Raw genomic sequence first — 112,921 nt, forward strand, 5'->3', positions numbered from 1 at the left:
GGTAGTTGATATTACAAAAAAATTGTTATACCTCAGCCCCCTTCCGAAAGTTAAAAGCAGTGACGTGCATAGGGTTTTTGCCAGTGAGTGTATTTCTTAGATAGGATATTAAGGGGAAGCCAGGTCTTTCCAATATAAATGTGGTTGTCGCAATCTCTCAACCCCCCCCCCCAAACTCTGCGCCCCGCTTATGGTTAAAAACCTAAATTAAACTATTATAAATGGTAAAACAATTTTGTATTTGATGTATAGAGTTAGTTTAATACAAGCCCAAAAGAGCTTCTTATTAAACTTTATCTTTCAATTTATGGATATTGTTGTACTTGTAAGAAGATCAACTCTAACTGTCCTTATTAGTATACACTCAATATAAGTGGACCAATTATATTGGGTGCAAAGCATTTCAATAACTAAATCTAATACGTACAACTGTAGTGCATACTCATGTGTTTGCAAAGGGCGATGGATAATTCTTGAATAGCTAGCTTGCATGCCCATTTTTAATTTGAATTACAAATTTAGCGTCTAACTTTTTAGATTTTTAATCAAATAAAATCTTTAAAATTGGCTTTAATGAGATTTCTATGGTTTTATCTCAGATTCCATTCTTCTTTAGACTGTTGGCATGTAGCTTAAATTGCTGGAAAGGTTGGTGGAGCTTCCTCACATGCCTATCTATCACTGAAACCTCCTCCCACCTATTTGTTAAATAAATCAATTCTAAAGGTGGGCCTAACTTGTGGAGCCTACCCCTGCTGGGCTACCCTTAACCCAATATTACCTTGCCTAAAATTATAAAAAGTATTAAACAAACAAACATAAAACTACCCCATCCTCTTAATTATATTTTTTCAAAAAAAAAAGAAGGAAGGGGTGGTTCTGTGCTTATTAATGACTAAGTGAAAAGGACTACTCCTCTTGCGGAAACTTATTATTGATGAAACTAAATATTTCTAAACGTTTGCTATGGTTTTAGTCATCCTTGATTTTATTCCATTAAACATGTTTCTATTCTAACAGGACATTCCTTGTTTGCAATTTCAACAATAGATATAAAAAGTATAGATCCCCAATCCTTTAATAGAAAAACAACATCGGAACAATCTGACCATACTATTTGTTAGAAAGTGTACAGATTTCGGTATGACAGGGCAGTTATTAGATAAAGCTTTGCTTGGGGAAATTCCATTTTCTAAAAATTTCGACGCTCGTATTAATTGATTGATTCGTATATGACCAATTATAAACAAATATCTTGGCTCTGCTGGAAATTGGAGGGATTATTGTATCTTATTGACCATCTAGGATAATAAATTTATTATTTGAACAAAGGTTGAGTTAATAATGTCAGCTAGATTTATATAAACAACAATTATTACAATTACAATATCTGAAACTAGCCAACGATAATAATAATTTCATTTAGTAATTTAAAATTATACAGAGCTTTTTTTGTAAAATATTTGGGGTATAGTCCCTTTCGTAACATCGCACCTTAAGGGGCGATTCTTCGTATTTTTCACAGTAGCTTTTCTCCTATTTCTAGCCCCTGCGGGGTGCTCTAAACCTGCGGGGCCAATTACCTAACCCTGTGGGACAATCACCTAACCCAATATAACCTAACCTAACCTAAAATAACCTATAAAAAGCCATTTTAAAAATACGCCGAATCGCCCCTTATGGGGCGATGTTACGAAAGGGACTATTCCCAATATTTGTAATAGAGGAAAAATCTAACAATTTATTAAACTACGAAAGTGTCCTTATATAATTAGCAGGTCTAGCAAAGAAAGTTATTAATTGCAGCCGCCGCTTTAAACTGTGTAGCTGCTTTAGCTGCAAAAAATTTATTTTAATATGCATATCTCAATAGATTTATTACATTTACGGCGTGTTAATTTCAAAATCCTTGCATGGCGAATCATGTAACGACTAGGAATAATATTTGAAGCTTTGCAAGAGTATCATCATGACCCTAAATCATAAGGAAAAAGGATAAGAGGATGAATACTCACCCCTTTTTCATGGTAAAATACTACTTCCCCATCCCTAAATTTAGAAGCAGACGAAAATCAAAAACCGCCCAGGGCTTTTTGTAAGTCAATCATAAATAATAATGTGAATAAAAAGAAAAGCGATATTTAGCAAACAGCCGTGGGCGGTCAGAATCAGCTGAATGTTCATTATGAAAAAAATTTCCCCCTTTTTAGAAATAGAAGGATTCATCTTTCATGAACAATTTTTTTTAAAATAGAAATAAAATTCTATGTAATTTTTAATTAAAACATTAAAACGAAAATATCTAATCTAATATTCTTGCCCTAAATATGGAAATAGTAAAAAGTAAAAAAATATTTTTTTAATAATTTTTAATCCTCCCATTTGAAAAGTAGTGGAATAGCAATAAATTTTAGCGCGGCAACAGCGCTAAGTAGGCCTCTAGGCCCACTGCCTATTTTCGTCTTCTAGTTGCTTCGATTCCTCTCTTTTATTTTTTTCTCTATGCCCTAAATTCAGTACTTCAGTTATAAAATTGTTGTCACTTTATTTAATGTACTACTTTCTCATTTGTAAAGCCTCGCTTGCTTTGATTTTTGTCAAACTTGTTATTTCTAAATTTTGCTACACAGAAACTTAAATTTTTATCAATAGCGCTCCATTGAATTTTAAAGGCTGCCTTTGTTCATTAAATCGTTAAAAAATTATTTGCATTATAAATCTATGGCTTTTCTATAAAGCTAATTTGTATTAAATCTTATGGTCATCTCAAGGTTCATAGTTTTATTAAACTTAGTAATTTTGAGAACGGAGGCACCGTAAGTATAGTGATCAACAGTGTTAGCACCCTTCACCTTAGAAGCTTGGTTTGTAAGAAATTAAAACAATTTAGAGGGGTATGCATGCACTGGTATCAGCTATAAATAATATGTTTTGTTTAATCTGTACCTCAGTTAGAAAAGTTTGGATTACATTGAATTCTTAAAAGAAAGGAAAATATTACAAACAAGTGCTAAGTCGCGTAACTTTTTATTATTATTATTACGTAATTTATTGATTTTTAATTAATTAAGTAACATAAGATCACAAATACAAATTGTTGAAAATATAAAATTAGAAAATTATTTACAAATACTACATAAGCTTTGTTTTTTTTAGTATATTTCACTTGATTTGTCTTCTTTGACTAAAAAATATTTAAGCTTTTTTTTAAGTGAGTGGGGGCAATGGCATCTTTTTTTTATAAACTCGGGGATCTTATTCAAATTCTTTCTTCGACTGGACTGGCTGCTCTCGAATTTTTCTTAGGATGGAGTTACCTAGCAGAGACATTTTTCTACCAAAATACCTAGCATTATATGAAGAATTGTGATCAGGTCCAGCTGATGGAAGTTTTATTCGTCAAAAGGTAATTGTGACGTAATTTTACTTGTGGTTGGATATAATATATTCCACAAACTGTGCAGCACTGTGTTTGGGCGGTCCTAGTTGCCAGTTGCCTCTGAAACCTGTCACGACTTTTTGGATAGAAAGATTTTTTAATCATCCCTCTAATTGTAAAGAGATACAAGGAGAGGGAGAAAGGGGATTTTGGGCTGTAAATTAAACTAGTACCCAAAGTTTGACAACCACGCTATCTTATTCATTAGCTCAAAAAAAAACTTTGGGCACTTTTAATGAATTTTAATCAGTTGTTTCCAGACTATAAGTGTTAAAACTTTTTAACCTACTTTTGTAATCCACAGAAGTCATAATTTTGTTCATCGTTTTGTTCATCAATTTATCACCTGTTTTCTTATCCTCAAATCTCTAAATGAGAAGACAAAATTAATTGACAGTGACCTAAATATGACGCTTCTGCATCCTTCAATCATTTGCAACCAGGGAGGGATGGGACATAAGAATTAAATTAAGCACGTTGGCGGCATACCAAAGACGTTAAATATATACAAACCTGCTTTTTTTGCACAAAATAATAATGTACTATGAGTAGGGGAAATGCCTTACCTCCAAAAGACATGTGTAACTAATTGCTATAAACATTGAGGACAAAGATCATGCAATGAAACGGTTGGTTGTCTGTTACAGTGCCATGGGTATGAGGTGTGGAACCAAGAGTGTAGCCTCTGAGTTGACAAGTTCACTGTTTTATCCAAGAGCAACCCACCCATAAGCACATAAACACATTGCCTCATTTGTTTGCATAAAAACTTATTGTATCTTAATAGAACAATCATTGTTCTCACTTTTCCACCACTAATTTGTAGATTCTAATTGTGGGTGAATTTTATTTGATAGTCCATTGTCTTATCCCTTAAGATCCCAGTTTACAACCCTTTTTTACTTTCACAAGTTTTCTATCATGATTACAAAAATTAAATGACACGACACGATGATTTGCTTTGGCTTATTAGCAGGTTGCATAAACAATAAACTATGCATGGTTACATCACAACATAAAGATACCAGAGCCTAGATACTTTTGTATTTAATATGTAATTATCAACTTTAGGATTAGACTATTATTGTTAAATTGAATGGAACCCTTCCTCGTAAAATTTAATCTTCTCTAGACACGAGGGTCCCTGATATCTCAACAAAACTTATAACATTAGATGGTGCTTTCCCTCAAGCATAGAAAACCGAGCCCCATATAAAATGTAAAGGATAAGGGAGTAGCTTTTATGTTTTTGTGTTGTAGAAGCCTTCAGAGCCCAAGCTTTTCCATCAATAATTTTTTGGGGGGAGGGTGTACACTGTTCATAAATTAATCTTCGTTGCCTTTTACCTGAAGATCACAACCGAACAAAGTTGAACCAAAGTTCATATCAAGTAATTAAGATGCCTTTTTTAATAATAAATGTATAAATGTTTTGTAAAGGCCCTCTTGCAATTATATTTCATAATCCATTACTGTGAAGCGTCACACCATCACGTTCACAAATAATTTTCTTTTTTTACCATGTTTAATACAGGATCCTTGCCTTTAGGTAATAAACCACCCGTTATTTTAATAATTGTGTTCACTGTAACAACAATGCATATAAAATATACGTGGATATTATGACAAGAGGGATATTGTCGTTAATTTAGGTTGCTAACATGGAAATCGCTTATTGGTCTGTTCGTCCATCCAGTATGAGGATTTGGGATGAGGTAATTGGGTGGATGGGGTGGGGATCGTTATTTTAGCCAACTATGAGTTTCACAACATGATAATCTGGTGTAAGATCCAAGTAATAATAAATCCATTGTAAAAAACTAATTTACACTTTTGTCTCTACAGCTGCCTAAATTTTCTTGGTTTACATGTTGTGACTTTTGTCTAAAAAGATTGCTTGTTATTAAAGTAAAAAAATATAGAGGGCACAAACTTTATGTAACTTTACCCTCTTGGTGGGGACCCTTTACCGACTTTCAACTGGGTCTTTGAATATCAGCCAATACCGTCGGAAATATAAACACAGACAAGTATCTAAAGAAGAGCAGAAACCAATTTGCTAGGAGACGAAAAAGGTCGCAACCTCTTGGGCCAAATATTTGTCTGGTTTATACTTATACATTTATTGGCTTGCTGTAGCTGCAGGATGTGAACAAAAGGTGGATCGACTGCAAACAAATTTTACTACCGGCTTGAATTGTTTAATTGCTGAGTCTCTTACACCAGATATTCATGTACTCTAATAGAGTGAAACTTGTAGCTTTCCTAACATAACGATCACCACCATCCACCCACTTTACCCAATCCTCTCCCCTAATATTGGATGAACGAACTGGCCAATAACGGGATGTCTATGTTTCCCTTGTCACATTATCCACGTATATTCTATATCCATTATTATAAGTATTTTTTGAGATTCTTACTCTTGCGTGTTTTGATGCTTGAATTAAAGTTGCATCTTTCTAAGATTTATCCAAGAATATTTTTGTATTATAAGTTATAAAAGATTTTTTAAAAATTTACAAACAAAACGTTTTGCTTGAGGTTTACTAATGTTTTTTTTCTAGCAAATGAGGAAACAAAAACATATCCTTATAATCCTTCAGTTTTATGCTGTAATTTACAATTTTAGCATAATAAAAAAAAAGATTAAATAAATTCTTTTTAGATGCGAACCATTTAGGATATTTTAGCATTACTTCGATAGTCTATCTGTTAGGCTGTTTGTTATTTTAGTAAATTGTTTCTTATTTGTGAGATCAGCTACTTATTATAACTTTTTGAAACAGTGTTATCCTTGTTCAAAAATCAAAAGTATATATTAAATTATATAAAGAAGGTGTATCAACTTTTTTTTTATAGCTAGCCGGTTCTATTTTTTTAACCTCGGTATAATAAAAACTTTAGACCTAAATATTTTCTCAAACAGACATAAAAAACATAGGTTCATATATACCTTTAGAATCAGAAAAATATTACGAATCCATTGTAAGCAAAATTGAAAAAAAGTAAAAAAATAAAAAATTTAAAAAATGGCCAATTGTATTTTTTGTTCTGGCAACACTATTGTCTTCCCTTTTTTACCCCCTCTTTACCCCCTCTATACCCCCTTCCCATTTTTATACTCAATTGAAGAGTTAAGACGTTGCCTGTACAATATAATATGATATTTTCATATAATTCCTTTTATTGTAGTTTATGTACTATATTGTAAACTTTTTTTTTCAATTTTGCTTACAATGGATTCGTAATATTTTTCTGATTCTAAAGGTATATATGAACCCATATTTTTTTACTTGTGAAATGATAAAATTGAGTTCAAAGTTTTTATTCTCGTGGGTTTAAAATAATTGATTTTTTCAATAATTACCTGACAGAATTGAAAAAGTAAGGTGTCAAATTAAAGATCTTACTATTTTTGTTCATAATGGCCATTTTCTTTCTTTTTTTTGTTGCATTTTAGTACCTTAAAATCGACTTAATTTTTTTTTTAAAAACTTAAATTACTTAAAAAATAAGAGGTCTACAAAAAAAACCGATTGCATATCTGAATTCTATGAAAAATTTTACATCTACTACTTACTAAAAGGACCGGCTAGCTATAAAAAAAAAAGTTGATACAACTTCTTTAAGACTTATTCAATAGTTAAAGGAGCTTTTATATAATTGCCCGCAATTCTATTTTCAAATGTAACTAGAAGAAAAAACTATTTTTTAAATGTCTGTTCGAAATGTCAAAATAGCTTCCACCTGATCCAAGTCTGGAGGGAAAATTAAAATAACGGTTTAATTATTAACACTTTAACAACTAGAATTAACAATTTTATTCTTTTAATAAATTAAATAGAAATAATCTTAGCTTTTGTTTTGAAAATTAGGATTATGTTAATATAATTTGATACAAAGAAATTTTAAAATATTAAATGTAAGAAGCATAATAAATAAATTCATGCTTTGGTTGTAAAGGGGTATTTTCCTTTAATTTTCAACTTGGTATTTCTGCTTTGAAGGGGGGCAAGGGGTTGGTTGCAGGGGGAGGAACGGAGTGGCTCCAGCTTTTTCATGCGCAAAGGTTTCCCTCCGCTACAGGCAGGGGCTGCAAATGGAGCAAATAATAAGTTGCTTCAATGTGGAAGGATTTCCTCTTTTAATGGTTATATCCTGCAAAACGCAGGGAAGTAAATTAGTGGAGCAAGAAAGAAGGAGCAGATGGGAAGGATGTGATGGGGGATGGGGTGAATACTAGGCGCCGGCGCTAACATGAAATAGTTTAGTCTATATCTTGCAGTTTGGCCTAGAGGGTCATATCATACAGTGTAATAACTCAGACATGCTGAAAGTAACTCTACTGGGGGCTTCCCTCCTAGTTGCCCAGGCTTCAGGTTAATATTTTTTTTAATATTTTTCTTTAAAGAAATATAAGTGTGGTTTATATATAAAAGAAAAGAAAATCAGACAAATATAACAATTTGTATAGGATGCATTTTGTAAAGTTTTTACTTTCTCTTGCTGGCAATTACACAATGTGGTTTTCAATCACCAGCTTTTATTGCAGTTTATGGCTTTTTTACACAGACAAGAGTTGAGAAAATTTTTCCTTCTTTAAATAACAATGAATTGAAGGTTGATTAACTTGTTTCTTTTTTAAGAATTGTATATATTTTTTTAGAATTTTTATTATCTTCTGTAAATAGGTGTACCTCACAAAAATAAGTATTATTATCAAGCAAAAAAAAATTTAAATGTTTTGATAGATAGGTATACCTTACTACCTATTATTGTTAATCCACTTTATTTTGATCAAGGTCAACTGTATCTCAAAAGTTGAAAAGCTTCTAGAAAGATAAGTGGTGGATGCAAAAAAATTGTGAAAGGCTGAGATTTGATCTAGTTGTGACCTTTCTCAAGGAACCAATGTTGCATACACCCTGCTCATGTGTGTGTGTGTGTGTGTGTGTGTGTGTGTGTGTGTGAGTGTGTGACCTTGTGGAAGGTTTATATATATATAATGGGTCCTTAATCTTTCATGCTTTACATTGTTGTACTAAACTAAGACTGATTTTTTTGAAAGCACATCAAAACCTAGACTATCGTCTTTAACTATCTGAACTTTGATAATAATTTTGATTTATAGATTACTCTTAACTGTCCTTTTTTTATTGATGAATAAGTTAAAACAAAATCTGATTTAAAAATCAAAACTTTTCAGAAATCTATTATTCTAAATTTGAGAATTTTTTCTTTAAATTTAAAATACATAAATACTTTTAAATGTTTGATTTCAAATTATTCCATTTTGTTGCAAAAATTGTATGAGAAAAATTAAATTTTTGCAATGGTTGAAAAATTTTATTGGGAAATTTTTGCAAATGAATGAATCTACAAAGGGATATTAATTTTGCTCTGACAATGCTAAATTTTTGATAAATCGAATTGTCTTTGTTCTTTTCTCAAAAAAAAATTATCAGATTTTTATAGATTTTTATTTATCTTCAATAATTTAATATCATTTTTCAAAAATGTACACATTTAGACTATCTATTTAATTATGAACTGATTTTGACCAAAAAAAAGTTTTTTTTCCTATTTTTTAATATCTAAACAATTAAAGCAGGCTAGGTTAATTCTAGTTTGAGAAAAGTCCCAGAGGGTTGCAAATTTTAAAGAAAAGCCTTAAAAGATAGGATAAAAAAATGTAAAAATATTGTAACTATGATTTTAACGACACCCTAAAGATATTCCTAAACAAGGAAGTATAAAACCATTCCATTCACATTCCCAAAGAACTTGCCACCTTCCTCTTTAGCCCGGGGTAGAATATTCCTGTTTCTAATGTCAAAGTTTAACCTATAGAATACTGCCTGGGGTTAAATAGGATACCTATTATTATCATAATTATGATTACAGCTATTCAGTGCGTGTGTATGTTTAGTTGGTTATTTCCTGTTTTTTTGGGGCTGAGGGGGGGGGGGCAGTTGTGGGGAGCAACTCAAAATACAAACCGTTCATTGGTTAAAATTATGTCAATTAAAATTGGCATTTTTGCTTTAATACTTAGTAGAATAGTTTATTTTATTCTTTAGGTACACCCAGATTTTAAGCAATTCAACCTATTGCGAACTCTTAGCCTAGCCTTATCTATATACTCTACAATTTATGTACTTTTCAAGTCAATTTAATTGACTAAAATTAATTGACTTTTGGTGTTAATTCCCATGTAATTTACAATCCAATTAGAATTGAAACTGTTGTCTGTATAATATTTGTCAGGGAGGGACATTCCTAACGGGATTCACAAATATGTATTTAAGTGTTAAATAATTTGATACGCATCGTTATTATGACGCAATTTAAACCAATTTTGTTGCTAGCGGATACGCATTTATCGCGTCAATAACACTTTTATTTTAAATAGACATACTTTACTCTATACAAAAGCTTAATTGTTGGTATACTTATAAACAATATGATACAACTTTGTACTTGTAGATGGTATACCTAAATTCAATATGATTCTTATTATTTTCTTGCAAGAAATAGATTAAAATAATAGAGTATTTTCTGTTTAGGTCAATCCACATTCAGATGTCCCGAGAAGGACGGATACTTTGAGGACCAAGTTCAGTGTGATAAATACTATGATTGTTTCGATGGTATTGCTGAGGATAGGCTCTGCCCCGATGGTTTAGTTTTCGATCCTTTCTCCAGAAAGAGGGAGCCCTGTGATCATTATTTCAACGTTGACTGCGGTGACAGGCTTGAGCTCCGTAAGTTTTAATTTTTTTAAACCTTCATTTATTGATAGGAAAACAAAATAAATAATATTAGTTTTCAAATATTCTTAGACTAAGAAAATTGTGAAACAAAGCTGACTTTTGTCGTTTGAACAAATTAATTTGTATTCAGAGACCCCCAAGGGCCCCAGCGACCTTTGCCCCAGATTGAACGGTTTCTACGCCCACCCTGACCCCTCCGTGTGCCACATCTTCTACGCCTGTGTTGATGGTGTCGCTGAGGAGTACACCTGCTCCTCCGGACTCTGGTTCGACGAGTTCTCCGGCGTGTGCAACTGGCCCGAGGTCACCGACAGAAAGGAGTGCAAGGCTGATGCTTATGGTAAGAATATAAATAATAATAAGTATTTATTTTTTTAAATAAGAGTTCCAATTTATTTGGGCTTGTTTCATATGAAATTGTTAATTTTAAAGTATGAAGAAAGCAAGTAAGTAATTTAATTGTTTAACTTAGGAATGGATTTTATTTCACCTTAAATAAATAATCATTTCTTTAGCTTTAGAAACCAACAGCGGATTCCAGTGTCCCGAGAGAGGACCCGTCGACGAGTTCGGACAGTTCGACCCCCACCCCAAGTACGCTGACCCCAACGACTGCGCCAAGTTCTTCATCTGCCTGAACGGTATCTCCCCCAGAGAGCAGGGCTGCGAGCTGGGTCTGGTCTACAATGAGTTCACCAAGCAGTGCGACGCCCCCGAAAATGTTCCCGAGTGGTAAGATTTTATTTTGAGCGTTTTTGAAACCATATCCCCTGAAGGAAATAATATTTTTTTAGCCTACAGAGACAAGGGAAAGGTGGTTAAACTAAAACCGTTGACGACCTATAAAAAGTTTCCTTAAAAGCACATATAATCGGTACAACCGTTTTTGAGATATTTTGATTTTAATTAAAATGTTATGAAGAACAATCAAAAATTAACTTTTTATTTAATTTTCAGCAAAGATTATTATGCCTTCTTGGAAGATGACAAAAACACCAGCAGTAACAACAGAAAAAGAAAGTAAAAAAAAATAAATATATTTAAAACTTTGTGATGCTCTGGGTAATGTCCCACTCATGATGATGCATGCACACAGTCCCCCCACACATTATCTCATTGTAATATTGTGATTATAATATTTATAATTCAACTAAATGTTGTTATCCAATCAAAAAAAAAATTTGCTAAGGCGAAAACACAAGTAGGCGAACCCCATTATTATATTGTGATAAAATGGCGTTTATAATTTTAGATTCGTCCTTAATGTTATTAATCTAATTATTATTATATACATATCCAGAAATTTTGAGAAAAAAAACTCCCCAAGAAAAAAAGTTTGAAAAAAATATTTAGTTTTTTTTATTATTATTAAATCTTGAAAATTATATAAATTAACAAGGATACCGACGACCATTATATGCAAACATCCAGCAAAAAATAAATATAAAATACAAAAGAGGTCGAAATATAACTACGGTTCCATTGGAATTCAACCAAATACTGAATTACACCCGCTAACTGTTGCATCCAATTAATTAAACCCTAACTAACAAACCTTAACCTTACCTAACCTTTCTAATGGCTATTTTGAAAATAAGATTCTCAATAAAAATAACAAATCTGCAACAATTATTCGCAGTCATGAAAAGGTATAACCAACAAGCAAAAGAAATTTAAAATAATATTTGGGGGGCAAATGAAGAGGTCGTCAATTTTACGATGTGTTGCCCCTCAACGACAGATGAAAAACACGTATAGGTTTTGTAGTTTTTTTAAAATTAATTTCATTGTTGGTATAAGCTGATTCGCATTATTTTAAATAAACCAAAGATTCCTGAGAGCGAGGGGATATTGTCATTGGGCTTAAAAAATACCAGTACCCAAAGATTTCTAAATACGTTCTCGCATTCATTGGTTAAAAATTTTGGGTACTTTCATTAAATCGTAATTGGTTAGTAACAGGCATTAAGGTAGTCCAACGCTTCATTAATAAGTTATTGATTTGGACTGCCTTCCTATGTTAACCCTTCAAGGCTTACACCCATAGACGTCCAAGCTTTTTTTTCGGGGGGGTTAAAAAATGTAAGGGGGGGGTAATTCGTATTTGGGGGGGTAAAATGGCGCGCGAAGCTTGCCGAAATTTTTTTTTACCCCCCCCCCCAAAAAAAAAAAAAATTTTTACCCCGGGGATAAAATTTGATTGGGGGGTAATTATCCCCCCTGAAATCTGTTGGCAGGGGTAAATTTAGTTTACCCCCACAAAAAATTTACCCCCCGGGGTAAAATTTTTTGGGGGGGGTAATCTAAATTTTATTAAATATTTAGTATTAAAAATGCACGCGAAGAGCGCAAAAATTTTTATTATTAGAGATTTTTTATTTTGGGGGGTTTATTTACCCCCCAAAATTGTTTGGGGAGGTAAATACCCCCTCCTAAATAGTTGGGGTTGCCTACGGTAATCGCCCCATTATCCCCCCCCCCCTTGGACGTCTATGCTTACACCCCTCTCTAAAATTCATGTGTGTTAATTGTGATTATTCAATATGGTTTATGATTCTTTTTTTGATTAATTTTGCAACATTCTAAATATCTTTGCAATGGAGGGCGTGCAAGAGGGGGTTATTGAGAGTTATTTAGGGTGTACACACACCCATAGGCCCGCGCCAAAAGTCGTATTACATCTGCAATGTTCATTGTACACCTAACCTCCACGAAACCATGAGAAGGTTGTCTAATTATTAATAACCCTTCCCTCATTTGAAACACTTGAATATTTAACAGTATATCACACTCATCCCCCTCCTTCCCCCCCCCCCCATATTTTTTTACCTAAGGGGATGAAAAAATTGTGCACACCCTGTCAAAATCTTGGGCAAGCAGCAAAATATCAAAAAGTAATTGTTGGCAGAGGAAATACAAATCAACCACTCTAATCCACACCCACACACATAGGAAGATTCGTATAAAAAAAATCATTAAAAAAGTGTGGACGACGACTTTTCATTGCTCGAAAAAATACTTATATTTTCATAGATTTTTCCTAAAATTGAATAAATAATTGAACAGCCTCATGCATTCTTGGAAGATGTTGGAGAGTTAGGTCAATTTAAGAGAAAATTTACAATTAATGAAGCTTTACAGGTTTTCTCTATGTCTAAACCTGCTTAGTGCTTCTACACAGAAAAGACAAAGCTTACCTTTCTTTAACATAACTAAGGGGGCGAATTCAGCAATTTTAAATCGCAAAAATTTTGATATTTTCGTCTGTATGAATTTGGGGCAAACTGTATTTCTAAAGATGCAGAGCTGAGGAGAGTGGCTATGAAGATACTGGGAACTAGTATAATAAACAGCCCAATGTCCCCTTCCTCCCTGGAAATAAAAGCAGTGCAGCTGGTTTAAAGAAATGTCTAGCTTCCATTTTTATCAGAATCATCGTCTCTTGTCGCCTTCGTTTAAAATCTCTATTTATTACATGCACGTTAAAGATGCATAACGACTGAATTATAAACAATTATGACTTATTTCCCTTAAATTTTTAATAATCTTTTGAAGAATACGACATTTCACTACTTATCCATTAAATTTTGAAAATTGCTTGAAAGAAACTTGTGAAACAATATGTTTGGTCTAATCGGGTAATGCATTTTAGGGAAGCTTTATTTTTGTATTTGAGAGGTTTTACACTTGTTTTACCCTCTCTCTCTATCTCTCTCTAGTATATCTTCCCCTACTTGTTAGGGGTAAAGCAGCTAGTGTATTATATAGTGATATTCTTTATATATAACGAACGTGCAATTGAAATGGGCATTTGCCCCCACCTTGTGTCAAAAATCCTTCCTTTGTCACCAGGGGGTGACAACATACTCAATATGACACCATCTCACTCCACGCGTGTTTTAAATTTAGAGCAAAATGAATTTGAGTAATTCACAAAGATCAAACTAGTAAATGCTGTTAGACATAATGATACATTATACTCAGCCCAGGAATACTTTACACAGCACCTCAAGGCTATGAACTGCACCCGAAAGCGCTGTGTTACAAATTTGTTCAAAAATACCAAAATAAAACACATCTCTTGGGTGTGAGTTGGTTTAAGACAGAGCCTTTCTGATACCGAGACTGGCTGAGACATGCTAAGACAAAGAGTTGCTTAGACAAGGTGTGGATGATAGTGTCTGATTATAGAGTAGCTACGGTATAGAGGGGATGATTCTCCAAATGATTCTTCTTAAATCTGCGAGGTTTTTCGACACTGTGACCTCAGCTGGATAAATAAATGCGAAAGCGGTTCAAGCTTTTTAAAAGACACTTTACTAGGTATGGCTACGGCTTTGGGTGGCTTAATAATCTGTATGGCGGAAAGCTAAGCCTAATTGGTGGCCTTACGGTTGACGGCTGGCTGAATTAAAATTTGCTGAACTCAAGTAATTAAAACGAATCTTCGCTTGTTTTGAATTATTAGGATCAAGTTAATTTTGTACTATGAAGATATAATGCCAAGGATAAAAACATTCATAAAAGTGAAGCTTAACTACCCATACTGACGGACAAACAAATATCAAAAATGATGTAGAGATTTATTACGCTGTTGGAACAGAATATTATTTGGCTCAATGGAAATTCTATGCTATTATTGCTTAAATAGCGTTTGCTTTATATGGACATACTTACTTTTAAAGACTAGATTTTAAATGCCTGCCTCGTCATCCTAGGAATCAGCTTTCCAAACAATCAAGTTGATAGGATAGTTATATGTTTGATGGACGTACGGACTTTCTGTAAATCATTATAGAGTTGCTGCGGATCCGTAAATGAATCATGAAAAGTTTAATATCGATTAGAATACCTAAATTAACTATCGGAGCTATCTGTTACGTACGTATCAATGAACCGACTGGCCCAATCATAGAAAAGCTTTGCATTTTAAAAAGGATGAAATAAGTTTAAGTAAGGTGAAAGTTGGTTAGGAAATAATATAGAAATGATGTTGGGCGAGCACAAACGCACACACAGAATCACACACAAACATACACACAGAAATCCCACAGACACACAGAATGCCACCCATTGTTCCGGAACCATGCGTCTTACGCACACATATTCACACACATAGATCTAAACACACATACACACACACACACACTTATGTTATTTTCTTTCTTACACAATCACAAACACATAAAAACCACACACAAATACACACACCAAGATATGTGCAACAATCAAACCAGCAAATCATATTTTCATATGAAAAAATTTAATCTCAGAGTGTAATAAATTGTTATACCCTATTAAATGAGGTTAAACGTCGTAATATATCTTAGGATTTAAATTGCAATTAATAACAAGACTCTAATATACTAATACTATTGTAGAAGTGAAGTAGAGGGTGAAACCCCTACTCCCCTAATTTTTAAAAAGAATTTCTTATAACAAAATCTAAGGATAAAAATTTTTTTTCTTTTTTTTTGGGCGGGGGGGCTATTTTTCTATAATTCAATTTATTTACATTGTATGAGCTCTTGAAATAGGTAAAGTTTACCCTGCCCTATATATCCCTTCCCTTAACATATGAAGAGCCTATGTTATTTCATAGAAACCATCTAAGAAAGAGGTTTACATGCACTAAAAATAATAAAATGTAATGTCATAAGAGATAAGCGTTAAGAGATATTTTTGTATAATCTTGAGACAGAAAAAAAAAGTTTTCTTGTGGAAAGAAGTAAGACATTTTTTATGCGGCATTTTATGAACACTTAGGGTCATAAATGCCCCGACTATGATCCTAACATGATCCCCCTCCTCACCCCTGTGGTGATCCTACCACAGCCCCCTGACCTGCCCACCACAGTCTGTCCCCTGTCCACCACAACACTCACAACAGCCCCACTACCCACCACAACCACATTTTTACTCAGCACCTACTGCCTGGTCTGTGTGTCAGTCAAAGTTTGTACGTGAAGGCAGTGATGTCCCTGGTATCCTGCAGCCTCCTGGTCCTTCTGGTGGCCGCCAGCTCTCTGGCACAAGATTATGATTTAGGTAAACTTTTATTGCACCATTTTTTTAAAATAATTGCCAATGAATTTTTTAATTAATCAATAACAAATGTTTATCGTTGAAAACAAAAATTTCAATTTTGAAGAAAGAAATTTAGTGACCTAAGGTTAAAGAAAGGCGTATATTATGTACATGAAATCTATGCAAGAAGGGTGAAGGCAAAATATCATCAGAAATGGGGGGGGGGGGGAGGTGATAATTCTTCATCCATTTTCCTATCCATGAACCTATGTCTCCATGACTAAAGGTGAAAGGGAAGGTGTGTAGGTCGGATGGGGAATTCGGGGGAAAATCAGACTTTATGGGGGGCGGAAGTAAAAGTTAGCAAAATTTTACCCATTTCCCTGTACATCCTTACTTTCTTATTTTTTGCAATAAAGGTTTGTATTATAACTCAAGGAGGGAGGGGACATTGCACTAGTAACAAAAATTTTATAATAACGTTTTCTTATGCTTTTGGAACTAATATGGAATATTCATATTGATTAATTGGTTCATTAAGTAAATGTTTAAACATTTCAACCACCAATTGTATAGGTTAACTTTAAGTAGTTATCATCATTGGGGATGTACATGAATTTATCGGCCATTGTATTATACCTTTAGATCCATGATTTTAGCTTTTAGACGTAGTCATTATTTAACTTTACTATGCCCATTTGTCAGGTTGAGCTGATAAGCTAGAATGACTGCAATTTCAACTATTAAACATATAAAACTTAAATAGTTTGGTTATTTTTAACGACAATGTAGTTTAATACCTTTTATTTCGGCTTATTTTGTCAATGGTAAATCAAAATTAAAAACGTTTTTTTAATTCTTCTAAATATATATTTCTAGAGAACATATTTTATATAAATTCTATTAAACTTAAAAGATATTTCTTGATGAATTTGATAAATTAAATCTCGCCTGCTGAGATTTTGTATGAAATATGATATAGATGTTGATCTCTAGCTATGGAAAATTCAAGGTTACCCCCAAATAGGCGCCACATTATTATACAAAATTCATTTTTTGGGGTTTTAAAAAGGCGTAGCTTTTCTACATTTAGGGTCAGTGCGACGTAACGAATAGCTCTGAATTTACGCATGATACAACTAAGTTCTATCGTTTTTATACTTTGCATGATTGGTATGTTCAATTTAGAAAGTCTTTTTCAATCATGATGATATTTAAGCTTTTTTTATGATTAGGTTATCCTATTCACTTGATTTTTGGAACATAGATTCTTGCACGATTTGGTACAATGTAGTAAGCCAAGTGTCTCTATATTTAGGAATTAAAATGTAAGTATGTTTCGATTAAGCATTATGCAATATAAGTTTTTGGCAACAGATTTACCCTCTTGTTCAGATTTATAAAAAAAAATATTGAATTCAAAACGTGCCGTAACATAATAAATGATCATGTTCGTTTTTTGTCTGTTATATCTTCACTTGTATGGATGTTGTCATCCTTGATTTTATAGGGGTAAGTCACTATAAGCCAGAGTTTAAGAATGATAGTTTGAAGTTTCTATGGTTGCTTTATCAATAACTAATTGCTTTCCCCCTATCCTGTAGGGGAGGACGGGGGAGTGTAGGAAAATTGTCTAACGCCATCTTAAAATATAAATAAAGTTTCCTTCAAAGCTGCGACCAATTCTTTATATTGCAGACATTTTTTTACATTACAATAAGATGCATAGAATATTTTTCCCAAACTGTAGTTTTGACTGACAAATAAATTTTCTTATATATTTTTTTGTCCTGTAATGAGTTTTAATTTTTTAATCTATTAGCTCTAATAGAGCTTTAATTTTAATTGTTTTTTAGAAATTTTTAACTTTTTAATTAAACAAAATGATTATGAGGCATTGTACATAACAATGAAAAATCTGCAAATTCAGTGTGTTATTTTAAAGTAACAAAGGTATTACTTAATTTTAACCCACTCAACATTGACAGAAATCATTATTAAATATTTTGTTGCCCTCATTGGCTTGGGCAGTTTTGTATATTCAACATTTAATTCAAAATGTATCTTTTAGCATCTTACTATTGATAGATATTTCTTTAATGCCTGATAAAAGTAGCCAAAGTTATTCACTCTGACCCTTTATTCTATAAAAGTGTTGCCTGTCATTTTAGATAATAATTTGAACAAGTTTGTTTTAGCTTCCTGATTTTCCAGTTCGGAAAAATATTGTGTGGGTATGTGTGTGTGCGCATATGTGTATTTTGTGTGTGTATGTGTTTGTAAGAATTGGATTAACCTTTAGAGATATGCATTTTTTTATCCCAGATATATATTTTCGGTGGAAGGTTAATTCAGGGTCCAATTTTGTACAATAATTTTTTTTGTGTTTTTCTCGAGTTTTATTAATATTTTTTAAAAGGTTTACAAACTAAAACTAGCAAACAAAATTATTAAAGACCAGCTTTTTAGAAGCAACATTTTATTGGCAATTTCAATGTATTTTTAAAACTATTCATCATACTTTCTTGGTCTACTTGGTGTTTGTCTTCCTATTTTCATGTTAGATTAGACAGATAAACACAGACAAAGTACACATTGGATTTAACATGGATTAACATCTTATTAGAATTTAAACCATATTGACAGAAAGGTCATTCCTAAGAAAACTAGCCAAAGATTTTTTTTATAAATAATATCAGGAAAAGAATGTTTTTATTGTGCCTATAAAAAAATACAAATGACCAATGATAGGCCAATACACAGACTAAATTACCAATGGCAAGCCAATATATTGTAATTGACCATTGGAAGGCCAGTATGGCGTAAATTTTTATAGGCACTATAAAAAGCTTTACAGGAAAATTTAAGGACTTTTTGTTGTTATATTTTTCACCTTTTCTTAAACTATACAATGTATAAAAAGCAACCTAACTATTTATCTTTAGTTGGTTATGAGGATTATCTTTATTATACGGAAAATATTTAGTATTATCTTGATATGTCAATATTCAAAGATTTTTTTTTTAAATTTTATCATTAGCATAGTAAAGTTAAATCATTTTAGATATATTTATCCTTAAACCTTAATGCCTATATTATAAGTAAATAATAAACAAAGGCTTATTATATTTCAGCATATTATTGGCTGCGCCTCTAGCATTAGAGACTCTATATTTGAAGGAACAGGGAATGTTTAAAAAATGGCCTGAAACTATCCTTAGATTAAATCTTAAAAACAGTCTTTTTATACAAATAAATTTTCTTTTTTTCAGTTTAACTGATATAAAATTATTTTTGCTGTGCTACTTTGGAACATAATTTAATGTTGACATTCTTGTTTTTCTAAACAAATAATTGCACTTGACTAATTGTTGTACATAATTAAAATAACAGTAAATCAGGCCCTTTAAAAACAAGGCACCTGTCATCTGTAATCAATACTAGACAAAAAGGGAGAAACAAATGAGCAAAAAAAAACAATATTCTGTAAGTTTTTGCATGGATTAAGTTTTAAAAAGAAATTAATATATTAAGAAACTTCATAAAACTTATCTGTAAAAAAAATATTGTATTCCTAACTTTTCAACAATTTGAAAATACTCATTTGTTAGAAATAATACTTCACAGGTTAAAGATGAAAAAATATGCCGATTTACATATCCCTTTCTTGACATAAAATGTTATTTAAAATGTCAAGTTGTGCAAAAAAAATTAAAGGACAATGCAAATAAAATTGGCAATACCATAATAGCATAATGGTGGCCAAAGGATAAGAAACAAAGCACATCTCATTAATTAGGATTATTGTCACTAACAAGGACCTCAATGTCCACAGCATAGAAATAGTACATAAACCAAATTTTTTAGTATATTAAGAAAAAATCCCTGTTTTTAAAATATACTTTTATTAATATTATTACTCATTAATATTGGAATAAAATTTGGCGAGAAAAAGTTTTCTTCGGGTGACATAATCCCTTTCTTTAATCCCTATACTAATTATGTATTCATTTTGAAACATGAGACATTTCGATTCTTTAAAATTTCTAACATTTAATCTATTTCAGCTGAGTTCAGATGTCCTGAGGTAAACGGGTTCTTCCCCGACCCCGAGCAGTGCGACAAGTACTACGAGTGTGTCAACGACATTCCAGAGACCAAGTTCTGTCCCGACGGTCTTCTGTTCGAGGCCTCTGATCCCAACAGCGAGCTTTGTGATTATCCTTTCAATGTTAACTGTGGTGCCAGAGAATTTGTCCGTAAGTAACTTTTTTTCTCTCTCAAAAAGCAGAAATTAAGAAGTAGAATGGAATAGCAAATATTGCGCAGCTGGAGCGAGACTCTCATTATTTCATTGGCACAAGCAAACAAACATTGACGAAAAATCGTAGATTTTACAAAATTATCTCTTCTTTACAGTTAACTCTTTTTTAGCAGTGTAGCTTCTATGATTCTCTTTGTCAAACATTTCGCATGCCCGTCAGAATGTCACACTGTAGGAGAAATTGGATTATCTCGGCTTCTATTTATGATGGACGGCTATTTTTTTAAAATATTTTCTATACCAATGAACATTAAGTGTTTAATTTACTTGGTCCGTTGGACTCTCAGTCATGTTACAATCTATCATCTTTTGTGTTTCGATACTTGTTATCCTTTTTTTGAATTAACTGCAAAGACTTTTCCCATATTTCTTATAGTTATATTAGATTTTTGACGAACATTACTTTTCAGAGGAGCCTGAGCCCGGACTAGACCCCAAGTGCTACAGAGCCAATGGTTTCTTCAATCACGAGGAACCTAATGTTTGCAACAAGTAAGTTTGATTTTTAAATTCTTAACAAGTGTTCATATTTCGCTAGTCAAAAATTAATCCAGGAATCTCCTTACTTTATTACATCAAATAAGTATTATAGTACCTAATATAAAATAACTTAACCTGACTTAAAGTAATAAAAAATCAAACGAAATACTAACTAACTAACATGAAGATAAGGGGATCCTATGATCGACAAGGCACTTTGAGGGAAATTGCCAAACTAACTTAATGAAAGAAATTTTTAAATATTTGTGGAAAAAAGTTTAGAAAATAATAAAATTAAAATTTAACAATTTTCTTAAAAAGGTACTACAACTGTGTGCACGGCTACCCCCACGCCTACGAGTGCCCCCCACCCCTAGTCTTCGACGAGGCCCAGGGTACCTGTGTCAGAGAGGAGCAGGCCTCCTCATTCGCCAAGAAGTGCGACCCTGTCACCGAAAAGGAGGAGATCGAGGGCTTCAGCTGTCCCGAGGGCGACACCCTGGGACCCAACGGTCAGCCCCTGGCCCACCCCAGTTTCCCTCACCCCACCTCCTGCCGCAAGTACCTGATCTGCTACTTCTCCAAAGACCTGAACGAGCAGGGCTGCCCCGAGACCCAGGTCTTTGATCACAGAATCAACAAGTGTGTTGTGTCCGAGGAGGGTCCTGATGATTGGTAAGTTTTTTTTCCACAGCTTGGCTATTTCATAATAATTATACTTCTTCATATAACTTAATGGGATTGTTTAAAAAAAGATTTAATAAGAATACATCCGTTCATAAGGTCATAACTCACTAAAATGAAATAAATATCAAACTGTTAAGTTCAGCAGCATAATAAAAATCATCAACCATGCTATCTTATTCGTTGGCTCAAAAAGTTTTATAGAATAGTTTTAAACAACATAGAAGTGTCCAAACCTTTCAAATAACAATTTTGATATATAATAAAGGGTAATTTTGTTTATCATCATTGAAGGTGTATATGAATTTATCGTCAATTGTCTTATCCCTTTATATCTCACCCTTAAACTCTGTTTAACATGCAGCGCCTATTGTCGTTAAAATCATAAAAAAAAATTAACAATTAAATAATTTTACTTTAATAAGTAATGTACCCACTCTATAATTAATTTAATTTTAGTAAATGTTGGTACGACTGCGGCTCCAACTCTCAGTGCCCTGACAGCTGCAACACAGACTGTTCCTGCCCATCCAAGTAATCATCCAGACATCAAGAGACATCTAGATGTCCAGATACCCAGCCATACATTCTAATATTTATAGTGTCACTATGGATGGGCTAGTTTTTATTATTATTATTATTCGTACTAAACTATAAATAATGTGATATTATTAATTATTATATGAAGTAGGATTCATACTTTTTTAATCATTAAATTATTATAAACAAAATTGTAATATGAATTCTTATTTAATTATTCTTTGTTAGACCTATATGTGGCTAAAATCTTTACTGAAATATCGAGTTTAAAAATATATAATCATTTTTAAAATTTAAAAATAAAACAAAATTTGGAAGGTTGCCCTGGAGGCTGAAAATGTACGCAAGTTTAAAAAGTACAAGGGTAAATAAACACAAAGAATTAATTAATATTTTATTTTGAAAATATCTTAATCAGGTAGTACCTACATTTTTAGTGAAAATAATTGTTTATATATTTTTAACCCGTATGTAAAAAAAATATGAACAAAATCAGACCCTAAATTAGCCTATCATCGATTAGTCCTGGCAATTCGCCTAATCGCCAACTGAAATAAGAGGGAATTAATAAAAATGGAATTCCTGTTTTTAATCAGGTTAAAATCTCTGACATATCTTCCATGTCAAATCTTATGCCTTTGGCATATATATCAACCCAACATATAAATATTATATCAGCTATTACCACCTAGCTTTTACAGTCGACTAAACCCATTGAAGTCATAACATATTTGCTATCTAAGAATAACAGGTTTTTTTAACGGAAGAGAATGAATTTAGAGAAAAGACAATACAAGATAAATTGATCTTCTTATCTAAAAGCTAAAATAATGAAAGTTTGTTAATATTAATAATGAACTTGCAACAAAACAGACTATCTATTGTTATAAATGATCTTTCTATAAAAAGTAAAAACAAAGGTTATAATGGAATAAGTGTATTGCAGATAAGAGATGTAAAAAATATAGATAAATAATCATCACTTTTGGGTCATATAAGATATTAATGTCTCAGTTTTTCTCGACTATACAGATAACCAATATTTAGTGATAAGTTTATTTTGTTTGCCCTTTAAGATCTCTTTACACACTAACTGATTTAGTTCTCCGTTTAAGAGATATGCTACAAAAGCAATTGAATTAACATATTGTAAATCTATTATTGGTGTTATTTTATAGTAAAACAACGCTTTTTTCCTTCAATTTTATTTATCTTTAATTTAAAGTTTTATTGCAATCTTCAGAAAGATACTTATAACATAAGATTTTTACAAAAGAATGAGATGATTTTTTCAAAATATTATAGGAGATTTTTTTTTTAAAAAGGCAGAGGCTATTAATTCAATATTTAAAAGTATTAAACAAAGAAAAATTAAGTCTACTAAAATGGAACACAAAGATTTTCTATAAGTGATATAAGATTGGTTATCTATTATTCAGCCTCTATAAATTGATGTTAGAAAAGACAGAGGAGAATAATTTAATAAACTAAAGTGGGGTAAGTGATAAATGCGAATAATATCAGGAATAAGCATCTACAGGGTGTCCAAACATTTGGACATTGTTCCACATCAATGTTAAAACGAAGAATCGGTATTATTAGTAATTTTTATTTATATATCCGTAGAAAATATGATACAATACATATTTTTAAGTATGGCTTTGTACCAGTTCTAATCTAGCAGATATTAATAGCAATTCTGGAAATTATATTATAATTAAAGTTTCTATTCTTATAAAAAACAATAAGTCTAACTAAATCAATCATTATATTACCTAATGTTAAAATTGGTGGAAACGTAGGGATACCTAATTCTAATAATAGTACATCTGCTTTATATATTTCCCCTATGGTTACAATTTGGTTCAGCAAAAATTACAAAATAGCTAAAAAGATATGTCCCAGATTTTTTTTCCTGTATGGCTTTGAAACCGATTAACATCCGCTGGATTAGAAACGGTTTTCCGCTATAGTTAACAATTTTATATAGTATCGTTTTACAGATAATTTTAGAAAAAATATACAATAAAAATCATACGATTAATACAATTTTGATACCCGCGGAAAGCTGTCTATAATTCGATGCGATAAACAACTATTCTAAATTTCTAATTAATATTTAATAACAAAATGATAAACTTTATCTATTAAATTATATGTGACATATTTTCAACTAACAGACATTTTCTTTTTGAAATATAATTTTTAGCAGTTTTTAAAAAATACCTTTGTCCAGACTTCAGCTACTCGAAGTGCAGTTGCATTTATGTAGTTTGAAATTTATTTCAGACCATTCATATATTTCACAATTGCAAATTCTTCTATTTTATAAAGTTAGTTTTTTAGAAGCGAACCTACCTTAAAATTACGGTCTTTCATTTCGTCCATAGTAGTAAACTTAAAGTATTGACTGTCTATATAATCCTCGATCATTGAACTCTTTTTGGATTTAAAGGTATTTATAGCATTAGTTTCATTTTAAATATCACAAGAACAAATTGTTATTTAAAATTATTCTTTAATAAAAGAAGTTTTTGTATGTTTGTTCCCTTATCAAGATTTTGACACTGATTTGAATTAGAGAAGCTACACATGTGCCAAGGACAGGTTTTTATCTATTCTTATTTTTGCATAACTCCTCAAGAGAAATAGCTTATGTTTGTAAGTAAAACCATCTCTTACTTAATATAATAATATACCCTAGAAGCTAGTGCGGTGTAGACATTACTTTTTAAAAGGTTTGACAGCAAAAATGATTTATCTTCATATAAAATATATATTCATAGGTTTATTATATTTCTGTAATGGTTGAAAGCATTAAAAAGTTCCAGATGTTAAAATTATCATTTATATCTTCTCCTGTTGACTAACAGATTTATACATATTAGCATCCAGGGAAAAGGGAATAATATTCTGACAAACAACTCCAAAGGAAAATTTCCAACAACCCCCTTCCCCTTTTCCTACCCTTTTTTCCTACCTCTTTTCAGTTACATGACAAAAACAAAATATACCACCAGTTACTTTGATGGGTTCCGTGATTTTTTGTAGAATTGTTGGCTAGAATAGCTACCCCTGATTAACATCTTATAAAATACATGACTATCAAAAGAATTGTGTGAATTTCTTAAATTTAACCTAACCATTTTCTAATAAATTTAAATGTGTCATTTAAGACTTTAGCAAAGCATTTAATATTCATGTTTTATAATCAAATAAAATTGATATGAAAAAGATAAATGGCCACCCTGAATATAATCCTGATATATTTATGTTTATATGTAATAAATGTTTCAAAATATTTATAGATATAAGTAAAACACACCCTTCCCGAACAAAAACTGATCATTAATGAACATTATTGAGAATATTGAAGACATACAAAGCTCAACCATGCTTTAATATTTTTTTTTTGTAAACATGTATCTAGTTTTAATTAAATCAAGATGTATAGATTGTGTTACTTATCTTGAATATGTAATGATTATGCTTTGTAGAAAACTTTGTTAAGTGTCTAAGCTATTAAAAATCCTAAGGCAAAGGATTGGTTACAATGAAAAAAACTGTGTATATTGAAGGTAAAAATTTTCCAACAAATATACTTTGTTAAGATGACACCTAATTTTTATGAGATACGATCATGAAAATAAATTATCTAAATTAGTTATTACTCAAAAGAAGCATTGTAATAAAATAATTTATGAATTTGAGAGATTCCTAATGTAATTTATACTAAGACCTATTTTCAATTATTTTATGGCTAATATTTACTGTAAACCAGAGGTGGATTCTTAAAAAAAATTTGCCCCACTATTCGGTTAGTTGGGCAAAATTGTTTTCAAGAAAAATCCTCCAAAATCACATTAAAAATCTACATAAATTAAATAAAATCTTATGTTAATAACCCTTCTATAATTTTATTTAATTTTTGTAGATTTTTTATGTGATTTTGGAGGATTTTTCTCGAGCACAATTTGCCCCACTAACCGATTAGTGGGGCAAATTTTTTTAAGAATCCATCTCTGTTTTTTAAACACCTGGGTTAAGGGTAGGTGTGATTACTATCATAGTTTAAAGTGATCGCGAATTTAATTTTTCAAAATGCATTTTCGTTTACCTTTTCGTATTTTTAAAGTAATTTTCAAAGTATAATGCCTTAAAAGTTCAACTAAGTTAGAAAAAAATCAGTTTAAAATGCAAAGAGTATTTCCGCATGAAAGTAATGTTAAAATTTGTGCATCAATTAAACTAAGAGAAAATAAACCATTTCTTCGCTTGCAGATAAAAACAAAAAAAATGATACTTAGAAAATATTTTTGTAATATATCTTTATTAATATTTGTCTTTGAACTTTCTTTAAAATGTAATGAAAAAGTTTGGTTTATTTCATAAAATCATTAACCAAATACCGCTGTGTTTATGCAGATATAGTGACAAAAGAAAAATTGTTTAAATCTCTAGAATCAATAACATTTAAGAATTCATTTGTTTAAAAACCAAAGATCTATTATATTTGCTTTACACTTACAGCAAAAAGTTGAGTCATTTTAATAAAATATTTTCATAAAAACGACCATTCTTTTAATCTCCCGATCATCGGAAACAAACCAAATTTTCCCAACAAAATTTACTATATTTAATCCCTAGATATCCAAAATATATTTTTTAATTTAAATTTTTGTAAAGCCTAAGATTTATATCTTTATAATTCTAATAAATGTTTTTCAGGCACCATCCCAGTTGAGGAGTGAGATTCTACCCCATACGAAAAAATAAACCCCCCCCCCCCGCCATCTGTCAAAATAAACCCCCCCCCCCCGGCATCATTTGATTTTGTACCCCATCTTAAATTTTGGTCCCTGTAATTTTCAATGTTTAAAACAAAGCTTGGTGGTAATAAACTATGAGTTATAGGGGTAAAATATTACATATGGGGTAAGTATATAAAATATGGGGAACAAAAATCACACATGGAGGTCCAAAAATTAATATGGGGTCATTTTTTCATGATGGGGTAGCTTCAAGTGCTTATATCTTGAGAACCGTAAGAGATAGAGGCCTAGTTGCTTGACTGTGGTAACTCAGATTTACATAAGAAAGCCATTTATGCACATGGGGTGTCAAAATTTGAGATGGGGTATTTTTTTCATGATGGGGTGTCAAAATTTGATATGGGGTATTTTTTTCATGATGGGGTAGGTTTGAGTGCTTATATCTGGTGAACCGTAAGAGATAGAGGCCTAGTTGCTTGACTGTGGTAACTCAGATTTAAATAAGGAAGCCATTTATGCACATGGGGGACCAAAATATGATACGGGGTATTTTTTTCATGATGGGGGTAGTTTCAAGTGCTTATATCTTGAGAACCGTAAGAGATAGAGGCCTAGTTGCTTGACTGTGGTAACTCAGATTTACACAAGGAAGCCATTTATGCACATGGGGGACCAAAACATGATATGGGGTATTTTTTTCATGATGGGGGTAGTTTCAAGTGCTTATATCTTGAGAACCGTAAGAGATAGAGGCCTAGTTGCTTGACTGTGGTAACTCAGATTTACATAAGGAAGCCATTTGTGCACATGGGGGACCAAAACATGATATGGGGTATTTTTTTCATGATGGGGGTAGTTTCAAGTGCTTATATCTGGAGAACCGTAAGAGATAGAGGCCTAGTTGCTTGACTGTGGTAACTCAGATTTACATAAAAAAGCCATTTATGCACATGGGGGACCAAAATATGATATGGGGTATTTTTTTCATGATGGGGGTAGTTTCAAGTGCTTATATCTGGAGAACTGTAAGAGATAGAGGCCTAGTTGCTTGACTGTGGTAACTCAGATTTACATAAGGAAGCCATTTATTCACATGGGGGACCAAAATATGATATGGGGTATTTTTTTCATGATGGGGGTAGTTTCAAGTGCTTATATCTTGAGAACCGTAAGAGATAGAGGCCTAGTTGCTTGACTGTGGTAACTCAGATTTACATAAGGAAGCCATTTATGCACATGGGTGACCAAAATTTGATATGGGGTATTTTTTTCATGATGGGGGTACTTACAAGTGCTTATATCTGGAGAACCGTAAGAGATAGAGGCCTAGTTGCTTGACTGTGGTAACTCAGATTAAAGTAAGGAAGCCATTTATGCACATGGGGGTACATAAATTAATATGGGGGTCATTTTTCTATGATGGTGGGTAAAAATTGAATATAGGGGCCAATTTTTTATGATGGGGTTGGGGGTTGAAATTAGGTTAGGTTAGGTGAAGTTAGGTTAGGTTAGGTTAGGTTAGGTTAAAATGGGTTAGGTTAGGTTAATATGGGTTAGGTTAGGTTAAGATGGGTTAGGTTAGGTTAAAATGGGTTAGGTTAGGTTAAGTTTGTTAGGTTAGGTTAAGATGGGTTAGGTTAGATTAAAATGGGTTAGATTAGGTTTAGTTGGTTCATGTTAGTTTAAAATTGGTTAAGTTAGGTTAGTTTAAGATTGAGTAGCCCTGCAGAGTTAGGGTCTCCTGCACAGGTTAGGTAATATTGAGGAGCCCTGCAAGGTTAGGGCCCCCCGGGGGCCCTAACCTTGCAGGGCTCCTCAATATTACCTAACCTAACTTAACCTAATTCCCTCTCCACCATAACAAATGGCCCCTATATTCAATTTTTACCCACCATCATGAAAAAAAACAACCCTATCAAATTTTGGTACCCTATGTTCATGAAGGGATTAGGAAATATTGAGTAGCCTTGCAGAGTTAGGGTCTCCTGCACAGGTTAGGTAATATTGAGGAGCCCTGCAAGGTTAGGGCCCCCGGGGGGCCCTAACCTTGCAGGGCTCCTCAATATTACCTAACCTAATTCCCTCTCCACCATAACAAATGGCCCCTATTTTCAATTTTTACCCACCATCATGAAAAAAGAAACCCCCAACAAATTTTAGTACCCTATGTTCATTAATGGCTTCCTTATGTAAATCTGAGTTACCACAGTCAAGCAACTAGGCCTCTATCTCTTACCGTTCTCCAGATATAAGCACTTGAAACTACACCCATCATGAAAAAATACCCCATATCAAATTTTGGTCCCCCATGTACATAAATGGCATCCTTATGTAAATCTGAGTTACCACAGTCAAGCAACTAGGCCTCTATCTCTTACGGTTCTCCAGATATAAGCACTTGAAATTACCCCCATCATGAAAAAAATACCCCATATGATATTTTGGTCCCCCATGTGCATAAATGGCTTCCTTATGTAAATCTGAGTTACCACAGTCAAGCAACTAGGCCTCTATCTCTTACGGTTCTCAAGATATAAGCACTTGAAACTACCCCCATCATGAAAAAAATACCCCATATCATATTTTGGTCCCCCATGTGCACAAATGGTTTCCTTTTGTAAATCTGAGTTACCACAGTCAAGCAACTAGGCCTCTATCTCTTATGGTTCTTCAGATATAAGCACTTGAAACTACCCCCATCATGAAAAAAATACCCCATATCATATTTTGGTCCCCCATGTGCATAAATGGCTTCCTTATGTAAATCTGAGTTACCACAGTCAAGCAACTAGGCCTCTATCTCTTACGGTTCTCCAGATATAAGCACTTGAAACTACCCCCATCATGAAAAAAATACCCCATATCATATTTTGGTCCCCCATGTGCATAAATGGCTTCCTTATGTAAATCTGAGTTACCACAGTCAAGCAACTAGGCCTCTATCTCTTACGGTTCTCCAGATATAAGCACTTGAAACTACCCCCATCATGAAAAAAATACCCCATATCATGTTTTGGTCCCCCATGTGCATAAATGGCTTCCTTATGTAAATCTGAGTTACCACAGTCAAGCAACTAGGCCTCTATCTCTTACGGTTCTCCAGATATAAGCACTTGAAACTACCCCCATCATGAAAAAATGACCCCATATTAATTTTTTGATCACCATGTGTGAGTTTTAACCCCTTGCTTCAATTTTAATATCATAGCATTGGTTGCTACCCCATCTGTATTTTTCAACCAATCATCATGTTTGTTGACATCCAGAAAAATGTATATTATGTAGTTCAATAATCTGCCACTAGATGTTCCTATTTCAAACAAGCTATTGTTTTTTTTCTTCAATGGAGCCAAATTTTTATCTGAAAATATTAGGTAAAGTAAAGTATTAGAATATGTTGGTGATTTAGTATAAAAAAAGTCTTAAAAGAGAAATAAAAAAAATAAATAGAGGCATTTTCAAATTTTATTCAAAATATAGGAAAATATAGAAGAGTGAAAGGCATAGCTTCACTACAGTGGAGTATGGTAGCTTATGCTACCCTAACATAAATTCTTTCGCGCGAGGCTCACCTCGCAAACCCCTCCAGACTCTCCCCTCCCCCCTACCCAGATTTTATTTCCCCTTCTGCCCATCATTCCCCCATCTGTCAAATCAGACCCCACCTTACAATCCTGGCCCCATGTTCCTATTTAGACCCCATCCTTCATTTTTGTCCCCTGTTCAATAATTTATCCCTTCTCTGACATTATTTTGTTTCTCTTGGAGAGGTACAAAATATGAAGATGGGGATAAATTAACATGATGGGGACAAAATCATAAGATGGGGTAAAAATTTCATGATGCCGGGGGGGGGGGGTTTAATTTGATAGATGGCGGGGGGGGGGGGTTTATTTTTTCAGATGGGGTAGAATCTCACTCCTCAACTGGGAACTTGCCTGTTTTTCACTTGTTTTTGACAAAACTTTAATTTTAAAAGAAAATTGAGATATAAAATGAAAATCCAGGGCCCAAGGACTTTATTTACATTATAAACCATATGGGCATTTGTTATTGTTATTTGTTTGTACACGCGTCTGCAAAAGGTTGAAAATTTATCTAAAAACATTTCAAGGCTTAAGTTTAAAAATAAAATTGCTTAAAACTGTCCCTGGGCCTGTGTTAAACTTCCCTTCAAAGGAGAACTTAAAATAGGTTTAATAAAAATTTATAAGCTTCCGACAAAAAAAAACTTATTTCTTATTTAGTATTTAGTAGGATTATTATAATATAAAATGATGGTTGTATGCAATGTATTCTTTTACCACGGCTTCTAAGTAAACTTTTTATGATACTCTGTATAAATAACGGGAGAATGTATTCTATAACCCTAAGTACACTTATATAAGAAAATGCTGAAACCAATTACGTCAAAACGAGATATTTTTGGGGGAGAGTGAGTGTAACGGGATGACACATAAAACTTTAAATAAATATTCAATATTTAACAAAACTACAATTTGATTTTAGAAACAAAATGAAAATGTACGACGTTTTAGCCAAGAATGTGAATCCCTTTCGAGGTATATTTTTTATTGATTAATCATATCAAATTAACTAACTATTTACGTTGCGCATCTGACACAGCAGTAGTGGGAACCATTTTTAATGTCTTTAGTTATGACGAAGTGTCAGACCGAGATTCGAACCTATTACCTTCTCAACGACGAGCAGTTGCGCTACGTGTTGAGCCACGGTTGCGGGTTATATACGTCAAACATGTCTAAAATGAATTGACAAAACCTCTTATTTAGTGGCGTGCACAGGCTTTTTTTTAGGTTCTGAGCTTATTTTTAGAGATAATGAGATGATTTTTTTTTCAGAAAACTTTTTTAACATAACCAAACAAAGTAATCATTACAAATTTCATTTTGGGACTTTCCTTCTAGTCTAGTGGAGCAAAAGACCCCCAAACACTAAAACTTTGAGTTTTGAGCTTATTTTTAAAGATATCAACCTGTTTTTTAAGTAAACTTTTCCAACATAACCGTACTAAGTAATCATTACAAATTTCATTTTGGGACTTTCCTTCTAGGGGCTAGTGGAGCAAAATATCCCAAAACACTAAAAATTTAGGTTCTGACCTTCTTTTTAGAGATATTGAGATGATTTTTCTTCAGAAACCTTTTTAAAAATAACCAAACTAAGTAATCATTACAAATTTCATTTTGGGACTTTCCTTCTAGTGGCTAGTGGAGCAAAAGACCCCCAAACACTAAAACTTTAAGTTTTGAGCTTATATTTAAAGATATCAACCTGTTTTTTTAAGTAAACTTTTCCAACAGTCTTATTTAGTGGCGTGCACAGGCTTTTTTTAGGTTCTGAGCTTATTTTTAGAGATATTGAGATGATTTTTTTTTCAGAAAACTTTTATAACATAACCAAACTAAGTAATCCTTACAAATTTCATTTTGGGACTCTCCTTCTATGGGCTAGTGGAGCAAAATACCCCCAAACACTAAAAATTTAGGTTCTGAGCTTATTTTTAGAGATATTGAGATGATTTTTCTTCAGAAACCTTTTTAAAAATAACCAAACTAAGTAATCATTACAGATTTCATCTCAATATCTCTAAAAATAAGCTCAGAACTTAAATTTTTAGTGTTTGGGGGATTCTTGCCCCACTAGCCCCTAGAGGGAAAGCCCCAAAATTTTCAATTTCAATTTTCAGACCATTGTCAAGGAGGGGAGGTGTATCCGTCCACCTTAGTTTTTTCAGGGAGTGTATCCATCCCACTTTATTTAAAATCGGCCCAAAATTGACATTTATGTTGTTTTCAAACTATATAAATAATATTATTTTTTTTATTTAGATGATCTTGTTGACTGTGATTTCATAAAACAAACTGAAGCTTATTATTCAAAATCTAGAAGAAATAAAAACAAAGTGAGAAGTTGGAAGTGTCTCATTTTCCGAAAAACAAACTTTTACATCTTACGTTTCTTAGTTTCAAGTAGCGAGGGGGGGGGGGGAAGTTTTGACACATTTGCATAAACCTGGTACCTAGGCTTTATCTTTGGACTGAGAGGATAAGTTATTAGAGATAAAATCATTCTTATATAATGAATTTCACGAAGTTTTAAGATTTTTTGGATAGACCTCCAGGTTCCGGAGCTGAAGGCCTCCAGGTGGTCTCTGTACAGGTAAAAATGAAAAAAAATATTTTTTTTTTTAAAGTTACAGGTCAACTTATAAAACAAAATATGCATCTGTTTTAATATTATTTACATATTTGAAGAAAAAACATGCACATTTTGTTTTATAAGTTGATTTGTAACTTTAAAAAAAAAAAATTTCCATTTTTACCTGAAAAGAGACCACCTGGAGGCCTGCAGCTCCGAAACCTGGAGGTCTACCCAAAAAATCTTAAAACTTCAATAAATTTATCATATAAGAATGATTTTATCATTAATAACATATCCTCTCAGACCAAAGATAAAGCCTAGGTACCAGGTTTACGCAAATGTGTCAAAACTTCCCCCACCACCCTTGCATGCCTATGCTTTCGGGAATTTCTCCTATTCATTCGAATCCGGTGGATAGGAACCGGTTCTCATCAATACGAAAAAAACTATGTCTAGCATCGTAATATAAACCGCTTTCTACGAATTTAGAAATATACAATCATAAGATTAAAACCATTTTTTTATCCCGTGCCTTCGGCACCTTGGGTCTAAAAAAACTGGTTTTAATCTAATAATTGTACATTCTATATCCGCGGAAAGCGATTTATAATACGATGATAGAAACAACTAGTATGAACGAGAGCAATTAATTTTAAGCACATTTCTTTTTCAGTTAAATATACTAGGTTTCTTTTGGATATAGGTGAAGGGGGGGGGGGGGGATGTTGTGACTCATACCACGACCGCCGCCATTTTTTTAAAGATACCAAAACTTGGAATAATTAGTGACCTAGCCCAAAAGATTTTACCCAATTATTCAAGGAAGTCCAAGGGGAGGGGGGTAAAGTGGTGATAACTCTCCCCCCCCCCCCCCCCAAACAAATTTGGGGTTGCCGTAGGCACCCCCAAAATTTTTTCCATTTTGCCCCCCACATTAAAAAGGGGGAGGTCATTTTCTAGTAAATTCCGTAAAGGTGTGTGTGTTATAAGGCCTAAAAATAGTAGTAGAACGATAAGGTGCTCTATATATTTGTATTCCCTATTGAATAGAACAATAGGGAGCACCTTATCGTTCTACTATTATTTTTAGGCCTTATAACACACACACCTTTACAAACCTTTACGGAATTTACTAGAAAATGACCTCCCCCTTTATCCCTACCCTGGGGGTGCCGTAGGCACCCCCAACCATTTAGGAGGGGGTATTTATCCACCCCGAAAAATTTTTTGGGAGGGAAATACCCACCCCCATAAAAATAATCCCAACCAAAAAAAATTTGGCGAGCTTCGCGCGCAATTTCCCTAATAAATATTTCATAATTAGCTAGGTACCTTTATAAAATTATTAAATTACCCCCCCCCCCCCGAAAAATTTTTTTTTTTTTGGGGGGGGGGGTTGAAAATATTTACCCCTGCCATCAGATTTCAGCGGGGGGTAATTACCCCCCTTCCCAAGCAAATTTTACCCCCATGGTAAAAATTTTGGGGGGGTAAACAAATTTTGCGGAACGCAAATATCTCTAAAACTAAGGGAGTAGTACCGAAAATAAAATTGCTGGTATGTCGTGGCATGAGTAACCACATCCCCCCCCCCCCTTTAACAAAACAAGGATGACAACATATATAAAAGCGAAGCTAAAAAATGAACATTAACATTAGTATGTCAGTTTCAGTACTTAAAGAGCAAGTTATTAATTGTATGTATAGGACATACTTACATTTTTATGACTTGACTGTAAAGAACCTCCTCTTAAAACGCTGTACCTTGTTGTCATGGGAATTGTTAATCCAAAAATCAGAAAATAATTATTTAAATTAATAAGCTTTTTTGTTTGTAGCAAATAATCTTGGTCCTTTTTACAATGAAGCTTTTTATAGGGCTCGGGATAGTTTTGGGCTATTTTATTATTGTAAAAAGTCTGGATATGGTTTATGGCATTAGACTATTTTTTGGCCTACAAATATATATTGTTGCTAAAAAAAAATGTTCCCAAAATTACATATTTTTATTGGACATATTATGTTTCTGGTAAGGATAATCTGAATCATACCTTACAGTTAAAGGAATCATCATGGCAATTCTCAATCAATAAGACAATTATTACATGCCTAAATGAACTATAAGATGCTAAGAGCTATCCATTACAAAGAGCTTCGTTATTGAAAAATTAAAAAAAGTTTACACTAAAGATGATTTAATTCTTTGATACTAACTTTTGTGATTTATTTGTTATAGATGTATTGTGTTCTTATATTGGTTGATATTTTGCAGAGATTTATGTATACATATTGAACTAAGCAAAACTAAATATATCATCATTTTTTACTTTGTCAAGCCTATATGTTATTAACTAGCGGCTACGCCCCCTAGAGGCCTCTAGTGGCACTTTAGATGTTTTTGTTTGTTAAAGTCTCTATGTTACCTCTTTATTCTTTAGTCTCCCATAAATTTTAAAAATTTTCGACTTTTTTGTTGTTTCTCTTGGGAGGGTGGTTGTACCCTCTCCCAAAATAGTTATAAACCTTCCCAGAACCCATAAGAATCTACCATGTTAAGGAGAACCCGATCGGTTCAGCGGTTAGCGAGATCTTTTGGTACAGACACACAGAAAACAAACAGACAAACATCCTGTTACTTTAGTATAAGGATTACCCAGAGAGAGAGAGAAGAGACTGTTGGCTGATTATTACACTAGTCCCCGTCGTTTTAAAATTATGTTTTCTTATTTGTTAGTTTACCAACTTTGGGGACATTAGTGAATTTTAATTGTCTGGTTCATATAGTTGCGTGTTCAAATGATTTAACCACTAATTTTAATCTACAGAAGGGATAATTTTGTGAATCATCATTGGGAATTTTCATCAATTTATCGGACATTGTCTTCTCCCTTAAGATCCTTGCTCTTACATCTTTCTTTCATATGTATTTCAGTTGAGTCGATTCCCTTTTTCTAGTAAATCCTTATAATAAAGTAACAGAATGTTTGTCTTTGTGTTTGTATGTTTGTACTGAAGGATCTAGCTAACCGCTGAACTGATCGGGTTCTCCTTAACAGGGTAGCTTCTCATAGGTCCCGGGAAGGTTTTTAACTATTTTGGGGGAGTGTACCACCACCCTCCCAAGAGAAATAAATCGAAATTTTTATTTTAAGTATAGAGACTCCTACGTGTCATTGCAAGGTATCGTAGAAACTTGAACGCAACAAAAAAACCAAACATTTAAAGTGCCACTAGAGGCTTCTAAGGCGTAGCCGCCAGTATTTCAATAATTCATTTTGACCATGTTTGCTATTTATTTTATTAATGTTGTAATTCGTGTCATTCTATCTATTTAAAACATTAATGCAATGTTAAATGGCTTTCATCATATTTTTTTTGTTCTATTTTTAACGTAGTTTTTAAAATCTAATTTTTATCTCCAGAAACAATATCAGTATTTATATATATATAAAAAAGTTTTAAAACCCTTTACAGTGAAAACTAATTTCTTTAAATTTCTATGGATTTGATCTTTCTTTTAATTTCACCTGAAAATATCATTGAATGACTCCTTTAAATTTTGTAAACCCTAAGCTTTTGTAATTGATTATGTTTGTATTTTTAGTGAAGATTAAAATTCCTTTCATATACATATATATTGAGTTTTTGTGTTTTGATCAATAAAATACTTAATTTGGAAAAGATTTTCTTGATCTATACATTCTATACGTCAAGTTTAATATGTTGGATTAAACCTATCCAACTTCTAACTTATTAGACGTTAATAACAAGGATGAAAATATCCATAAGCAGCGTAGGAAAACAAGGATGAAAATCCATAAAAGCAAAGCTCTAAAATCTGAAGGAAGGAAAAACGAACAATAACTCTTGTAGAATTTAAGAACTTACTAAGCAGAACATTAATTTCTAAGACTAAACAAAAATGTTCATAAAGGGAGGGGGAGCCTATAAGAATTCCGTAAAGGTGACAAAAAAAACTTCTCTTATATTTTCACTTGACACTTGTAAGATTTTACACTTACAATTTTTTTTTAATATTGACATGTCTGAAATATAACAAGTTTCACGTGAAAATATAAGTGAAATTTTTATGAGAAAAAAAGTTTATCTCAGATGATTGAGAACTGTCTAATTTGGCGAAAAAAGGCAACAAAAAAATTCAGCGGGAAACGGCGGTTTTCGGCTAGAGCGGCGGTTCCGCCGCCGTTTCTTCACGATTCCATATTGTTCTCAACAAAAGCAACTGCTGTGCCAAATTTTAGTTCTATTATTTTAAAGTCTTTAAACACACACCTTTAGGGAATTCCGTGAAAAATACAGACTTTTTGATAAAGATTATAGAGTTTCTACGCTTTTTAGATTGTACTTAACGGATATAGGAATCGGCATGCAAAGTTTGAAATCGATAGGACAATTCTAACTTGCCTAAATAAACGAAAAACAGAGCTAACTGTCATGGACGGACGGACAACCCTCATGTATAGAAAAGGTTCACTTTTAATTTGTATATCTGAAATTAATTATACATAAATTTTTAGCAAAATTTCGTAAGTCCTATTACATACAGTAGTCAGGTTTTGTTGTCTGTTGAAAGGGATCTCAATAAAAGCTGAACAGATTTGGTTCTCCTTTACCATTTAGCTTCTCTTAGGTCCTGGGATGGCTTATAACTTTTTTGGAGGAATGTACTACCACCCACCTAAATAAATCAGTCCTAGAAAATATTACAACCCACTGAAAATTTATTTAATTTTCATGAAAATGAGTTGAGGGGGTCGACTTATCCAAACTTACCTCAAGGGCCCTAGGGGCATAGCCGTTAGTACACAGTAAATATAAAGGACATACTATGGTTTTAAAGATTTGATTACAGATTCCTTGCTTATAATATTATACCTTGCTGTCTTAAGAATCTTTTTTTTTCAAAAAAATAAGAAGAATAGATTAGCTAATTATATCATAAAAAAGTTTTTGTCAAAAAAGTTTAAAGTCAGCATGTACGGACTTTCTGGTAACAATTGCAATGCTTCCTAAATTGTACCTAACTGTTATATGAATCAGCATGCAAAGTTTGAAATCAACGGGACAGTTATGACATGTCTAAATTAATGAAAAGAGCTAACCATTACAGACAAATGGATGTGTGACCCTTATAGAAAAGCTTTGTTTCACTTCGTATTATAGTATAAACTATCTCAACATGTCATTGAAATCTACACTGCAAATTTTAGATGAATCTTCAATAGCAGGCGAGAAAATCACATATCCTCAATAGTGCAGTGTAATGGACTGACCTTACTGATGGACAAGCAAATTAATTGCTACTTCTAAACTCGAATTCTAATATACCTTACAGGACACGTAACTTCAAAAGGCTTTAAAAAAATAAAATTCAATACAATAAAATGTATGAAAAAAGTATGTAACCCTAAACTTGATTAATCTTCTTTACTTCATCCTAAATAGTTATAAAGTGAGAAAAAAAACAAGAAAAGCAAACAACGTATAAGTACAAAATAATACTTAGAAATCAAAACAAAAGGGATAGTTACACGAAATTCATTTTTATAGAAACCATTATCTTATAATAACAACGACTTTTATCTTGTCCCTTGAACAACAATGGGTATTTCTAATCATAGAGTAGCTTTGCTAATCAAAAAATAATACATCATGACGGGTAAATGTCATAAAAAAGTCAATGTTTTGGGAATGTTATATTTATTTTAAATTCAACTAGAACAATGCACATTCTTATTTTTGAAATTTTAAAATGGTACAATACTAGTTATTTCTTGCATCGTATTATAAATAGCTTTTCGTGCCTTCAGCATCTCAGGGATAAAAAAAACTCGTAACCTTATAATTGTACATTTTTTTATTCATAAAAAACTGGATATAATACAATACTGGACATAATCTTTAGTATGGCTGAGAACCGGTTCTAATCCACTAGATATTAATCGGTTTTGTATGAATACGAGAAATATCATTGATTTTAATGATTAAATTTGTTATTTCTTGAGTTCTCATCGCGCTCAAAGTAGGTAGGTACTTCTCAACACCTGAAACATTAATAATAAAGAAATTTTTATATATCTGTTTGAAAAGATCTTGCTAACCGATAAAAAATTCTTTTTGAATGAAAGCTTACAAAAAGCCTGGTTAGGTTTTAAGCATTTTAATGAATTAAAAACCCAAACAAGCCGCACATACAACAAACTACTATTCACAAATATAATTATAAATTCAATAACTGCCTAGAATAGCTTGAAATTATTTTCTTTATAAAAACTTTATCCATTTTAAATTCTGAAGAAACAAATCTATAAATATTAACCTTCAAGGAGAATTGCGCCATGAAAATTTTTTATGTCATTTTACTTTTTCTTTTTAAAACTAAATTGAAAAGCTAAGAGGTTGAATTCCCCCACCTGGCTTAAATGCTCCTAGAGGCCTTTAAGGGGGTAGCCGCCAGTATTGATTTAATTTTAATTTTTTTGACAATCTTTTGTAAGTATATTCTTATAAAAATATCTGTCCGTGTGTAGTGAAGAAAACACTGAACCACTGAACCGATATGATTCTCCTAAACAATTTAGCTTCTCATAGGCAAGTTTTATGATTATTTTGTGGGGACGGGGAGTTACCAACACCATACAAAGAGAAATCGCCACTAGAAAAAATTACCCCCCTCCCAATTTTTTAAATTTTTTTTTAAATCTAAAATTAGAACTACAATTGAAAAGGGGGGGGGGCGGTCATAAAATTATTACTTCTAAACTGAAATTTAAAGAGAATGGTAAACCCTATTTTCCAGTGCAGTGCATATATAGTTTGTTCTGTATTTTGAAACCATTAATTTTACCTGTTTTATAATTTTAGAAATTTTAGGCTCTTGCTCTCTGTCAGGTGTGTCGGGGCAGAAATTTTTCTAACTAAAAAATAATCAAATAAAGTTTATAATCATTTGAAATGAATTTCTTATGAATGAGCTATCTTTATTATCAGACATAAAAAGGTATAAAATGATTCTTTTTGGAAAATAATGTAATTGTAGCATTAACAGAGGGGGCGGTGAAAGGAATGTTTTTTTTTGTTTGTTTTCTATAATTAGGGTCGGTTCGTCCATCCGGCGAATATATCTTTTTTGTTAAGTTAGCCATCTCAATTATCAAGTCCTAAATATGTAATTATGATCTCAAACAGTATACTGTATTTTATTAGTTTTAAAACCAATTTACTAACTTTTTTGTTTTGACTTTTTTTATTCTGCTTATTCAGTTTTTAATGTTCTTTTGGCCACCAGTTTCAAAGCTTCGCTTTTGTGGATGTTGTGATCCTTGATTTGAACTTAAATTACCTTTAAGAAACGAATCAGTATTTCTGCAAAACATAGAAATAAAGGAACATTCACATCAAACAATTCAACCTAAACAAAAAAAAACATAATACATTTATAGATAGACATTTTGCGTGATAAATGAGGAATTAGAATTTAAGGTTTGAATTTTGCTGTAGAAATTATCATTGGGATTCTTTTATGAGATGCAAGCTAGCCACAAGTAACTTTTTGGGTAATTTCCTTCAACAAATTTGATGATTACCCCACCCTTTCCCTATATATTTTTACTCCAACGTCAATTTCTTCCTAGCCCCTGCAGGGCTAATCTGTTCTTTACTTAACATTTACGAAATTTAATATACTTAATGCTATTAGACGTTTTTTAAAAGTTCTAAAACATTGTTGAATACCTAGCTATAATATTAATTTATCATCATCAGGCAAAAAGGGGATATTAGACTGAAAATTATAATAGTAACAAAGATGACAAAGCGAAGCCCTGTAACGGTAGGACAAACGGACATTAACACCTGTATAGTGTCAAAACTGAAAAATCTAAATATAAATGAATAAGAGTCAAAGCATAATTGTGAGTAAATGTGTTGAAAAACTTCTTGATACAGGATAATGTTTATGGACATACTTAAATTTTTAGGACTTGATTATATAGTTGCTTTGCTTATGATATTGTACTTTGTTGTCCTAGGAATCAGTATACCAAAAATCAGAAAAGATTATGCAATACATTATACGCAAGAAAATTTTCGGCAAAAATCTTTCAATTAGATTGATTTTGTTCAATAAAAAAAAATACCTTTCATGGGTCACTCTGCTGGTGTCATGCCCTCGCTGCGGGTTCGTTTGAATGGACATTTTTAAAGATTGCAAGATAGGATGGCTGATACTCTAAATCATGTTAATCTGAAATGGATAATATTCATGAGAATTTTACATAATAATGTATATAAAATTGAGAATATATTTGTAAAAAATTGGTCAAACATTAAATAAATCCAAATAAATAGTAAACAAATAATAAGGTAACGAAATATATGGCTTACAGGCCAAACATGATAATAATTGTTGTATGGTATGTAGTGTGTAATAGTTAAGCATGTACTAGATTTCTTAAAATATAATGACTATATAACCTAACTTGATTTATATTTTACAAAATGACATATTGACAGTAAGAAATATTCCGTGATACTGACTCAAAATTGCACAAAAAACTATTTATATATAAAATACTTTGGTCCAAAATAACTAGTTTTACGCCTAAAATTCGACTAGTGTCAAAAAATCCAATAAACTCTTTTTTTTGTAGGTAAACCAAAAGTATCACAGTGAGATTTTCAAAAATCAAAAAACCGAAAACGAACTCGTCACAAAGAAGGGAAGATCTTAAAAAGTTTTCTATTAATATTTTTTTTTACTTTATATAGGATAGGATATTATATATTACATTGATTATTTAGAAAGCTAAAACTTAGTTATAGATAGATGGGCAGACCTTTCATGTAAAAAAAAGCCTTGCTTTTAAGTAATATAAATAATCACATAATTTAAGTTATATTATTTTTAAAAAAAACTCATATTAAATTATTTTAACCAACTCTCAACAAACAGACAGCTGTTGTTTTGGCCATTTTTTGTTGAATTAATGAGGAATATTGATATTATTTTATTGATCGATTGCTGAAATACATCACGGAGCATTCTCGAAAATTTGCGCGTCGCACGTTTTTATAGCCTGCCGGCACACGAGTTGAAATCTCCTAAAACTTACTTTAATACAAAACGTTTTTCATATTTTCATTCGTTTTCATTACACCGATAGAGCTAGTACTCTCTCTTACATCGCTTTTTAATACGTTTTCAACAGTAAGTTTTAGTTTTTAGTGTATTATATATATGTTTTTTCAACGTATTATTTCATTTACTATTTTCAGTTGGGGATTTTATTTGCATTTGGGGATTATTCAAGAGAATTTAAATAGTAAATGGAGATTGGTTCCTAAATACTTATCGAATTCTTCGAATTTTCCCAATATTAAAACTCTTTTAGCTTATTTTCGACGGATTCTTTAGTGATTTATGGAATATCGATCGATAAAAAATATTAATTGTAGCATAAGGAAACGAAATAAGACGTTTTTAATGGAATAACATGAAGTTACAAAATGGCCATTTTTTGTTGAATTAATGAGGAATATTGATATTATTTTATTGATCGATTGCTGAAATACATCACGGAGCATTCTCGAAAATTTGCGCGTCGCACGTTTTTATAGCCTGCCGGCACACGAGTTGAAATCTCCTAAAACTTACTTTAATACAAAACGTTTTTCATATTTTCATTCGTTTTCATTACACCGATAGAGCTAGTACTCTCTCTTACATCGCTTTTTAATACGTTTTCACCCACCCTCCCTAACCCTTTAGTTATTATTAGAAATTTTTTATTTTTCTGCTTTCTTAATTCCGGTATTTTTATATTAATATTGTTTTTTCTAAATTGACATACTTACCTATTCATGTCTCTAACATTTTTTTCAGATCAACGTTTTTTATCATGACACCATTCGAGTTCTATAAACTCAGGAGTGTTAAGTCATTCCATGCTCAAAATATAGTTGCCTATAAGCAGATTTTAGGCTTAAACCTGCATTATTTTGTCGTTTATCAAAGTAAAACTGATAAACATTTAGTAGTTAGAGAGTTGATTAATCGTGCATCTTGTTATAAAGAACAATTAGAAGAAATTAACCATACTTTAGATGACGATTTTTTCGCCGCAAAATCTGTTTATGATAATTTTGGCCAGTTTTTTAAAGATTTCGAAGCAGAATGTCGCAACACCTTGTCACTTCTTGATTAAATTAAATTATTAAAATTTTTCTTTTTCTTTCTTATTACAAACAATTCTTATTTTTCTTTCATTTAATGTTTCAACACTATTTTCTTGAATTAAGTTAAATTTTTTTCCTTTTTCAATTTTCTTTTCTTACAAAATACTGAATTGTTAAAAATTACAGCATGTTTTTATTTGTTATTATTTTTGCATGAAATTTTTTCGTGAATGTTTCTTTAATTTAACATTATTGTTAAATTTTTTCCTTTAAATTTAAATTTCCTCTTCAGACCTAAAAATGCCTGTTCCTACAGGACATTCACACAACTCCTCAGATGAGGATAATTCCCCCCCCCCCCGCATCCACAGTGGTTCCAACCACAAATTTGGCTAGATCCTATTCAGCCCCAGTCAATACCTCAGCTCCCTCGTCGGTTGTAGCTCCAGGTCCGTCATCGGTCGCACAAACTATTATTCCCCAGGATCCGAAAGATCCCTTGGGGTTAAACAACCTTCCCCCAGCGGGCTCATATTTGCCGGGGATAGGTTTTGTGCCACAAATTAATCAGCCTCCGAAAATGACAGCGCGACCTCAAGAGTCTGCAGCTCCAGCGCGACCTTCAGTGTCAGCAGCTCCACATATTGAATCTGAGAAAGTTAAGATGCCTGTCAGACACGCTTCAGTGTCTTCAGGTAAAATTTCATACTTAGTTCTCATGATTTTGATTCAATGATTTAGAAATTGAAGTTCATATGAATTTTGTCTTCTTAACAAATTTTTTACCCTTACAAACATTTTTCTTTCTCAAAATTTTTTAATTTCCCCCCCCCCCCCCCTCTTTTTTATTCTTTCCTTTTTTACTACCTTACACCTTTTTCCATTTTATTTTTTTTAAATCTTTTTATTTTTAGATGATTTTTCCCCTAAACGCAAGAAGTCAAAAAAGAAGAAACGCTACTCTAGTAGTTCCTCTTCTTCCAGTTCTTTCTCGTCATCGTCGAGTTCTTCGGAATCAGATGAACCTAAAAGGAAAAGAAAAGGTACTTTTTTTTTTCAATACTTAAAAGGAAATCCTTTCTTTCTCTCATGTATGAACTATTTGAAAATTTTCCGATATTATTACAGAAATTTATTTTGGTTCAATTATTTGAAAGACAAATTTCTTGTTTTCTATGAACACCGACTGAATATTTGACGTTATTCTTCGGATTATTATGCTTTCATACATTCTTTCTTTAGGAAAGAAGAAGAAAAAGAAGAAGAGCAAGAAGCACTCTTCTGATTCCGACAGTAGCAGCCAACTAGTAGGCGGCCGAAAAGCTAGACGTCGCCTCCGGCGAGCAGCTGAAATACTGTCAGACCCACCTGCTTGGATTGGCATGACGACAGCAGACATACATGCCGAACGGGAACGCCTCTTCGAACATTTAAACGTAAGAAAAACATTTTTTTAAAAAAAATTTTTCTTGGTCAAACATATATTTTTTAATATATGTAGGGGTTATTTAGTCTATTTTAAACAAAAAAAGGGCAGTTATCTTGGGTTAAGGGCATTTTCTTTTCTACATTTCTTTACAAAATTTTTTTCTCTTTTCCACATTTAAGTATTTTTTGCTATCTCAAATATTAAATTTTTTGTTTATCTTTTTTCAAATTTGAAATTCTTTTCTTGGAAATCTCACAATAGTTTTTTCTATTAAGTCTTTGGATGAAAAGAATGACGTCTCTCTCACATTTTTAAAATGTGTCTTAAGAGACACCTGCCGTTCGAAGAATTATGTCGAGGATGCTGCGAAGCGTCTTGTGGCGCTGAAAGCCCCCAAGAACTTGTTATATGACCTACAGCAGTCGCTGCAAGCCTGCTATCAAGCAATAAAGGCAAGAAATTCATAAATTTTTTCTTCTTTTTCGTTTTGTAATAACTAAATCTATGCCATTTTTTTTAGTTTTTCTTACGTACAAATTCGATCAATAGGAATCGTTTTTTATTCATGACATTTATTTTTTCAAATGTGCTTTTTAATGAAGACGTGCAAACATTTGATTAACACCAGTTTTATTAGCTCCCGCACCACAGAAAAAAGGTTTATAAGATTATTCTGTGACATTTGCATTATTTTTCAGTTCATTTAAGTTTCATTATTTTTATCTACAGGAAAGATAATTCCTACGACACATTTCTTTTCATTGAGCTAAAGATTAACATATTTTTTCCAAATTATAAAGATTTTCATTTTTATCTAGATAGCTGAAAGCTCCATCGGGTATATCGAACTGGCTTTTTCGAAAAACATCGGCCACGCCAACCGGGTGGCGCTAGCAGGTAACAGACGCTACCTCACCACCCAGCAGCAACGTATCTCGGATTCCCTGCCTGACTTTCGAGGGGACTATAGCAGAGGAGCACGTGGCGGCTTCTCTAACGGCCGGTTTAACTCAAATGGAGGCTCAAACCCTAGGGGTAGAGGATCTCGAGGACGAGGTCGAGGATCTCTTCGCTGTCACGGATGTAACGGCGAAGGTCATAAAGTCGAAGACTGTCCTTCCGCCAACCCCAAATAATGAGTCCACCCCGCTTTACGCTATTCAAGATTTAAACCTACAGATACCTACCTCCGACATTCCAAATTTTCATATCGCTTCTCTAAAAAATTTTTGTTTCACAGAAGATTATGACCATTATAAACGTTTATATGATATTCAATCGGATTTTTTATCTAGTTATTCGCCAGCTTATTCGATTCATTCACTTACAGCAATTAATTTCTATAAAAATATTCTCCATGCACCATCTTTTGTTTTGCAAACACTTACCTTTGGATATCAACCAGGTAGATTATTGAGAATAATTCTTTTCACATTTTATTTCTTATATGAAATTGTTCCAAAAAATTTTTTTGTTTTCTTTTTTACAATTATTCTCCATAATCTATCTTTTTTTAAGTTTTTACATCTCCAGTGTTACCGTATTTCGAGAAGAACAACAATAGCGCTGTTCGCAATCCAGAATTTGTTCGTCAAGAGATTCAATCTTTGCTAGACAAAGGTATTATTGCTCAAATCGATCATCAGCCTTATTGTTGTTCACCTCTTACGGTAGCTAGCAGAACATGTAGTTTAACTAACACAACTAAACTCAGGAAATTTTTCGACACATAAATATTATCCTAAATTTCTTTTTCAAATTTTTTTTTGATTCCCCTCTTCTTTTTCTACCCTCTTTTTATAAAATATTCTTTTCGTTTTCAATTCTTTTCCCTACCTCTCAAATATTTTTGTTTGTTCAAATTCAATTTTTTTTTCAAAAAATTCTTTCATTTTTTCACCCCTTTTTTAATTTTTTCGAAATATTTCCTGCTTTTAGATTGTGCATCGACTTATCCCGCCACATTAATCTACTTCTCCAGCCAGAGAACGTCTCTTTAAATGATATTAAGACAGTGCTGCCTCGCATTTCTCAGGATGTATTTTTTACATCTTGGGATTTGCGGGGCATGTACCATCAAGTACATCTACATCCTGCCGTTACTGAACTTTTTGGTTTTTGTTATAAAAATGCTGATAATTCCTATTCTTTTTACAAATATTTGAGGCTTCCCTTCGGGGTTGCCTCAGCCGTATTTCTAGTTGATGCCTTGATACGCCCAGTTAAACATTTTTGTCACCGTCACAATATAGACGTGAGTGTCTATATTGATGACGGCCTGACTGTCGAAGTAAATTATTTTAAATGTCTTCTTAGTACTCACTTTGTCCTATCAGTTTTACTATGTGCAGGTTGGCATTTTCAACTTTCTAAATGTCAACTAGAACCTGTTCGTCGTATACAATATTTAGGTTTTATTCTTGATAGTAGTAAAATGATAATTTCCTTGCCCATTGTTAAAATTCAGAAAGTTTTATTTCTTCTTGATAAAATTTTAGCTGCTTTTGATTCTAACGATCCTGTAGATGTTACTATGTTAGCCTCCTTTTTAGGCAAATTATGTCATGCATATTTTAGTCATGGAGATTTTATTCGCGTCGTGGCAAGAAACTCTAATCATGCCCTTGGTGTTTACACCTCACAGTATGGCTGGAAAGGAGCTTTGTTTGTCAATGCAGATATGTTTCAAGAGCTGTCCCTCTGTAAAGAACATTTTGTTTCTTTAAACGGGCAACCAATTCGTACTGAATCCAAAACAATAGAAGTTTTTTCCCCCCATCAAACATCTTTCTTAATTGACAACATTGATCCTAATGATTTAAATAAACATTGTAATATTTTTGTGTCAGACGCTTCTGACCACTCAGCCTTTTCCTTCAAAGCTGGAGACTGTAAGATTATCTCTGATTATTTATTTACTCCACAAGAGGCTGAATTATCTTCAGGCCATAGAGAACTTTTAAGTATAGTTAAAGCTTTTGAACATTATAGCAATTATTTCGCCACCCTTAAAGGACAGCTGGTTATTTGGATAACAGATAGCATGTGCCTTTACTCTTTTTTGCGTATTGGAAGCCGTAATTTAGTTATTCAAAAATTATTAATTCAATTAAAAATTCTAGAATTCCAATACGCAATCCGTATTATACCTAAATGGATGCCCCGAGACAGTTCACTTATTACTTTAGCAGATTTAGGCTCTAAGCTTTTTAAATCCTCAAATGAATTTGGGATTAGTTCTAATGATTTTCAATTTCTTCAAAATTATTTTTCTATCAAAATTTCCATTGACTGTTTCGCAACATCTAAGAATTGTAAAGTAGAGAAATTCATTTCCCCCTTCCCCCAACTAAATTGTTTTGATATTGATTTTTTCACAGTTTCCCTGACCAGTTCAGAATGCTACTACATCCACCCACCGATTTCTCTCCTTTCTCGTGTTTTTAATAAATTAAAATTATATGAGGATATAACAGCAGTGGTAGTTTTGCCCTTATGGCCGACATACCCTTTCTGGAATTGTATTGTTAAAGGATCTTATTTTAATTCTTTTGTAAAAAATTTTTTGCTCTGGGATCCTTACTACATTGCTTCTACGCCAAATAATCTTTTCAACGGTCATAAGACGTTTAAAACTCTCGCTTTATTGATTCATACCGGTAAAGACTATGCCATTCCTTTACCACAATTTTAATCAATATGTTTTTTAATGAATTGTACAAAATTTTTTCAGCATCTTTACAATGAGAACGTCTTTCAAACATTCCACTGTAAATTACCATAAGTTTAATGCTCAGTTACAAACCTTTAAAGACAATAGACCTCTAGAAAAAAGAGGCCCTCTGTATTTTCCGTCAGTTTTAGAGAAATACAACCTTTCCGAAAAAAGGAAACGCCATATAAAATTGACAGCGTCTTCTAGAACTAAGTCCACGCAGCTACTCCACAATCGTACATTACGCCGTTTTGAAATATTTTGCGAAAACAGAAATAAATCTCTGTTAAATTTTTCAAAAAAGGATTTAGCCGCCTACATTGAATACTTAGAGGATTCCGCAGCTAAAAAATCCGCCGTAGTCGGATTGGCAGGCGCAATAGATTTTTTAGCCAGTGCTTTAGATATGAAATCCCCTTGGACCCCCCAAATTGAAAGAATGTATCAGGGAATCACGAGAAGAGCCTCTGCAGAACAGCCTTTGACCAAAAAAGCGCCTAAACTGCCCATACAGTACCTGACTTTGGCCATCGACAAGCACGTGACACCTTTTCTAAAGAATCCAGATCAGGTAATTTGTTTCATATGAATCAATAAATCATTTTTCAAATAATTTTGATTCATACTTATTACTTAGCTATTTTTAAGTTGTCGGATCAAACTACATTTAATATTACGGAATTTTTTACGTCTTTCTAATATTCACATTGATCTCTAATAGAAAGATTATTTCTTAAAAATTCGAATTTAGTTTTTTTGGGCCAACTATTTTAGGACATGGAGTTTTCTCCGCTCTTGTATTTTCTTTTAATATTATTTTCTAATAGAAACTTTGTTTTCTTAAGATTCCAATTGTGACCCTCCGAGCAATCGTGGCTCAGCACCTTCAGTACAGCTTGTGCGCACGCATATCTGACCTGTTAAGATTAAGAGCTTGTGATCTAGCGGTTACCACACTAGGAGACACGCCAGCCATGAGCGTAACCTTCAGATCCTCTAAGACTGACCCTAGGTACTTATTTTTAACAAGAAAATCTTTCTTCAATTCTTTCTCAAAAATTTTTTTTCCCAGAAATTTTTTCAAATATCATACGACATTCTTTTCTATCTATTTTTACTTAATATTAAATTGGAAATTACATTATAATTGCAAAATAATTTCTAATTCTTATTAAAAATTCTTTCAAAGATTTTCAATGTCTTAGTTTAAAATGTTTTAAATTACAAATAATTTTCTTAACCAATACCTATTTTTTCTACTGTAAAATTGTTAAAGAGAAATTCCAGAAAATCTTTTTTCAAATTTATTATGCATTCTTCAACTCTGCATTTCATCTAGAATAGCGTTCGTTTTTTACACAAAAACATAAACATTATTTTTCTAGATTTGAGGGCTCCACCAGTTACGTGATCTTCAATGGATCAGAATATTGTCTTTATTCTCTACTGGTCCTGTATTACAATAGGCTCCGGTTGTATTCATCAGATACTTCCTGTCTGGATACGAGCTATCTGCTGCCCCGTACAGGGAATGGTACCACTTCGAAATCTTCTAGGCGAGTTTTTAAGCATAATATACTCACACATTTTTCTTTTTTAAGTTGTCACAAAATTTTATTGGTAATTATATTTTTTTAGAATCCTAGTCGCGGATGGACGTTACGCCATTTCAGCTTCCACCTTAATGAAGGATGTAAACTTAATTTATAGTAACTTAGGACTTACACATAAAATTACATCTAAATCTGCTAAAAGCTTAGGAGTGTCATCTGCCTTTCGATTAGGTATGAGCGATGATCATATCCGAGTCTTAGGCAGATGGCGCTCCATAGCTACAGCTCAACATTATCGAGCTATTGATGATACAACGCTTATTGAGATTTTCTCCAAGATTATGCTAAAATCCTCGAGCACAGCAGTCCCCAGGTCTTTAGCAGCCCTTACAGACCAAGCCTCCAATTCCATCGCTTCACGGACGACTCCCTCTTGGTCCTCAGCCCATTCAGCACCCCTGAACCGCGCTCTTATCTTCCAAATTTTGTTAGCTTCGGGCTATCTAGACCCCCAAGGATGCCCTCTCAACAACGATGGTTATCCCCTCCCTCAAGACGTTCCGGAGGTTAGAGCTAACGGTGAAGATCTTCTAGCCATCGAATCTTCTCAAACCTTCATAGTAACTCTGCCGAACTAAGTTATTATGCATTTGTATTATTTTTATTTATGCTTTTAAATTTTGAAGATCTTCTAGCCATCGAGTCTTCTCAAACCTTCATAGTAACTCTGCCGAATTAAGTTATTATGCATTTGTATTATTTTTATTTATGCTTTTCAATTTTTTAAAAAAAAAATGCTTAAATAAAACTGAAATTTTTAAATTGCATATTAGTTCTTTTCTCAGTATTTTTTCAGATTACTTAAAATGTTTTCTTTTTAAGAAAAAAGAATTTTTTAATAACTACCTACCATAAAATTTTTCGATTTCGAACTGGTTTTATTTATCCGATTATTCTCACGAATTTCTTCGTTTCATTTCGATTGGTTCCTAAATACTTATCGAATTCTTCGAATTTTCCCAATATTAAAACTCTTTTAGCTTATTTTCGACGGATTCTTTAGTGATTTATGGAATATCGATCGATAAAAAATATTAATTGTAGCATAAGGAAACGAAATAAGACGTTTTTAATGGAATAACATGAAGTTACAAAATGTTTTGTTTTTAATGCACTCTTTAATGCTTTCCTTACCCCCTTTCTCAATGAAGAATGGTGCCGAGATTCTCATTTTTAATTGTGCATTCATAATATTTCAGAATTGTGTATATTTATCTTTTTAGTTATCTTACATTGTATCATATATATACAAAGCAAATAACTGATTTCTAATGATTTTTAACATCATATATCTATAGATATTTAGGTATTTAAATTAATTTTAAAATAAATGAAAAAATGAAATTTCAGGGTCCATAATCAAAAATGTTTTTTGGCATTTTTTACCATATAAGGGTGTATTTTTTCGATCATCGGGAGAATTTTTAATCACCCCCAGAAAGCTATATACTACCTATTCTGGTTAGTTTAATATGTATGTAACAAAACCTTACATATTTTACTGTGTATCCACGAGTAAACTTCAAGAAAAATATGTGTTATTTGTCAATTTGATAGGTTTTAAGATATGTATAATAAAACACACAAAAAACATAAATGTTTTAATGTGAAAATATTAATTTTTTTAAAGTTTGATAATTTTTTTAATGTGAAGTATATAAGACTTAATTTTTTAAAAAATACTCTTAAAAAACATTAATCTGTAACATATATCAACTCTTTTCCAGCTTCGTGATCACTTTAATATTTATGTATATGAGTGATCTAGTGATCTAGTGTAAAATAAACTAAAACCTAAATTTTGATACAACTGGCCTAATCACATTGTTTTTTTTTTATGTTGCGAATAATATATACTGAAAATCAGTTTTTTTTAATACGTAACTTTTACTGAGGGAAGGTGTGATCACTATAGTAATTTATGTATATGAGTGATATCTAGTGTAATATATACTAAGTGCTGAAGGAGTAAATTGAGTGAATGAATGTTATATTGTGCTCCTCTTCACGGATCAAATCCTTGACAATTTCCCATATTTTTTAGGAGCCAATAACACCCCCATCCCATTGAAAAAAATAATTTTCTATACCTTATGGTTGTTTCACGTTTTGAAAATTTATCAATTACTAAAAATCATAATGGATTTTGAAATTTTTTCTTGTTACATATCTTATATACATTTATTGATGACAAATTTGGACCTTTTTGACACATTTAAAAGATAGAATTAAAGGGGGGGGGGGAGATTGGGACCAAAACAAGTTTTGCTGGACATTGACTAAATGTTTCCCCCCAGCTTACTACACTAATTCATTTCTATATTTAACGTTTACAGTCACTTGGATAAATTGGTAACACTTGCTATATCAAGATGATTTTATTTTATTTTTTATCCTTATATAAGCTATTGCTAACCGCTAAACCGATATCGTTCTCCCTTAGAGTGTTGCCTCCCATATAACCAAAGATTTGAACAGTCATTTTATATATCTTGCAAGATTTCACAAATAAAATCTAAATTGCATTTATATATCTTTTGATAGATAGTTTCTTTATAATATTAATTATTTGTTTGTCAGTTGTTTTTTAATATAATGTTTAACTAAACTCTCAATGTTTCTTCCAAATTTCATAACAGCACTCATACTATAATTTAACATGTAATCAATGTCTAAATACTTTGATGTGATGAAGCAACTATAGATATCTTTGAAAACCGCATTATATTCTCTAAATTCGAGTCAAGTGTATTCCGTGCAAACAGAAATTTAATCCATCCATCCAGCCAGCCAGAGCCAGCAAGGAGGTCCCATGGGAGAGTTCTGACTCACAGAGTTAACTGTTTGTTCATACAAATTCATCTCTCTATTTAATAGATTTAATAACTATGGAGGAAATAAAAATCTTTTTTTGTAAATTACCCTTTTTAACTATCCATTTTAGCGTATGTTGTATAAAAATACTTCAGATGTTATTAGTTGTAGCTACTGTTGCTATATCAGAAGCGCAACATCGACAGAAAACAGACGCAATTCCTTTCACGATGCGCGGTTAGAATTTCTAGACAAACGTCGAGCAATTAAAGGGTTAGTTGTCTACATTAGTTGGAAGTATTAATCAATAATAAGGAAGGTCTTATGGATGGCAATGTCTTACTTATACCAAGAAATTTTTTATCCTTTTTTTCTGGTTTTAACATGATTAAAATACGAAAATTTTATATCTGCAAAATCATGGATCTTTAGTAGTGTATTAAAAAATGCTAATCAAAATATCTTTCATTTATGAAAAGTAGATAGAGATGGATTTTGTAAATCCTTATTTAAAAGTAACAGGATATCTGGGAGTCTGTCTTTTGTGTGTACCGTATTATTTTGCTACCCTCTGAACCGATATGGTTCATTATTACAGTGAAGCTTCTTATTAGTCCATTCTCCCAAGAGAACTTACCCCATCATTTCAAAATTATATTGCAAAGTAAAGGGTCGACTCCCCTCTCCTTCCTTAAGTGCCTATAGAGGTCTCCGCCAGCATTTTTAAAGTAGTTTATTTCTACAAGCCGATGACATTTTTTAAATTATCCAAAAGAATCATTTTACCATGAAAATTAAAGTCGGTAAATATTTATATAAAGTAATTGTTCTTTATATCCGTAAAATTTCTGCTCACTGAAGCTTGAAGGGGGAATATTTGAATTTTTTAATTATTTATGAAAGTTAAAGTGAGCCATTCAACTTGAGGTTTACCCAACTAGATTTCCCTTTTTTAGCCACTCATTGTCAGAAATGAAGCTACTCTATAAAAATTGGTCTGTTGGTCTTTAAATAATTTGCAGATAGCTACATTTAGTCAGTAGCAAAGCTTCTCTAGAAGTCTTTCAATAACTGTGGTATTTGTATGGCTTATCACACGAACACACACACACAAACAATTAATTGTTTATGTATACCTAACAACAAATACACACAAAAACATACCACACGTCTTATACCCTATATAAAGAAGTAACTTTTTTGTTCTCTATAATAGAAAAGCTTTTAGGCTTTAATTTAGATCTATGTCTTTGGATGGCTTTCTTCTTTTTTATTCCCCCTTCTCCCATTTTTTAATACAGACTCCTAAACGCAACTTGTATTTATTTTAAACACTGCAAATAAAAATGAAAGAACTTTCTATAATAAGCTACTAATAAATTTTTCATCCTTGTTCTTTTGGTTAAAACTTAACCAAGGGAATAATTGAAGAATACATTATATATTTATTTAAAACATCTTCATTTCATTGATTTTAGTTTTTAACTTTTCATCCCAAACTTTTGACGCTATGCTACTCTTTAATGATGTCAGCCTGTTATTTCATATTTTTAAATACTGTGATAATTATGAACATTTTTTAACAAGAACAATTTTGTCAACAAGTAGCGTAGCAGTCACAAATTAAAAACTTTTTTCATGAAAATAAATATAGTGAAGGTATAGCTAGCTACACTACATAAAAATAAATATTAAAGATTTTATTTTTTCATAAATTAATTTAACCAGTATGATAAATAAATATTGACAAAGAAAAGTTATCACATTTTGTTATTTTTAGTAGCGAAGCTACTCTATAATTCACTTTGTCCGTCCGTCCGTCAGTCCGTCCGTCAGTCCGTCAGTCCGTCCGTCAGTCCGTAACGCTATGGGGGAAATGGGATTTACTCAGCTCCTATAAAAGATAGAAAGCTGAAATTTTTTGACAACATTCCCATCATTAAGGAGCACAATTAACTATAAAACATCAATGGCGGTCGGACGGCTTTTTAGCAGGTTTTAGGCTATTTTTTTATTTTCCACATTTTTCCTCATATCTTTGGTCTTTATGGTCCGATTTTCAAAATCTTTTCAGTTAGATATATCAAAATTAAATTTTCCGTCGTTTGGAGAACCAACAATGACGGTCAGGCTGCCTTTTTGTAGGTTTTTGGCTATTTTTATATTTTTTACATTTTCCCCCATATCTTTGGTGTTTATGGTCCGATTTTCAAACTTTTTTCAGTTAAAGATATCAAAATTAAATTTCCCTTCGATTGAAGAAAACAACAATGACGGTCAGACTGCCTTTTTGCAGGTTTTTGGCTATTTTTATATTTTTTTACATTTTCCCCCATATCTTTGGTGTTTATGGACCGATTTTCAAAAATTTTTCTGTTAAAGATATCAAAATTAAATTTCCGCTCAATTGAAGAAATCAACAATGACGGTCAGACTGCCTTTTTGCAGGTTTTTGGCTATTTTTATATTTTTACATTTTCCCCCATATCTTTGGTGTTTATTAATCGATTTTCAAAATTTTTTCAGTTAAAGATATCAAAATTAAATTTCCCGTCGTTTTTAGAAAACAACAATGACCGTCAGTCCCATCCACGAAATTTTGTGCTTCGCTACTTATGGATGTTGTCATCCTTGTTTAAAGATATTTTGTTGATTAAAAGAATTTATCAACAGAAGAGACGGAAGGTGGTTTTGATTTAGGCTTCTCTCTTCGTTTTATTCCCAAACTTGCTCTAATTCCTCCCTCTAAAGATAATCCTTGGGTTAATATTTTTCTAATTTCATATATGTATAAATACACGAAAAAAATACAGTAATTTAACCCCGCAGTGTTTCTTGAACCTTGTATAACCTAACCTCACCATTTTTTTCTATTTCCTAGTATAAAAAGCAATAAGGTTGTTTTGTCTTGCCGTTAAGATATCCTAACTATTGGATCAATTAAGTTCTCCAATTTAGGGAAGCTCCACATATTTAACCCATTCCTTCCCCTTCATATATAAAGCCCTCTTAGGGGGGGAGCTACTAGTATGAAATTAAAAGAATTTAGATTAAAAATGCATTTATTTAAGGAAAATTCCTGATCTAAAGCTGTCTCTGATGCTGTCCTTGATCTCTCTCATGAAGTTGTTCTGGCCCGTGGCGGTGGTAGTGTTGGCTTGCGGTGTAGGATTCAAGTTGTCTGACGTGTCCATGGCATTGTGGGACATATCCCTTGTGTCTGGAAATCCTGGCACCTTAATTTGATGATTAAATCAATGATGAAGTTCTTTTATTATTCTGTCTAGGTTATTTCATATTTGATAACCTTTAAGTGCACGGTTTTGGTCATGTGACCACGTGGAAATGGCCATTAGGCCATTCTCTATATACCAAAGCATTACTCTAAATCTTATATAATGACATGCTTCTGACATAACAGTAATTACAGCATCAATCTGTATGCGTAATAAGACGTCCAAGTTTTTTTAATTTTCGGGGAGGAGTAAAAATTATTATTATAGGGGGTAATTCAACTTTTGGAGAAGTGGGGTAAATTGAAATGACCCATCCCCCGCCATTTCATTTTTGCCAGGGGTAAAATTTACAATTTTCAAGATTATATTATTTTTAAAAAAAGGGCTTCGTACCAAGGTGCATACTCTTATTATTCTTATGCATATAATACCTGTAGACGATTTTCTAAATAATATTGTGAGGTGAAGCCTCCATAATCTCTGAGACCCTCGTCTGCTCCATATACCTCCACTAGAATTCTGTAGATCTAATAAAAATATTTATCATGTAGGATTAGTTGGGCCAAGAAAAATCTCGATAACGGCTTTTTAGATCGTTATACAGTTTCATTTTTAATAAAAGTTTGGGCTGATTTAACCCACTTATTTCAGAAATTATTCATCAATATCTTATTTTCTTCATTGGGTTTTGGAGTTTTAAATAATATTTAATGCTTTAACAAATTATGTCATAATAAAATATGCCTTAATTATAAAAATTAATGGATCATGGCCAATTTACAAGGTATTATATAGATAACATAAATTTAAATGCAATCAGATCCCATATATGGCTGGCAGCACAGTCTCTATTACCACACCAATAGAGTCGCATTTGAAAGATTTAAAAGAAAACTTTAATAATTAATTACCAAAAAAACTTTTTTTTATGTAAAGCAAATCTTGTAAACTCTTAAGGAATTGAGTATTTCTTATTTATAGACCTTTCAATTCCGGTGTCTTACCCATTACTATAAGTTTCATTCTCTATTTTTAAAACAAAAATTAATAAAATTGGGTGGTTTCCTTCCGAGTGCCTAATCTAGTACAGCCCCCCCCCCCCTCACCTCTCATTATGAAATAAATAAAAATGATTTAGGTGGTTTAAAATTTTACCTCATGTTTCTTCCAAATACCAGCAATCATGAGGGGAGTATAGCCGCCCCAGGTTCTAATATTTGGATTCATCCTGTAGGTTCCCGCCAGCAGTTTAACTATTTCACCTCGTCCCCACCTAGGGATAACGAACTTATTATTGTAGTTTTTTGTGCGTGGGAGAAGCTCTTTATAATGCCTCCAAAAAATGACATCATACAATACAAATTACCAATGATAGTTCAATAAATTACCAATTGCAGGCCAGTATACATTTTAATTGACCAATGGTATGACGTCATTTTTATACTCACTTTAAAAAGCTTCTGCAAGGAAATCAATGGATTTGATTAATTATTCCTCTAATAGGTTTATTTTTATGAAGAAAAAAACTTTTGTTTGAAGACAATATATCTTAAATTTTTACTAGAAAAAAAATCGTCCAAATGAAAGTTTACCTGGCTGCCAAATGAAGAGCAGTATATCCATTAGCTGGCTCTCTGGAAAAAAGAAATAACAAAGAATTCCAATAAAACACAACATAAAGAATTAAGCCGTTTTAGATATCGACATCAAATAAAAACTGTCAGAAATGTAATGTAGAAAATGATTAGATGCTTTTAAAATACTGTAATAAAAATAATATTATTTACCTTATTTTAACTAAACTAGGATTTTTAGCCGCCATTTTTGCCATGACAGAATATTCTTGTCTGAGGGCGGCGTGCAGCCAGGCCCTCCCCTCGGGGGTCAGCGGGCCTTGGGTTTTGCTGGCGGACACGTTGGTCAGGTTGCGACGAGGCCTAGAGGTCGTCCCAGAGGGTGGCAGGTGCAAAAGACTCTTTAAAAAATATTATTATTGTTTTCTTTAAAATTATAAATTATACATTTATTTAAGTAGTTAATGGCTACAGAATACGTGGATATTATGAGGGACTCTCGTATTTTAGAATAAAATGTATCTCCTAGTTGGTTAATATAACGATACCCTACATCCCTTCCCCGGACTATGGAAGAACGTATTGACTAATATCTGAGAACTATATAAGCAACCTTAATTGACTGTAAAAATTTCCTTGTCACAATATCAACGTATTCTATATCTATTATGTAATTTGTAAAATATAACAATAAAAAAATCAAGTAAAACTAAACATTTTGTTAAAATCAAACGTGCGTTTTAATAAAAAAAAATTAGATGATTTGAAATTATACAGTATTCTCTAACGTTATACCTTTTTTAATTTAAATATGCTGTATTATACATACAAAGTATTTTATTTATTACAATTTTTTTTATCTGTATAACTCATTTTCATATACAAATACATCTAGAGAAGTATTACTGACTTGATCAAAATTGATGCAATGCAATGGTGACTAACAATTAATAAAAACACCTTTTCTATTATATTTGTTTTGTACTTTGATGTTTTTTGTGCATTTACGAAGGAAAAAATAATTAAAAGCGAAGCTTTTCTATAATTAGGGTCGGTCCGTCCGTCCGTCCGTCCGTCCGTAACGGATAGCTTTTTTCGTTAATTTAGACATGTTAAAATTGTCCTATCGATTTCAAATTTTGCATGGTGATTCCTTTAGTAGTTAGGTACGATTTAGAAAGCGTAGCAACTCTATAATCATTACCAAAATGTCCGTACGTCCATTTTAAACATGTTGATTTTTTACTTTTTTAAATAGCTTTTTTCGTTAATTTAGGCATGTTAGAATTGTCCTATCGATTAAAATTTTTGTATGGTGATTCCTGTAATAGTTAGGTACGATTTAGAAAGCGTAGCAACTCTATAATCATTACCAAAATATCCGTACGTCCATTTTAAACATGTTGATTTTTATACTTTTTTAAATAGCTTTTTTCGTTAATTTAGGCATGTTAGAATTGTCCTATCGATTTCAAATTTTGCATGGTGATTCCAGTAATAGTTAGGTACGAGTTAGAAAGCGTAGCAACTCTATAATAATTATCAGAATGTCCATACGTTCATTTTAAACATGTTGATTTTTTTTACATTTTTAACAACAAATTTGTATGTGACCTAATTATCCGATTGGTCTGATTTTTGGTATACTGATTTCTAGGACAACAAAGTACAATATTATAAGCGAAGCAACTCTATAATCAAGTCCTAAAATTGTAAGTATGTCCATAATAATTATCCTGTATCAAGCAGTTTTTCAACAAATTTACTTACAATTTTGCTTTGACTCTTATACATTCGCATTCTGATTATTCAGTTCTGACATTATACAAGTGTTAATGTCCGTTTGTCCTTCCATTTCAGAGCTTCGCTTTTATGGATGTTGTAATCCTTGTTGGATTCTATAATCCACAAGGACACGCCCTCACTTTATGTTGGATTTTAGTTATTAATCAATGGATATAGAACATCAATGTTGCTGACATTGACATCACTTATTAGTCAGTTCGTTCATCTAGTAGGGGGAATGGGGGTGCATGGGGTAGTCGTTATTTTAGCCATTTACATGTTTTACTTATTAGAGTTCATGATAATCTGGTGTAAGATCCAAGTAACAATAAATCCATTTTTATGACTTACTTAGGGCTGAAACAATAATAAAATAAAAATATGAATCTCCAAAACAAGGATGTCAATTTAGAGTTGCGCAACAGAAACAAACTAATAATAAAATGAACAGTAAAGTATGGAAATCAAATAAGTTATTAAGTCGCATATACCAAAGAGTTGCGTCGCTTAAATTTAAGAAATACATAATTGATATTACTGACTTTTTTATTGTTTACTTAAGATTCCCATATTTGTTCTTATTCGCTGTATTCCCTTTTTAGTAGTGGAACTATTCTATGAATCAAAATGTCCGTATGTCAGACATTTCTTCAAGGGAAATAAGAGTATCTTGGCTGCTAATAAAGATAAATTCTGAATTTTCTTGTGAATATTCCCGTGACTACAAACCTCAATATTTTCTGCAGCTATTATTAAATCTTGGCTGCTATCAGAGATAGATGTCAAAAATGTTGTGTGTAGATTGAAATTCCTAATTTATCATCTACTATTTCATAGTAAATTGAATCATATCTTTACGCTTCGCTTTTATTTAAGGTTATCATCCTGGTTAGATTTGTTTTACCTCTTTCCATACACGTCTCTTGAGAATTGTTTCTGTGGAGTGGTGGGTGCGTGTATGTGTGTGTGTGTTTGTATGTGGTGTGTGTGTGTATGTGTAGAGAGAGTATTCATAATTTGACGGATGAAATGTTTATTTTCAGACTCGTGTTCGCGTATAAACACCAGAAATATACAGGGATAAGGGCAATTAAACTATATATTTAAATAACATAGGTGAGCTTGGAACTTGGAAACAAACAAAATATATTTCAAAACCGATAAGTAACCTTCAAGTTAATTTGTCTGTATTTTTTTTAAAGAGACCCGTAATGGATTTGCGCATTTTGGTTTGCCTTTTAGGCTGACAAAAGAGTAAATAAGAAGTTTGAACTAAATATGACTATTCTAACATTTACAAGATCAATATATACGTGATAATTGGTAAACACGAAGATGAGAGACTTAGAAAGAAAGAGAGGGAGAAGACAGGGAATCGATCCTGGATAATCCTATTACTGGATTTATTCTTTTCAAAAGGGAACTTTCTAAGCCTGGATTAGTACATATCAGCCATGTCTTATAAACAGGATTTGCCATCCGCTTATTACCTGCTATGAAGCTGAAGTAAAATTTATTTCTGTTTGCGGAAAAATACGGTATTGATTAAATCCATCCCCTATGACATAGTATCATAAACAATCAACCTTTAATATTCCTAAAGTTTTATTGTAAATTGCACCAAGGGAGGGCAGAGACTCAAACTTATCACCTTTACGTCAACTGGCATCAGTGTTTGTTTATATCAGATTAACATTTTTCTATTATTCACATCTGTATGTTATTTAAAGTGCTAAAAGTGTATACTGTATAGTGTTTTGCGGTTGGTCGACGGCTGTCAACCCATAACCCTGAAGACTTACAAAATTGACAATTTGAGAGTTATTAGCGAAAGTGATAAAAAAGAGAGAAGAAAATAATAATAAAGATATATCAATCAAAAAGTTTAATTTATTCAAAAATAATATTCACTTTTTTCAACTTTTGAAATAAAATAACGATGATGTCATCTATTAAAGTAAAGCTATAAAATTCCAAGCTAATGGAAAACTATTTTATTATTTTTGTTACACAACAAATCTATGTCCTAAACGCGACAAAAAGACTAATTATAGAAAAGCTATACATGATTACAGAGTAAACTAAAGATACCTTGGATGATTTGATATGATCAGCGAGGGTAAGATCACTATTGCTGGCATATTTATCAAAATTAACCCTCAGATCTCTGACACTCATGTTCAGGCGAGGAAGATTCTCCTCTGTGTTATCATTCTCAAACACATCATCTTCCATTTCAGTGGCAGAAACAGGTTCCTTGTCATCTTCTATAGGAATCTCTGTTTCATTGTCATCAGCAGGATCTTCATGGAATGAAACAACTTTTGGATTGTTTTCATTGGAAGCTTCATTGTATGTTTCTTCCTCATAGTCAATAGCTTCAACTTCTATAAAAAGCAACATTGTGAATAGTTATATGTATAAGATGCTGTTATTTAAACAAAAATAAATAAATGCAATTTCTTACCTAACCTAGGTCTCTTATCTTTTTCAGTGTCATCTTGATTTTCATCAAACTCTTTGAAAGCATTATCATTCTTATTACAATCTAACTGATCATTATTTGTGCCATCCGTATTATCTTTGATAGCATCATCAACAGAGAGTACCTCACTTGTAACATTGTTAGTAGGAGAATCTTCTTCTATAATGTTTTCATGATGTCTGGGTTCATTAGTTTCTATTGATGCTTCTTGTCGTGTAAAGGAAATATCTAAACATGTCAGCAATGAAAAATATTAAGTAACATTTTTTTTTAAATTAGAAACCAAAACAATTCTGTCCATTACAAGCATTGTGATACTAAAAGAAAATTGTAAAGTGAAATTAAAGTATCGTAAATATGGGATGGAGTGGCTTTAGTCTGGTTGCCAAAATCGTGTACATGTTCTTTCATTCGTGGGCTTTAAACTTTAAGAGTATTTCATTAGATCTTAAATAAGTAGGACAAGCTTTTCTAACAATAATTTAAATCTATAAATTGGGTATTTTTTTATCATAATTAGATATGTACAACAATTTATAATCCATTGTCTTAACAGTTAAGATCCTTGTTTGTAAACAACAAAAAAAGTAATTTCCTAATGGTACTAGATAGTTGTCAATCGGTCGATCAGGCTTTAGGATATTTCCATTGATTCCTGAGAAAGAACATCCTCCCCTAAAATCACAATCTATCAGACAGAAAGACATCCAGCTACTTATTTTATGGTTTGAAGAACATACCCGGCTGTAGAATATTTATTTCTTCTCTGGAAAGGGATAGTATGAGAGAACACCAAATATCAAGACTTGATTTCCCTTTGTACCGTTTTCTTAACACTATCAGTTTACCCTCCTAAAGTGTAAATACAGTGTGTGTTTTTTTATGAGCACTTTTTTTAAAGCAATTTTACCCCACTTATAGTTATCAGAATTTAATGATTAATGGCTTATTTTCTTCGTTTTTTAAGGGAAATTATGAAACAACAAAAAAAATTACAGTTTTTGTTGAAAAAGTACAGTAAAGTTGAAAATTAAAAACTTAGGTGTCAACATCTAAAAATGGTTTTAGCGCATTTTTCTTATGCTCAAATAATCAACCTTTTGCAAGAATGGCTGCTAAACACTTCAAAGTTGAGATATAGAGCTAAAAATGTATACAGATACTATTAGGGACATGTACTAGAACATATCAAAGTCATATCTCAACCAGGGAGGGAGTACTGGCCCCCCAAAGTCGACTACAGAAAATCCATTTTTTTAAGAAAAATGCGCTAAAACCATTTTTATATGTTGACACCTAAGTTTTTAATTTTCAACTTTACTGTACTTTTTCAACAAAAACTGTAATTTTTTTTGTTGTTTCATAATTTCCCTTAAAAAACGAAGAAAATAAGCCATTAATCATTAAATTCTGATAACTATAAGTGGGGTAAAATTGCTTTCAAAAAAGTGCTCATAAAAAAAACACACTGTATAAGTAAGCTATTTTTATTCTTTTATTGTAATATGTAGATAAACATTAAATAGAAAGATGTTTATTGTTGCTAACAAAAATACTCTTTAATGGCTTAACCGATCAGTTTATTTACATTTTCCTTTTAAACTGGGCCACTACCATTCAAGAGATATAAATTGCCAAGCTGCTATTCTTATTACCAACTGACAGGTAAATCTGAAAGATTATAGGTTTCTACACCAGACCCCTACCCATACTATATTCATCATACCTGCTGACTTGTACGTTTGACCAATCCAATGGTAGTATACCAGCTATCTATCCTTACTTTAGTCCTATTTCCTGCTGACTGGTCTGTCTGACCGTCCCAAGGTTGTTACACCCCCTTCCTATATTGATTATACCTGCTGACTGGTACGTCTGACCGACCCTAGGTTGCTGCCCTGTCTTCTAAGAGTTGCTGTATGGTGCAATAACTTTTTTAATACAATCTAAACAAGACAGACGATAAAAGAAAATATTATTTCAGGCCTAATGAGCATTTCATGGAACATAAAAATAATTAATTTTGTATGCATAAAAGAAATAAACTTTCATAAACTAAGATAATTTAAGCGTTATAATGGAAAATAAGTAAATATTTCAAAGTAAGATATGTATAGTTTTAATTTTAATATTAAAAAATGCTACCTTATTATTTGCCCCGTTGATTGGACACCTGAAGGCACTGGAAAAATGATGAACTATTTCATTGTTTGTTGTTCTACCCCCATTCTCAACCAAAAACTCTAATACATCCTAAATATAAATTTTTTATAATCTTGTATTAAAGAGAATTACTGAACAAGAACCCGTTGCTTGCTTTGAAGTTGCTTCTTAGTATCTTTTTATTAGATTTCGATATAAAACGGTTGGCTTATTGTCAAATTACTAGAAAACAAGAAGTTAACTAAAATTACGAAAATAAAGTAACCATGAATCTTTTAAAATCTAAATTTCTATTGAAACGTACAATAATAATACACAAAATTAGTGATTGAAAGGTTTGGACACTCAACTTTGTGAACCAACCAATCAAAATCAATTAAATTCCTCAAAGTTGTTAAGCCAAAGAATGAGAAAATATTATTATAAAACTAGTGTAATTAAGCAGCCCAATGTCCCCTCCAGAGGCGTCCAAGCTTTTTTTTTTGGGGGGGGTAAAAAAATTTAGGGGGGGGGGTAATTCGTGTTTGGGGGGGGTAAAATGGCGCGCGAAGCGCGCCGAAATTTTTTTTTACCCCCCCCAAAATTTTTACCCCGGTGGTAAAATTTGATTGGGGGGGGTAATTACCCCCCCTAAAGTCTGTTGGGGGGGTAAATACTCCCCCCAAATCTGTTGGGGGGGGTAATTACCCCCCCTAAACTAATTTACCCCGGGGGTAAAATTTTTGGGGGGGGGTAATTTAATTCTGTAAAAAAAGCACCTACCTAATCTATTAAGTTAATAAGTACTATCCTATAACATAAAGTAGTAAGTAAGGTTTATTTGACTATAGCTTCAGATTTCATTACTTTTAATACTGAGTTCTCCTTTTTAGGAAAGCTTCACATAGATCCGATAATGGTTCCACACTATTATAGGTCAATCCTTTGAGTGGTTTTAGGCTATTTTTCTCCTCCCTTTTTACCCTTTAGAAAACACGAGTTCTTAGATGCTAAGGGCGCCACTACTATTCAAATATATAGTAGTATCTCATTCTTTAGAACATAAAAATACAATAATTAACTCACTAACCAATGAACCAATATGATTATACTTTAAAGTGAAGCGTCTTATAGGTCCTGGTAAGTTTTATAACTAGTTTTGAGACACCCTGACATCCTCCCAAAAGAAATCGCCTATAGAAATTCTTTTTCATTATTTAATGAAATATTTAATTTAGTTAGGTATCTATTTTATGGAATCTTCAGTGCTTTAAAATTACATCATAGATCCCCCCACTAAAAAAAAATTTTCAGTAAAATTTTTTTTTTAAGAACATTCAATTTGGGGGGGGGTAAATACCCCCCCCAAAAAATTTTTTTGAAAGAACATTTATTTTGGGGGGGTAATTACCCCCCCCAAAATGGTTTGGGGGGGGTAAATACCCCCCCCAAAATCGTTGGGGGTGCCTACGGCACCCCCAAGGTAGGGGTAGTTTTTTTTTGGGGGGGGTATTGTTCAAAAAATTTTGGGGGTGCCTACGGCACCCCCAAAATCGTTTGGGGGTGCCAAATGGCCCATTACCCCACCCCTTGGACGCCTATGGTCCCCTCCCTCCCTTCTTACAATTGGACTAATAGAAAACAATGTGACTATTAAAATAGTATAACGGACACAGTTTTCTTGTAGAGTAGTTTTTCAGAAAGAACATAAGATATCTAAACTAGAACATTTTTTTAAAGAACATTTTCACTAAAATAGATCATCTTAAATTCTTACCAAAGGGTTAAGAACTACACCCATTTTTAAAACAAATTGTAACAATATAATAATAACAAGTAAAGGTTACTAAATGACTGACTAATCATTATATTTAAAAAAAAGATAAGAAATGTTTGAACTATCATTTTTTTATGTTTTACTGATTAGTGTGCAACATTAAGAATTTCAAAACATCAATTTGAAAGCCCTTATCGTCTACTTGCTAAAATTTTAATATAAATCATTTTCAAAGAAGCAGCGTCCATAACCTAAAGTGGCTCTCAATTAAGTTAATATAAAAATTATTTATAGATTATTTCCCACAAATGGTGAATCACAAAATAACCATTTAGAATACCTCTAGAGGTTGCGCCCCTAGCATCTACGAGCTCTGAATTCTATGCTAGGAAAAATAGCCTGAAACCATCCAAAGACTTATAAAAAAATTATATCTAACAATCATCCAGGGACCTATGAGAATCTTCCATAGAATGGAGAATTTTTCGAAATCTTAAGCTACAGAAAAAAAACCTTACTTCTTTATATGATAATATAAACCTTCAGAGGAAAGATACAAAGCTTCCTTGTGATATTTTAAATTGAAATTTATTGTATATATATATTTTTTTTAAATTTCAGTATTGGTCGCGAATTATTGAATATTCTTTTCTACTCTGTTCGTAAAATATTTTAAATATGCTTTTAATTAAAAATGCTACTTAATAATTTATTTCTTTTTTCTATTTTTCATTAGTTTTGTTAGTTTTCTAACAAGAACATTTTTTCCCTATCAGCACAGATGCAATAATAAGCTGGTAATCTCTTAGTGGTTGGCTTAAAAACTTTATGTACTTAAAAATAATGTGTATTGGGTTAAACATGAAGTGTCCAAACTTTTTAATAAAAACTTTTAATCTATAGAATGAAAACCAAACTTATCTATTTGGCTTGTGCTCTAATTCATCTAATTTGTCATGTCCCTTAAGATCCCTGATTTTATAATCAATAATCAGAAAATCAGGGTTGACGTAGGTTACAGATTTTTTAATTATTTCTTAATCAAATTTTTTAATTCTAATCACAGAAATTTAATCAACTTTAAGACTTTAAAATCTTCTTAGCGTTTTAATGTTTCTATTCATGTTTACAGAAAATCATAATTACTTTTTTTTCAAATAGGATTTCTTCCTTTTTCATTAAGATTATAAAAACAAGGATGGCAACATCCATGAAAGCGAGGCTCGACAAATTAGATATAATTACAAATAAAAATTAAAACTTATAGATTAAAAATTGTTTGTACTACTTTATAATAAGACAAAACATTTTTCATTATTACCCAAACGATTTAATTGTAATTAAAATTTATTAAATAGAATTATAATTCATATCGCCATACAACAGAGTTCATATACTTCAAACAACATGCTCAATTGTCCCAGGAATACTTGTCCAAATTATAAATTATTCATATGAATAATTTTGTAAAAAATTTATATTGAAACATGTAAAGACGTATATTACGAACGTAAATCTTTTCTTTATCAAATATAACAAAATCAATTGTAACTTTTACAAGAAATCTCTTTGATTGTCATAGAAAGATTTTGTGACTGTTTTGTGGAGGCAATACATTTTTAATGGGTGTGCTTCTCCCAAAATAGCCTTTTGATTATTAAATATCAAAGGCAAAACTTATCAAAAACTTTATTTTGCTCATAATCTTATTCCGTTTATTTTCTCAAAATAGTTTTTTTAGGTTTGATTATTTATTGGGTTTTTTAAGTCCAACCCTTAACAGTCGGGCCCTGTGTCGCACCTTAATCGGTCGGGGGGGGGGGGAGCGTTCAACGCCCCACCCTATTATCTCAATTCCTATTAGAGCTAGAGGGCTAATTTTTGTGCAAGTCCGCTGTTTGATAAAGAATTTCAAACCTTAAGTAGGTCAAAGTCAATTTTCGCTTCCTTCACCCTTTTATTCAACAACCTTTGTTTTTAGGTCCTTTTTTACTTAAAAATTTCAAACGGCTGTAATTTTCTTATTTTTAAAGCTAGAAGAACATAAAAAGTCACGCAGTTTGGGCTCTTTATCTTTCACACACAGAAAATGAGATAGAAAAAACCGGAGGGGGCGGCGTTCAACGACCCCCCCCCCCCCGACCGTTAAGGATAATGCATACAAAATTTAATTCTAACAATATATCCAAGAATGACGTTTTAACAAGAGAATAACAATGGTATAATTGGTATAACTTCTCAAAATATATCCTTATCTCAATACTTTTTTTAATCCTTAAAAAGTAAAATAAAGAAAATACTTATTTTACACGAATAAAGACAGTTCTATACAATTGACAAAGAAAGGTATTCTTTTTTACTCTTTTACTATATTCAAAACTAGCGGCTACGCCCCCTAGAAGCCTCTAGGGGCACTTGAGGAGGGGAGAGTCGAATTTGATAACCCAATTTCTTATTTAAAATTTTAAAAGAAAAAGTAAAAAAAAAATTTGGGGGAGGGGGAATTTTTTTTCTAGGGGTGATTTCTCGTGGAAGGGTGGTGGTACCCTCCCTCAAAATAGTTATAAACCTTCCCAGGAAATATGAGAAGCTACCCTGTTGAGGAGAACCCGATCGGTTCAGCGATTAGCGAGATCCTTCGGGACAGACAAAAAACGCTTACTACTTTAATACACTAAAAGAGAAGATTATTCTTTATCACATTAATCTCTTAATTGACATGAAAAATATTGATATAACAATAAAACATGTATATTACTGAAATACTTTGCTGTTAATTGTTTTGTTTAAACTCTAAAGCCCTGCTGTATACTTGATCCCAAAAATGACAATATTTTTTGCAAACCCGTTTCTTACACTTTTCAATGTGTTACATTATTTGTCTGGCGCAAAAATAAGCGCCAACAATAATCCGAGGATTCCAATAAACATACACTCATAATTGCCGCCAAATTTAGGTTCCCCCAGCCAATGAGAGGCCGGAACCAATAAATATTTCGACACAGCTGGACCAATCAGAGGCCGGCCTCGCTGGATGCTCCCAGAGGAAGATTTTTTTTGTGTTTGAAAATGTTTCTATATTTGAGTATAGTACATAGAGTGGTGGAGACAAGGTGATTGAAATGGAGGTGACAGCAGGTGCTAATTATGATGCACCTGTCCTTGGTGAAGGTGTTCATAATGCTGATGTTATCCTAGCACTTCTTACACAAAATAAAGAGCTTGAAGGTACAAATTTAGTTCTGAGTTTTTGTTAAATGGTGTTATTTTTTGCGCTCGTGTCCTTATTTTAAAATGGTTCTTTATATTTGACAAACAAGACAAAAATCTTATGAAAATATAAATACTGAAAAAAATATATTTAGTAATAAAATTATAATTTACATATGTTTGATGTGTTAGGCTAGGGAAGGTTAGGCAAGACTAAAGCAACAATCTTGAAACCTGTGTGAAAAGACCCTAAAATTTATTAATTAGATAGTTCATAAAATACCGAGATCTTAATTAAAAAACCTTACTACTTTCTTACAAAAAAATAAAAGATCAATTATTTTTAGAAATAAAATATAAACATTTATAACTCAAGTTTTTCAACCCCCGTTTGTAATTTTTGTTTTAAGAGAAAAAAAATTTCCAAAGTCGATCCAACCCAAAATAGTTATTAAACTTCCGAGAAGCTACTGTAAAGGGGAACCTTGTCGGTTCAGTGGTTAGCGAGATCTTTATGTACAGACACACAGATATCCTATTACTTAATAATAAGGATATATATACATTATTAATATTTTTAGTGATTTTCTTTTCTATGGGATCTTCAACGAAATTTAAAATATCTCTAAGTAAAACAAAGTACTAAAAAAGGATACCATATATTTAAAAGGTTGCATGTCTTTAATAGATAAAGCTGATCGATAAGCGGCTAATCACGTAAAAATACATAATAATCTTCTTCAGTGCAACTTATCCATTTAGACTTTACTTCCCTGTCTAGTAATATTAATATATAAAACAGTCTAATTGTAGCTGTGGCTCGAAGGCAGATTTTTTACACTTTTTCGCTAGGTTTCATTCAGATCTAAATATCCATATATAAATATATGTATATTTTAATCGGATTAATTTAGAAGGAAGCAAAATAGGTTATTGCTACAAAAAATATAATTCATTACATTTAAGTTTTATAAATATAATCGATGTACACCAATCAAAGTCAAATTAAGTTCTAAATTAAAAAATTTGATTTTTAACTGTTACGTTGGATTTTAAAAAAGGTTTTTATGTTTCTTTGACTTTAGTAGTACGTTTAACTTTTTGGTGTTTTCGAATTTTTATTTTCTCATATTTGTAAAGAAAAATATTTGATTTTTCACAAAAACAAGTAAAGTTATTAATAGCAAATCTATTTCCTAGAAGAAAATATTTTTTAAATTTTGAATATACTTTTCTTACAAATTATTTAATTACTCATTTATTACCTAAGGTTTCTTCAACTTGTACGCATTTAGAAACCTTTCAAACATCAGTATTTTTACCAACAGTTTAAAGAATTCTTTCATTTGTTCTGATAAAATTTATATGAGTTATTTTTTACTTATGGCTCATTGGCTTTAAATTCTTTGATTACTCAATATTCTCTAGAAAGCCCCATAAGGTTTCTGGTCTCTAATGAAGATCTAATCTTCTGGGAAAAAGCTAATTTTTTTTTAGAAAACTGGATATAATACGATGATAGACATAGTGTTCCGTATGGAGGAGAACCGGTTCCAATCCACCGGATATTAATCGGATTCGAATGAATACGAGAAAAATAATTAAAAATTAGATGGAATTGAGGTAGATTGAGCAGCCAACTGACGAATAATGCGATTGCGATACAACCATGCATAAAACTAAAAAATAAGAATAGTTATTTCTCACATCGTATTATAAACTGTTTTCCGCGGAAATAAAATGTACAATTATAAAATTACTAGCCTACAGCTCACGTTGTTCACTGGTCTGTAATGTAATATTAAATATCCGTACTGGAAAGGTAGAAGGCTGAGCAAATATTAAGGTATAAAATCCGATTTATTAAGAATTCAGGGTTAAGACAGAAGGCTTATTTTATGTTTGCTGACCAATGCATGTATACTCTAAGAATAATATTGTCTGTCGGTCTATCGGTAATGCTCTTAAATAATTTTCCCAGCTTTTATCGAAGATATTTTTTGTGTAAAGATTCAAATACCACTAAGTATCATTACTCAGTATGTCTGTCTTTTGTGCACCCTTTTTGCTTTCATTTGCTTTGCCTTTTATTTTTTTAATTCAAGAGCTTCTATAGTTATGGATTTTGTCATCCTTTCTGTTAAATGTTAGTACCGAAGTCAAAAAATTTAAATTTAAAAAGTTTTATTTTCTGTCTTAAGTGCTCTGAAATAAATAAAATTACTGTATGAGAAATGTTTATTTTCCCTTCTGCTATTTAATATAGAAGGTTTATTTTTTTGGAAAGCAATGCACTTCTGTACGCCTATAGCTAAAATATTTGTTTTGTATTACATTTTTTATCAAGATTATAATGGAACATTTGCAAAATTCATTTTCCGCTGTTATTTAGTAGCGAATCTCATTTATAATTCAAAATGTCTGTCCGTTCGTCTGCTGTTGGCTAGGATTAGGGGAAAATGTGATTTTCTTATTTACTAATCAATGGCTGAAAAACTGTGTAAATATTCCCAACATAGCTTGCCAGTATGGACCTCATTTATTGGTCAGTTTGAAAAGGGATTGTATAATATTAATGATCTATTTCTTGTTAAAAGCAAAACTATTCTACAGTGGGGGTTGGTCTGTCCATCCAAATATCCCTAACAGATAGTTCTGATTGTTAATTTAGGCATATTAGAATTGTCCTATTGAATTCAAACTCGACATTAAAATTTTTGAAACTGTTATGTCCTCTCCCCTAATTCTCTCTCGTTCTCTCTCTCTCTATCCCCTAATTCTCTCTCGTTCTCTCTCTTTCTTTCTCTCTCTCTCTCTCTCTCTCTCTCTCTCTCTCTCTCTCTCTCTCTCTCTCTCCCTCTATCCCCCTGTTCTCTCTCTATATATATCCCCCCGTTCTCTCTCTCTCTCTTTTCTCTTTCCCCTCGTTCTCTCTCTCTCTACCTCTCTCTCTATCTACCCGTTCTCTCTCTTTCTTTTAAAAATATTAAGCTGCACATAAAGATTACGACTTTAATTAACGTCTTATTTTATAATATCTGTTTAACTGATTTATTCAGTAATTTTTTGTTTTATCTATATTTAATGTAACAATACACGATATAACGTTTTGCCTCATTTTTTTAACATTTTAAAAGAATATACACCTAATATTTTTCATTTCAAATTTTTGTCCTGAAAGGGTTAAAATGTTTAGTTTAATATCAGACCACATTACGGGAGTGTCGCATGAATCAATTTATATTAAAACTAAGTTTTCTTAGATTTACTATATTATAAATTTAAATTTTCTGTGTTATGAATAGAAATCAAATACTTCAATGTTACTCAAATAGCAACATGAATTAAAAAAACTGAATTAATGATGCTAAAAGTAGAATAATGGGTCTTATCGTTCTGGTCAATGAGAATTTAATAGGGATTATTGGAGCAATATGAGTTTTTAACATTCTTTACTTGGAGAATTCGAGCTCGATTATAGACGTTTATTTCCTATATAGATCTTACATGGATCTTGATGCAATACAGCAGGCCGTTTTGTACATGTTAAAAATTAGAAGATTTCATTAAATAAAAGTAATCGCAAATATACTTAGTAAATAACCAGTTTTTTTAGCCCCGAAATGCATTTTTAAATTCGTAAAAACTGGATATAATAAGATGCTAGACATAGTTTTTTCGTATGGATGAGAACCGGTTCTAACCCACCGGATATTAATCGGTTTCGAATGAATACGAGAAAAGTTATTTCTAATTATTTATTGTTATTGTCTGGTTTAATTTTTGATGTTTGGTTGTGTTTCTAACCTAATTAATAAGAGTCTGGTATCTGTTCTTTTCTGGGAATACTAGGATAAGTAAAAGATTTTCAAACAAATCATTGGAAATAGTTATAATCCTTAGATAAAAGTAACAGGATATCTGACTATCTTTAGCAAAGAAATTTCAAAAGTATATTTCATCTAAAAGTCATTTACGTTTAATTTCTAACCCAAATGCCCTCCCCTCCCTCCTTTATAGATTGTAGGAGGGGGGAGGAGGGGGGAATTAACCTTTAACTTTCAATTTTATCATTTAAAAACCTTTAAAAACTGTTTTAATAAAATAAAACTAGAGAGATATTTTGACACACTGACGGATATCATATTAATTTTATATAAGAATTTAAGATTTATATTAGAAAATAATTTCCTCTAAATTTTTCATTTTATCTACACACCTTTTTGTTTCTCCATATACTTATGACTACATCTTAGTTTCTAAACTACTGAACAGAATGCAAAGGAATCAAGGAAAAACAAGTAATGCATTAATAATACAGGAATCCGAGGATAGGTAAGTGAGAAACAAAAAGAGTTCATTGCTGATTGCAAAATTGTAATTCTTTGCTTTTTTAAAATTTTCCCCCAATTTGAAATAAAAACTTTTGGTTGGATATTATTTGTAAACCATTAAAACCTTTAAAATATTGAACTAAAAATGTTTGTCTCTTATCCTACTCAGTAAGAAATCAAAGACTTTTAAATGTAGTTGTTTTTATTAGATTCTTAATTTACCTATAGAGACTAAGGCAATTAAGTGGAATCTTTAACTTTTTATGAAGTTAGCTTTTCAAATAGATATAAGAGTGTATGTAAATTATTTTATTTTTATCTTATAATATACCTTAACTGATTGCGAAGATTTAAGCTGCCTATTTAAGGTTAGATTTGATGAAGCTTAAAAGAACCTTGCAGGGTTTAAGCCCTGCAAGGTCTAGATACAAGTTTTTAGAAGGGAGGTATATACATTCTACTTATCTATTAAAGGGATTATACCACTTAAAGGTATGTTTTAACCAAATGAAAGAGTTATGAAATTGTGTTCAGGAAATCCTCTATAATTAATAAAGAATGACTTTATGTGTGTATGTCTGCTAGATTTAGATATTGGCACAGGGCAGGTTCAATGCAGGCTAGGGGAGAAGCCACTAGTAACGGGAAAATTGAGTTAGGATTGGTTTGGAGAAGTACAGAGTAGGCTGTATGACAGATAATTTAATAAACTAAAGTAAGACAATAGATTAGGCTCTACTATAGTCAGGGAATTTATATACACAATACTGATCATTAATATCCATGTTAGACTGTTGTGTTCCTATTGTATCATATAAGATATAATATAATTGGTAATGGTAAATGCAGATTGTTTTTTTATATCGTTTTAACTGTAATTGATTTGGCGTAAATGATTTTGTAAGTTGATAAAAGTTATGTTTCGCATCGTATTATAGACAGCTTTCCGCGAATATAATAAAAATCATATATAAAATCGTATTAAGACAATTTTCACGAATACTAAAATAAAATTAAAAGATTAATACCAGTTTTGTTAGCCCCGAGGGGCATGACTTTTTAAGTATGGCTGAGAACCGGTTCTAATCTACCGGATATTAATCGGTTTCGAAGCCATACTGGAATATGTTAGCTTTGGCCACTTATAAATGCTGTAAAAACGACATGTACCCAAGCATCCAGTTTTGACTAGTATTGTTTAAAGATAATGTTTAATTTTTTATAAATCTGATTTTACAAGTTTTTTTAAAACTTCATAAAAAAAATAAGGGAATTTGAATTTATTGATATTTTTGCAAAGAAACCCTAAATATTTGTTTCAAAAGCTTTTTATACAAAAGTTATAAAAGATTCTTTTTATATTTCTTTCGTGTATTGAAAACAGTCTAACACATGACAAGTCATAAAAAAATACTATTGATATTAATAACCTTTCCTATGAGAAGGGAAAACTGGAAAGAGTATCCAAATCTACAACATATAACATTTATCCGTTTGACTCGCTTTCAATGTGTTTAATTCCATTAGACATCTGTTCCAACTATTCATTGTGAGCCCTGTCCTATAGTTTAACAGCTCCTTAAACTATTTTCTCAACGCCCATTACACCCTGCGTATCCTCCCTTTTAACTCCCTATGTTAGTTGAAAAATTATACATTAACTTTTTAGCAGCAAAGCTACTCTGTGACTCACTTTATCCGTCCATAATGCTATGGGGGCAAAGTATTTACAGGGCGAAAATTTAGACATTTTGAGGATTTATTGTTGCATTTGGTAGCTTAGTTAGTTAATGTTATCAGAAAAAAATTTAAATAGAATCATAACATTTTTAAAAAAATATTGATTATTCAAACTTTTTTATTTATTTACTATATGATTCTTTTTTATTAAAAAAAAATATGAAATGAATAAATTTGATAGATCAAACTTATTTTTTTTATTTTCAGCAACATATTTCCACCATTTATGAGAGCACCCCCCCCCCCCTCCCCCCACTAAAGTTGTACACAGACAGACTGACAAAGTGAATTATATTATCAGTGATCATAGATAATAAAGTAAATGGTACTCTGGAGTATTTCTGGCGAGGGACCAATAAATGGCCAACAGTCGCCAGATGGTACTTCAGACAGGGATTCAGGGATATGTCATTAGCAACATGAAATTGAACATCTCTAAATTATTTTGGTGTAAGAACAAAAGCTTGCAAAGTCCTGGATTTACATTATTTAGTTTTATGTTAAAGATTTCTTGCGCGATTTTACTTCTCCGAAATATATTCCAAGCGCATTTGCTCTAAAATTACCATTTCATACAGTGTCATATATATCATAGACATCTAAGGGTAAGGGTTAAGGGGTGTTTACTCCCTTTAATCCTTTGAAACTCACCATTTTAACCCCCTCAAAATATAAAGCTTAGATATTCCTGATCTAAATAATATCTATATTGAAGCTTTGACATGATGATTTAGAGCCCTGGATGTAAATATATTATTGTTTCAATGTCTAAAAAAGTGATATAGCTATTCCCCTATCCCTGAGTGACGGGAACAGAATTGATATTCATTACTAACAACTAGGGATAGAGGCATCTATTCAGAAGTGGAAAAAAACACAGCTTTGAAATTGATAAAAATGCTTATAATTTATGTATTTACCCTTTTTTTACCCAGATACTTCATGTTAAGATGTTTTTAAACAGTTCTTGGGTAAGCTGGTAAAAATTCAAACTAAAATAGTTTAATTAAGCCACAAGAGAAAGTGCTGGTGTTAGTAAACTTTTAAGAATATTTCACCATGAGGAAATTATCAAAGAAAAAAAAAGATCAAAAATTAATTATAATCAATTATAAACATTATTTAGTTTATGAGTTCTAATGTTTTGTTTTGGCCATTTCAAAATTTTAGATTTGTTGGTTTTACAGGAATACCCAACCGTATCCTTTCCAATCTTTAAAGAGCTTGAAAAACCCTCGGATTAAGCATCCGAGAGAATATACAGATAGAGAGAGAGAAAGAAATAAAGAGAGAGAGAGAGAGAGAGAGAGAGAGAGAGAGAGCGACTTAGCATAAAAGGGATTAATATCATTCAACTTGTTTTACGGTCTGAGCAATTTATGGAACACAGTAATAGTGTCTGACTGATTATGACGTAACAAAAAAAATTAGCCAATGAGAGGCCACTATAAATTTTACCATTGGTCAATAACGGCCTTTCATTGGCTAATTTTTTTTTGTTACGTCATAATCAGTCAGACACTATTACTGTGTTCCAATTTATGGACCTAACCATTTCCCCTCCCCTTCTTAATTCCTTCATACGACAAAGTGACAGATTTCCCCCTCCCCCAATAAACGGATGTATTCCCTACCCTTCCATCCGTTTTGTGTTAATAAGTTATATGACAAATATATACATATGTTAGCAAATCATTATTCATGAATATTGGCTACTTTTCATTATATTTAAAAATCATTTTATTAATTGACTTGGAATAGACAAAGATAATTTTAGTAGATTTTTATAAAAATATTTTTGAGGATTTTTTTGCTTTTTAAAACTTTCAAAACCTTTTAAATCTGTTATTAGTTGATTAAGCAGAAAATTACATATACTATTAGGGTGGTTGTTTTTTACATACATTGCTATGACTTAAAATACATAAAATTTAGGATTTAATTCTATAGATGCTCCGCAGATATTATTGTGCCTAATGGATCTAGACATCGCCATCAAGGCAAGGCATGAGCAAATATATCTATAATTGAAACTAAAGTATTTTCATTTCTACTAAAATTACATTATTTTCTTAACTGTAGGAAAATTTTGGTCACCCTATTTTATGTTTGTATGAATGTATATGATGATTGTTGCTGAGTGTCAACAAATTATTAATAGTATTTATCATAAGGACTATGTAAGGATACAATGGATGGTTGGTCACTATAATAAGCTATTTTTGCTTTTCCTAATATTAATGTAACAGGATGTCTGTCTGTTTATCAAAAAATCTCGCAAACCGGAGAACTGATATTGTTCTCCTGTTCGGTGAAGCTTCTTATAGGTCCAGGAAAGGATTAAACATGTTTTTTGGAAGAGTAATTTTTAAAAGTTTTGCTCATTTAAATTTAAGCAATTTTACAATATCTTTATTGGAGATCTTTATTGACCGATCGTAGAGAATCTGCACTTCAAATATCATTAATAATGATATAAATATTGGCCGTTTAATTCGGTTTCCATTTTTTTCTTTTATCGTCTAGTGTCATGAAGATAATTGTTTGACTTTTAAATAGACCACTCGTGGGAACATCATTTTTGCTTAATTTAACATATTATCATTTTAAATGGACAATTACCCTTTTTTTTGTTTACAAAGGACACTCCATGAATGTAGATATTGTGAGAGATTCTAGCATACCCTAAAAAAAATGTTTCTCCGAGCTGGCTAATAAAAGGATACCCTAATCCTCACACACAACCCTGACCATGAAGGAAAATATTGACCAATATCTGAGAACTATATTAGCAACTTAAATAAAGTTGACACTCTTGCAAAATGCCTGTAACTTTCTTGTTTGTAGATTTATTTTAAAAATCCAATATAAATTTTTATTTCTGTGCTTCTTTTGGATATTATTGTTCTTCTTTATCAAAAGTATTCTTGAGTATAAAACGAAATAACAAATAAATCAATATTTTATTTATTGTAAAAAATTAAAATATTGGACTATCCTTTCTAAAATGTTATACTAATATTCTTAATTGGGTCGATGACAAATTAATGACATGCTGTATCACGGGATGGGGGCGTGATTTAAATGTGTAGTATACTCCTTTGATTAAACTCAATTTACGGGTTTTTATATAATTGCAACGTAGTTATAAGACTTTTGGTAGCAATAAATTGAGACGTTGGGTATCCCTCTAACTGAACCGATTTTTGATTAGTCAATGGTCTAAATTTGTCTCGGCCAGGATATGATTAAAAGCCTAAATCGGCCAAGGAATAGCCGAGTACAATATTTTTAAACTTAAAAAATTAAAAATAAAGAGCTAAATGATTTATTGCGTCTTTCTCTTTTTATCGACAGACGCACTTGGATATATTATTTTCATAATTAATTATATGTATTTCCCATGTTAACGTCACCTTATGTGTAAATTTGGTGAGCTACATTAATGAGCAGCGTTGTTAAGTTAGGATGGAAGAATTTTGTAATGAAAGCAAAAGTGGGGTAGAGGATAAGGGATGGGGTAAAACGAGTTATCAAAAGACCAAAAAATCTTGCCAGTGGAACAAATTCAACCCTTAATTGATATGGGGTGAGAATTATACAACTTATATTGTATATAAAAAACTACTTTAAGTGAAGTTATTATGATCATTGACACATAATGTATGTGTTGATTAATTAGTTTTAGGACGTGTTTTTATCTAGGGAATATAAAAATTAGGGACAGTTTTAAAGTAATTTGTGAATCTAATCAAAATGATAAAATAAAAGTCTTTTTTCCTACTTGTTCTAAAAAAGATTTCAAATTGTCTTATTTTGCTTTTCTAGAAATATTTGAATTAGGCCAGTTAAATTTAAAAAAAAAAACTTCAATTTAAAAAAAAAGTATAAACCAAATGTAATGTCTTTTGGCTTTTATATGTACTAATTGTCCAAAAAACAATAGGCACAACATCTAGTAGATAAAAATATAATATATTTTGTTTTATTTAGGCTATATAAGACTCCTATATGTAAATTTATTTTCAACTATTGCCATCTTTGAGATAAAAATTAAACTATTTTATCTGTATTTCAGCCACGATACCTAAATGCGGAGCCTGCGGGGGGATGATCCTTGAAAGATATATTCTACGTGTACTTGAAACTCCTTGGCATACAAAGTGTCTTGTTTGTGCTTCTTGTAAACACCCACTAAGGTAAATTCAGACTTATTTTCTAGGAAGCACTTGAAAGTGTCATGTGTGACGTCATAAAAATAAGTCTATTAATGAACACAGTAATAGTGTCTGACTAATTATGACGTAACAAAAAAAATAGCAAATGAGAGGCCGTTATTAACCAATGGTAAAATTTATAGTGGCCTCTCATTGGCTAATTTTTTTTTGTTACGTCATAATCAGTCAGACACTATTACTGTGTTCCTATTATTCATTTCTTTTTAAGGGGGTTTTCTTTCCCACTTCTCCTCTCAACCCTCCTTTCTTTGACGTCACACATGACATTTTTAAGCGCTTCTGTTTCTAGATGGTATTTGAGCGTTCTAAGCCTTTTAACTATTAATATGCTATTCGTTTTTCTCTCTTCTCTTTCCAAATTTAATACTTTTGTACGTGACATTACTTCTATATACCTATAATACTCAAATCATCCATAGTCATGTGTTTTAGTCATTATATGTCTTAAAAAGTATTCTATTTCTGACGTTTTTAGGGATAAGTGTTTTGCTAAAAATGGTGAAGTTTATTGCAGAGAAGATTTTTTCAGGTAAATTTGTTTGAAAACTTTATGCTATATATCTGGCATTCCAGGGAACTTAAGGGATAAGACAATGGGTGATTAATTGCTGTACCCCAAATAACCTCTTCTGTAGATTAAAATTGTTGATGGAAAAGTTTGGAATGCTGGTTTGTACAACTCAATTAAGGTTTTTTTTTAAATTACCAAAGTTTTTCAGCCAATCACGTGTTCATAATTCTTTAGGGACCAGAGGTGGATTCTTAAAAAAATTTGCCCCACTAATCGCTTAGTGGGGCATAATTGTTTTCGTGAAAAATCCACCAAAATCACATTATAAATCTACAAAAATTATACAAAATCATAGAAGGGTTAATAACATAAGGTTTTATTTAATTTAAGTAAATTTTTTATGTGATTTTGGAGGGTTTTTTTAAGAATCCACCTCAGTATAGTTTACAGTCAAATGTCCCCTCCCTTGTGTATTTCTGAATTATTATAGAAAGAAGAGTTAATTCAATTGTACTTGTTTTCAAATAAATGAAAGGAATGCAATTTCTAGCTGTGTAAAAGCAATGCATCCTTTCAAGCACAAAAAAATGGGTAAAAACCTGACAGTTGCAAATGTGTGCTAGTTACAAAGTGTCAGACATATAAGTCAAGATGTTTTTGCATTCTTTTAATCAACTTTTTGCCAAGACAAATTCATTTCTGCAATACATTTTTGGTTGATTTTGTATACTACACATGTTCTATTTTCAGTTAACAATTTCTTTGACCTGGCATAGCAACCCTTTAACTAGAACTAGAATTTATTTTAAATGAACAATAAAAAATAAGATAAATAACATTTCAGAAAATTTGGACGTAAATGCTCCGGTTGTGGCGAGGGCATTCCCCCCAGCACCGTGGTGAGGAAGGCACAGGAGCACGTCTATCATGTCGAGTGTTTCGGTTGTGTGCTCTGCTCCAGGAAGCTGGACACTGGTGATGAATTCTACCTGATGGAGGACAACAAGCTTCTCTGCAAAGCAGACTATGATAGTGCGAAAGCCAAAGGTATGAAAACAACAATTTTTGTTTGTTGAATGGAACTGATTTTTTTATGACCACCCATTTGCCCACAAATTGTACTTAATCTGAAAGTATTTTTTTTATTTAGCCGCAGATTATAATGACGGCACCGACGGCAACAAGAGGCCGAGAACTACAATCACAGCTAGACAAATGGAAGTGCTGAAAAATGCTTATAAAACCAGTCCAAAACCTGCCAGGTATATTTATTTTATTTTTGCAGTTTTTTTCTGAGACTTATTAATTTGAAATCAAACACTTTAGTTAAGTCGAAACTACATAAAATTAATTATAAGTATGCTGGGAGGGAGGGGACATTGGATTGTTTATTACACTAGTCCCTAAAGTTTTATAATAAATATTTCCTATAAGTTGGCTGAACAGTTTTAGGAACTTTCATTGAATTTTGATTGGTTGGTTGATTAAGTTAGGTGTCCATAGCTTTCAACCACTAATTGGTATAAAGAGAATGAGTAATTTTATACATCTTTATCGGAATAATACATAAATTTATCGGCCATTGTCTTATCCCTTTAGAACCCTGATAAGTATGAATATTTTACTGATAATCTTTGATTTAAAAAAAAAATAAAAGAAAGTTATTTATATTATAGACATGTACGTGAACAGTTAGCAGCTGATACAGGCCTTGATATGAGAGTTGTTCAAGTATGGTTTCAAAACAGGTAAAAATCTTTTTAAATAAAAAGCAACAATTTGCTTTTAAAGCAGCAATATAAAACTACGAAGAAACTGTAGCCATAAACGGAAAACACAAAGACGTACAAGCTTTTTGGAGAGGGGGGAGGGTTATTAGGTACAAAATTTCAAGTGGGGAGGAGTGCGAATTCAACAATTATAGGGGGTCTAAAATGGCTTCACCACTTATAAATATCAATATGTAAAATGTTGGGGGGATACCTCCTCACTCCCCCCCCCCCCCCCCACCTCCTGGATGTTTTTGTCCAACATGCATGAAATTATTTCTTAAATTAATTTTTATTTTTTCCACCCTTAAAATTAATCATGAAAGTTTTTATGTTATTCCAAAATGATATGAGAATGTTAAAAAGAGGGAATAAAATAAATAAGGCGTTGTCCTACCTTACCCATCCAAAATCGTCAAAATACACAACAGACCGTATTATATACTTAAAACACATTATCTTTCTGTTTTCCTTGGGCGTGGTAAATTATACCAAAAAAGTAAAGTAATTTTAGTAATTAAAAATTTTCAACACATGGCAAAAATTATAAAATTTATAAAGTCAGTAATGTGAATACTGTTTTAGAGATCGTATGCCACCTATAAAACATGGTTTTTTTGAGGATTTATTTATTTCAAAGTTGAATTTTTTTAGGCGAGCTAAAGAGAAAAGATTGAAGAAGGACGCTGGTAGGGCTAGATGGGGACAATATTTTAGGTAATATTTTATGGAGATACGGAAAGTGTCATGTGTGACGTCATAAAAATACGTCTTAAAAGGAAGGATGAGAGGAGAATTGGAAAAGGAAATGCGTAAAAAGAGATGGATTTAGACATATTTTTATGACGTCACACATGAGACTTTCCGTATCTCCATATTTTGTCAGTAATTTAAAATTGAATGTAATATAAAAGGTTTGAATTAAAATTTCTGTCAACAAAAAAAATTCTTGCTACTCCCCCGATTTGGATTTTATTAAAATATTTTGGATCATGGAAAGAAAACGAAGTAGCTGGTTTCACCATATTTTCATAGCAGCTTTCATAGGTTATTTTAGGTAAAATTGGGTTAGGTAAATGTTGATGATTGCCCCGCAGGGTTAGAGTCCTCCGCAGGGGCTAGCAATAGGATAAAAGCTACTGTGGAAACTCGCTTCTTCGTTTTCGTTCCATGATCCAACTATTTTGTCATTGCAATAACATGAACCAATGGCTTCAACCTAATCTAAACATTCTATAAAAATTTGTTGTTCAGGGGGTTGAAAAGTCCCATGTCCCCCGGACGAGAGAAGCGGGGTGGAACTGACAGTGATAGAGATAGTGAACTGGACTTGGACTATTCACAATGTAAGTTATTCTTGTGTATAAAACAGAGATAGTCAACTGGATTTGTTTTTTGAAAGTTGGGTTTGGTGAGTTTATCTTAACTAGTAAATTCAGTTCAAAAATTTTAATTTACAAAGAAGAAGAATTTCTAGAACTTCTAAATTGCCCTTTGTTCCCTAAAACAAAATTATTTCTTTATTTCCCCCAGTGGGCCTCTATAACCTCTCAAACCCCTCTCTTACCCCCCCCCCCTCTTAACACTAAAAAAAGATATATATCCATGGGTAGTATCCCATTCATCTATTAAGGGACCAATATAATTACTCCCCTCCCCATGCATTGTTAATTATTTTAATTATGTTGTAATTTAACCCTAAATCTTTCTTGGCCCAACCTAATATTTCTAATATTATATTACAAAAGAATCAAAAATATAGAGGGGGAGGTTTTTTGTAAGATCCATGGTTGTTAGAATGGATATTGCTACTCCATGTAAGGTATCTCCCCCGAGAATTGACACAAAAACAATAAATCCCAACTAATTTGATAACATTCCAATAAAATGCTTTAATATTTGATGCATCAAAAACAAGGAAAATAAATTTTGTACACAAAAATAAAAAGTTATATCTAAAAAAAATTATAACAATAGATGAATAATCGGGATTACTACTACTTCCCATACTTCTTCAATTTTTTTCAATTCAAAATACAAGAATTTGCATATAATTTCATATTTCAAAACATTTTTGAGTTTTCTTTTGTGTCTCCTGGGTGCTACGGGAGTTAGAGAGTGATAATTCATCTAAAGGAAAATTATTTGTCATCTGATTTTCTAAAATAATCATAAGTGAGACAAAATTCATTGTTTTTTATAGTCCAAATGTTTACAATGGACAACTTACCGCTGTATAGAATAAAAAATAGAAAATTTGGAGGCAAAATAAATTTTCTTAAGATAAAATATCCCTTAGAGCAAGGAGTTTTCTTTGAATGTTTGATGCGTACCTGTCAAAATAATCAAATTATGCTCCCTGTTCACTATGGCGAGTCAGGAAGGAAGCGGACAATAGACTGTAAATTACACTGGTACCCAAAGTTTAATAACCATGCGTTGACTCAAAACTTTTGAAACTCTTATCGAATGTCCAAACTTTCAGACCAATAATTTTAATCTTTAGAAGTAATTTTGTTTATCATCATTGGAGATGCATATAAATTTATCGTTCTATCCCTTGAAATCCCTGATGGGGAGTGTATTCTATGCACTGTGCACCATGAATGACAATGGGGAAGTTAGAACAATATAATTTGTAAAGGGTGGTAACTAAAAAAGAAAATGTAGAAAATAAACATCATTTTAAACCTTCCATCTTTAACAGCCTCTTTATTAAATTAAAACTATTAAAGGTATGTTAAAGTCATCATCATTTTTTAACAACATACAGAAAATCATCTTTTTTTACCATTTAAAAGCATATTTTGCCTATTTCAAAGCCAACTTGAGCTTTTATCAAAAATTTTTATTGGGACACCCTTTATTGATATAAAAGTTGCATCCCCCTGGCTTGTTATTATCCCTTATAATCTCTCTCTATCCAGTTTAACTTAACCATTTTATCCTCAAATACAAGGTAGAATTTGTTCCACTGGCAAGAAATTTTGGTTTTTTGATAACCCGTTTTACCCCATCCCTTATCCTCTACCCCACTTTCCCTTTCATTACAAAATTCTTCCATCCTAACTTAACAACGCTACTCAATAATGTAGCTCACCAAATTTACACATAAGGTGACGTTAACATGGGAAATACATATAATTAATTATGAAAATAATATATCCAAGTGCGTCTGTCGATAAAAAGAGAAAGACGCAATCAATCATTTAGCTCTTTATTTTTAATTTTTTAAGTTTAAAAATATTGTACTCGGCTATTCCTTGGCCAGTTTAGGCTTTTAATCATATCCTGGCCGAGACAAATTTAGACCATTGACTAATCAAAAATCGGTTCAGTTAGAGGGATACCCAACGTCTCATTTTATTGCTACCCAAGTCTTATAACTACGTTGTAATAATATGTAACCCCCTAAATTAAGTTAAGATAAATGTGTACTATATATATTTAAATCACGCCCCTACCGCGTGGGTTAGTTTGGCACTCCTTTGTCAACAACCAAATACAAAACTTATTTATGAAAATATGAAAATTCCATAGAAACAGTTCTTTTTCTAATAAATATTTCATAAGTGAAATGGGTAAATATAAGAGAAAGCATAATCTCCTCAATTTAAAAAAGAAGTACTTTTATTTGTATAAAAATCATCTTTAGCCAATAAACCATTAACACATGCATGAAAGTTTTGGTTTATGCCAATATATTTTAAATTCTGATATATTCCTTAATTGATTAATTGATAGAAATATGAAATTATATTTGTTAAAGCACTTCTTATTATATTAATAAGTCTGTTTCATTATATTTTGTTTGTTAAAGGGACAATGCTTAACTTTGTTATTTTGGCAACATATGCACAGTGCGATCTTTTGCCAAAAAACGGGACATTTAGAGTAGACAAAAGTAAACTTCAATAAATAAGCTTGTATTTGAAGAAATGATGTAATTTCTTTTGCTTTAACTCGGAAATAACTGAAATTTTGCCTCTGTTAACTTCTAATGTGCATTTGGTAAGTACGTCTTGCTGTTTTGGAGGAGCGAAGTTACCCTATTTTTAAAAAATCTATAAAACTTCATAACTTTAGTTAGGATAGGAATATTTTAACAAAATTAACGTCTATGTAAATATTTCTTCAATGCAAACAATGTTTGTGAACAAGAATATAGCGTCAGGTGCACCCAGTTCGAGTCCCGGCATTTTTAGGTAGGTCCAGTATAAGATATAAACAACAATAACATAATTTTCAAAACACTTTTGATTTTGTGTTAATACCTTTATTCTAAGTCTAGCTATCTTCATTTAAAGTTTTATAAGAATATAAACATAATTACTTATATTATATTCTCTCTCAAACGTATATTTCTCTCTCTCTCTCTCTGATGCGTATATAATGTTTTTGCAATATTATAATTAATACCCATATTTGAATTTCTGCTGGACCAAAACCAGTTAGAAATACAAATTAATTTAGAACACATGAAATTTAGCAAATTTAATTGCTGAAATAAAATTACTTATAAGTCATCTTTATTTAATGACTCCTTTAACCCTTAAATATCCATTAAAACCGTATGAACAGCAAAAATCGTTAATAATCTCGCCAACGGCGGCAAATAACGGCGTAACGGTTGGCCGGAGGCAAATAATGCAGAAGTAAAGAAAGATCCGCCTCAAAAAGTTTGAAAACATTGCAGAGATGACTTTGGGCTCTAAAATGACTCCTTCCCCCTCTAACGGGGGAAAATTTGAAATTAACAAGAACGAAATTGTTCAAACCATGCTCAAATTGTAAAATGCTCAATTACTCAAAAACGGACAAGAGGCCCCAGGTTGTGAAAACTGTTTTATACACAATACATGTTGTATATTGATATTATTATTGCTAAACCCGGGGCCTCCTGTCCGTTTTTATGTAAAATGGAGAAAACTGATTTTTTTGGGTTTAAAATCTTAATATTTTTGGTGAAATTTTCTCACAAAATGTCAATTTACACCACCAAAAAAATTTTTTTTTAATTTTTTCTTTAATTTGACATTGGTACAGGTATCTGAAAAGTACCTCAATAAATTTTTTTTTCATAAGATGAACATAAATGTATTTTTGGTTGCTTTGAAAAAATTGTATAAAAAAATCTGGAAAATCATCAAAACTGAAAAGAAATTTTTCACTACCTTTTTTAAAAATGGCATAAACCCGCCAAAAATTAATATTTTTTAAAAATTTCTTTTCTAGCTGTCTACTTACAGCCATTATTAGGTCCTAGGATAGATAAAAGTCGATTTTAGATTTTTTGGATGTCCCGATTTTTTTCAAAAGATCGCACTGTGATATGTTTAGTTGCTCAGCTGCTTTATGAATAATGTATGTTCTTAATTTCGTAGGAATGAGACAATGTGCTTCAAACTTATAAGTTACCAGTATAATTTACAGTCCAGTGTCCTCTCCCTCCTTGATTAAAATCAATAATAATTAAAGTCTGTGTGTGCGAATGGGGCGTTTGTCCAAATTTAGGTATGGAGACCGCTCTTCTATGAGTACTACTAAAACCTACTTTTACTGCAATACACATAGACATTCTCATCGTCGGTTCGTTTGTTTAGAATGCTTAACCCTCTATTCCCACAAGTATAATACGAATTTGGTTGAGCTGGTGGAAGCTCAACAAAAGACCCACGCGAAGTATTATGCTGCTTTAATCTAAGAATAAATGGTTGGTTTTGATATTCGATCAGAATTATATAAGTATATTAAGTATTAAGGAAGGAAAATGTTTTTATAAAGTGTATTTATATTACAAGTGCATAAGTTAAGTATGAAAAATATTTACAGGATAAGTGTTAAAATCATAAGTAGAGTAGGACAGAAATGTGCCCTCAATTCATGCTAAGTACTAAGGGTCCTAAATTTAAACTACAATGCATGCCAAACAACTAAGTCATTACCTTTTAAAGCCAGAAAGAGAAGTTGATGGTAGGAGAGTCAATAAATAACTAAATAAATTTAAGAGGTACATGCTATAACATTAGCTTTGGACCAGGATCTTAGTGTTTGTCTGTGCAATTAAATGTCTGTATGTTAATTTGTGACGTAAATCAGGCATGGTTGTAGGCATACATATTTGTACTGATTGGTTACATGGTTACTTTAACAATAAACATAATGTCTTTAATAAACATATAATATTAGTAAATCACATACAAATTACCATAAATAGGCTAGCGTTACCCATATATGGTGTCATATAGGTAGAGATAGGCCTATGAATGCATAAAAGGATACAAATAATGCCTTGGGCCTAGCTAAAGTAATTGTGTCTTGTGCCTGAGCGCTACTGGATAATTGCGGGGCACACATCAATCAAATATTCATAATCTGCTCTATAACTTTATATCAAGCATGGATAGATAGTTTGGATGCGAAGCATTTCTGTAAAAGTCTTATATGTACGTTCAAAGAATTTGAAAATTGAGGATCGCATCTCCAAGTCCTTAAAGATTAAAAGTAGAGCAGAACAAACTAAAATAGATACACAATATAAGAAGATAATTTCATAGAAGTAAGTCTACAAAAAAAAATTCAAAAAAAATCTTTAAAAACCTAGTTTTGAGGCTTTAACATGAACTAAAGTGTTATAGTGTCCCTTAAAGTAATGTGCCATTAATAGGATTAAGGTCTTTATTCATCCATAAAAACTAAATGTCATAGTGTCCCTTGAAGTGATATGCCAGTGATATGATTAAGGTCTTTATTCACTAATTTAAACCAAAGTGTCAGAGTGTCACTTGAAGTGATTTGTCAGTGATAGAATTAAGGTCTGTATTCATCCATATGAACTGAAGTGTCATAGTGTCCCTTGAAGTGATGTGCCAGTCATAGAATTAAGGTCTTTATTCGTCAATATAAACTTAAGTGTCGTAGTTTCCCTTTTAAGTGATGTGCCAGTGATAGGATTAAGCTAGTAGGAGGATACAAAGTCAATAGGGAATAATTTTCAGGGATTACACTATGTGTGTGTGTGTGTGTGTGTTTGTGTGTGTATGGGGTGTATGTGTGTGTGTGTGTGTTTGGAGGGTGTATCCCAAGTCTATGGTTGGGTGGATTACTCAATGTGTGTGTGTGTGGGTGTGTGTTTGTGTTAAACCTGAAGCCCGAAAATAAAGGGCTGTGGGGGGAATTTTGTGTAGGAACTACTTTACAAATTACATTAAAAATTCAGACAGTTCATATTTTCTTTCTTTCTTTTTTTCTTTTTCTAGCATTTTATGTCGCTAGTTTTATTAAAGTTTTGTGAATTTTCAAACAATTTTATTTATTTTAGTTTATAAACCTTTAAGTTTATATGATAAAAAAAATTAAATATGATTCGAAACATGTATAGCCTTGCAAAAAAAAACAATGATATGTTTAGTTTCAAACTTTCAATAACACATTTGCTAAAAATTCAATAAATGATTTAATAGGACTACTACTTGAAAAAATTACAAATTATTACACAAATAGACCAACAGAAAACCAACTATTTATTCTAATTTACAAGTTTTATTTTTTTATTTAGCTCCACCCATAACACAAAAAATAAGTTTTATTGAATACATCTGTTATATTCATTGTGTTTATGCAATTCTATTTATAAATTATCAAATTATACCTATGTTTGTTAATAATAAATGTCTGTAATACAGATTGATAGACTTATACAATACAATAATGGTTAACAAAAATATACAAGAAATATCCCTGTATTTGCATATCAAACCATTTACACCCCATCCTCTTAATTTCATTTTTTATGTTATAGTGGTTTTAACTTCAAATTGCATCTCAGGCTCTAGCGGTATAGCCCTCGCAGAAGGCGGTATCCTAGCCAATGCGTGAGGCCTAACCAGGCTTAAATGAAATAAAACTAAGTAAACCCAATTTAACCTAACAAAACCTGTAATGCACTTCTAAATATTATTTAACTTATATACTTACCTACTAGAATCTTGACAAATATTTTCTACAAGTTTAAGATTGGGGGTGTTGGGGGGGGGGGGGGGGGGGTTATAAGTGCTCCAGTGGCAATTTAGGGAATACTACCAATATCTCCCATCCATCTCCTATTATTGGATTTTGCTCACTTAATGATTTATAATTTGATTACTTTCTTCCTATCTCTTTCTTTAGAGATAAACAAGGATAATTATCTACAGAAGTACTGCAGCAATAACATCTTATAAAACTTGCAATATTCCATTTGCAAACTCTTTAACTCTCATTTGCAAAAATGAACTAAAACATATAAAGATCATTAGCTCAAACACATTTAGAGTAACTGCAAAAATCTTTGTTTTCATTAATACCAGACATATTATCTTTTAAGAAAAGGTTGCGTGATATGATTTTTTCTGTTACCACCGATTTGAAGAAGCATATTTAATTTTAAAATAATCATTTTCATAATTTTCAGTGGACAGTAATGACAGTTTCTCTGTGGTTATTGAGCCTGGTGACATGGGTGGCTATCCCCCTCCCATGGGAGGCCCTCACCCACCCCCTCCACATCCTCTACACTTTCAAGAACACTTTGATCCTCTCTACCCACGTCCGCCGTACCATGGTAAGAAATTTTATTTTTAAGTGAAGCTTTGCAACAATTTTACATTCAGTGGTTAGAAATACTATTCTAATTTTGGACTTTTTCATTCTTATTAATTAACATCTTTCACAGTTTTCAATGTCTATATGTTTTTCAGGTGGCCTAGATGATGGAGGAGACTATGACCCACCCTCACCTGATTCTTGGGTCGGAGTTGGGGAGGGAGCCCCTCACTTCCCCCCTTAATAGGATACTGAGCTGAACGCGCATATTTCAATCCAAAGCTAAAGAGACTTTTTGATCAAAATTTATGTTCTTAGATACTTTTACCTTTAGTTTTTACATGTAAAATTAATTTTTGAATTATTTACAAACATATTATTGTTACTTTCACATTCCATTTTTAAAAAAACCAAAAGCTTTATCGAAATTAATTTGGAAGGAGTAACACACTTGAAGAAAAACTCTACTTTTTTGATTATTAGAATGACAATAAGACAGAATAAGTCATTGGGTTCCTTAAATTTAAGAGTATTGGTATAATGCAATTAATTCTAATAAGAACTACAGTTATAATTAGTTTTAAAAGTTTAAGACCCTTAGGGACACAAAATCAGGATTTTTTTACATTCTTCAGTTGCCTTAACCCATTTGTCCCCAAGAAAAATATGAAATAACCTTTGCTAGAATGTTTTGGTTATTGTTTAAAGTAAATCTGTTCTATGTCAGTATAATGTTTAAAAGAAATTCATAAACTTGTTTGTAAAGTCGCGGCTTTTTCAAAGCCTCACAGCGGTCGCGAATGTTTTTATTTATGAACTGCAGCTTTTTTGTCAAATGTAGGCGGTTTCCTCAAAGTAGCTAATCCAACCCCGAAACCTCCATTTTTTTCTAAATAAATAGAAAATAAAGGGTTAGGTTTTTTTTTGTGCTTTTGTCAGGATAGTTCACAGTGTAAGGGCATCACATTTATAGGTCCCGCACGCAACATTTAGACGCCGCTTTTATTATTTTGGTAAACCCACTAAATTTACATACAAATATAAAGCTTATTTGAACAAATTTTTCAAATCTGTAAATAATTTTTTGCACAAATTTACACTTTATAGATATTAATTGATTATTTTTGTTTATTTTTTATTCTTTTTGGCTCAATATTTTTAGGATAGGAATTTATTGTAATTTGTAAGAAAAAATGTTATGCATGACATCTTTTTTCTTTAACTCCTAGCTCTTTAGAAAGCGTAACTCTGTTTCTGAATGGTTGTATTAATTGTTACAAAAAAAGTGATATTGTAAACGGAACTAATATATATAATATATTATAAAACTTATGTTTAAAAATTAATAATAAATGTGCATATATGTAAGTTTTTGTTACTTCGTTTGGCTCAAGTATAGTTTGAAATCCACGATTTTATAAAGTTTAGTTCAGTATCCTCTTTTTCTTTAGAGTAATTAGATATCCACATCGCAATTTAATATTTAGGTTACCATCCTATAATATAAAGCAGAACGTTTTTCTATCTCGGAAATGATGATCTAAATTGTTTTTAGAGTAGGTTTAGGCTATTTTCCTGACCTCCACTCCCTACCCTAGACTCTAGAGGTCGGGAACGGAACAACTAGTATAACATATTATATCGTAGCGCAGCCATTCTATATTAATTGAATGTCTGACGATATTCAACTTTTTCAATCTCTAAATTTTTTCAATTATTTTGTAAAATTTCAATATTTTTCACATTTCTTATCCTTTTCAGGTGAATGTTGTATGTTTGTTTTTTTAAAGCGCAATTTTTTTGTTGTAATTTTTTTTTGGCAATTATATAATTGTATCCTTATACTAAAGTAACAGAATGTCTGTGTGTGTGTCTGTACCGAAGGATCTCGCTAACCGCTGAACCGATCGGGTTCTCCTTAACAGGGTAGCTTCTCATAAGTCCCGGGAAGGTTTATAACTATTTGGGGGGAGGGTACCGCCACCCTCCCAAGAGAAATGACAAACAAATCGAAATTTTTTCAAATTTAGGGGAGACTTCAACGTCAAATAAGGTGGTATCGTACATAAAAAATTAACTTTAACAAACAAAAACATTTAAAGTGCCACTAGAGGCCTCTAGGGGCGTAGCCGCTAGTAAATGTATAAAGTAGTAAGTTCTTTTTTTCTGTTTAAATCTTGCTAAACTCTCAAACGACTGAGTTCTTAATTTAAAAGATGCTTTACAATATATAGCTACTGGGATAGTTTTAGGCCATTTTAATCTAAATTAAAGTGTTTTCATACTCAAGGCTATTTATTTTTCTTTCTACTGTGAATTGAGATACCTAGATGCTACAGGAGAAGCATTGATTTAGTAATAAGCTTTGCGGCTAGGAGGGCAGGCGCCTTATTAATATTGAAAAAAGGGTTGCAATTCACTTGAAATATCATCGTCGGATCTATTTATGTCAGTTTTATTTCCATTTTTATTTTCCTTTCTTGGCAACCTTAGGGATTACCTGTGTTTTATGCAACACTACTGAGTCATTTACTAGTAAATGTTCTTTATTAACACATATATATGTATATATAGATGTATATGAATCCTCCTTAAAACAGAAGTATAAAAGATTTGTTTTACAGTATCAGAGTGTATTTATTTGTATACAATTATAACGAGATGGATAAGACATTTGAGGGACATAGGACAAAATAAATTTCATCACATGTACCCCTAATGAATTTTTGTGTGAGAGAGAGAGAAAAAAAATAAATTAAATAAAAATCAACAGGATAATTTAAACAATCCAATTAAAAAACATAATAGGAGAGAAAGATCATTTTTGATTGAGAGGTGAGGCCCCCGCAGGAATATTGAAGGGCAGGTTATCAGGTAATGGGGGTCCATCCAAAGAAATGGGCTGTCCTTGGCCGCCGCCTCTCAGACCAGTGTTGCCGCCACGACGGGGGTTGCTGCTACCGCCACCGCCTCCACCTCCACGTCTAGGATTTGGAGATCTTTGTCCTGATCCTGACAAGTCGTCGAATTGATCCTCTGGGGGCGGGGCGTTGGTGGTGGGCACCTCACAGTCCTCGGTGGGTGGAGTTACACAACGCTTCCTGTTTTTGTCGAAGACCAGCATGGCGGGACACCTCTGTAGACGAGGGTATCCGCCCTGGCAAGCCCAGTATCTGTTGCAGGATTTGCCGAGAGGCACGTTACCGTTGGCGTCATCCTTGCACAGGGCTGAAATAAAAAATAATATTGAGTTTGCCAAAAAATCTTAGGAAAAATAAAACGTTAGTTGTTGTATTGTATTTCTAACTTATATTTTGTAATAATGAGAGGTAAAATAAGCTTCTTTAGAATCGTAAAAAAAACTATTTAGGCAATTAGAACAATAAAGCAATAAACAAAAAGTAAAAAATTACACTTTCACTAAAATATATTTATTGTATTTCACAGTTGAGATGCTGAGGCGCCGCTACCAAAAACTTTCTCTCAAATTATCTAACTTAGTTTTATGGCACATGATAAAGAAATTTTACACAATGACATGGCATCATTTTCATTTTTAAAAGAAAGTGAAAGTTTTTAAAATTGGTCTTGAGAGATTTTGTCTGAGAAAAGCTAAGCATTAGATTTTATTGACTTTGTCAATTTCTCTTTTAATTGTGCTCTTTCAAAATTTGTGGAAATAAAACCTAAAATAGTTGACTTTGTTGACAAAAGTTTTTTCTTCCAATAAAACAGCCCAAAAACATATTAGACTTGCCTTAAATAAAATTCTTACTGCTTAGATATTTTAAAAAAATACTTACGATGTTTCTGGCAACCAGCAACATTCTGTGGCCAGTCACATGCGTGGGTCTCCTCGTTGTACAGCAGGCCACCAATACAGAACTGTTCAGTGGCTGTTCCGTTCCAGCACGTCCAGTACCTGGTGCAGCTAGTCTCGTGACCGAAAATTCCGTACAACCAGTCACAGTGCTCGGTGCTCTGGGGAGGATCTAAATAGGTATTTTAAGATTAGTACTCTGTAATATTGGTATATTTTCTAAGTTAAGGAAAAAAGAAGGATAATTTTCACCCAATTCTTATGTGTGAAAAAAGATTTTTCAGGGGTGATGGGGGGTTTTGGAGTGATATAAGCGCTATTGCTTTCTAACTCCATTGGTATAAATATAATTAAGAATAAACATTATCATTATATCAGAATTAAGTTAATTAAGAATTAAGTTAGAAAATCGATATAAATCTAATAAAAAATTTAGATTTTTCTGAAATGAAACAGTTCTGTCAAATCTAATTGGGTTCCAGAGCCGTAATATAGTTAAAAATAACAGTTGTTCTTACTATAGCCTTGGCTATATTTGTTGTTGATATAACTGTAAAAAAAAAGATTTAGAACCCACATAAGATGTCTTATTTTACTCTAGGACTGTATTTCCATTTCACCTATGAAAATAATAAAATACTATCATATTCAATGTTTTAAATAATATCTAAATATATGAGTTATCATTTTACAGGATATTAATATTAAAAATAAGGTTCTTAATCAAATATACGTATTATATCAAATAAGATTATGTAATTGACTCAAATAAAAAATCTTATGATTAAAGTGATATCAATATTAATTAATTCACAGTTTTGCCAAATTCCAAATTTTGCATCAAAAGTAAAAATTATGTAAAAAAAGAAATTTTCTCTGAATTAGGCAATTTTTTGACCACAAGTTAACTATTGTGGTTCTTGGAGAAAAAGAGCGAGAGAGAGGGAGAAAGAAAGAGAGGGAGATAGATAAAAAGAGAGAGAGAGAGTTGGTGCAATGTTCCGTGAAAGTGAATGAAGCAATAAGTTTGCAATGCATGTTTTCAAATGATAATAATATAATAATATTATTACAGTTAACATTATCATTGACAATTGAGTTGGTCCTTTCATACCCACCCCCCCCCCCCCCTACAGATCTTACACCAGATTATCACGTACTCTGATAAAGTGAAACTCTTAGCTGGCTACAATAACGATACACCCCATCCACTCCCTTTGTTCCATATATTTCCCTCCTACTGAAAGAACGAACTGGCAAATAAATGATGTTCATGTTAGAAACCTAAACTGAATTTTTCCACTGTCATAATATCCACGTATATTCTGCATCCAATTTTCTTCCTATATGTTTCAAATCATATTACTTGTTGACACAATTTGCCAGTAATATGGTTCTAGGAGCCTTTAAATCACTTTAAACCCTTAAAATAAGGGTAAGAATAATAGAATAATAAAATTGTGGCCGGGATGAGAAAATGGCATACCAACATAATGGATATTGTGTAAAAAAAATCAGTTCGGTTATGCACTAACTTTTCTTTTTCATTGTCTCTTTTTCCCTTTTCTCTCCCTCCCTCTCTCTTTCTAAAGGTCCTTTTTATGTGTCTTTAAATCTCTTTGATGTAAATTGATATGTAATTCTACCATGGTAGCCTTAATAAATTGGGGAAAAAATTGATTGTACAAAAATTTAACCGCTTATATTTTTACAAACACAGAAAAAAATAACCCTCCAACCTTCTCTCCCACCTTTATTTATAGTTTATTTCAAAATAAGGGGGGGGGGGGGTTCTGTGCTCGGCTAGGGACTTTGAGGGAAACAGTCTTCATATTTTTTTTTGAAAAACGATATCTGCTCTACGAGAATGTATTGTATATGCATTAAAGAAGCTACCAACTGCACACAAAACCCTCCGCCATTATTTTTGCCAATGCGAATATTTTAATGGCAAATAATTGAGTAAGTGATTTGGGTGCTTTCCCACAAAGTATCTTGTGGAACATACTTCCCCCACCCTCCCCGATTATCCGGCTAATGTGTTTTGAAAGAAAGGGATCGGTTTGAAAGACAGAGTCTGCTTTGGAAAGATCTAAGGAGGTTTTAGAAAGAATATTTTTCAGAGTTTTGTCCATAATATCCCGTTTTCTTTATGCCTAGCCACTGCGGCTAATCTTAGCACTGGTGTGCATTCCTAAACTCAACCTAACATAACCCATCCCAGGTTAAACCACTTATATGATACTTTTGTTTCAATAGACTTTTTATTCTCCTTTTTTTCAAGTGGGGGGTTTGTTTGCTCCACTAGGTGATTGTTAAGAAATTGCCATGATTTGTTAGGAATGTGCTGCAGTTCTTTAGATATTCCGCGCACATTTTAAAATCACATTTAGGATAATGGACTTGTGTATATTACTGTTTGCAAAAACATTGACAGTTTTTTAGTGTTTTAAATGTATGCAAAAATGCACATTAAAAAGTATTGTAATTTGAACTTCATTCTTTTAAATTACTTTACATATAAAAGCATTATTACTAAGTGCCTAAAATTTGTTTAAAACGTTTTAAAGCTTAATTCAAGCACATACTATGTTGAAATATTACTCACAAGATTAATGAAAATTTCATTTTAAAAGCAGGGATAAAGATGATTCAATTCTTTGTAAAAATGTTTATTATCCATAATTTTTACTTAAAATATTTTTGAAGGAAAGAGGTTTCAGTTGCAATATCCCCTGACCGTTCTCGTACGATATAAATTAAACATTTAGATTTTAAAATCATGGTTTTTGTTATATCAACATATAAAATACTCACTGGCTAAATCTTTATCTTTACAAATATTAGGATGTCTCCAGGGATAGTCGCACCCATCTGCGATACCCTGATTTCTACCGATCCAGACCAACCCGTTGGGACAGTCGTACAGCTCCGGCTGTCCAAACTCACACTCCCAGTATCTGTCACAATACTGGACATCGCCAACAATCTTGGATTTTGCCAGGCACGGGTCATCTTGTAATATTTGCTCTTGTGCCCTTGCTGTTAAAAGAAATAAAAAATATTATATTCTGGATTTAAAAGGCAATCCAGGTATTTTCTTCCTTCAGCAATCCATCTATACACCGACTTCTTAATCGTCCTGGTCTAAAATGTCTAGTTAAATGTGTCAAAGCATGCAAAGTCGAGTGGTTAAAATGGTTTAAAACTATTTACTTACTTCTTTCAGGTCTGCCAGAACAGTCCACATTGTGAGGATAGTCACAGCTGTCAATAAGGCCGAACCTGCCATTGGAATTGTAAACAAGTCCGTTGGGACAGGACTGCAAGAATCCCTGGCCCTCGTAGCAGTCATAGTACAAGTCACAGGCCGACTCGTGGGCGGCGTTCTTTGCATTGCGGTTCTGGCAAGCCTCCTTGCCAACTAAACCTTGGGGAGGTGGCCCACGGTTAAAGCTATTGCCGGAATACTGGCTTTTCTGCACAGGAGGGCCTACAATTCTCTTCCTTGGGGGTGCGGCAGGCTGTGGCTGTACCTGCTGTGGGGCCAGCGGCTCAGGCTGCAGTGGTGGCAGAGCGTTGACATACTGATAATCATAATCGTATAGGTCTTCGTCAACGCCGCCAACACGCCTTCTGCTATTGTCCAAAGCATAGTCTTGTGCTGTCACTGTAGTAAAGTAAAAATATTTTGTCAAAGATTTGTAACTACGACATTCATGGAAAGGAATTGATAGGAAGATGAGAATATTGATAGATAGTTAGAAGAAGAAAATTATAGCAAATTCATAGGATACAAGATAAAAAGAAACAATGGCAGTAATAAAACGTTTGAAAAAATATCACCCCAAGGATGTATTATGTAAAAATTTTATGGACATTAACGTACATATAATATATTGGTAATCTGGAATTTCCATTTCAGAACATATACATATTGTGTAATTGAGTTGGGCAGCTGAACAATACATTTAAATTAATTATTTTAAAAATACTCCTCACAATTCAATCTTCAAAAAAATAAACTTTCTGTTCAATTTGAACTGCTATAACCCTATTAACGCTAATGTGAATGTGAAAATAAAATTTTCAGCTGCCCAGCTGTAATATATTAAGTGGTAATTCCAGCTTATGTAAGTTTGACTTGAGGCCATCAGACTATATCCGTGTCAGAAGTTAACAAAATTTCTTTTAATTTTAAAGATTATAGCAAATTTATTAAAGACTATATAACCCTAAACTCATCAAAACTAAGAAAATAAACCCATTAGTCCTTTCCCTAAACTTTTAATGAATATTGCTGTTTTTAAATGGAGGCCCTGAAAAATAAAATAAATATGCTGTAATAATAAATAAATCTACTTCTTGAATATGTACCTTTAACAATGTTTAAACATTATAAATTTGACATTTTAGGATTTAAAACCTTTTTATTTTTGATTAGCACCATAAATCTAATTGTTAAACAGGCGGACTAAAACTTTCTCTGAGAGTAATCAAATAATGCATCTACACTTTCCCTTTCTATTAGTACATTTTTTATTACAAGAGAGGACACTCTTGGTCAATAGCTTTTTTTATGAAAATAAATGCTCAAAAATGAAACATAATAAACAAGGGAAATTTATTTTTTGATATTTGAATCAGTATCGTTCACATTGAATATAAAATTCCAATATGGATTATGTCCGCTGTGGGCTATCTTGAATCAAACCTAACCTAACCTTGCCAAACAAGATAATCAAAAATTTGAAAAAATGTTAATGAAAATATGAAAACAATAGGAATAGTATGATTAGATCATTTAATTGATAAGATTTATGCTTATGAATTATAAAAATATTTGAAAATAACGTAACTGGACAAAGTGTCTCAAAAATCAGCCATGTGACGTCATAAACATGAGGGATTGTCCATCTCTTTTTTAGTGTCTTCTTTCTCACTTATCCTCTTTTTATGACGTCACATGGCTGATTTTGAGACACTTTGTCCAGTTGCAAAATAACAAGCCTCCCTTTATTTGGCAGGAATCTTGTCTGGCTATTATTGCCTAACAGCTATAAAAAATATCTGGTCATTTAACAAATTTGGGCTAGATAGAGGAAACTTTTAGTGTATATTAAAGTAAAACAAAATAAAAATCTTTTTATTTCCCTTTTAAAAAGTTGCTATCAAAATAAAAGATACCAGAGTTTTCAAAAATAAAGCTTTATATGCTAAAAATGTTTGACTATTTCATATTGATTAACCTGACCCTTATAAAAAACATTACTATCCTTGCTTAGCCCATAGCTCATTATTTAAATGTCATAGGGAATTTCCATTGTAAACAGTTGGTTGCAATAAACCAAAATCTCCTACTCAGACTTTTAATGCAATCCTATTGTTACATCATAATAATCTCTTTAACTTAAGTTTGATTATCATTTAAAGAATAGGAAATGTGTAAGAAAGACACCCAAATTAAGGTCAAACGAATCCGTTATTAAGTGAGCTAGTTTAATTTTAAAAAGTTACAGATTTTTTTCTAAAAGCAGCTAGCAAATAACTGCATAATTTTCCTTCGTATTAAGTAAATTTCCTTTTAAGGACGAAAATCAGGATAGTAGATAAGTAGATTAAAAGTTTGGTTTTATGCTCCCAGCTGCTTCCCTGCTTGGATTATTGCCTAAATGTCATAGGGTAACCCATAAACCAAATTTTAAGTGCAAAACAAGATTGGAGATAAATCTGGGAAAATAATTTTACTTTTTATAAGGCAAATTTTTATTCTTAGAAAACTATAGAGCTCATAATATAAGGGAATACAGATCGAATAATAATAAACAATAAACTATAAACAACTACAAACGTTTTCAAAATCTTGTATCTTTGAAATATAAACTTTTGTTTTTATAGAGAAAAAAAAACAAAAGATCAATAAAATCTCATTAAACCTGCAAAATTTAAACTTGACTGTCTTAAATACTAAATTATTACATCAACTTACTATATAGTGGTTTAATTTTACAGGTCTAACAAGATATGGAAAATATATAGAAAGGAAAGAAAAGAAAAGGAGAAGACTATAAAAATAGATAGAAATGATAAGAAGAATAGATAGAGGAAAAGAAGAACAGCTGTGAAGGTGTAGGATGAAATGCCAGAAAGAAAAAAAACCTGGCACAAAATTATGAAAATTATGTAAAAGAGCGTGTTCAATAATTGAAAATATGAAAAATATAATCATTATTTAAAATAAATTATTTTCACCAAGAGCATATTTTTCTACCATTGAACACATTCTAAAATAAATAAATAAAATAAAGATATTTTCGTAAAAATTTGTCAAAATTTTAATAACACAAAATAATTCCTTAAAAGCATAAATCTTATTTTTAAGAAAGTTTAGATTATAAAAAAAATATAGATTTATAACTTTTAAGGATTTTAACAAATAATTTGTGACAATATATGGAATTTGGAATTACTAAAATAAGTATTATTTAGGTTTTTCTAATCAAAACAAAGCTTTTATTTTAAATAAATATTATCATCATACAGGAGACAATTTATTCATATTCATATAATAAAAATATGATATATTTTTCATCTTTAATTCCTAAATGGTAATACCATAATGAATCTACATAACACATGTAAATGTAAATGTTTTATCTTGATGAAAAAAATAATCTCCTCCCTCTCATTCTCAATTTTCCCTTTAAATATTATGTTTAAATACACATACAACTATGAAACAAATCCCAAATTGCACTGTGCGCCAATTTTCAACATCTAGAAAAATATCTTTTATTCCTAAACTTTTTGCTAAAATATTGTTATCTTATTTATATATAAATGTTTTAAAATAAAATCTCGAGTATACTCCATCACATACTTATACAAAACCTTTCTGTTTTTCCCTTTTTTGAACCAAAGATTTTATTTGAATAATATGTTTAAATTTTCGGGGATTAAATAGTCATTTAAAGTATTATAAAAAACTTTCAAAAATAAAAATAAATCTAAATCAGTAGAAAAAGTAAGAATTTCGAATAATTTTACTAGTTTGATCCGTGGTAATATTATTACTGTATATGAGCATAGTGAGGATTACTAGAAGCACCGAAAAAACTTTTCAGCTTTTTAAAAGATTACTGATAATCCAACTTCTAATTATAATAGTTTATGTTGTTCCTGTGATACTGCAAATGATCCTAATATAATGTAACAGGATGTTTGTAGGATTGTCAATACTTAAGATATATAATACAAACATATGTATTCTTTTAGGAGAAGCTATGTATTGTCCCTAGACAGATTTTAAGGCTATTTTGAAAATGATTTAAAACATTAAAAAAAAAATCACAATTCACAACCCTTGCCTTTTTAATTGCCGTTGTTACATGGGGATTTCGCCCTTTTTCTTTACTTGCAAAGACTGAAGAGGCCAGGGTAGAAGCCAATAACAATTAAAATTGAGAAAAGTTGGTCTGTCTACATTTCTGCAGCTTTTATTACTTAAAAATATACAATTAAAATTTATGTAAAAAACTAGTTCTCTGCAGATTATATTTCATTAAATAAAAAATTTCCATTCTTCTGTACACGTAAATTACTCCCCTCCTTCCCCCTCCCACTTTTGTAATATTGTAATAAATTTCGCAAGTACAGAAATTACGGTATATTTATGATGCAAAAACTTATCTAATGATTATTCGCAAATATCCTATTAATTTGAATACATAACGCAAGTTGACCCCTCTATTACTTTGGAATAAATGGAGTTTATATGGCATAAACTCAATTTAAAATTAATAAGCATTGATTACTTGAATAAGGCATATTCTAATTTTTGGGGAGGGGGGGGGGGTATAAAAGATACATTTTGAATTTCTTGGAAATTGCGGACTTTTCTGGTGCCCTGCTTATCAAGTCAGGCAAAGGAAAATATTTTTAAAAATCAACAAAAGTTATTAAACAGTAAGATCGAATGGTTGGAACATTTACTCCACAATATTGGATTTTGGATGATTTGAGATGGTTGTTTTTTTTCTTTTCCATGCTAATAACCCTGCATCCAATATCTATAAGTTTAAATAATTATGACGAAGCAAGACTCACGTGAACACGATGATGAAAAGATTGGCATGACAAGTAAAAAGTTGTCCGCGATTCGAATCATTAAGCATTGCTTTGAAAAATTATCATTTCGTAATGTGTAATGGCCGCGGTGGCAGGTTTTATTACGTAATTACGTATGGTTGGTCATAATAATAAATCCAGTTAGAAAATTTTAATTATAATTACATCACAATATGTATTTTTTATGTGAAGCTACTCTATCACTAAGGAATTTGTAGGCCAAAATATAACTTTTTTGTTTATGCTGAAGATGGTTCCAGACATAATGAAAGAGAACTTGCTACAATAAAATAATTTGTCTATCTAAATCTATAAATAAATATAAATGCTAATAGCATAATTGTCCTTGTGTATTTGCAATATATGTTATTTTATCATTTTCTAAAAATAAAAACGTTTTCCTTTTATCAAAAGTCATACAATTGTTACTTTCAACGTTTTTGCCAGTCAAATATAATGTTATTATTTTTAAAAATACTCTAGTTGTATGAAACTTATTGGTTTACTGAAAAAATGTGCAGAAAAAAAACTATATAGTTTCCAAAATCATGATTATTTTTGACTGACCCATATGTAGGCGACAAAGTAGTTTTTCTTTGGGTGTAAAATCCCTTCCAGAATGAAAATGGTAAAAATTGAAATATATTATTTCACATATAAAATTTAAATATAAAATGTACGAGTATGAAGAATAAAAAACAAGAACCATTACAACCAAAAGCAGCTATGTTATGAATCCACAATTCAACCAATTCAAATTTTGTTAAAGCCATAACTGTTGCAGTTTAAAAATTTAATTATCTATGATATAAAATTTAAACAAAAAGGCAAAATTGCATATACTGAATTATTGAAAAGCTGCGCAACTAATAAGACATGTTTTGGTAACAAGTGAAACATCTGCCAGAAATACAATGGTTACGATATATACCATATCATTTACATCCACCCCCCCCCCCCCCCCGTATCCATTTAAATCCCCCAATCTGATAAATACTTATTCCCCGTAATAAGCTAAAAACATTTCTGTCTTTTAGCTTTATAAGTAGCAAAGCTTTCCTACAACTTTCCTTTTATCATTTCAGAATTTTTTCTGATCTAGATATTCAAAAACTATCATGCCTCCAACATTTCGGCCAGTCATCTTTAACATTCTTTTTAAAATCATCTTTTATTTTGATTACAATGATTACATTAAAAAGTAATTCTGTAACATGTAGAGAGAAGAAAAAATATCACCTCAATCATAAAAATGACAAAAAAGTTGGGAGCAACCTAGTTTTTCTTTAGATAAATTATCCCTCCCTGACAAAAAAAATCCAAAAACTGAATTTTTTTTTATTTTAAAAACTTTTATGCTATATCCTTGTAGTGGATAATTTTGTCCTTGTATTCATACTAATTATTTGTTTTTTTTCTTGTTTTTTATGTAAACATGTAAAAACCCTCTCCGCCCCCATAAAAAAATTCCCTCCCTCTCCACTTTTTTGGTAGATTTATCATTGATTGACAGTTACAAAAGGGAAAGTAATTATGAAAATGAAATAGTATCTTTTTTCATTTGTAATATGATTACTTTTGGTATTATAGAACATTATCAATTTTGATTTCTAATTCATAAGACTTATTTGAATAACAAAAAAAACTTTAATAAACAATTATTGATTTCAATCATAATTGTCTTTTCTTTGGCGAAAAAAAGCTTGTTTACAAAATTCTATTTTAAACAACTATAAAATGTAAAGATACATTTCTTAAAAATGGGTCTCATGTACCTTCCTACCCTTACACCAACCAAATTAGAATTTGCAACAAAATAAATAACTGCTATCCTTATTTCATACTAATGTTTTACAGTAAGGTTCATCAGGATTATAGCTTCCCTGCACCGGGATTAATAAGCTTAAAAATTTCAAGGGGGGGTTTTAAAATTTAAAAATACGAATTTTTTTAGAATCTAATGTGAAATAAAATTTTACATTTACCATAATAATTTGCAAATGAACTCAAAATGTGAACATTATAAAGATGATTTGATTTTGGCTTCCTATTGTGTGTAATATGTATTTATGTGTGTGTGTGTGTGTGTGTGCCCATATATCCATCTGTATGACATGTAATCTTGTATTGGGAGGTAACCTCTTCTCAGTATGGCTTCTTGCAAGGACAAAGGGATAGGGAAATGGAAGATAAATGCATAATTATACCTTAGAAGTTAAGTGGAACATTAGGAATATTCAATGATAAATAATTATCCTTTCTTTAAGCTAAAAATGCCAAATTTCTCACTTAAAGAATTGAGGGAAAAAAATATATAAAAAAGAATCAATATCCTCTGCCTCCCTGGTGTTCATGTCAACCATACAAATACACACAAAGAGTACTCAAAAATCATAGCAAACAACCAATAATTAAAAATAGCCATAAAATTTGCAAATATTGAATTTTTCATAAGGCCCTTAAAAAGTAAATATGTGAGACCTATAACAGGGCCTAGAACCTATTTAGCATTTATCAGTCAAGCTGTTTGTTTATAATTTTCCAGCAATCTGTTGTAGTTTTCAGTTTTCACACTGCTCTTTTTTTTCTATCATTCGCTGCCGCAGACTTTTCTAAAATTAGGCAGCTGGCGAGACAGAATTAATAACCCAACATTATAAATTAATTTAATTCTAAGAATGGACAGTTTGTGTATAATTAATCAACAATACAGGATCAGAAACGTTTTGTAAAATTTTTTTAACTATTTTACAACAACACCCTTTGTGACAGATCATCCTCGCCCCCAGGAACAGCCCCCTTGTAGCCCCCCGTGGTGACTCGAGGTTGGCTGTCACATAGATTCATGCAGAGGGGGGTTAGGATAAATTTAACCCCTCCCCTGCTGGGATGGGGTTGTTAGGTGATCCTCACTCAATTTATCACCCCAGAGGAAAGAAAGGAAACTGCGAAGATTAAAATTTGGATCTGAATAGGAAATGTCAAAATCGTAAACAAGAATTTGCTTTGCGGAAATATTTACTTACAGGGTGCTAGGATGGGTAAAGAAAAGGCCGATAAGAAACTAGCTAAGGTTCTAAGATACTTTAAGTTCTGTCAAAAAAATAAGAAAAAAATTTTTTTTGGATGCTACTCATATTTTTATTCAAGAAACATAGAGCAATAAAACTTTGGATTTAATTATGTTGAATAGTACAAACATAAAATTTTGTAGACAATTAAAAATTGCTTAAATTTTTATTAGGGGCCGATTTTTGTGCATGTTAGCCTGGTGTAGACTTGCCATTGCCATAATTTCAACCATAACATTCAATTCCAAGAAAGAGCATTACACTTTGTGCCCTAAAGGAACTTGGGGAGCAGGAAATGTTCTTAGATCCAGATATATGCGGGGTATAATCCACATTTTATGGGGGGGGGGGGAGTTTTAGAGCTTGCAAGGGGTTAAAAAGAGCCTTTATGGAGCATGTGAGGATGTAAAAGAGGAGTGTTGCTGAAAAGCAAATGGTTTGTGTGTGTGTGAGTGTGTGTGTATGTGTGTGAGGCATATAACTCAGTTCAAGGATACCCAATGGTTGAATGGTTATAGGCAGCTAGTAAACTTACAGAAGTCAATATAACTTCCTTCTCTACATTTATCTACACAAATAACAGTTTTAAGTCCACCATGAAATTGTCACAAATTATTTTTTGTATTATTAAAGGATTAAGAATTATAATATTTGATTAAAATTTCCTACCTGTGACCACAAGCACAGAAACCACGGCCGTAAAATGGCCCAACATTGTTAAAAAATTTGTGCTGTATAATAGTATAATAGATAGAATAACAAGTTTACAGGCTTATCGCAGGATTTAACTGATTAAAGATTGTAACACATATCTACACCATAGATACGCACGCAAGAGTTTATGCGCACACACGCGCTCTTGCGAGAGGGGGGTTTCGGAAGCCCCCCGTAAATACACCATAATACAGCCCCCCATTTTATACCCCTTCTGACATGGTATTTAATCAGCCCCCCCCCCCTTGCTGCCTGATTGTTGGAAAAGATGGTTGAGGAGATGATATGTGGTATGTATGTATGTGGGTATGTACGTATGATATGGGGACGTATGTGGCGCCTTGCTTTGCTCATGCCATATAGATATACGGATGTTCATGCAATATATAAAAAATATATTTTAGATTCAAATGTTGAATCATAGTAGTGAAGTAGTATCTATTATTGGTTATTTTTGTGGTTGAAGCTAAAGATCTCAGAAAAGCCTGGTCCAATTGGTTAATGTTTTTTTCAGGGAACTCTCATATAACTTCTATGATGATACAAGGCTATTTCTTGCTCGATTAAACTCAGCCCCTAGATGATAGATGCGCGGCCACTGGAGGTGTATTAGGAATAACTTTTTTAAAGATGAAAATATACATTTTTAAACAGAACATCAAAATAATAGTTATGAAAGAATTATTAAAATGAAAAAATTTTGTTTTTTTTTGCTACAGTGAATAAACTTTTTATATGCCTTTGCCCCTCTCCTTTACTCTCTTCAATATATAAAAGAAGTTTCTTTAAAACAACATGCAAAAAAGCAAAGATCTAAAATAAACAGAAGAGCAATTTAACATGGAAACTTATAGGATATCGAACCTTAATAAATTATCAATACAAAAAAAGTACAAACAAAGAATATATAAATTCGTTGCAAAATTACTTATGCACAGCATTCTGTTAAAAGAGATAATTTCAATTTAGTACTTGATTTTGGAGATGTCTTACTTAAAATATTTTACTTCGTTGTCCTAGGAATCAATGTTCCAAAAGTCAGATAAGTAGGATATACAAAAATTGTTGTCAAAAATAAAATAAAAAATAACATGTTTAAAATGGATGAACGGACTTTCTGGTTACGCTTTCTAAATCATACCTAACTGTTATAGGAATCATCATAAAAAGGTTGAAATCGATTAGACAATAATAAAATCTTTAAGGAAAAGAGCTAACCGTTACGTACTTACAGACCCTATTTGTAGTAAAGCTTCCCCTTTAAAAATTCTAAAGATTTAATTATTAGAAGAAGCTTTAACATAAATAAACAACTCTATTTCAATGTCCCCTCCCTTTTATTGGCAAAACATTTTTCTAAAGATGTGTCTTTACATGCATATGTTTTTTGGCTTTTTCAAGAAATTCTTTTTTTAGCTGCATTGTATGAATTTTGGTATATACCACGTAAACTAAAAGTTCCTTTAGAATCATTAGGTACTGTATTGTGGTGTCTAATAACTTCTGCAAATATATCAAAACTTTAAGGTGTTTTATTGTAGCAAAAAGACATAATTGCAAAAAATAAGAATAAGTGCGTTATGATAACAGAAAAGTCTTGGGAAATTGGCAGCATCTGCTGTTGTGATATTTCGCAGAACTGATAGGTTTTTTTAAACATTCAATATTAGAACTTATACGTAAATTATGTTTTACCCTAAATCGTATATGTTAAGTCACAAAGTAGGCCTTCTTTGATAGTGTAGGGTGTAATTATTATAGAGTAATTAAGGATCATTATAACTGAACATTTTATTATTGTTTTTCCCCAATAGATTTTGAGGCAGATATAATTAAGATAATTTTATCGCCAAATCAAAAGAAGATGCAATGACGAAAAAATGGGATGCGCAACGCTGAAAACGCAAAATACGACGACGGCGCGACGCACTTAAGCGTCACAATTTACGCTCCTTCTTCTTCGTGCGTCACCTCCTCTCTTCCCTCCCTTCCTCTTGTATGTGTCGTGAGTGAAAGTGGGTCTCTTCATACATATGCGTGTGTGTGTGTGTGTTTACGAGTGTATAGGTATAGAGGTCAGGTTGCTTGGTTGTGACATCTCTCTCCTCACTTTATCTTTGTCAAGAGCGTGGCTTTTCTTCATCTAATATTATCCGTTATTTTGTCACATTCTCACACATGACCCTAATATTTAGAAAACCCTCTAAAATTACCATGAACTTATTTAAACCAAAGCCAATAAAACCGTTACAGTGCATCTAAGGCTAACCTTAATTAACATTTAACAGGTCTATGGATTCGCAAATTAAAATATAGCTTTCTGAGCCGTCATCTTTAGTTTTAGAATTCTAAAATTCCCTTTGTCTATTCTATCGTCAGTCCGTCTGTAACGCTATGAAGGAAATGTAATTTTATCGGCTGCAATTTAGGATAGACGGCTGAAATTTTTGGCTTATGATTCCCTGTACCAATAAGCATCTAATATATGATTTACTTGGTTAGTCTGTCTGTCGATCATGCTTTAAAAGACAAGTATATTTTTTTGATAAAGGTTTTGTGATTTTTTTATATGATAAATTGTATATTCTCTCCATTTCTGAAAATCTCCAATGCAACTTACTTTGTCCGTTTGTACATTCATGATTTTTGTTGCTTCGCTACTTAAAGATGCTACCATCTTTGTTCGAATTAAATTTTAAATTTAAGATTGTGAAATTATCTGTAGATTACAAAATTGATTTATAGTTAGATTGTAACATACTGCATTGCATAAAAAGATGACAAAATACTCAAGGACTCTTTGGTAGGTCAATAGAAATATTTTAACCTTACTCCATCAGAATGTGAAATTCTGTCATTGGAAGCCTATAAACATTGGCTTAGAATAAAGAGTTACAGAATAATCTAACTTACTTTTAAAATGACGCTATTCATATTTTTAATGGATTAGACAATGGTCAATAAATTGATGTACATTCCCAATAATGATACACAAAGTTGCCCTTTCTGTAGATTAAAATCAGTGGTTAAACGTTTGGACACTCAACTATATGAACTAACCAATTAAAATTCATTAAAAGTACCCAAGCTTGTTAAGTTAACGAATAAGAAAACGTTATTATAAGAATTTGGGGTACTGGTCTAATAAACAGCTAAATTTTCCCACCTTCCTGAGATTAAGGAATCGCTGTTTTTTTAGGGTCGGCTTCAATCCGGCTCCAATGAAAAAATAATATTTTATAGATATTCCAGAATCCAGAGCCACACCTTGAGCCGTGGGGTTCGAGCTCCGCGTCGCTGCATGGTTTGTATGTAATGCCAGTAATTCTATGGTATTTACTTGTTTTCAGTGAAATATGATTTTTAGAAAGTTAAATCAAATGATAAATTGAAGACATCCATGTGTGTGTAGCATAGCAGATAAATACATTAAAAAATGATAACAAGAAAAGTTGAAGAGACACACGGTCCAAAAATATATAGAGTAGGTGTTAGGACAGTCTGGAAAACTATATTTCCTTCCATGTAATTGTACAGTCTACTTGGAATCATATGGACGGATAGGAAAACAAGTTAAACAATATGTGCATGTTCATTGATCAGAAAATCTAAATAAAATAACTCAAAAATATAACTTCAATACCAGCTTAGGTAAAAAATATTCATTTCTAAACAAAATACTGGATAGGAATACCCCATTTATATTTATCTATTCCTTTAAAAAATTGTCTCCACGGAATTATCATATGGATGGAAGGACAGACAAAGGTTATTTGTAAAGAATATGTTTTAAAAAGTTATAAAAAAAAAACTTTGGCCGCAAATAAAAATAAAAAGCAGTAAAAAAATAGGTATAGAAGATTAATGGTTTTAAACTAAATTTGTTTATCTTAATTCGGAGGAAGATTATTTTATTTACCTTTCTCTACATAATTTAACTCTTGTATCAACAAGAAAATAAGAGTAAAGGTTTCGTGATTTTATAATACTTTGCTGTTTATATGTATAAAGTATAAACGAATGATTTAAAATGAATAATGAAAATTAATCAGCGTCTCAGTTTTCAAAGTAATTGAGTGCATTATTTTATTAATGCATGTTTTATCCCCCCCCCCCCCCACTTCCACCCCCTTCCTTGTTTTGTGTGTGTAGTTCTGTATGTTCTTTATTTTTTGGATTATTGAGAATTATTTAAAGTACTTACCCCTAATAAATTCTTTTTCCTTTTAAGTTTCTGAATCCTATCTCTTGTTGTCTCAGATATTGACATCTAAACAGTTTTAATTTCAGGGTTCGGCATCCTGTGAGCCAGAGGGAAATCAACTGTTTACTACAATTTAAAAATCACCTGGAAGTCTTAACTTGATCCAAATATGCCAATCCCTCTTTCAAAGAAGGTGTATCAACTTTTTATTTTATAGCTAGCCGGTTCTTTTAGTAAGTAGTAGATGTAAAATTTTTCATAGAATTCAGATATGCAATCGGTTTTTTTTGTAGACCTCTTATTTTTTAAGTAATTTAAGTTTAAAAAAAAAAAAATTAAGTCGATTTTAAGGTACTAAAATGCAACAAAAAAAAAGAAAGAAAATGGCCATTATGAACAAAAAAAGTAAGATCTTTAATTTGACACCTTACTTTTTTAATTCTGTCAGGTAATTATTGAAAAAATCGATTTTTTTAAACCCACGAGAATAAAAACTTTGAACTTAATTTTATCATTTCACAGGTAAAAAAATATGGGTTCATATATACCTTTAGAATCAGAAAAATATTACGAATCCATTGTAAGCAAAATTGAAAAAGAAAGTTTACAATATAGTATATAAACTACAATAAAAGGAATTAAATGAAAATATCATATTATATTATACAGGCAACGTCTTAATTCTTGAATTGAGTATAAAAATGGGAAGGGGGTAAAGAGGGGGTAAAAAAGGGAAGACGAAAGTGTTGCCTGAACAAAAAATATAATTGGCCATTTGTTTATTTTTTATTTTTTTACTTTTTTTAAAATTTTGCTTACAATGGATTCGTAATATTTTTCTAATTCTAAAGGTATATATGAACCCATATTTTTTTACCTGTGAAATGATAAAATTAAGTTCAAAGTTTTTATTCTTGTGGGTTTAAAAAAATCAATTTTTTCAATAATTACCTGACAAAATTCAAAAAGTAAGGTGTCAAATTAAAGATCTTAATATTTTTGTACATAATGGACATTTTTGTAGGAGTGATGATAGCGTTTACCGCTATTCTATACCTTGCGTTATCAAAAGAGCAGATTTTAACCTATCTATCCTTTGAAATTAGAAGACGTACGTATCAGCCTTCCTAACCTGCAAAGCAATCCTTTAAATGTTGGTTCAGTAAGTAGTTAATCCTAGTCCCGACTCTCAAGGAAACCCAATTCTAACCGATAAGGTTCTCCCTTTCTTAACGGCTTGCCACTAATTCCCTTGACAGTGTTATATTCGAGCTAGGTAAATTATAGAGTAGTTTTCAAACGAGTTTACCAATTAATAACTAATTCCTTATTATTTTATAATTTTATTTTACAAGACTTATTTAAACACAAAACAATCACAAAATATTAATTAGATTTTAATTAGATTACAAGATCTCAAGATTTAATAATATTAGATTTATATAAATGGTGGAGTAATACTAATGAATTTATTTACAAGACAAAACAATTCAAGATTTAATGATATTGGATATATAAAAGGTGGAGTTATACTTATGAATTAAAGGACAAGACAGAACAATTTAAATTCAAAATGGTTGCAATAATTTAGAATAAGACCAAACAAAATTGTACACAAAACTTATTTAAAACAAAGAATTATCAATTAATGTATACTTATTACAGACGTGATAGGTATACCTATCTCAATGGATTATTAATTACTTAAGTATTAATTACTATTCAAAGTTATTTCTTTATTTTAAAATGATAATCAATCAATAGCGTCGGACTTTTTCTGAGGCTTTAAAACAAATCTTTTACTTAATGTTTAGTTTAAGATTTAAAATTAAATAATCAACCAATAGTGTTAAATGTTTACTGAGGCTTTAAATAAATGTTATTTTAGGCTTAGCTTAGGATTTAAATTTTAAAATCAACCAATGGTGTTAAAGGTTTACTGAGGCTTTAAATGAGTGTTACTTAAAACTTTAGCTTAGGATTTTAAAATTAAAAATCAACCAATTGTGTTGGAATTACTGAGGCTTTAATTAATATTACTTAAACCTTCGGCTTAATAAACTTGTTATCAAATGTCAATTATTTCAGGTAGTCAAATTCAACAACTGATGTTTGGTGTACCTTTGGATATGATTAAGGTAATTTAACCAAAGTCTTTGAAGTAAAACTTACTGGATTTCTATAGATCTGGAATTAATTTTCTATGGACTATGTTCTACAAGTGAGATGCTTTAAGTTTGATGGTTGTGAGAAGAGTGAGGAATTTCCAGAAATCCCTTCCTTTTATACTTTTGGGGACGCTTGTTGCGCCCCCTAGACGTCTGGTTTTAACCATAATTAATGGCCATCTTGGCTATCTGTTGCTATGATTGTCACATATCAGACGTCTAAGCTTTTGTGGTTGTTGGTTTTAGACGTCTAAATCACTGATATTTTCACTTTCTAACATGGTGAAATTTGGTATACTAGACGTCTAGTTTTTGATCTGTGGATAACTGTTTATTGGGGTTGTCACTTTTTAGGGTAAAACTTTCCCTTTTTTCACTTTCCTTCTGTCTTAACAAGTGTATGAGTCACTGGGTTATGAACCCTGGTGTGTGACAAGTTCATTGACTGCTTAAAACAA

General features: G+C 31.8%; 6 protein-coding genes and 2 long non-coding RNA genes across 13 annotated transcripts; 5 read left to right on the forward strand and 3 right to left on the reverse strand.

The window, feature by feature from the left end:
• The first annotated feature begins 7,660 nt into the window (after positions 1–7,660).
• LOC145317229 (protein obstructor-E-like) lies at positions 7,661–11,250 on the forward strand. Of its 2 annotated transcripts, none has more exons than XM_080158210.1 (5): positions 7,661–7,821; positions 10,009–10,206; positions 10,346–10,555; positions 10,731–10,947; positions 11,173–11,250. In XM_080158210.1, the coding sequence occupies exons 1-5, from the start codon at positions 7,770–7,772 to the stop codon at positions 11,237–11,239; spliced, it is 744 nt and encodes a 247-aa protein (XP_080014336.1). In that variant the 5' UTR covers positions 7,661–7,769; the 3' UTR covers positions 11,240–11,250. The 2 variants fall into 2 exon arrangements, with proteins under 2 accessions (XP_080014336.1, XP_080014337.1); XM_080158211.1 differs by having other exon boundaries at positions 7,666–7,821; positions 10,737–10,947.
• Positions 11,251–16,108: 4,858 nt separating this feature from the next.
• Positions 16,109–22,461, forward strand: LOC145317230 (protein obstructor-E-like). Its single transcript, XM_080158212.1, has 5 exons — positions 16,109–16,263; positions 20,310–20,501; positions 20,977–21,058; positions 21,368–21,721; positions 22,190–22,461. Exons 1-5 carry the CDS (start codon positions 16,191–16,193, stop codon positions 22,266–22,268), a joined length of 780 nt encoding a protein of 259 aa, XP_080014338.1. The 5' UTR covers positions 16,109–16,190; the 3' UTR covers positions 22,269–22,461.
• A 9,010-nt stretch (positions 22,462–31,471) lies between these two features.
• Positions 31,472–32,974, forward strand: LOC145318325 (uncharacterized). The gene is made up of 2 exons (XR_013879308.1): positions 31,472–31,604; positions 32,895–32,974. It is a non-coding gene; the product is annotated as an uncharacterized LOC145318325 (long non-coding RNA).
• Positions 32,975–38,911: 5,937 nt separating this feature from the next.
• LOC145317231 (uncharacterized) lies at positions 38,912–41,475 on the reverse strand. The gene is made up of 4 exons (XR_013878946.1): positions 41,367–41,475; positions 40,571–40,639; positions 40,076–40,145; positions 38,912–39,272 (listed from the first exon to the last, which is right to left on the reverse strand). It is a non-coding gene; the product is annotated as an uncharacterized LOC145317231 (long non-coding RNA).
• Positions 41,476–42,563: 1,088 nt separating this feature from the next.
• LOC145317233 (uncharacterized) lies at positions 42,564–50,920 on the forward strand. Of its 4 annotated transcripts, XM_080158213.1 has the most exons (6): positions 42,564–44,099; positions 44,319–44,447; positions 44,647–44,840; positions 45,109–45,285; positions 45,652–46,238; positions 46,352–49,113. In XM_080158213.1, the coding sequence occupies exons 1-5, from the start codon at positions 43,742–43,744 to the stop codon at positions 45,967–45,969; spliced, it is 1,176 nt and encodes a 391-aa protein (XP_080014339.1). In that variant the 5' UTR covers positions 42,564–43,741; the 3' UTR covers positions 45,970–46,238; positions 46,352–49,113. The 4 variants fall into 4 exon arrangements, with proteins under 4 accessions (XP_080014339.1, XP_080014341.1, XP_080014342.1 ...); XM_080158215.1 differs by lacking the exons at positions 42,564–44,099; positions 44,319–44,447; positions 44,647–44,840; positions 45,109–45,285 and adding exons at positions 49,394–49,560; positions 49,934–50,104; positions 50,465–50,920 and having other exon boundaries at positions 45,972–46,238; positions 46,352–49,119; XM_080158216.1 differs by lacking the exons at positions 42,564–44,099; positions 44,319–44,447; positions 44,647–44,840; positions 45,109–45,285 and adding exons at positions 49,394–49,560; positions 49,934–50,104; positions 50,468–50,920 and having other exon boundaries at positions 45,972–46,238; positions 46,352–49,119.
• Positions 50,921–55,609: 4,689 nt separating this feature from the next.
• Positions 55,610–66,096, reverse strand: LOC145317234 (uncharacterized). The gene is made up of 12 exons (XM_080158218.1): positions 65,975–66,096; positions 64,201–64,308; positions 63,915–64,001; positions 62,796–62,907; positions 62,038–62,283; positions 61,662–61,957; positions 57,999–58,186; positions 57,804–57,845; positions 57,367–57,484; positions 56,643–56,738; positions 56,055–56,211; positions 55,610–55,720 (listed from the first exon to the last, which is right to left on the reverse strand). The coding sequence occupies exons 1-12, from the start codon at positions 65,996–65,998 to the stop codon at positions 55,629–55,631; spliced, it is 1,566 nt and encodes a 521-aa protein (XP_080014344.1). The 5' UTR covers positions 65,999–66,096; the 3' UTR covers positions 55,610–55,628.
• Positions 66,097–69,057: 2,961 nt separating this feature from the next.
• LOC145317235 (LIM/homeobox protein Lhx3-like) lies at positions 69,058–91,727 on the forward strand. The gene is made up of 10 exons (XM_080158219.1): positions 69,058–69,202; positions 79,337–79,457; positions 79,972–80,025; positions 80,852–81,054; positions 81,158–81,269; positions 81,684–81,755; positions 82,431–82,493; positions 83,031–83,122; positions 90,229–90,378; positions 90,515–91,727. The coding sequence occupies exons 1-10, from the start codon at positions 69,097–69,099 to the stop codon at positions 90,601–90,603; spliced, it is 1,062 nt and encodes a 353-aa protein (XP_080014345.1). The 5' UTR covers positions 69,058–69,096; the 3' UTR covers positions 90,604–91,727.
• Positions 91,728–92,971: 1,244 nt separating this feature from the next.
• On the reverse strand, positions 92,972–106,230 carry LOC145317236 (protein obstructor-E-like). 2 transcript variants are annotated; one of them, XM_080158220.1, is made up of 4 exons: positions 106,047–106,230; positions 97,400–97,849; positions 94,163–94,351; positions 92,972–93,587 (listed from the first exon to the last, which is right to left on the reverse strand). In XM_080158220.1, exons 1-4 carry the CDS (start codon positions 106,090–106,092, stop codon positions 93,178–93,180), a joined length of 1,095 nt encoding a protein of 364 aa, XP_080014346.1. In that variant the 5' UTR covers positions 106,093–106,230; the 3' UTR covers positions 92,972–93,177. The 2 variants fall into 2 exon arrangements, with proteins under 2 accessions (XP_080014346.1, XP_080014347.1); XM_080158221.1 differs by lacking the exon at positions 97,400–97,849 and adding an exon at positions 96,997–97,221 and having other exon boundaries at positions 106,047–106,218.
• Between the last annotated feature and the right edge of the window lie 6,691 nt (positions 106,231–112,921).

Source organism: Acartia tonsa, chromosome 4 (assembly GCF_053477335.1).
Source record: "Acartia tonsa isolate MP-2025a chromosome 4, ASM5347733v1, whole genome shotgun sequence".
NCBI lineage: Eukaryota > Metazoa > Arthropoda > Copepoda > Calanoida > Acartiidae > Acartia > Acartia tonsa.

Bases quoted from the DNA above. Each gene is read 5' to 3' on its own strand.
- LOC145317229 (XM_080158210.1), top strand. From the start codon at position 7,770: ATGCTGAAAGTAACTCTACTGGGGGCTTCCCTCCTAGTTGCCCAGGCT. The intron at 10,207-10,345 runs GTAAGTTTTAAT...ATTTGTATTCAG, and splicing joins CGGTGACAGGCTTGAGCTCC to AGACCCCCAAGGGCCCCAGC. The intron at 10,556-10,730 runs GTAAGAATATAA...TCATTTCTTTAG, and splicing joins GTGCAAGGCTGATGCTTATG to CTTTAGAAACCAACAGCGGA.
- LOC145317230 (XM_080158212.1), top strand. From the start codon at position 16,191: ATGTCCCTGGTATCCTGCAGCCTCCTGGTCCTTCTGGTGGCCGCCAGC. The intron at 20,502-20,976 runs GTAAGTAACTTT...ATTACTTTTCAG, and splicing joins TGGTGCCAGAGAATTTGTCC to AGGAGCCTGAGCCCGGACTA. The intron at 21,059-21,367 runs GTAAGTTTGATT...TTTCTTAAAAAG, and splicing joins GAACCTAATGTTTGCAACAA to GTACTACAACTGTGTGCACG.
- LOC145317233 (XM_080158213.1), top strand. From the start codon at position 43,742: ATGAGGATAATTCCCCCCCCCCCCGCATCCACAGTGGTTCCAACCACA. The intron at 44,100-44,318 runs GTAAAATTTCAT...TTTTATTTTTAG, and splicing joins ACACGCTTCAGTGTCTTCAG to ATGATTTTTCCCCTAAACGC. The intron at 44,448-44,646 runs GTACTTTTTTTT...TTCTTTCTTTAG, and splicing joins ACCTAAAAGGAAAAGAAAAG to GAAAGAAGAAGAAAAAGAAG.
- LOC145317234 (XM_080158218.1), bottom strand. From the start codon at position 65,998: ATGGGTGTAGTTCTTAACCCTTTG. The intron at 58,187-61,661 runs GTATCTTTAGTT...TATTTTTTAAAG, and splicing joins ATCATATCAAATCATCCAAG to AGTCTTTTGCACCTGCCACC. The intron at 57,846-57,998 runs GTAAATAATATT...TCTTTTTTCCAG, and splicing joins CCTAGTTTAGTTAAAATAAG to AGAGCCAGCTAATGGATATA.
- LOC145317235 (XM_080158219.1), top strand. From the start codon at position 69,097: ATGGAGGTGACAGCAGGTGCTAATTATGATGCACCTGTCCTTGGTGAA. The intron at 81,270-81,683 runs GTATATTTATTT...TTTATATTATAG, and splicing joins ACCAGTCCAAAACCTGCCAG to ACATGTACGTGAACAGTTAG. The intron at 83,123-90,228 runs GTAAGTTATTCT...CATAATTTTCAG, and splicing joins GGACTTGGACTATTCACAAT to TGGACAGTAATGACAGTTTC.
- LOC145317236 (XM_080158220.1), bottom strand. From the start codon at position 106,092: ATGTTGGGCCATTTTACGGCCGTGGTTTCTGTGCTTGTGGTCACAG. The intron at 94,352-97,399 runs GTAAGTAAATAG...ATACCTATTTAG, and splicing joins TTCTGGCAGACCTGAAAGAA to ATCCTCCCCAGAGCACCGAG. The intron at 93,588-94,162 runs GTAAGTATTTTT...TTTTTATTTCAG, and splicing joins TGCTGGTTGCCAGAAACATC to CCCTGTGCAAGGATGACGCC.